This window comes from Gorilla gorilla, chromosome 3 (assembly GCF_029281585.2).
Source record: "Gorilla gorilla gorilla isolate KB3781 chromosome 3, NHGRI_mGorGor1-v2.1_pri, whole genome shotgun sequence".
In the NCBI taxonomy this organism is placed as follows: Eukaryota; Metazoa; Chordata; class Mammalia; order Primates; family Hominidae; genus Gorilla; species Gorilla gorilla.
Window position 1 is genome coordinate 185,821,313 of NC_073227.2, and position 144,179 is coordinate 185,965,491.

Below are 144,179 nucleotides of genomic sequence, written 5' to 3' on the forward strand. Positions count from 1 at the left end.
CAAAAAAAAAAAAAAAAAAATACAAAAATTAGTTGGGCGTGGTGGTGCACACCTGTAGTTCCAGCTACTTGGGAGGCCCAGGTGGGAGGATCACTTGAGCCTGGGAGACAGAGGTCACAGTGAGCCAAGATAACACCACTGCACTCCAGCCTGGGCAACAGAGTGAGATCCTATCTTGAAAAAATGGAAGGAAGGAAGGAAGGAAGGAAAAAAGGAAGTAAGGAAGGGATGAAGGAAGAAAAAAAGGAAAGAAGGAAGGAGGGAAGGAAGGAAGAAAGGAAGGAAAGAGGAAAGGAAGGAAGAAAGGAAGGAAGGAAGGGAGAGAGGGAGGGAGAGAGGGAGGGAGGGAGGGAAGGAAAGAGGAAAGGAAGGATCTATGGTTTAAAATTTCCAGATCTAAAAGAAGACTCAAATGATCTTGGTTGGGGGTGGTAGTGCCAAACTATCAAGGTAAATAACTGTCATACATCACATATTTGACCATTCTTTTGGTTCAGGCAACTTTCATGAAAGATAATACAGGCAGTTTTGCCAACATGACACAATAATACAATGGTCTCTTGGTATCCATGGGGAATCGGTTCCAGGACCCCCATGGATACCAAAATCTGTGGATCCTCAAGTTTCTTATATAAAATGAGGTAGTAAGCTGGGCATGGTGGGCCAGGCCTATAGTTCCAGATATTTGGAAGGCTGAGGAGAGAGGATTGCTGAGCCCAGGAGTTCAAGTCCAACCTGGGCAATATAGAAAAAATGATGTAGTATTTTTATATAACCTATGCACACCCCCCTGTATGCTTTACATCATCTCTAGATTACTTATAATACCTAACATAATGTGAAGTCTATGTAAATTAGTTACATTGTATTATTATTATCATTTTTATTGTTATTTTGTAATTTTTTCCCAAATATTTCCATTGGTTGAACTGGGGATGTGAAACCCAGGGATTCTAAAGGCCAACTGTAATTGAATTAAAACCCTTCCTCCTGTTTAAGACTTCAAAGAAAATAAAAATAATATGTAAGAGCTGGCCTTTTCAATACCCCTTCTGTGAGTTTATTATCTTGAAAACCTGGATATAGTTTTTAATTCAAAGTAATAATTGATGCCTTCAGCCCAAGGTGTTTTAATTTCCCAGAGTTTACAAAATCTCCAAAATAGATACTATTAATCTAATTTGTAAAGCACATGGATTGAAGCTTATACATTTGCATAAGTTAAATCTACCAGTCATTAATCTAGAGGCGAACTTTGCCAGTTGGTGGTTGTTTTCTGGTTCTCTGGACATAAAGGGAGCAGACAAGACATTTGAATGGTTCCGTCTGTGTGGCAATTTGTGACCCACCAGGCAGGTCTTTCCTACCAGTCAGCCCTGGGCTGCATTTTCTGTTCTGTGTGGACAGTGACAGTGTCCTCTTGGATTTTAACTCTTACCTTTGTCTGGAGGCTGTGCAAATTAGATTATTTCATCAAATAAGAAAAATAACTTCTCAACCACATTACAATATAAACACCCCTGAACTTAATGTAGTTGAACCATAAAAATGGTTTGTAGCATGGGTAGTCAAAATATAGAAGCAGATACAAGTCAGATTGAAGTTATTCTGGAAAATATCATTTTCTAGTATGGTAAAGGCTCCCAAACATTAGCTGTTTTTGCAGAAATGTTAAATTATCTTCCATTTGTTCTTTGTCCTTCAACATTTCTTTGCCTTATGACTACTATAAGTTCATTAGTTCCTTCATATGCATCTATAACTTCTTTATATTTTGTTATTTGGAGTTAGGCTTTTTGAACTTACAAAGGTTAGTATTTATGAGCAAAGGGTAAAGTATTATCATTCGATATTATAGCAAAAGTAGGAGGGTTTCCTGAGTGATAGCTAAGTCTTCAAACCCATTTCTTCACACCCAGATGCATTTTGAAGTCCAGCTCATTCAGAGACCATCTTTACATTCATTCAATTATTCATCAAGTATTTCTTGACTGCTTGCTATGTATCAGGCAGTATTCTAGAGTCTATGGACAGAGTGATGAGCACAAGAGACAACATCTCCATTTTTTTTTTTTTTTTTTTTTTTTTTTGAGAAAGAGACTTGCTGCAACACCCAGGCTGGAGTGCAATAGTGCTATCTTGGCTCACTGCAACCTCCGCCTCCCAGGTTCAAACGATTCTCCTGCCTCAGCCTTCCGAGCAGCTGGGGTTATAGGCGCCCGCCACCACATGGGGCTAATTTTTGTATTTTTAGTAGAAACGAGGTTTCTCCATGTTGGCCAGGCTGGTCTCCAACTCCTGACCTCAGATGATCCGCCCGCCTCAGCCTCCCAAAATGCTGGGATTAGAGGTGTGAGCCACCATGCCCGGCCAACATCTCCACTTTCACAGAGTTTATATTCTAATGGAGAGAGACCACCAACATTAAACAAATACATACAAAGAATTGTAACCTTTATAAAATGTTCCCAAGATAAGAAAACAGTAATAACAGCTGGGTGCGGTGGCTTACGCCTGTAGTCCCAGCACTTTGGGAGGCTGAGGCGGGCGGATTACCAGAGGTCGGGAGTTCGAGACCAGCCTGACCAACATGGAGAAACCCCATCTCTACTAAAAATACAAAATTAGCCAGGCGTCGTGGCACATGCTTGTAGTCCCAGCTACTTGGGAGGCTGAGGCAGAAGAATCGCTTGAACCCAGGAGACAGAGGTTGCAGTGAGCTGAGATTGCACCATTGTACTCCAGCCTGGGCAAGAAGAGTGAAACTCCGTCTCAAAATAGAGGAAGGAGAAGGAGAAGAAGAAGAAGGAAGAAGAAGAAGAAAACAATAATATGAGAGAATTTAACAAGAGAGAGTGGCTGAGACCAGAAAGAAAATCTATCCATGTGAAGATTTGGGGAAGATAATTCCATGAAGTGGGAAGAACAGGTGCAAATACCCTATGTGTGGGTTTCACAAGACTGGAACACAGCAAAGGAAGAGGAGGAGTAGGAGGTTACAACAGACAGATAGGCAAAAGACAGACTACAAAGGACTCAGAAGGAATTTGTGCCATATTTGACTTTGAGTGGGAAATCTATCCAAAATACTTCCCATCATTTAAGACTTCGCTTCTGGGACTCAATAGAATCTTTTCTCGAGAAGACAGTCTTTTCTATAAGCATATTCCTGCTGCTCACTCAGCCACACTTACACCCCAACAAGCCCCAGCCATAGTTTTAGTCTGTGTTTCAAATAATTTGTGTTATCTAAAATTATTTCAAAACTAATGAGTGTTTTTGAAATAAACAAACAGAAAGTTTAGTATAATAAATCCCGTTTCAACAATGATACACTAATTTTTTTTTTTTTTTTTTTTTTTTTTTTTTTTTTTTTTTGAGACAAAGTCTAGCTCTATCACCCAGGCTGGAGTGCAGTGGCATGATCTCGGCTCACTGCAACATCTGCCTCACGGGTTCAAGCGATCCTCCTGCCTCAGCTCCCAAGTAGCTGGGATTACAGGTGCTTACTACCACACCCAGCTAATTTTTGTGTTGTTGGTAGAAACAGGATTTCACCATATTGGTCAAGCTGGTCTCGAACTCCTGACCTCAGGTGATCCGCCCACCTCGGCCTCCTGAAGTGCTGGGATTACAGGCATGAGCCACTGCGCCCAGTCTCCACTAATTATTTTAAATCACAAAAGCAATACATGCTGTCTGCAGGTAACACAAAAATCTCGAAGAAGAAACAGCACTTATAATTCTACTACATAGAGATAACCACTGATAATGACAATAAAATGGTACGTCTCCTTCCAATTTTTAAGAACATATAGGGCCAGGTGAGGTGACTCCGTCTCAAAACAACAACCACAAAAATGTGTATAAATACATAGAGAGAGAGTTTTTGTTTGTCTGTTTCTTGTTTTTGTTACCAAATTGAGTTCATGCTGTATGTGCCGTTTTTTCACCTTGCTTAGGCAATCTTTAAGCCATTTTTTCTTCTTTACCCTTCCACCTCCTGAGGAATTCCCCATTTTATCTGAGCTCATGACACATTTATTTTAAAATTTTGATATTTCTAATGTTTATTCATTGTTTGTACATGTCTAGCATAGCGGAAGTATGCTGAGAATAATGTTCCTATGGTAAACCACCTACATAGTTGGGAACTGCAGGCTAGTACAGTGGATAGCAATGTGGAATCCAGGTTCTAATTCTGACTCTGACTCATCCCTCTGAGGACAGCCAAGTTATTAACCTTTCTGTGGTTCAATTGCACTGTTCCTCCAGTAAAATGGAGCAACAATAGTTTCTACCTCCTAATGTGGTGGATATTGTAGAAGAATGTATGCCTTCAAGGTGTTCTCACATACCATGGACTTGGTAAATGGTTGCCATTTTTAAATTAAAATGTTTGTTAACAATGAAGTGTATTTTCCCTCCAAATAATATCTGGGACATTGCTTTAACTGCCCAAAAGGCTGTGGCATCTTTGGTAAGTCATCGTCTTATAATTGTATAATTAGGAAAGCACATTTGCTTGTTAAGCCCTTGGTTGCTGTCAGTCCATGATGTCATGTCGGCATTCTTATTTATCAATCAATGTATCCCATGGAATATCCCACTTGAAGAGCAGCATTTACTAATAGTATATTGATGTTGAAAATATTAGGTCTTAATCTGTGTTCAAGAGGGACTACTTAGTATTTGATCAATTCCCACTCCCAGAAAGGAGATGGAAAAATCATTGGTGTGGAGATAAAAAAAGTTATCACCTTTCATTAATCAACAGTTGTGGGCATTTGAGAGCAGAAAGAATCTTGCTACTACCCACCTATATGAGAACTTGGGAAACAGTCATCTGGGCCATACCAAGCAATCATCTGAGCTTCACTCCTAACCTGAGACAATGCACTGTTCTTAGCACATTACTAATTATATTAGCACAAGTCCACTTAAATATACTGGGGAGGCCGGGCACTGTGGCTCACACCTGTAATCCCAGCACTTTGGGAGGCCAAGGTGGGCAGATCACCTGAGGTCAGGAGTTCAAGACCAGCCTGACCAACACGGAGAAACCCCGTCTCTACTAAAAGTAAAAAAATTGGCCGGGTGTGGTGGCACATGCCTGTAACCCCAGCTACTCAGGAGGCTGAGGCAGGAGAATCACTTGAACCTGGGAGGCAGAGGTTGCAGTGAGACGAGATGGTGCCATTGCTCTCCAGCCTGGGCAACTAGAGCAAAACTCCATCTCAAAAACATACAAACTATATATATGTGTGTGCGTGTGTACATATATGTATATATACATATATATACACACATATATATGTGTGTGTATATACACACATATATATTTGTATATATATACACACATATATATATACACACACACACACATATATATATAATTTGGGGAAGGAATGCAGAATAGTGATTTTTGCAAACTGTATTAGTAGTGCAAGTAGTCAGGCAACAGTTATTCGTAAACTACTTAGTAGCTTTTTTCCCTTCCTATTTGGCTCTGTAGGGGTAGACAGTAGTTCTTGTGCAAACTAGTTATCCTTGAGCTACTCTTTAAAGCAGATAGGTAAACTAGGCCGGGAGAGGTGGCTCACACGTGTAATCCCAGCCCTTTGGGAGGCCGAGGCAGGCGGATCACTTTAGGTCAGGAGTTCAAGACCAGCCTGGCCAACATGGTGAAACCCCGTCTCTACTAAAAATACAAAAGAAATTAGCCAAGCATGGTGGCAGGCTCTGGTAATACCAGCTACTCAGGAGGCTGAGGCAGGAGAATTGCTGGAACCCAGGAGGTGGAGGTTGCAGTGAGCTGAAACTGTGCCACTGCACTGCAGCCTGGGCAACAGAATGAGACTCCGTCTCAAAAAAAAAAAAAAAGTAAACTAAATTTATCAATAGAAATATTTACAGAAATTTAAAAATCATCAGTATGAAAGTATTATCTCTGTTCATTGGATAAATATTGACTAAATCTGAAACTGAAATTCTGATAGACTGATAGAAATTAAATTTGCTTTTAAATAATATATTAATTTAAATGTAATTAGACTTATAATTGCAATAAAACATTTGAGTATTCATGATACAAATAAGACCATGTTTTAGCTTTGTAAAAATCATAAATAAAAAAAATTTAGACTTTTATAATTTCAAGTGGTTAAAAGGTTTTACAACTAATCTCAAAGTGTGTAACATTCTATGTAGAATAGCAAGAGATCAGTTTTCGAAACTACTTAGTAATGAGATGCAAGTATCAGAAGAATGTTTATCTAGAAACCTGTCAGGTCCCTATCAATCTTTAGACTTCAAAATTTTACCATTCTCCAACAGTATTAAAAGCTTTTCATGGCCTTCCTCTGAATGTTTTAATACGATTCCACTATTTGTAATATAAAAATACTGTTAGAATATGATCACTAATAAGAAAATTATTTTAGAAAGTAATATATTCAACTTTGAGTTAGTTTAGATAACCTTAGTGATGCAAAATATTTCATTAGTATAAAGCAAGAGGCCAGGCGCAGTGGTTCACGCCTGTGATCCCAGCACTTTGGGAGGCAGAAGCAGGAGGATCACTTGAGCTAAGGAGTTCAAGATCAGCCTAGGCAGGGTAGTGAAACCTCATTTCTACAAAAAATTTAAAAATTAGCTAGGTGTGGCTGGGCACCGTGGCTCATGCCTATAATCCCAGCACTTTGGGAGGCCGAGGCGGGTGGATCACAATGTCAGGAGATAGAGACCATCCTGGCTAACATGGTGAAACCTCGTCTCTACTAAAAATACAAAAAATTAGCCGGGCATGGTGGCAGGCACCTGTAGTCCCGGCTACTCAGGAGGCTGAGTCAGGAGGATGGCGTGAACCCAGGAGGTGGAGATTGCAGTGAGCCGAGATCGTGCCACTGCACTCCAGCCTGGGTGACAAAGCGAGACTCCATCATAAAAAAATAAAATAAAACAAAATAAAAATTATTTAGGTGTGTGGTGGTGTGTACCTGTAGTCCTAGCTACTCCAGAGGCTGAGGCAGGAGGATTGCTTGAACCCAGGAGGTCTAGGCTGCAGTGAGCCATGATCATGCCATTGCATTCCAGCCTGGGTGACAAGGAGATACCCTGTCTCAACAAAAAAAATTCTAAATGTTATCATGTTAAATGATAGAGTGCCCACTTTTTCACTAGCAATTTTTCATGTCACTTTAAACATACAGTCTTCTGAAAGCAGAGACTAGAATTTCACATGATAGACCAAGTTCAAAATTTTTAAGATATAAAATATGTTAATCCATAAAAACAAAAACAAAGATTGCAAACAGAATGTCTAAAATCTCCTTATTATAAAGAAGCATAAGGTATGTGTAAAATTAACATCGTGAATATGAATATACTACACTCAATCTTAATGCCCACCACCCCCCCCAAAAAACTTGCCTCTTCCTTTTCTGAACTGTTAAGGAGGAAGAGGCTCTAAAGGTGGCAGAATAGGCCGGGTGCAGTGACTCATGCCTGTAATCCCAGCATTTCAGGGGGCCGAGGCGGGCTGATCACCTGAGGTCAAGAGTTCAAGACTGGCCGGGCACAGTGGCTCAAGCCTGTAATCCCAGCACTTTGGGAGGCCGAGGCGGGTGGATCACCTGAGGTCAGGAGTTCAAGATCAGCCTGGCCAACATGGTGAAACCCCGTCACTACTAAAAATACAAAAAAAATTAGCTGGGTGTGGTGGTGCACACTTGTAACCCCAGCTACTTGGGAGGCTGAAGCAGGAGAATCGCTTGCACCTGAGGGGCGGAGGTTGCAGTGAGCCGAGATCTGCCACTGCACTCCAGCCTGGATGACAGAGGGAGACTCTGTCTCAAACAAAAAAAAAGGAAAAAGAAAAAGAAAGAGTTAAAGACCAGACTGACCAACTTGGTGAAACCCCGTCTACACTGAAAATACAAAATTATTGGGAATAGAGGCAGGCGCCTGTAATCCCAGCTACTCCAGGAGGCTGAGGCAGGAGAGTCGCTTCAACCAGGGAGGTGGAGGTTGCAGTGAGCTGAGATCGTGACATTGCACTCCAGCCTGGGCAACAAGAGTGAAACTCTACTTCAGAAATAAATAAATAGGCCGGACGCAGTGGCTCACGCCTGTAATCCCAGCACTTTGGGAGGCCGAGGGGGGCAGATCATGAGGTCAGGTCATTGAGATCATCCTGGCCAACATGGTGAAACCCTGTCTCCACTAAAAATACAAAAATTAACTGGGCGTGGTGGTGTGTGCCTGTAGTCCAGGCTACTTGGGAGGCTGAGGCAGGAGAATCGCTTGAACCAGGGAGTCGGAGGTTGCAGTGAGCCGAGATCACGCCACTGTGCTCCAGCCTGGGCGACAGAGCGAGACTCCGTCTCAAAATAAATAAATAAATAAATAAATAAATAAGAAAAAATAATAATAAATAAATAAAAATAAAGCTGGCAGAATATTCTGCAGTTGTATATCATTCTACAAAAAGAAACTAATGAGGCCAGCCATGGTCTGAAACAATGCAAAAGCAAGTATCTAGATTCACAGAGGAAGTAGGTTTGCCCTGTTCTTTTAAGAGCTATAAAATGTCTGGTTGTTTTTAAATTAAAATTCCAGTGTGTTCATCCATATGTTTGGCATTAGGGAGACCTAATCTTTTTTTTTTTTTTTTTTTTTTTGAGACGGAGTTTTGCTCTTGTTGCCCAGGCTAGAGTGCAATGGCACGATCTCAGCTCACCGCAACCTACACCTCCCAGGTTCAAGCGATTCTCCTGCCTCAGCCTCTGGAGTAGCTGGGATTAGAGGCATGTGCCACCACGCCCGGCTAACTTTGTATCTTTAGTAGAGACGGGGTTTCACCATGCTGTTCAGAATGACCTTGAACTCCTGACCTCAGGTGATCTGCCCGCCTCAGCCTCCCAAAGGGCTGGGATTACAGGCGTGAGCCACTGTGCCCGGCCAGGGAGACCTGATATTAACCACCAGTTAGAAAAATGGAATGTATGACAGGCTCTGAAATTGAGGCTTACCAACCAAAAAAAGTCCAGGACCATATGGATTCACAGCTGAATTCTACCAGACACAAGGAGGAGCTGGTACCATTCCTTCTGAAACTATTCCAATCAATAGAAAAAGAGGGAATCCTCCCTAACTCAATTTATGAGGCCAGCATCATCCTGATACCACAGCCTGGCAGAGACACAACAAAAAAAAAGAATTTTAGACCAATATCCCTGATGAACATCAATGCAAAAATCCTCAATAAAATACTGGCAAACCGAATCCAGCAGCACATCAAAAAGCTTATCCACCATGATCAAGTGGGCTTCATCCCTGGGATGCAAGGCTGGTTCAACATAGGAAAATCAATAAACGTAATCCAGCATATAAACAGAACCAAAGACAAAAACCACAGGATTATCTCAATAGATGCAGAAAAGGCCTTTGACAAAATTCAACAGCGCTTCATGCTAAAAACTCTCAATAAATTAGGTATTGATGGGCCGTATCTCAAAATAATAAGAGCTATCTATGACAAACCCACAGCCAACAACATACTGAATGGGCAAAAACTGGAAGCACTCCCTTTGAAAACTGGCACAAGACAGGGATGCCCTCTCTCACCACTCTTATTCAACATAGTGTTGGAAGTTCTGGCCAGGGCAATCAGGCAGGAGAAGGGAATAAAGGGTATTCAATTAGGAAAAGAGGAAGTCAAATTGTCCCTGTTTGCAGATGACATGATTGTATATTTAGAAAACCCCATCGTCTCAGCCCAAAATTTCCTTAAGCTGATAAGCAACTTCAGCAAAGTCTCAGGATACAAAATCAATGTGCAAAAATCACAAGCATTCTTATACACCAATAACAGACAAACAGAGAGCCAAATCATGAGTGAACTCCCATTCACAATTGCTTCAAAGAGAATAAAATACCTAGGAATCCAACTTACAAGGGATGTGAAGGACCTCTTCAAGGAGAACTACAAACCACTGCTCAAGGAAATAAAAGAGGATACAAACAAATGGAAGAACATTCCATGCTCATGGGTAGGAAGAATCAATATCGTGAAAATGACCATACTGCCCAAGGTAATTTATAGATTCAATGCCATCCCCATCAAGCTACCAATGACTTTCTTCACGGAATTGGAAAAAACTACTTTAAAGTTCATATGGAACCAAAAAAGAGCCCACATTGCCAAGTCAATCCAAAGCCAAAAGAACAAAGCTGGAGGCATCATGCTACCTGACTTCAAACTATACTACAAGGCTACAGTAAGCAAAGCAGCATGGGACTGGTACCAAAACAGGGATATAGACCAATGGAACAGAACAGAGCATTCAGAAATAATGCCACATATCTACAACTATCTGATCTTTGACAAACCTGACAAAAACAAGAAATGGGGAAAGGATTCCCTATTTAATAAATGGTGCTGGGAAAACTGGCTAGCCATATGTAGAAAGCTGAAACTGGATCCCTTCCTTACACCTTATACAAAAATTAATTCAAGATGGATTAAAGACTTAAATGTTAGACCTAAAACCATAAAAAACCCTAGAAGAAAACCTAGGCAATACCATTCAGGACATAGGCATGGGCAAGGACTTCATGTCTAAAACACCAAAAGCAATGGCAACAAAAGACAAAATTGACAAATGGGATCTAATTAAACTAAAGAGCTTCTGCACAGCAAAAGAAACTACCATCAGAGTGAACAGGCAACCTACAGAATGGGAGAAAATTTTTGCAATCTACTCATCTGACAAAGGGCTAATATCCAGAATCTACAATGAACTCAAACAAATTTACAAGAAAAAAACAAACTACCCCATCAAAAAGTGGGTGAAGGATATGAACAGACACTTCTCAAAAGAAGACATTTATGCAGCCAAAAGACACATGAAAAAATGCTCATCATCACTGGCCATCAGAGAAATGCAAATCAAAACCACAATGAGATACCATCTCCCACCAGTTAGAATGGCAATCATTAAAAAGTCAGGAAACAACAGGGGCTGGAGAGGATGTGGAGAAATAGGAACACTTTTACACTGTTGGTTGGGCTATAAACTAGTTCAACGATTGTGGAAGTCAGTGTGGTGATTCCTCAGGGATCTAGAACTAGAAATACCATTTGACCCAGCCATCCCATTACTGGGTATATACCCAAAGGATTATAAAACATGCTGCTATAAAGACACGTGCACACGTATGTTTATTGCAGCACTATTCACAATAGCAAAGACTTGGAATCAACCCAAATGTCCAACAATGATAGACTGGATTAAGAAAATGTGGCACATATACACCATGGAATACTATGCAGCCATAAAAAGTGATGAGTTCATGTCCTTTGTAGGGACATGGATGAAGCTGGAAACCATCATTCTTAGCAAACTATCGCAAGGACAAAAAAAACAAACACCGCATGTTCTCACTTATAGGTGGGAATTAAACAATGAGAACACATGGACACAGGAAGGGGAACATCACACACCAGGGACTGTTGTGGGGTGGGGGGAGGGGGGAGGGATAGCATTAGGAGATATACCTAATGTTAAATGACGAGTTAATGGGTGCAGCACACCAACATGGTACATGTATACTTATGTAACAAAACTGCATGTTGTGCACATGTACCCTAAAACTTAAAGTATAAAAAAAAAAAAGAAAAATGGAATATATGGCCAGGTATGGTGGTAATACCTGTAATTCCATACCTGTAATCCCAGCACTTTGGGAGGCCAAGGCTGGAGGATCACAAGGTCAGGAGTTCAAGACCAGCCTGGCCAATATGGTGAAACCCTGTCTGTACTAAAAATACCAAAATTAGCAAGGCGTGGTGGCACACGGCTGTAGTCCCAGTTACTTGGGAGGCTGAAGAAGAAGAATCGCTTGAACCTGGGAGGTGGAGGTTGCAGTGAGCTGAGATGGTGCCACTGCACTCCAGCCTGGGCAACAGAGCAAGACTCTATCTCCAAGAAAAGAAGAAGAAGAAGAAGAAGAAGAAGAAGAAGAAGAAGAAGAAGAAGAAGAAGAAGAAGAAGAAGAAGAAGAAGAAGAAGAAGAAGAAGAAGAAGAAGAAGAAGAAGAAGAAGAAGAAGAAGAAGAAGAAGAAGAAGAAGAAGAAGAAGAAGAAGAAGAAGAAGAAGAAGAAGAAGAAGAAGAAGAAGAAGAAGAAGAAGAAGAAGAAGAAGAAGAAGAAGAAATGGAAAGTATAGTATTTACCATGCTACTTAGAGGGTAGTTCAAGTAAGAGGGGAAAAAAATAAAGCAAGGCGGTAAAATGGCAGAAAAGGTAAATTTTATGAGGGTTATGAAATGTTTGAAGCAAAGTGGTCTTGAAAAGATTACCTATTTTTTAAAATAAATCACTTGAATATGTATGAAAGTGTTTAAAATTATTTAAATAACATTCTTTTAGAGCAATCCAAATTTCAATCACTTTCTCTCCCTCATTAGTGACTTATACTTGACACCGAAATGAACAATTTAAGCCTGAAATAGAGTTGTGAGAGAAAAAAAGATCTATCTAAGAATCCTCATCCACTTTAGGCCACCAAAAATAACTTGGAGCACACCAAAAACAATAACCAAAACAATGAAGAACAAAAAGTGCTCTTTAATGTTTGTGGTATTCATCACAATGTATACAGCAAGAATGAAAACTTTTTTTTTTTTGGAGACAGGGTCTTGCTCTGTCACCCAGGCTGTGGTGCAGTGGTGTGTTCATGGCTCACTGCAACCTCTGCCTCCTGGGCTCAAGCCATCCTCCTGCCTCAGCCTCCTGAGTAGCCGGGACTACAAGCACAAGGCACAACTCTTGGCTATTTTTTATTTTTTTAATTTTTTTGTAGAGATGAGGTCTCTTTCTCTCTCTTGCTCTCTTTTAATTTTATTTTAATCTAAATAGAGATAAGGTCTCAACATGTTGCCTAGGCTGGTTTCAGCCTCTTGAACTCAAGTGATTCTCCCATCTCGGCCTCCCAAAGTGCTGAGATTACAGGCATGAGCCACTGCACCTGGCCAAGATTCTTTCAAGGTTAAAGGGGTGTTAAATGGAACATTAAGAACTATGTCTAGGCCTGATGCAGTGTCTCATGCCTGTAATCCTAGCACTTTGGGAGGCCGAGGCAGATGGATCCCTTGAGGTCAGGAGTTCAAGACTAGTCTGGCCAACATGGTGAAACCTTGTCTTTACTAAAAATACAAAAATTAGTGAGGCGCGGTGGTGGGCACCTGTAATCCCAGTTACTTGGGAGGCTGAGGCAGGAGAATTGCTTGAACCCTGGAGGTGGAATTTGCAGTGAGCCAAGTTCATACCACTGCACCTCAGCCTGGGCAACAGGCTTACTCCATCTCAAAAACAAAACAAAAAAACAAACAAAAAACTATGTCTGATCCATTCCAAAAAAGAGACTAAATTATAAACCCACTATGTGCGCCATACATTTAAATGTATTAAGGTAAACAAAGGTGAATACCTAAAATAAAAATGCTGCCTTAGTGAATAACTTAGAACCAAATCAGCTCTTTTACTCTCATCAGAAGTGTAAGTCATGGCTGGTCCTTAGCAAGCACTTTATTCTTCTAGGATCACTTGCTCACAATTTAGGAAGAGATGTTCTTTCCATAACTGTGATAAACATAAAATCTTAGATTCAGGTAGACATGTAAATTTAGATACAGAAATAAAACATTCGCCAAATTATGATGTGATTAAAATGGATTTATAAATTTGTCATCTTGGCTGAAGAGCCAGGATGGGCTCAAGCCACCCAAATCACAGGGCCTGTTTACTAGAACTATTATGAGGGTAAATACATTTCACAGGGAACAGTCAAGTGTTGAAAAGATGCTTATGACTGTGGAAAGGATTTTATGCTTGAATTTTAAATATGTGTAATAAAACTACTTCTGTTAAATGCGGACTCTACTTACTAGACTTGCCTCTATAAAAATAGATTGTTTGTCCTATTCCTATAATCAAATGCACCCATTATGCCATATAACTTCCTGTAAGAATATATACAAACTAAACACTTCGAGGTTATAGACAATCTGTTGGGATAATGTTACGATGTTGCAGGTTTCAACTATAAAATTCTAGTGTTGTTTAACTCATAAAAATGCTCCTCAGAGAATATAAGTATGTGGTTCCCTCTGATCTTATTCTTAAGGTAGAGTAAGCATTCTTTTTCTTACTTTGGGCACCTCCTCTCTGATTACAATTATGTTGTTATAGAGCTTCATTGCTAATTTAGGAAAAGTTTCTTCAACCTGTACGTAGCATTGAAAAATTATCAAAAGTAAAAGAATATCGTCTCCAAAGGGGTAGAGGATACAGCCATCTCCTTAGTAGCTTTGTGTTGAAGTTTTCCTTCCATTCTCTTTTCTAATATAAATTATGCTGCATCAGATGAAAAAAATAAATGAAACTAAAAAAGAATCCGAAAGAGAGCAGAGATTCAATAGAAAACATCAAGTGAAGAGGTTGATCTCCTTTGTCAACTTTAAGGTGAGATTTAAAGAAAAATAACATTCCGTTGTCCTTTGCTATAATCATGAAGAAACATTGATATGTTAACTATCTTCTTTGCCTCTCATGCTGAGGTGTGATGAAATGACTAGCAAAAAGTATTTTCAAAATTTCAATTATTGCCATGAGATTGTCATTCTAGCATTACAACTTCCTTAAATGCATTTAAATTGGTATTGCTTTAGTGTTACATTTTACCAGGAGCAATTTTGTTGTGTGGGAATTAAATTTGCAAAACAGATCTTCCCAAAAGTAAACAAATAAAAGAAGTCATTGAAATTCCTTCACACCCAAGCTCCCTCTTTATAGCTTTCCCTTTGTCTTGCTCCCTCTAGTTCTCATTCTCTTTCTACATCTTCCCATTTTTCCTTTTTTTACTTCCCACTCTATTCTTTTACTTTTCAAATGAGTTGATTACCATAGACATTTTTCTTCACACGCACACACAAGACACACACACACACATCATGCACCACTCACCCCACTGCATCTGCTACTGATTGGCTGCTTCTGAAAGGACAAAGGGTCAGTTAGAGAAGCCATCCTTCAGTTCGCATACAAAGATCTGGCAGACTGGCTGAAATTGGTAGAAGTAACTGTCATTAGAACTCTGCAGAAAACTAAGTAATTGGATCCATATGTGCTGGTTTACACGCTTTTAAAAAGGAAGTAACTTCAACGCGTAGCTCTGATTTTAGTAAGAAAGGGTGCAGACGTAAATGCACACACCTACAATTATTTATCTAATTTACTTCTTGGCAAGTTAGTATACCACTTTTTTTTTCAGTTTTTTCCTAGTAACTCATAGAACAAGTACTCCAATCTTTAATGGAGATTTTGTACCATAGATGTTTGTACTTGTGTTATAGAGTAATTGCATGTTTTAAAGCTATTTACAAGAAAGTAGTATTCTAACCTAGATAATTTTCGTTTAGTACATACATATTTTATAACTCTATAACTACTATATTCTGCAAAATAGGATTTGACGAGGAGTTCAGCCGAGTCAGAAATCCAATGTGATATGTATATTTGAAGACAAAACTACGAACACAATTTAAAATTTAAATAAAGCCTCAATAAAAATATAAAATAATTTTCACTATAAATATTAAAGGAAACGACACAAGGCTTAAAGTATAATAAGGATTGTTTTATATCTGCAGCAGCGAAGAGGTAGCAAGCAACTAACAACAAGAACTCTAGGGTCTCACTGGTTTCAAATCCTAGCTCTGTTGTTTCCTAGATATGTAACCTTGGATAAATCTCTCTTCTCTATACTCCAGTTTCCTAATTTGTAAAACAGGCACAAGAGGATATTATGAGGATTAAATGAGATAATTCAAATAAAGTTCCTACAACAATTCCTGGTACATAACAGGTGATACAGAGATGATCTTTCATATTAAGGTTGCTTTTAACAAAACCTATTACTGGGGCACATTTTGTTCTATCACTAACTTGCTTTGGACTTCAATGAGTCACTTAATGCCAGTTTTCTCATTTGTAAAATGGATGCGGATTGGACTTCATCTTTTTTTTTTTTTTTTTTTTGAGATGAAGTCTCCCTCTGTAACCCAGGCTGGAGTGCAGTGGCGTGATCTCTGCTCACTTGACCTCCACCTCCTGGGGTCAAGCTATTCTCCTGCCTCAGCCTCCCAAGTACCTGGGATTACCGGTGTCCACCACCACACCCAGCTAACTTTTTTGTATTTTTAGTAGAGACAGGGTTTCACCATGTTGGCCAGGCTGGTTTCAAACTCCTGACCTCAAGTGATCCATCTGCCTTGTCCTCCCAAAGTGCTAGGATTACAGGCTTGAGCCACCATGCCTGGCCTGGACTTCATTTTTAACATTCTTCCTAGAGGTAGATAGATAGATAGATAGATAGATAGATAGATAGATAGATAGATAGATAGATAGATAGAATACATGTATCATATACACACATATATACATATATAATATATACATATATATAATATATATTTTCTATGACCTTACTGGACTTCAAAAGTACACAAGATAGTTTAAATATTGTTGTGTGTGATATGGGCTTAACAAATCTAAAATCCTCATAGTCATTGAGTAACTAATCACAAACTTTTCTTGTTTAGGTACCAAGTTTGGGGAATGCAGAGGTAATAGGATAATCAATAATAACAAAATACACTTTCTAGCCAGGTCAGGAGGCACAACAGAGAACTGTATCCAACATTCTTATAAAATAGCCTGTGTGGGTACTCACTGTAAAAAAGGAGAGAGTTGGCAATCGTTCTTGACTAGTTATCAGGATGAAAGTCAGGCAAAGCATGGCAGCGCTAGACAACCAGGCTGAGTATCCCAGGATAACATTAATTGGACTAGATTCTCTGGAAAAGAGAAATGATATTTTTGCAGCATCTCACTAGAGAGGGAAATCAAGGTCCAAAAAGAAAGAATGAAAGTCTCGAATACTGTTCAACAAGGTTTTCCGTACTTTGTTAATCACACATTAATTGGCATGCTATTACCCTCATGTGTTTGGGACATAATGTTTTGGTATTATATTTTTCTTTTTCATAAAGTGCAACAAAATCCCTGCATATACTAAGTATTCATTTCATTTTGATTAAATAAATTTATGAGCCCTCTTAAATAGTCAGCCAAGGCCAGGCACAGTGGCTCATGCCTGTAATCCCAGCACTTTGGGAGGCCAAGGCAGGCAGATCACCTGAGGTCAGGAGTTCGAGACCAGCCTGGCCAAGATGGAGAAACCCCATCTCTACTAAAAACATACAAAAAATTAGCTGGGTGTGGTGGTGGACGCCTGTAATCCCAGCTATGTAGGAGGCTGAGGCGAGAGAATTGCTTGAACCTGGGAGTTGGAGGTTGCAGTGAGCAGAGATCACACCACTGCACTTTAGTATGGACGACAGAGTGGGACTCCGTCTCAAAAAAAAAAAAAAAAAGCCTGGTGCAGTGGCTCATGCCTGTAATTCCAGCACTTTGGGAGGCTGAGGTAGGTGGATCACCTGAGGTCAGGAGTTTGAGACCAGCCTGGCCAAGATGGAGAAACCCCATCTCTACAAAAAATATACAAAAATTAGCCAGGTGTGGTGGCAAGTGCCTGTAATCCCAGCTACTTGGGAGGCTGAGGAAGGAGAATCGCTTGAACCCGGGAGGCAGAGGTTGCATTGAACCAGGACCGCACCACTGCACTCCAGCCTGGGCAACAGAGTAAGAGTTTGTCTCAAAAAAAAAAAAAAAAAATCTGTAAAGTTAAAGTCTAAATGCCTCACTTTTTAAATAAAGAATCTGATAAAATAATTTGACCAAAGCCAAATGATTTAGTGACAGAAGCCAGGACTAAACACTCAAGTTGCGTTACCTGTAAAGTCAAGTCATCCTATTTCCATTATACTAAACTACCTTCACTTTTGTTCATGAACAAAATCACCAAGCCTAATTTCAAATACAAAATTTCTGATTTATTTGTTTAATGCTAAACACTAGGCCATTCAAGCAGTGTAGTTCAAAAAAGATTCAAAATTTCATGTATTTCAAAGTCTTAAATATGCACTTAAAGAATTCCAGCCCAGAGTTTACTAGCAGTTTTATATTTTATATAATTTATCCAGTAAACAATAATTGTTGCTTAGGAGTCACTTGGGTTTATTATGAAAATTCCTGAGACTGTTTTTGATTAAATAAGCACATAAACAATGTTGAAAGTGGGGATGGAGAGGATAAACCCAAATGTGTCTCACATTTTTTATTTAAAGAGAAGTATTACTAAATAGGATCTATTTTATTCACTTGATTATTTATATCTAATTTGTTCTTCATTAGAAAACCATCTAAAGATCACCATTATCTCTTTTAATTTCTCACAATACCAGAAGGTCTTCTTCATGCCATTTGGTCAATCACTTTAGTCAAGTAGCCTGGGTAAGAATCACCACAATATAGGGATGTCTGAATATTCCACATATGTTGCTACCTCTGTTATTTTTGTACACAATATAAAGAATCTATTACTCGTATTCCTATGTTATTTTTCTCAGGTTTGCCAGACATATGAGGGTTAGGAAGGTATTCATACTCTCAAAAGTGTATGCCTTTTTTGGACTTATGGGTTCTTGCAAAAATATATGTTTTGGCTCAGATATTAGGCTGATGCAGCATTTATGATCAGTAATGTTTTTTCAACCAGCACATGTGCCCAAGGAGATCCTGGGAAAATTTTTGAATGAGCATTGTACTGAATAAATGTTTTACCACACTCAATATTTGAATTTTATACATTTGATACATCCGACACATCTAATCCATCATTTCCTCTAAGCAAGGCGAATGCCAATTTTGTTCACACAAGTTTTCAAAACTAACAATTTTTTGATTTACTATGATTCTATTTTCTATAACTTTGGCTGTTAGCTTTCCACTTGGTGCTATTTGAGTTCCAAGAATGGCAGTAGATTAGGTAGGCCTAGGAGAACTAATTAAGAATTAATTAGATAACAAAATTAAGTAAATGCTTAGTTAATTAATTGGAGAATTAAGGAAGGCCTAAAAGAACTAATGTAGAGAATGAAAACTAAAAAGCATTATATTGGTCTATACCAAGAAGTGGTCAAAATGGAACAAAGGATCAAAAGAAAAATACATACCAAAACCAGGTCAGTCCAGCAAGAGTCAGAAAGCAGAAAAACATAGTGGTCTGAAATCCAGCGAGGGTCAGAAAGCAGAGAAATGGAAGAAATAGGAAGCCAGAAAGAAAGAAGGCCACAGGCAGATACCTGAAGTTAAAACAAAGTATTGGCAAGGGGTAGTGAACACCATGCAAACAATCAGTAATCAAATAGGAAACACACTTGAGAAGATACACTCTAAATTGAGCCACATTCTGTCTCCACCAGGATTAGCTTTAAATGCTTCCATCTGAGGGCAGGAGCTAATCCCACCACAAATAGAGACAGGTGTGCTAACCAGGAATCATGAGCTGATTCTCATAAGATTAAGATCTTCTTTACTACACTAGTGTGGTTAGCGTGGAATTTTGCTGATTCATCAAGTACGATATTGAAAATATAGCAGTGAAGAAAGCAGTTAAAACTTCCTACCCTCATGAAGTTTACATTCTATAGAGTTAGACAAATCCCAGGTTAGAGAGTGTAGTTACAAGACACAGCTTTTCAGACTTGAAAGGTAACCTAGTTTCTACCCTTAACTTAGGTCAAGTTCCATAAACGGCCATCTTAGTACTTGCTGTAATTAATTCCTGAATTCACCTCATTTTTTATCTTTTTCACTTTTCCAGGTAAATATTTTTCACATATTCTTTTTCTTCATTACAACTTTCATTTCTGGAGCCATACTGGTTTTAAGTTCTCACCCATGCATTCTTTTTAATATCTCATGATTTTCATACTCGATTGAATATGATTCAATATTTCTAGACTCTGGAGAAGACACCAAAATGGGAAAGAACAAGTTTCTTCATTCAAGGAGTTTTTATTTCTGCAGGATTCCATACGTGCTCAAGAAACTGTCAGACCAGGATGAATGTATTATGGCCCACGAGGGAGGCATTAAATGCTATGGTGATGAAAAGGCTATGATAACAGGAAAATTTCCAGATCCCTGAAACATGACTAAAATCACTTCAGTTGGTAGGAATCAGGAAATGCTTATAGAGAAAATTCAATTAATTTATAAGAAAATTTAATTAATTAAATTTAATGAATGAGCATTATATTCATCATATAGTGACATGTCTGATTCCTGATTTTATCCCTAGTATGCACAACAAAGCCTGGGACACAAAAGTAGTTTGAGTACTCTACAAATATTTGTTGAACTGATCTGGAATGATTGCTTAAACCCTGAAGAACTTGTAGGACTTCAATTAAGGAAAATTTGAACAAACCCAGCAGATTTTTTTTCTAAAGAAAAGAAACACAAGGCCGGGCACCGTGGCTCCCATCTGTAATCCCAGCACTTTGGGAGGCTGAGACGGGTGGATCACCTGAGGTCAGGAGTTCGAGACCAGCCTGGCCAACATGGTGAAACCCCCATCTCTACTAAAAATAGAAAAATTAGCTGGGCATGACGGCACATGCCTGTAATCCCAGCTACTCGGGAGGCTGAGGCAGGAGAATTGCTTGAACCCAGGAGACGGAGGTTACAGTGAGCCAAGATTGTGCCCCTGCACTCCAGCCTGGGTGACAGAACCAGACTCCGTCTCAAAAAAAAAAAGAAAAAGAGAAAAGAAACACAAAGCATGACAAAAACAAGAAAAGCGAAAAAGGTGAGCGGAGTGTAGCCTAATTTGGATGCAGTGAAGTGTCCACAGAAAAAGTCATATTTGAAAGTTTAGGCCAGGCATGGTGGCTCATGCCTGTAATCCTAGCACTTTGGGGGGCCAAGGCGGGTAGATCACCTGAGGTCAAGGGTTCGAGACCAGCTTGGCTAGGAAGGAAGGAAGGGAGGGAGAGAGGGAGGGAGGGAGAGAGGGAGGGAGGGAGAAAGGAAGGAAGAAGGAAGGAAGGAAGGAAGGAAGGAAGGAAGGAAGGAAGGAAGGAAGGAAGGAAGGGAGGGAGGGAGGGAGGGAGGGAGGGAGGGAGGGAGGTTAGTTTAATGCTTGGACTCTATTTCAGACATCTAGCTGAATGATAATGGGCAAAGGGAGAGAAATTTTAGGTTGGAAAGAGTACTTCTTTTATAGGGAGAGAGGGATGCAGTAAAGAAGGAAAGACTGAAGCCAGGTGCGGTGGCTCACGCCTATAATCCCAGCACTTTGGGAGGCCAAGGCAAGTGGATCACGAGGTCAGGAGATCGAGACCATCCTGGTTAACACGGTGAAACCCCGTTTCTACAAAAATACAAAAAATTAGCCTGGCGCGGTGGCGAGTAGTCCCAGCTACTCAGGAGGCTGAGGCAGGAGAATGGCGTGAACCCGGGAGGCAGAGCTTGCAGTGAGCCGAGATTGCGCCACTGCACTCCAGCCTGGGCGACAGGGTGAGACTCTGTCTCAAAAAAATAAAAAATAAAAAAGAAGGAAAGACTGAAGATGCAAGTGGCAACGATGAAATCAATTGGGAAGGATATCCTAGGAAAAGTTAGGGCACAAGATCCAAATCAAAGAGATAAGAGGCCCAGGACTGAGAGACACAGGCCTCATATTGACTTTGCTATGAGCTATTTTATCTGGGGCAAATCACTTAATCCTCTGAGTTTGTTGCCTTTTCTGTAAAATGAAGATAGAGCTTACATCATAAGATTATGATGTGTAAACAAAATAACATTTGTTAAATACCTGGCATATATAGTATACTACTATAAAATAAGTATATATTTATTGGATTATACAGAGAATATTTATATCCTTATAGAATATATGTAGGTACAGAAATGTATTGATTTCCTAGGGCTGTTATAACAAAGTGCCACAGACTGGGTGGCTTAAAATAACATAAATTTGTTCTTTCAAATTCAGGAGGCTAGAAGTCCAAAATCAAAGTGTCAGTAGTGTTGATTTTTGGAAACTCAGAGAATGATTTTGTTCCATGTCTCTCCCCTAACTTCTGGTGGTTGCTGGCTATCTTTGGCATTGGTTCCTTGGTTCACGGTAGCATAACTCTCATCTTTGCCTCTATCATCACAGAGCTCCTCCCCACCTGTCCCTGTGTGTCTCTGTCTCTTCTTTTTGCTATAAGGACAGCCGCCATATTGGATTTAGGACCCACCCTACTCCGGTATGACCTCAATCTTAACTGATTACATTTGCAATGACCCTGTTTCAAAATAAGGCCACATTTTGGGTTCCAGATGGACATAAATTTTATGGGGCACAATATTCAACCTCATACAAGAAATATATTGCTAACTTATCTTTTGTTTTATAATAGCTTCAATAGGCTTTTTTTTTTTTTTTTTTTTTTTTTTTTAAGAACTGGGATTGGGGCCTTAAAAGGGAGGATAGCAAAATGTTTGAGGGCTGAGATTATGGAATTTGAATCCCATCTATTCCTCTTCCAGTCATCTAGCCCTTGGAGGCTACACCTCTTTAGCTGTCAGTTTTCTCATCTGGTAAACAGGGAGTCATGATAGTTCAGAGTGTTTTGGGGAGGATTATGCGAAGTAACATATGCAACACACTTAACATAGGATTTGGCCCGGGGCACAGCGCTTGCCTCCCTCACAAAGGCTGTCTGTAGGGTAGAAGTCTAGGTTTGTGTTCCTGTAAACAAAGAAGATTCCTTGTTCTCTTATACTTGCAGGCTGAAAGTGCTGTTTGCAGAGCCAGTTGCATTGTTCTGACACTTTCCTACCAATATTTCTCCACACCTAGTTATTCAGTACTAAGATGAATGATTTATTGCTATTGTTGACTCACATTCCACAGAAATGCTGGATCACTTTTCATTGTACCTCCATGTCTAACATTTCAGTTGCTCATTGACTGTATAATCACTTTATTACTATACTCCAAAAGTCAACTATTTAAACAACATCTTTTTGTTTGTTTTTTTGAAAGAATAATTTTAAAACATGTAAATAAATCATGTGTAAATTTTCATGAGTTTAATACATAATCACTCTTTCAGGTAGAAAACCAGGTATTTTATCACATCTTTTTTCTTTTAATGAGAAAAATAATGTTCTATGTGGTTAGATGACTTAAATATAACAGTTTGCTCTGTCCTGATCAGTGGAGATATGTATCTTCCACAGCACTGGTGCATATTAGTGATATTCTAGGAATTCATTGTTGATCACCTGGTAATGAAATATAAAAATTTTAGTCAATATTTGCTCTCTGTGGTAGGTCTCTATCTTATCTATAAAGACTCACTACTAAACCTTTGAATAGACTTAAAACTTGGCCTGAAAATATAGTGCCAAAATCGATATTGATCTCTTATTGATTTAACATTCAACTTTGTTAGCATGCTGTTTTCCTGAGTGCTGTACTAAGAAGACTGGGGCGGGAAATGGGGAGGGATTTAAAAATCTGAATAAAGTCTTTGCCATTCTTAAGTCACTTGTATATCATGAGTTCAAACTCTACTGTATTCCATTGATTTTATGAAGCGATGTACAGCATGGTAAAGTAGGACCGTTTAACACTATGCTTGCAGTCCCCAAACAGGTCAATATATTCTCAAGACTTCAATAAAGTGAATTTAAGAATTTTTGTATGCCATCGCCTATTATAAACTCCATGCCTAACTAGACAGGCAGGGAAATTTATAGATTGACCTATAAAATCAAGACAAATTGTGCATTAAATTCAAACCTCAGGAAGCCCCAAGGTTATGTACCAACTACCTGAGTCTAAAGAAGCCAAATACAACAAAATTCCTAAAGGTTCAAAACAAATTACACATGCTTTAGAGCTAGTACTTTGGCTGTACTTGTGTTTCAAGGCATACCTATACTATTCTTTTGGCATTTTGCATTTTACCTAAAATATGTTCGATATGGCTGTTATAAATGGAATTTATTATACTTACATAATAAGTATAGTCATTTCCATTTATAACAGCTATATCTGATATATAAGGGAGCACTTGAAACAAAAAGAGATCTTGGTGCATGTGTGTAAAAGACAAGGCTAGACTGTTTTTGTGTTTTCTGAATTCACTGGGAGATGAACTAAGACTTGTTTTCTCCATCTCCAATTTCTGTGACTGTGGTATGTTAGCCTGGTATTCCACCACATATAAATTTTTAACCGAACACAGATTTCATGAGTTTGTGGCTTGCCTGAACTTCCTTTTTTAAAATCCTGGACATTTGCAGATGAAAATAATCTCTGTTACTTTTAAAACTGCACTTTACAAAATATTAATATAAATGTATATGTTTTGCAGATTTATTTCAAAACATTCTAAATTCCAAAAATCTTTACTGTTACAAACCCAATGAATTAGACAATTTGGGGAGTTCGTGTAAACAGGCACTACTTTGCAGTAAGTTTGGTAAAGATAAAGCATTTCAGCACATGTTCTGCCACAAAGCATTTGGGACTCTTATGTTAGAGCTTCAGAATTCCTTCTGAAAAAGACAAAAGAGAGACTTCCTGTCATTTCCACTGGTTTCTGCATGTGGGACCAATATGGGCAAAGTTTAAACAGATGCAAATGGTAAGGGGAGGAGGCAGTGTCACGTCTTGTTTTACGTATTTCTTCATATCCAGATTGAATTTAAGTCATTCTCTTCTTGGAGCTTTCGGAGTACACTTCCACTAAAGTTATAGCATGCTTGAATGGTTTATTTCACCAATATTTGCTTATGGAAATAAAGGGGAGTGGCCGAGGAGAAAGGAGAAGAGGAGTGGAGGAGGGGTTTGAGGCTGAGGGAGGCTCTGACCACAGCACAGAGCACCGGCAACTTTGTCTAATGTGATCATTAACCTTCCTGCAAAACACAGCTGGCAGTTCTCTGAGGTTTGTCATTAGAATGTGAAGACAGCCACACAGATATTGCACAGACTATTTACAGATCGTTTGGTTTACACTGAGAGTCATTGCTCCACTTTTGTGCGGTAGGAAAATGAGATTTCAGCAATTCCTTTTTGCATTTTTTATTTTTATTATGAGTCTTCTCCTTATCAGCGGACAGAGACCAGGTAGGCCTTTGATACATTTGTACAAGTAACTTGTTTTGCCTGTTTGCATCCCTGGGTCTCTGAGCATGATTGTGTTTATCTGAAAACCACTTAGGTGTGCTTGCAGTTAGTAGTATTGGGGATAAATGTGTAGGATTTTGAAAGTATGCTATCTATCCTGTTGGGTCTATTATTTCAATAGTTTAAAAACATCTGGACTTTGAAATGATAAGTATTTTACCACCATTTTTCCTAAATGCAAAGAAAATAGATCTCTAAGCTATTGCAGATTATGTTGTCTTTACAAGTAAAATGAAACAGAAGTGTTCGTCTATTCATTATAAAGGTAAATAAATGTATAGATTTTTACGTAAAATGCAAACTCCAAAGCAGTTTATTTAAAAAGTATGTTGCTGCCCAGAGTAGGGGCTGAATTAACATACAAAAAGCATAATGCAACAAAATGCAGATTAAATCTTAAAACAGGTCAATAGCTGTTATTTCTAATTATGTAACTAGGCATGTCACTTAAAACAAGTAAGTGCGGTTTTTATTATTATGCTTATATAGCTAAAAAGCATCAAAAATATGTATGGTAAAGATACATAATATTAATTTACTTGACATGTTTTCAAAGATGATATCAAGTATATTGTACTTAACCAACATTTAGTACACAAAAGTATTCTAATGTACTTTTACTTCAAAACCAAACAGCTAAGATTTCAAAGAACCAGTAAGTTTGAAAAAAAAAAAAAGAAAAGAAAGAAAAGAGAGAAAAGAAGAGAGAAAGAAAGAAAGAAACAGAAAAAAGAAAGAAAGAAAGAAAAAAATTAGAAAGTTAAAGTTTTCTGAACCACAAACCCAACTTTAAATAAAAAGGTGGTAATATTTACATCCAAATATGTTAAATTATTCACTTGATAATATACTTCTTCAGTTAGAACAGAAAATGATGCATCACTTGTTAAAAATTCAGACTTTGCTTTTTAGTGAATTAGAAGTTTGATCACTGCGAGTTTATTTCAAATGATGTCCCCTGGTCTGTGCTTTTACATAAGTAAGAAAAAAGTTCCAATTCAGCAACTCTGAGAAAGCAGCTTGATCCCTTCTCATTGTTTACAGCAGTCACTATTCAAACCATTTATACTTTTCGGAAATACAGAGTAGCTTTGACAATGTTCTTACAAAATATTTGTGATTAATTTACTACATAAAATAAAAGGTCTAGGAGCATTTAGGAAAAAATCATTCCAAAGGAGGAGGATATTACTATTAAGATGTTGCTATATTGCTTAACGATGGAGATAAAAAAAATAGGAGTAAAAGAAGATCTTGCTATTAACATTAACTGTTAGGAACACCCCCTGTGTATATGCATCACATTGGTTTTTAATTTTATAATCACATTTGAACAAATGGCAAATAACCACAATCTAGTTTGGCTACAAAATATGTTTGCATTGTCTAGATTAGACAACAATTAAGCCTCTGAAAAATGCTCCTAATACTTCTCTCTTCTTCCTTCAGTTAATTTGACCATGAGAAGAAAACTGCGCAAACACAATTGCCTTCAGAGGAGATGTATGCCTCTCCATTCACGAGTACCCTTCCCCTGAGGTATTTCTGACAGAAAATAGTTTCGCTACATTTAGGCAGTGTTCCAAATTAGATATACCAGAGAATGTTTCTTCACAGTTTGTAATATGTGATAATGGCTTATGGCAATGTCAAGACTTAAGAGATGCATACCAATAAATGAAAGAGTTAAATGAATGACACGAGTTTTGAGAATTGCTTTAATAGTTAAGGAAGAAAATTAGACAGATGAGGACAATGTAGGAAGATCTTGATAACTGTTGAATCTGAGTAACAGCTATATGGGGGCTAATATTATTGCGGATGTTATGCAGAACAAGCCGATTTCCCTATTAAGACCAGTGTGTATGAAAGTATTTGGATGTATTCACCCAACAGCCCCATACCAGCAATGAACTACCATCAATACTTCGGGGTTTCTTTTCCTCTCCTCCTCTCCTCCTCTCCTCCTCTCTCCTCTTACCTCTCCCCTCTCCCCCAGGGTCTTGCTCTGTCACCCAGGCTGGAGTGCAATGATGTGATCTCAGCTCATTGCAGCCTCAACCTCCCGGGCTCAAGTGATCCTCCCACCTCAGCCCCCCAAGTAGCTGGGACTACAGGCGTGCGCCACCACTCCTGGGTAATTTTTGTATTTTTTGTAGAGATGAGGGTTCCCCATTTTGCGCAGGCTGGTCTCGAACTCCTAGCCTCAAGTGATCCACCTGCCTTGGCCTTCCAAAGTGCTGGAATTTCAGATGTAAGCCACCACACTTCATATTCCTATTCAACTATTATTTGCCCTCAGGGTTTATTTATTTTTTTCTGAAAATATTTCTTTTAATAGATAAAGTAAACTTAACACTAATGAAATGGCAGCTTTCCAGCCTCACCAATAGTAGTGATCTTGATAGTCACATCTTAAGGATAAATTCTGGTAGAGTTTTGCTCCTCCCTTTTCTTGTTTTTACACTTGTTAAATAATGTTACACCACCACAATTACTGGTAATACTGCTTGAATCAGTTAACTTCAAACACTGTCCAAGTTTAAGTCACTTCATACTAAAAAATACACAGTTTGGCATTCCACTGTAAGTATTTCAAGCTCATTAATTCATTTAAGATATAGCTTCCTTAAAAAATGCCACAGAAATATCCCTCATCTGGTTAACATACACAGGCAATGGCTAAATTAGCTTATTCAGTTGGCCTGCAGAGTAGCTTTTACGGTTCCATTCATTCAGTGGAAAGAACAGTTGCTGTATCTATTGTTTAATGCATGCTTTCCAAACCAGGGGAAAGCCCTGTAGTAGAAAATTAAATGAAGGAGGAGCAATTTCATAATAAACATTTGTCAAAAGGATTGAGACAAAAATGTCAAGTTCTCTATGTCTATATCTATAACAAATTAATCTTTGTTATCAAAATATGAAAAATAGCTTTGGTGGAGGAATCCAGAAAGATACAGTAGGAGGTTTCTGAGAAGCCAATTAATGGTGATTGAAACATGCTTTAAAAAGATTTTCTGTGTTAAAATATCCTTTGGTGTGTGTTGATAATGCTTCCAGCAGAGCATTTCAGTGTCATGTATGAAATAATGGTAAAAATCTGTGCTTAAGAGGAATAGAGACACCCCAGATTTTTCCAGCACTCCTTCATAAATAACAAAGAGGAGAGGACACATTTCACAATAGCAAGAGAATTCCTGCATGTACAAAGAAAGATACCTTGCAAAATATAAACACAAGTCTTTAGATAGCCACATATTATCCTCAAATCACATACCATAAAAACCAGTGTTACAAGTAAGCATGAATAGTGAAATTTGAATTTTTAAAGTTGAGGGAAATTTTGACTTACAAATCAAGTTTGTAAACCAAAGGGAAATTTAATTAAAGCTATGCAAACTACTTAATAATAGCAACTCTTTACAAAAGTTGGCTGAGAGCTTATAAAACTGCTTGGGTGACAGCATCCATTTTCTCAGTTTTAGACTCATTCTACATTTCAGCTACAGTTCTTTGAAGAATGTTTAAAAGTCACCTGTTGGAATCTACTGTAAGAGTTAATGTAAGATAAACATTAGAAAATTTTTCAAGACCTTGCTCAACCAGCACTATAATAACAAGTGCTACCTTCAGATCTGATAACATAATTCTCACTGTCCTAAATACTTTCCCATTTTTTATATGTTTTGCAACAAAGGCATTTTGATAACTGGGTAAATGTACTGTAAACCTAGGTAGTGGACTCTAAGGCAAAACACCCCTTTCACTTCTTCCCCTCTAATTTTTTGGATGCTTTAGATAAAATCACATGTGGTTATTTGATCAGTTAGGATCAAGTAAGACTTTGTAAAAGGATAGGTAAGGTAAACAAGTGGCTTCGAAAGTCTTCCAGATTAACCCTTTATTACAGTGTTCAGACCTTTAGCTCTTTTAATAGGAATGTCATATTATCTTTACTCTGTCCATTTTTCCAGCTCCTAGGGTCATCCTCAATGATCCCAGCCTATGCAACTGAATTAATTACACAGAAAAATATATGCTGGATGCCGTTCATTTCCTTGATTTTTTTTCTCAGAAATATTTTGGCATCACCTTCAGTCCTAAGTGATTTAGAGTGAAGGAGAGCAAGAGAAGGGGTGTCAGGAAATGCAAGTCTACAGGTTAATGTGAGGGCCCTAGAGTGGAAAATGAGGTCACGACTTAAGACTGGAATGACTTCTCCCTTCCAACAGTAAAATCTCAGCACATCAATGCTTTTATTTATAAGTATGTACTCTAAGGCCAGGTCCAGTGGCTCATGCCTATAATCCCAGCACTTTGGGAGGCAGAGGTAGGTGGATTGCTTGAGTGCAGGAGTTCAAGACCAGCCTGGACAACATGATTAAACCTTGTCTCTACCAAAAAAAAAAAAAGTTAGCCAGGCATGGTGGTGTGTGCCTCTAGTCCTAGCTACTTGGGGGGCTGAGGCCTCCAGGGAGGATCATTTGAGCCCAGGAGTTTGAGGCTGCAGTGAGCTATGATTGTGCACTCCAGCCTAGACTCTGTCTCTAAAACATTACTTACTTACTATGTACTCTAGATAACTACATACTCCGTCAATACATACTCTACTAGCTTTTTTTTTTTAATTTATTTTTATTTTTTGAGATGGAGTTTTCACTCTTGTTGCCCAGGCTGGAGTGCAATAGTGCCATCTCAGCTCACCGGAGCCTCCACCTTCCAGGTTCTAGCGATTCTCCTGCCTCAGCCTCCCGAGTAGCTGGGATTACAGGCATGCACCACCATACTCGGCTAATTTTGTATTTTTAGTAGAGACAGGGTTTCTCCATGTTGGTCAGGTTGGTCTTGAACTCCCGACCTCAGGTGATCTGCCCCCCTTGGCCTCCCAAAGTGCTGGGATTACAGGCATGAGCCACTGCGCCTGGTCTAGCTAGCTTTTTAATAACAATTGTAATACGTCTTCATGGTGTAGAATATATTTCTAACAGTATGGAAGAATGTAAAGTCAAAAGTACAAGTTCCCCATCCTACCCTATTGCCCATATTCATGTTCCAGAGGTAATGACTATAAATATATTTTTGGAAAAAGTGTCTTTTAATACATTATTATTATTATTATTATTATTATTAATTTTATTATTATTATACTTTAAGTTTTAGGGTACATGTGCACAACGTGCAGGTTTGTTACATATGTATACATGTGCTATGTTAGTGTGCTGCACCCATTAACTCATCATTTAGCATTAGGTATATCTCCTAATGCTATCCCTCCCCCCTCCCCCCACCCCACAACAGTCCCTGGTGTGTGATGTTCCCCTTCCTGTGTCCATGTGTTCTCATTGTTCAATTCCCACCTATGAGCGAGAAGATGCGGTGTTTGGTTTTTTGTCCTTGCGATAGTTTGCTGAGAATGATGGTTTCCAGCTTCATCCATGTCCCTACAAAGGACATGAACTCATCATTTTTTATGGCTGCATGGTATTCCATGGTGTTAATACATTATTTTTAATTGAGTCCTACTGATACTCTCTTGTCACCCTCACTTGGTATTCAAGCTTTGCTTCTAGTTTCCTATTTTCTGTCTTATTCTTACCCCCTTAAAGTCATGGGCATCTGACCCCCTTAACCAAACGTGCCCTGCTTCCCAACTCTTCCTGCAATTGTCCTAGCATCTTCATCCTTCTCACTCCATTCTCTCCACCTCTTGGGTTTAAGTGAAACCCAATTCTGCTTTCAGCATAGAATCTCTACTTTCGTGGAGCACTTCATCTCCAACTTTAGCTGGGCTCTCTGGGAAGAACTCTTCTGCACTTCATATTCCTATTCAACTATTATTTCAAACTAATAACCTCTAGTTTCTTTACACTTCTCAATCTCCTCTTCCAACTCACAGCAAAAGATAATTCCTCTTACTTCGTGGTGAAATAGGAGGTCATTAAGCCTCAAAATCCAACCTCGCCCTCAAACTACAGACATCTACATCTACAATGCTTCTTTTATGTTCCCTTCCTAGTCTTTTTTTTTTTTTTGAGACAGGATCTCATTCTGTCACCCAGGCTGGGTGCCATGGCGTGATCATAGTTCACTGTATCCTCAAAGTCTCAGGCTCAAGTTATCCTCCTGCCTCAGCCTTCCAAGTATCTGACAGTACCGGTGTGTGCCACCATGCTTGGCTAATTTTAAGATTTTTTGTAGAGACAGGGTCTAACTTTGTTTCCAGGCTGGTCTTGACCTTCTGGGCTCAAGCAATCCTCTTACCTTGGCCTCCGAAAGTGCTGGGATTACAGGCATGAGCCACTGTGTGTGGCCCCTAGTCTTTCAATAAAAAATACCTCTCAAGTATGGGTAATCTCCCTACACCTCAAGGACCTTGATCTAGCAATTATACTCTCTTGCTCCCCCAGAATGTTCAATATGTCAACACTGATCTATTTTGTCTTAAAAAAAAAAAAAAAAAAAAGACAGAAAGATGAAAGAGACAAAGACAGAAAGAAAGAGGAAGAGAAGAAATAAAAAGAAGAGAGAAAGAAGACAGAAAGAGAGGAAGAGAAGAAAGAGAAGGGAAGAAAAAAGGAAAGAAACAGGGAAAGAAGGAGAGAAGGAAAGAAAGAAAGAAAGAAAGGAAGAAAGAAAGAAAGAAAGAAAGAAAGAAAGAAAGGAAGAAAGAAAGAAAGAAAGAAAGAAAGAAAGAAAGAAAGAAAGAAAGAAAGAAAGGAGAAGAGAAAGAAAGGAGAGAAGAAAGAAACAAAGAGAGAGGGAAAGAAGAAAGAAAAAGAGGAAGGAAGAGAAGGAAAGAAAGAAGAGTTCCACCATTGACTCCATAGTGCTCTCTAGCGACCAGCCCATGTTCTCTTCATCTCTTCAAAGCCACACTTTTTGAAAAGGCAGCTGTTTTCTTTCCTCCCAACTATTTTCAACACATTGTTCCCCTTTTCCTTCTGCAGAAGGTCCATTATGACTTCCTTCTTCTGAATCCAGTGAATGTGTTTCAGTCCTGATCTCAGTTATCCCGCTGTAGGTCAAATGGAACACAAAATAATAACAATAATTTGACAAAAAACACCTTACGATATATACCTTTCCAGTTTCATCTGTTACCTTATTCTTTCCCCCTTGCCTGTCCCAGAGGAGATAAGAGTTAAGACTGTGTTTGGACCTACTAGATTCAAGCTCTGGCCACACAGCTCACTCTCTGGTGATCATTGTTGGTAAGTCATTTATTCTCTCTGAGCTTCCCTCCACTTCCAGATCTGTAAGATGGAACTTGTTATGGCCCTAATCCTATCATAACAATACTTGGCACACAGTAAGTGCTAAATAAATAGTAGTTAGACTTATTATTACTTTAAAATCAGTCCATTCTTCACCTCTTAACTGTTCTTCAAGCTATGCTTTTACCTCAAATGTATATTTTTTCACTTTTTTTCTCAGTATCATTCATCCTTTAGGAAACCTTCTCTGATTTTAATACCCCTACTAGTTACAATAGATATGCCCAGTTTTGCTCTCAGAGCACTAGTTACATACTTCTGTTAAAGTCCTTAACGCCTGGCATTAGAAAGTGTTAACTGACTATAGTCCTCCCCTCTTCCCTCTGCATGCTGTAAATTCCCTGAAGGCCGAGGGTAGGTTTTATTTATCTTTGTATCTTCAGCCAAAAAAAAGTGCCTGCAATACAGCAGGCACTTCATAAGTGTTTTTGCTTGTTTGTTTGTTTTGTTTTGTTTTTGAGACGGAGTCTTGCTCTGTCGCCCAGGCTGGAGTGCAGTGGTGTGATCTCAGCTCACTGCAGCCTCCGCCTTTTGGGCTCAAGCAATTCTCCTGCCTCAGCCTCCCAAGTAGCTGGCATTACAGGTTTGCACCACCACACTCAGCTAATTTGGGTATTTTTAGTAGAAACAGGGTTTCACCATGTTGGCCAGGTTGGTCTCGAACTCCTGACTTCAAGTGATCTGCCCGCCTCGGCCTCCCAAAGTGCTAGGGTTACAGGTGTGATCCATCATGCCCAGCCTCATAATGTTGCTAAAAGAAGTAAAATAGGCTGGGTGTGGTGGCTCACACCTATAATCCCAGCACTTTGGGAGGTCAAGGCGGGCAGATCGCTTGAGGTCGGGAGTTCGAGACCAGCCTGACCAACACGGTGAAATGCCATCTCTACTGAAAATACAAAAATTAACCAGGTCTCATGTTGGGCACCTGTAATCCCAGCTGCTCAGGAAGCTGAGGCAGGAGAATCACTTGAACCCAGGAGGCGGAGGTTGCAGACAGCCAAGATCACGCCATTGCACTCCAGCCTGGGTGACAGAGCGAGACCATGTCTCAAAAAAAAAAAGAAGATGAAATGAAATGAAGCTTTTATTTATTATCTTTTAATTTAAGATCATAAATTTAAGACTTGTTCTCACTAGACACACACACATTTTCAGATTTATTTTCTAATATTTCTAGGATGGAACTATGATTTTCTATCTCTGTGGTGGAGATATTTCCTCTTCTAGGAATTTCTTCTCTCATCAAGTCCAAACTCTCTCCCTCCTTGAGAATTCTCATAAATCCTGTTTTCCTCATGACGACCACCCTAATTCAGTTAGTTTAAAATAATCTTCATCCTCCTAACAATCACAGCACTTTTAGTAGTAGGCTTTTAAAGCCATCTATCACATTCGACTTTGTTTCTTTAGATTTTTATCAGTATTGAAATATGAGCTCCTTGAAGACAAGATTTAGCCCCTAAAGCTTAAGGTACAAACCTTTGCTTAATGTGAATGGCCCAACAACTGCCTTAAATATGGGGCATTCCTGTGTGGGCTGAAATATCTGCAGGACATATTGCATAAAGCTAAATGAAATATAGAAAATTACTCTTTTCTAAATTAATCACAGCCCAGTGTCCAAAGGTCATGCTTGGAGGAAATCCCTAATGTCCCTAATTTACTGATGAGATTAAACTTTTCTGTAAAGATTATGATGCCAGCCAGCCACAGTGGCTCACACTTGTAAACCCAGCACTTTGGGAGCCTGAGGTGGGAGGATCTTTTAAGACCAGGAGTTTGAGATCAGCCTGGGCAACACAGCAAGACACTGTCTCTACAAAAAAATACATTAGCTGGCGTGATGGTGCATACCTGTAGTTCCAGCTACTCAGGAGGCTGAGGTGGGAGGATTGCTTGAGCCTAGGGGTTGAGGCTGTAGTGAGCTGTGATCATACCACTGCACTCCAGCCTGAGAGACAGAGTGAGACTCCATCTAAAAAAAAAAAAAGATTATGATGCCTTAATGATGAATATATTTACTTATACACTTATATATCAATACATAAATATAGTGATGTTTATATTATAAACATTTGTTACAATAATTGTATATTCCTCTGAACAAAGTATGTATACAATGTTCTAGAGTTTCAAAGTTTTCTTTTCTTTTCTTTTCTTTTCTTTTTTGAGACAGAGTTTCAGTCTTGTTGCCTAGGCTGGAGTGTAGTGCAGTGGCACAATCTCGGCTCACTGCACCTTCCACCTCCCAGGTTCAAGCAGTTCTCCTGGCTCAGCCTCCCAAGTAGCTGGGATTACAGGCACCTGCCACCACGCCTGGCTAATTTTTTTGTATTTTTAGTAGAGACGGGGTTTCACCATGTTGGCTGGGCGGGTCTCAAACTCTTGACCTCAGGTGATCTTCCCACCTCAGCCTCATAAAGTGCTGGGATTACAGGCATGAGCCACTGCGGCCGGCCAGTTTTCTTCATTTTAAAAACTGATTTCTCCTTACAAAATGTGTAACAATTCTTTCCATAGATAGCTAAACTAGCTGCTCTCTACCATGTTGTTCAGGAATCTAAAATTTCTTTTCAGCATAAATCCCATCTAATCCATTCCCCCCCTTACCCACCCCCATCTTCCTCTTCCTTCTTGGTATTACGGAAGGCATGGCCAATCCTTCATATGTGCTGTGGGTCCCCTTCTCTCCCTAAGATTTCTTAGGAATTTCAAGCTGCACTTATACCTTTACCTCTCTGGATCATCGTGTCAACTTGAAAGTTTAAATGGTGATAAGCCTATATCCTAAAACAAAAAAAACACACATATACTCATCCACATACCCCTCAGTCAATGCTCTCGTGATTTTTCTGTACTCGTTGTCCAATTCATTATTTTGTATTCACATCTAAATTCACTTTAATCTGTCTTACATCTCCATTAGAATTATCCTTATCTTACTAAATTTTTTTTTTTTTTTGAGATGGAGTTTCTCTCTTGTCACCCAGGCTGGATTGCAATGGTTCCATCTCAGCTCACTGCAACCTCTGCCTCCTGGGTTCAAGCAATTCTCCTGCCTCAGCCTCCTGAGTAGCTGGGATTACAGGCATGCGCCACCACGCCCAGCTAATTTTTGTATTTTTAGTAGAGACAGGATTTCACCATGTTGGCCAGGCTGGTCTCGAACTCCTGACCTCAGGTGATCCATCTGCCTCGGACTTCCAAAGTACTGGGATTACAGGCTTGAGCCACTGTGCCCGGTCTGATCTTTCTAAATTAATTGACAAATTTTAGTCTTCTTCCTGATTTCACAGCAGAATTTAGCAGCTGGCTACTTGGCCTGCAAAAGTCCCTTCCATTCAATTCCAGGGCACCATACTTATTTCCACTAAGTTCTCAGCCAACCCTCTGCCTCCTAAACAGGCTGTTGTACCCTGCAAGGTATAATAAAATGTATCTCTACTCTCTCCTGCTCTGTTTTATCCATTCCTTTAGCTTACCTCTTTACACTTAATTATCATACTCCTGAGGAAAAAAAGAAAAAAAGAAGATAACCACTCAAATGAATCAAGCCAGGGCTATTTATTCAGAGTTTACACAGCAAGGGAGTCAGCCAGCATCTCTTGAGTTTGGCAGAGGACCAAGACAGGCAGAGAATCAGGAAAGCTTCATTGTGAGAAACAGAGAAGGCTTTAGGTATGATGTGACTGGAGATTGTTGGCATGGGAAAGCTGAAGGCAGGCTATCTAGAAGCATGATATCCTATTTAATTTGGGGAGTATATGTGGTTTTCTTCAGTTAGTCCTAAGCTAGAATCAGGGGAAGAGGGATAAAAAGGAAACTGGTAGTTCTTGACCATCTGGGACCAGCTGCTGCAGAGGTTGTGATTCGGCTTCCTGGGCTGGTTGCTGCAGCTTGTGGGTCAAAGCATTAATATAGGATCTGGCCATCATACACTTGTACATATTCAGTCTCCCATTTCCCAATTTGTCACCAGTTCACATCACACAAGCTCAGCTACCCTTTACCTTGCAGCAACCTTCACACCTCCACTTTTGCTTCTCTTTTATCCATTCTTCGTATTATGGCTTCTATACTGCTTAAGGTCCTTTAGTGATTTCTCATTACTCTTACAATTGAAATAAAATTCTGAATGTAAACCACAAAAGCACTTCTCTGTGAGTTTGTCAAATATGTCATGTTCCTTACCACTTCAGGGCTTTTACACATTATTTCCTCCGCCTAGACGTGCTTTTTTCCTACTCTTCACCTTTTTCCTACTCAATGAAAATTTTGATTAAATGTCACTTCACTTGAGAATGTGTGTGTGTGTGTGTACCATATATAACTTCTTTTTTTTTTGAGACAGAGTTTTGCTCTTGTTGCCCAGGCTGGAGTGCAATGACGTGATCTCGCCTCACTGCTAGATCTGCCTCCCGGGTTCAAGCGATTCTCCTGCCTCAGCCCCCCAATAACTTCTTTTATTACACTGGCCAAAGTAACCTTGGTGAGGGTGGGGTGGGAGTGGGGATGAGGGTGGGGGATATGTGGGGGCTTGGAGTTCTTTAGGTATCACATTTCATTTATGTCAAAATTGTACTGGAGTGTAGTTCAATTTTATACTTAGTCTTCACATTTTTTTCTAATAGCAACATTTTTATATATACAAAAATTATATGTGTATAAATATGACATATATACACATTATTTAAACATATGAAATCCATTTACTGCTTTGTCTTTTACTTAGCATCTAAGTGACATTTAATCTAATTTACTTTAATATGTGTATAAATATGACATATATACACATTATTTAAACACATATGAAATCCATTTACTGCGTTTATCTTTTACTTAGATGTATTTATTTGTACATATGAAAACAGTAAGTTATTTTTATTTTCATTTTACTTTAAGTTTCAGAATACATGTGTAGAACGCACAGGTTTGTTACATAGGTAAACATGTGCCATGGTGGTTTCCTGCACCTATCAACCGTCACCTAGGTATTGAGAGACAGTCATTTTGAATGACACTGTAGTCCAGTCGGCCCTCTATATCTGTGGGTTTTTCATTAAATCAGCCAATGGCAGATTGAAAATATTCAGGAAAAAAAACAGAATGGCAGTATCTGTACTGAACATGTTCAAACTTTTTTCCTTGTCTTTATTCCCTAAACAATACAGTATAACAACTATTTACGTACCATTTATATTGTATTAGGTATTATAAGTAATCTGCAAACAATTTAAAGTATACAGAAGGCTGAAGGTAATTTATATGCAAATACTACACCATTTTATATAAGGGACTTCAGCATCCATGGATTTTGGTATCCAAGGGAAATCCTAGAACCAGTTCCCAGGGATACTGAGGGATGATTGCATTTCACTGTATGGATAGCCTTAATTTATTTATCTTGACTTTATTGATCAATATGTTTTGTAGTATTTATTTATGCTATTTTGAACAACATTGCAGTGAACTGGCATGCATACGTATTTGAACATATGTACACTTATTTTCTTGCAAAATACTCCTAGAAGTGGAATTATGAGGTCATGCATGTTTAATTTTTTTCAGATATCATTTATACACCAGACAATCCACCCATTTAAGGTGTACAATTTAATGGCTTTTACTATATTCCTAAGTTGTGCAACCATCACCATGATCAATTTTAGAACATTTTCATCATCCCATAAAGAAACCCCATTCTGATTAGCAAGCACTCCTCATTTCTCCCCAGCTGTTCAGTCCTAGACAACCACTAACCTACTTTCTGTCTCTATAGATTTCCCTATTCTAGATATCCCATATAAATGAATTCTTGTGATATGTAGTCTTTGTAATTAGCTTTTTTCACTTAATGTTTTCAGGGCCCATCCCTGTAGTAGCATGTATCAGTACTCCACTCCAATTTACGACTGAATACAATTCCATGATATGGAAAAATCACATTTTGTTTGTCCAGTCACCTATTGATGAACATTTGGGTTATTCTGGCTGTTTGGCTAATATGAATCATTCTGCTGTGAACATTAGTGTATAAGTTTTTGTTGGAACATATGTTTTCAGTTCTCTGGGAATTAAAAGAGACGAATTGTTGGGTCATATTGTTATGCTATGTGTAACTCATTGAGGAACTGCCAAACTGTTTTTCACAGTAGTGGCATCATTTCACATTCTCACCAGCAGTATACATGGGTTTTAATTTCTCCACATACTTGCTAACACTTGTTGTTATAGCTGTCCTAGAGGGTGTGAAGTGACAACTTATTGTGGTTTTGATTTGCATTTCCATAATGACTAAAATGTTGAGCATCTTTTCATGTGCTTATTGGATATTTGTGTCTCTTTGGAGAAATGGCTATTCAAATCCTTTGCCCATTTTTCAGTTGGATTATTTGTCTTTATATCATTGAGCTGTAAGATATATATATGTGTGTGTATATATTCTGAATACAGGGCCCTTATCTGAAATATGATGTGCAAATATTTTCTTCCATTCTGTGGATGTCTTTTTTTGGTATTGTCCTTGGAGCAAAAAAGTTTTTAATTTTATTGACATCAAATTAGTCTATGTTTTCTTTGGTAGCTTGTTCTTTAGATATTATGTATTTAAAAAATAATCGAAGGTCACAAAGATTTACATTTACTTTGTCAATTTCTGCAAAGAGCCATCTGGTATTTGCATAGGGATAGTTTTAAATCTATAGATCAATGTAACAAGTATTGCCATTTTGACAAAATTAAGTCTTCCAATCCATGAAATGGAATGTATTTCTCTTTGTTCAGGTCTACTTTAATTGTTTTTGTAGTATTCAGAGTACAAGTTTGTACTTTCTTTGTTAAATTTATTCTAAGTATTTTATTCTTTTGATGCTATTGCAAATGGAATTTTCTTAATTTCATTTTTGAATTGTCCATTGCTAATGTATAGACATATGATTGATTTTTATTGATCTTATATCCTGAAATCTTAATAAAATTATTGATTAATTCTCATAGGTTTTTCAGAAGGTTCCTTAGGATTTGCTGTGTACAAGCTCACGTACAAGATCACCTGCAAATTGAGATAGTTTCTTCTTCCTTTCTAATCTGGGTTTCTTTTTTCTTTTCTTGCCTAAGTGCCCTGATAAGAACCTCCAAAGTAGTTCAAGCAAACATGTTTGTCTTATTCTTGGTCCCAGATTTAGTCTTTCATCTATTAAGTATTATGTTAGTTATGGGTCTTTGTAGATGACCTTTATCAGATTGAGAAAGTTCTTTTTCTATTGCAAGATTGATGAATGTTGTTATTATGAAGGGAGGATGTTTGTTTTGGTCACCTTCTTTTTCTGTATCTAAATTATCATGTGTGGCCAGATGTGGTGGCTCACGCCTGTAATTCCAGCACTTCGGGAGGCTGAGGGGGGCAGATTGCTTGAGTCAGGGAGTTTGAGGCCAGCCTGGGCAATATAGCAAAACCCCATCTCTGCAAAAAATACAAATAATTAGCCAAGCAGATATGGTGGCATGCACCTACGGTCCCAGCTACTCAGGAAGCTGAAGTGAAAGAATCGCCTGATCCCAGGCCAAGGAAGTCAAGGCTGATTGAGCTGTGATCAAACCACTGCATTCTAGCCTGAGCAATGGAGTGTGACCCTGTCTCAAAAGAAAAAAAATACAGAAAACCAAATATATATTCACACACACATATATATGTATATATATTATCATGTGTTATGTGTTTTGTCTCTTATTCTATTGATACTATGCATCACATTAAATGATTTTCAGATGTTAAATTAACATTGTATTTCCGAGGTAAATCCCACTAAATCATAATGTTCTTCATATGTTGCTGAATTTAGATTGCTAGTATTTTGCTGAGGATTTTTACAGCTACATTCATAAGAAATATTGGTCTGCACTTTTCTTATGATGTCTTTTTCTGATTTTGGTATTGGGTAACCATAAAATGACGTGGGAAGTGTTTTCTCCTCTTCTAAATTTTGGAAAAGTTTGGGGAAAATTGATACTAATTATTCTTTAATTGATTTATAGGATTCACCAGTGAAGCCATGTGGTTCTTTTTGGAAAGTTTCTTAATTGCTAATTCGATCTTTTTTCTTGCTATATATCCATTTCAGATTTTTATTTCTTTTTGAGTCAGTTTTGGTAATTTGTGTCTTTCTAGGAATTTGTCTATTTTATCTAAGTTATCAAATTTGTTGGCACACAGTTGTTTATACTATTTTCTTATAGTTATTTTTTGTTTCTGTAAGGTTAGTAGTGATGTTCCCTCTTTCATTTCAGAGTAGTAGTTTGAGTCTTTTCTCTTTTATTCTTGGTCAGTCTAAATAAAGTTCATCAATTTTGTTGCTATTTCCAAAGAAACAACTTTGGTTTTGTTGATTTTTGCTATGGTTTTTCCATTCTCCAGTTCATTCGTTTCTGCTGTAATCATTATTATTTCCTTGCTTCTGCCTGATTTAGGTTTTGTTTGCTCTTCCATATTTAGGGTCTTAAGTGAAATGTTAGGTATTCAGTTGGGATCTTTCTTCTCTTTTACTATAGATGTTTATAGGTATAAATTTCTCTTCAAGTGCTACTTTAGCTGTATTCCCTAAATATTCATTGTCATTCATCTCAAAATACTCTCTTATTTTCCTTCTGAGTCTTCTTTGAGTTACTGGTTGTTTAGAAGTGTGTTGTTCATTTCCATATATTTGAGAATTTCTCAAATTTCTTTTGTTATTGATTTCTAATTTGATTCCATTGTTGAATCATCTATTTTTCCTTTCAATTCTGCCAGATTTTGCTTCATGTATTTTAGGGCTCTAAGTATATATATCTTCATAATTGTTCTATCTTCCTCAGTTGACCCTTTTAGCATTATAAATGTCATTCTTTGTCTCTAGTAACAATTTTTGTCTTAATTTTTAAAACTATGACATTGTTAGTATATTCACTTCAGCTCTCTTATACTTGCTGCTTGCATGATATCTCTTTTTCCATCCTTTGACTTTCAATCTATTTTTGACTTTGAATCAGAAATATGCCTTTGCAAAGAACTATGGTTAATCATGTTTTTTGTTTGTTTGTTTGTTTACCCCGTCTGACACAATCTGCCTTTTGAATGGATTATTTAGTAAGTTCATGTTTAATTTTATTATTTATATGGTTGAACTTACGCAATTTTATTTTTTCTTTTCTATATGTCCCATGTCTTTTTTTGTTCCTCTCTTCCTCTTCTACTGCTTTCTTTGCATTAAATGAATATTTTCTTGGGTTTGTTTTTTGGTCACGAAAAAAAAAACAATAAAAGGAAAGAAAAAATAAGAATATTGTGCAGTATAACATTTTAATTTATTTAACAATTTTTTGGCTGGGCGTAGTGCCTCACACCTATAATCTCAGCACTTTGGGAGGCCGAGGCAGGCGGATCACTTGAGATCAGGAGTTCAAGACTAGCCTGGCCAACATGGCAAAACCGTGGCTCTACTAAAAATACAAAAAAATTAGCCGGGTGTCGTGGCGCACGCCTGTAATCCCAGCTACTTGGGAGGCTGAGGCAGGAGAATCATTTGAACCCAGGAAGTGAAGGTTGTGGTGAGCCAAGATCGTGCCACTGTGCTTCAACCTGGGCGACAAACATGTATATATTGTAAGTTTGATAAGCAAAAAAAATCCATCTCATTTTCATCTATTTTTTACAAAACACACACATATATATTTTTTCTTTTCTTTTCTTCTTCTTTTTTTTTTTTTTTTTTGAGAGAGTCTTGGCCAGGCTGGTCTCAAACTCCTGGGCTTAAGCAATCCACCTGCCTCGGCTTCCCAAAGTGCCAGGATTATAGGCATGAGCCACCATGCCCAGCCACACATATATTTTTTCGAGATGAGCTCTTGCTATGTTTTCCAGGCTGGTTTTAAACTTCTGTGCTGAAGCCTTCCTGTCACCTCAGCCTCCCCCGTAGGTGTGAGCCATCATGCCTGGCCCCATTTCATTTTTATGTTCAAATTTAGGCAATCCGAGTTGAGAGAAATGATTCCAGAAGAGGTATCTCTATATTTGTATTGCTAAATTAGTCATAGTTAACACCCCACTATGACTGTGAGATGTGAAGTGAAAGTGAAATGTGAAGGAGGTGGAAGCTTCCAGAAATGAAGCAAGAAGCAGCCTTCATGTCTTCAGGAGGGGTCCCAAAAGAAACTACCTAGGGAAACATTGACACCAGTGGCGCACACCTGTAATCCTAGCTATTCAGGAGGCTGGGGCATGAGAATCACTTGAACTCAGAGGCAGAGGTTGCAGTGAGCTGAGACTGTGCCACTGCACTCCAGCCTGGGCAACAGAGTGAGACTCTGTCTCAAAAAGTAAATAAAATAAAAGTTTAAATTCAGCCTTTTAAAGACACACAGGTGCTGCATTTCTATTGGAAGGTAAGAATATATAAAGTTGCTTTCAGCACTGATAAACACTGATAAACTTCCATAACTCATTATTAAAAAAAAATTAGGCATGTGTTTATTGGTGTGCTGGATAGTATTTCTTTGATGTATTTGTTTCTCCCTTGCCTCTCAAATATAGATCTCTCTAGCTAACTTTACTGGATCTATCAGAAGAAGAAGAGGAGTGAAGGAAAGACACCCAGCCACACAAAAGAACTTCATGATGCCAACAGCGTGATTGCTTAGAAGTTCCTACACAAAAAAAGGATCATTTGAAAGCACCTGGAATGGTTGATTAGCTTCACAGGATTTTATTCTTCTTGGCTTCTATTTGGAGGGAAAATAACATAAATTCAAAAGGATTCCAATCTGAAGCCCAAATCATTTGCCTACATAACAAAAATATCTCATCTTTTCCTGCACATTATTATTCTTTTATGGGTTAAAAAGAAAAATACCTTTTAGTGTCTTAGAACTCTCTCATGGTAAAAAGTGCAAGAATTTAAAATGTTGCTTTCATATTCCTATAATTCTCCAAAAGTATTAAATTTGTATATGTTTGAGTGATTTTCTAAAAACTGCTCAACCTGAAATCAATTGCATTGACCATTTGGCTTCACACAATAGGGAGAAAATAATTGGTTCATTGATTATATAGAGAGAAAGACTAAGAAAAGCTACTAATTGCTACCAATTTTATGATAAGCTTTAAGGTTTATGAAAGTATGTTTTTTTATTTAATGAGTAATGTCCATTTGAAGTTGAAAGAAAACATGAAATCCTAATTGTAGTTCATTTTATGTTCAAATGAAACCATTGTTTTTGTTTTTGTTTTGAAACAGAGTCTCACTCTGTTGCCCAAGGTGGAGTGAAGTGGCACGCTTTTGTCTCACTGCAACCTCCACCTCCCGAGTTCAAGTGATTCTCGTGCCTCAACCTCCCAATTATAGGCTGGCATTACAGGTGTGCACCACTACACCCAGCTAATTCTTGTATTTTTTGTAGAGATGAGGTTTTACCCTGTTGCCCAGGCTGGTCTTGAACTCAGGCTGGAACCATTCATTTTTTAACCTTTCTCATCATGTAATTATAGGAACCCAATGTTTGATTTCCTTTGAAGTTTTGTTATGTCCTTTATTATTTTGTATAGATAATTACTTTAAAAGTCTTACTTAAAGTCGACATCTAAAATACAGTTATGCCAATGAAGTCCCACTCAGGGTGATATCTGTATCTAAAAGATGAGTGCTCATCATCCTATTAGGCTTTGTCTTGGTGGTGTTCATCCTGAGATGCTGAGACATGGAAATAAAAAATCAGAAGGAATTTAGGGATATGATTACTCAAAAAAGAAACCATCCTGTCTAAATTTGAATTGTGTTGATAACTAGGTGTTCCCCAGATGCTAAGATGTTCTTAATTTGTATTTATTGAAGGATTGTTAGCTTAGTGCCACAAAATTTTTCTTACTTTATGTTAATTCCAGATAAGAAATTTACAAGTTTATATCTTTTTTTTTTTCTTTTTTTTAAGATGAGATCTGGCTCTATCACCCAGGCTAAAGTGCAGTGGCATGATCTAGGCTCACTCCCTGGCTCAAGCGATCCTTCCACCTCAGCCTCCCAAGTACCTGGGACTACAGGAACTCACTGCCACACCTGACTAATTTTTGTATTTTTTTGTAGAGATGGAGTATCGCCATGTTGCCCAGGTTGGTCTCAAACTCAGGCTGGTGAGCTCAAGTGATCCGCCTCCTTGGCCTCCCAAAATACTGGAATTACAGGCATATGCCACCATGCTGGGCCACAAGTTTATATCTGGAGTAGAAGTTTTACTTTGTAAATATTATAAAGTAGAAGAAACCATAAACCATTTTGCTAAAATGAAAGGTTGGGGTTAATATAAATGTAATTTTAAATAGAAAATCTGACAACACTGTGGAGTTTGTCTTCCTTTCAAAGCTTATTAAAAGTGTCTTTGCGGATGAATGGTACTTTCCACAAGTGCATTTGAGTAGAAACACAACCTATTCTCAGATATATTTATGTTTAAAACATGTACTTGTTTGTATATTTTGTACTGAAAAAAGAAAACACTTTATAGTCAAGATACATCTCATTCAATACAAGTCTAAACTCTTTCAAGTACAAATTCACATATTCACAGAAAAAATTACTAATCAGTTTTACTATTGTAAAGTAATGAAATGGTTATACATTTCTTAATTGTTCAGTAAAACACTCAATGATTTGCATGTCTGGCTGTCCTTACTTTGTATAAGAAATGTTCAGTGTTGAGTATAGCATGGTAGAAATGTTCCTGATACCTGTCTCTCTTTCCAGTGTTTGTTCCTATTAATTGAGGCATTTAAGACTGAACAGCCTCGATACATCCCTTACCACTGCAGATCTTTTACATAATTCATGATGATCAGAGCAAGGGCAAAGATTCTCTCCAAGTCTACCAAAACACAATAACCAGTGGCACATATGCTTGTTGACATACCAGAACAGGTCCTTGACAAACAGCTATCTTTTATTCACCGGGAGGTAAATGAGACCAGAGGGGTGCCAAATCTGTGTTCTTTAAACTTAACAATTTTTATGGGTTGGTATTCTTTTAATTATCTTTCTTGGAGATAGAGTCTCACTCTATTGCCCAGGCAGGAGCGCAGTGGCATGCTTCCAGCTCACTGCAACCTCCATCTCCCAGGTTCAAGCGATTCTGGTGCTTCAGCCTCCCGAGCAGCTGGGATTACAGGCACCTGCCACCATGTCTGGCTAATTTTTGTATTTTTATTAGAGACGGGGTTTCACCACGTTGGCCAGGCTGGTCCCGAACTCCTGACCTCAAGTGATTCGCCAGCCTCGGCCTCCCAAAATGCTGGGATTACAGGCGTGAGCCACTGCACCCAGCCTAATTATTTTTGTATTAAAAGTTCTTTGTGGCCAGGCGTGGTGGCTCACACCTGTAATCCCAGCACTTTGGGAGGCCGAGGATGGTGGATCACCTGAGGTCAGGAGTTCGAGACCAGCCTGACCAACATGGAGAAACCCCATCTCTACTAAAAATACAAAAATTAGCCGGGCGTGGTGTCGGGTGCCTGTAATTCCAGCTACTCGGGAGGCTGAGGCAGGAGAATTGCTTGAACCTGGGAGGAAGAGGTTGCAGTGAGTCAAGATCACGCCATTGCACTCCAGCCTGGGCAACAAGAGCAAAACTCTGCCTCAAAAAAAAAAAAAGTTATTTGTAATTTCTAACATTTTCAGAACACAAAGGAAAAGACTTTTTACAGAGCTTGATCAAGATGGTTAAGGGGATCAGTAGTAATGGTGCCACCCCAATTTGGATCCCAGGGGTGAGTCAGTGAATAGACCAGATGGAGGGTGGTGGACCAAAGAAAATTGTAAAGGCTGATCCCTTCTTTCATGTTTTGCCCTTCTTACAGCTTCCTTTGAGGAAAGAAAATCATTGTTTGCTGTACATTTGATCAGAAGAAAAAAGAAAAACTGAAATTAGTGAAGTCAGTGAAGTCTTCGGTCCCATCCTGAATCATTTTTACCCTCTGTTTAGGGACAGGTCTAGAACGAGTGAGCACAAAACTGAAGAGTGTGCCAAAAATCTCAGCAATCAAGATAACATTTGAACTCCATTTTTGAAAAAAATAAAAACTAACACCCACGAAAAATACATGATGAATAAAACATCAAAATTTTAGATAAACACAGGATATCAGGAGTGAGTGTGGTGGCTCACTCACCCAAAGTGTAATCCCAGCACTTTGGGAATCTAACACAGGAGGATTGCTTGAAGCAAAGAGTTAGAGACCAGCCTCTGCAACATAGCAAGTCTTCGTCTCTAAAACAAAATAATTAGCCAGGCATGGTGGCGCATGCCTGTAGTCTAAGCTACCAGGGAGGCTGAAGTGGGAGAATCACTTGAGCCTAGGAGTTGAAGGCTACAGTCAGTTGTGATCACCACTGCATTCTAGCCTGGGCAACAGGAAGACGCTGTTGAAAGGAAGAGAGAGGACCAGGTGCGGTGGCCCACACCTGTAATCCCAGCACTTTGGGAGGCCAAGGCAGTTAGATCACTTGAGATCAGGCATTCGAGACCAATCTGGCCAACATGGTGAAACTCCGTTTCTACTGAAAACACAAAAATTAGCCAGGCGTGATGGTGCATGCCTGCAGTCCCAGCTACTCAGGAGGCTGAGGCAGGAGAATCTCTTGAACCCAGGAGGATGAGGTTGCAGTGAGCCAAGATTGCACTACTGCACTGTGGCCTGGGCAACAAAGCAAGACTCTGTCAAGAAAGAGAAAGAAAGAAAGAGAGAGAGAGCAGGAGGGAGGGAGGGAGAGAGAGAGAGAGAGAGAGAAAGGAAAGAAAAGAAAGAAAGAAAGAAAGAGGAAGGAAGGAAAGAGAGAAAGAGAGAGGGAGGGAGGGAGAGAGAGAAAGAAAGAAAGAGAGAAAGAAAGAAAGAAAGAAAGAAAGGAAAGAAAGAGAAAGAGAGAGAGGGAGGGAGGGAGAGAGAGAGAGAGAAAGAAAGAAAGAAAGAGAAGGAAAGAAAGAAAGAAAAAGAAAGAAAGAAAGAAAGAAAGAAAGAAAGAAAAAGAAAGAAAGAGGGAAAGAAAAGAAAAACAGTTAAACCATGTTAGAGCCTTTCGCAAAAGGAAAAATCACTAATTTGAATCCCATCAGTAACAAGAGCCTTGTCTAGGCATATTGGGCCCGAGTTTCAGCCCTGTGTTTCCTCCCTTCATTCTCACTTCCCAAAATGACCTCACTCCCCAAACTCCATGTCTGTAAATGATTTTCCACTCTTGGCTTCCACTTGCCAAAGTGTTCATGGAAAGAAGACCAGATTCTAGCCCTGGCTTCTTATATATCTAAACTCTCATTTCACTATAAATCATATTATTGGATTCCAAGGAGTAAGACAGGTCAAGTGAGGTTGATGATTTGAGGCTCTGGCCCCTGTCAACTGCTCTGCAGAAAAGTATTATTAATCCCATCTGGAAGTCGGCCAACTGATTGTACACTAGGAATTCACAAGGACTATCCACACCATCTCTTGATTCTGAACACTTTTAGAATTACTACAACACTCCCTATTTTTGTAAGTGTTCTCTTAATACCTCATATCAGCTTGGTTTTGTGGCACTTGCCATGTAAGTAACTTTATTCTAGTCTTCAGGCTGGGCGCAGTGGCTCGTGCCTGTAATCCAGCACTTTGGGAGGCTGAGGCAGGAGGATCACTCAAGTCCAGGAGTTCAAGACCAGCCTGGGCAACATAGCAATACCTTATCTCTGTAGAAAAATAGAAAAAATTAGCCAGGTGTGGTGACACACACGCATGGTCCCAAGCTACTGGAGTTCGAGGCTGCAATGAGCCATAATTGTGCCACTGCACTCCAGCCTGGGAGACAGAGCAACACCTTGTCTCAAACAAACAAACAAAAAGTCTTCAATAGGTGAGAGTAAAAGAATATTGTGGGTCATGCTGATGTGGGAGAGACTAAGCTCATAGGGGGACATGAGAGGTGGTGGTGCCATCTTGGGAGTGGCAAAGGCGAGGTCCCCATGTTGATGTAGTCCAGTGGGCCCTGGGCACAAGCACGGCTTTCTTTTGGGGATCTTGGGGCTCATCGCGAGTATAGAGGACTCTACATTCCGGGGTGGGTGAATGAATAATGTGCGTCTCGGCCACGGGACATCTCAGAAAGCCCTGGGCTGCGTTGTAAAGGGGCTTGTGGGGCAGCCCCTATATTGGCAGACGTTTTGGGAAGATTGGAAATTTTGATCTCTGGCCACTCTATTGGAAAAATGTTCCTCTTTCCACACCCCAGGAGTGGGTATAAGCCTTGTTGAATCCAGTTCAGAGAGGCTTTATGGCCAGTAAGGAGTCCTAGAAGCTGCTGTTGGGCTTAGGGAGTGGAACTTAGGGTGAGTGAACTTCCTGGAATGAAAGAGGAGGACTGGTCAAGGCTGGGGATGGCACCCAGCAGGAAAAGAAAAGCGGTAGTCCTCTTGCCCCAGGAGCCTTGGGTACCCATCTGCCTTCCTGACTAGCTGCATTCTTGCTCTGGAAGGGCTTGTAGACTTGATTTCCTTGGTTGGCTGCTCCGTCCACCAAAACTGTCCCTCTTTGGTGGTGTTAGATTGTAATTTTGGTGACGCCTCAAATTACAGTCACACCAAGCGGGGCCAGACAGCCTACACTTGGTTGTTGATGGGCATCTGTCTGAGGAGGCACACTTAGAGACAAGCCAGTGTGTTGCTCTGGTCACCTAACAGCTCTGCAGGCCTGGGGCTGTTCTTTCAGGATTGTTGAGAGTGGGCAGAATCTGACGCTACTGCTGCTGCCTGGGCCCTACATGGCCCTGGTGGCCAACTGAGCAGTTCTGGGCTCTGCTGCTGACTCTGTGGCTTTGGGCTGCTAACCTCATCAAGGTCCAGTTTTCTCCTCTTTAAACTGGGATATGAACAGTTTATAAAGTGTGTAGAGGTCGGGTGCGGTGGCTCAGTCCTATAATCCCAGCACTTTGAGAGGCCGAGGTGGGTGGATCACCTGAGGTCAGGAGTTTGAGACCAGCCTGGCCGACATGTAGTGAAATTCCATCTCTACAAAAAATACAAAATTAGCCAGGCATGGTTGCGCATGCCTGTAATCCCAGCTACTTGGGAGGCTGAGGCAGGAGAATCGCTTGAACCCAGGAGGCAGAGGTTGCAGTGAGCCAAGCTAACGCCATTGCACTCCAGCCTGGGCAACAAGAGTGAAACTCCATCTCCAAAAAAAAAAAAAAAAAGTGTGTAGAGCCCCACCAAGTGTTAGCACCCAATAGGTGTTTTCTAAGGTATAACTATAGTTATTATTACTTCTGCCATGTAGCTTTGGCTCCTCAGGAGTCTTCTAAAGTCCCTGCCCCTCATGTGACTTCTCTCACTGTGCCTCAGTGCAGCCCCTACCCCTGACCCCAGGGCAGCCCTTGCTCCCTCCTGGCTCCCAGGGCCATGAACAATCCCAGCCCCTGCTGAGCCTCTCTCTCCGCTCCATGCCTGGAGTCTTGAGGCAGTGGACAGGTAACTGGTGGGAAGACGTCTTGGCCAGGTTGTTTCCTTCTTAATCTCAGTGTCTTTAGGTACAGAGTTGGCAGCTTTAGATTCTGTGCTTCTAAGGAAGGAGAGCAAGGGGAGGCTGTGGATAGTGAGGACCAAGAAGTTCCTAGAGGCAGCTCAGCAGGTGCCCCTCATCCCTCAGATGAGGCAGGTGAAGATGGAGTGGAGAGATTTGGGAACAGGAGCGGGTCCTCGTCCAAATGGTGATGTCCTCTGTGCATTTTCCTGAATCCGGGCTTCATCGGCAGAGACCGGCAAGTGGATGACCTGGCTTGTTAGGGATGCCACAGCTGATGCCCCAGCTCAGGATGTCCACCTGGATTCAAACCTCAGCTCAAATCTTAGGCAAGGCACAGAGCCTCCATTTGAGTGTTCCCATCCATGAACAGGGTCAGACAGCATGGAACCCATGGGACATTAGGGAGCATTAATGAGCTGATGCGTGAAGAGTGCTCACACATTGCCTTGGCTCAACAATGGATGGTGTCTGTCTCTGCTGTCAGAGATCACCTGAACCCAGTGTGAGTCCTTCCCCCCAGAGGGGGTCTCTGCACACCCTACAGTGCTATCCTCTTGATCGGTTGGCTGCAGGAGGTGACAGCAGGGCGTGGTGTTATTTAGTGCAATGATACCTCCTGCAGTGGGAACAGGGTCAGGAGGGATTTTGGGGGAGCAGGGCCACTCACTGGCCTAGCCCGAGGTACCCACCTGCCCTGGAACTGTGGTCTCGTGGGGTCCAGGTGCTCCCCCTCTTAAGGGCCATGACAAGAAATGGGAATGTCAAGTGGTGGGGGAGTGAACTGGCCAGCTGCCCCTGCTTCTCTGCCCCAGACAGACCTCTTCCTATGTCCTTTCCACCCACTTGCCTCCTCCTCCCAAATTCACCACAGGGACCCTTTCCCAGCCTCACTGAGTGGGGTTAGGGACTCTGCCTGCTACTTTTTTGTCTTACTATTGATTAATAAATAGTACTTATCAATGACTGCTAATTGTTGTGTTTCTTTCTTTTGTTCTTTTTTTAGAGTTTCACTCTTCTTGCCCTAGCTGGAGTGCAATGATGCAATCTCGGCTCACTGCAACCTCCACCTCCCGGGTTCAAGCAATTCTCCTGCCTCAGCCTCCCAAGTAGCTGGGACTACAGGTGTGCGCCACCATGCCTGGCTAATTTTTTGTAGAAATGGGGTTTCACCATGTTAGCCAGGCAGGTCTCAAACTCCTGACCTCAGGTGATCCGCCCGCCTCGGCCTCCCAAAGTGCTAGGATTACAGGTGTGAACCACCGTGCCCGGCCAATGTGTTTCTTATTTGTAGAGTGGTTCACAACTATTTTCATGTCCAGAAGGGAAGTGACATAACTTGGTGTTAGAAGTATGGGATTTGAATCCGTTGCCCAGGTTCAAATCCAGCTCCATTTCTCAGTTTTCCTATTTTTAATGTAACATTTCCTGGGAGGCTATGTTACTATGTCTATTTCGGCACTATTCTCTTCTCTTACAATGTGATGTAAACAAAGAGTTTGTATTGTTTGTTTTTTGTTTTTTTAATTTACTGACATACCACTTGGTGGCTAAAACATTTGTGTTTCACAACTCAAATAGTTATGCATACATAAATATGACTTGTATAAACTGAATAATAAATGTTATGAAGAGTTCAAATACTACAAGTAAATCAAAAGCAAAAATATTTCTAATTATTTAGCATTTGGTAAAATCTTTTAACAATACTAGCTTTGAAAAATGAAAAAAGTTCTAAACTTGTAACTTTTTAAAACTTTAATAAAACTTTTTTTCTTTTCTTGGGATGGAGTCTCTGTCATCCAGGCTGGAGTGCAGTGGCACACTGCAACCTCTGCCCCCGGGTTTGAGCCATTCTCCTGCCTCAGCCTCCCGAGTAGCTGGGACTACAGGCACGCACCACCAGGCCAAGCTAAGTTTTGTATTTTCAGTATAAACAAGGTTTCACTGGCCAGGCTGATCTCAAACTCCTGACCTCAGGTGATCCACCTGACTCGGCCTCCCAAAGTGCTGAGATTACAGGCATGAGCCACCGTGCCCAGCCAAAAACTTTTTTCTTTTTTATTTTCCCTACTGTAGCTACCTCTGAAGATTAACTTGCAATTTCACAGAAAATCAGGATGTTTTGTGTTAAGGCTGGGCACCGTGGTGCATGCCTCTAATTTCAGCACTGTGGGAGGCCAAGGCGGGTGGATCACTTGAACACAGGAGTTCGAGACCAGCCTGGGCAACATGGCAAAAGCCTGTCTCTACAAAAGAAAAAGAAAAAGAAAAATTGCCAGACATGGTGGCACATTCCTGTGGTCCCTGCTACTTGGGAGGCAGAGGTGGGAGAATCACTTGAGCCTGGGAGGTCGAAGCTATAGTGTGCTAAGATCACACCACTACACTGAAGGCTGGGCGACAGAGTGAGACTCTCTCTCTCCCAAAGAAAAAGGAAAAAGGAAAAATGACGTTTTCTGTTAAGAAGCTCTTCCAGATGATGGGATTGTAGAAGATAGTTTTTATTCTCCATATTAGAATTTTTGGAGTTAGGTTCTTAGAGTGTCTATGCCCTTTAGGAAAAATTTTAAGATATTTTGTTTAATTAAAAAAGTCTTTGCACTTGTTAGGAAGGAAAAAAAAGACGGAAGGAGGAAGGAAGGGCTTCAGTCTCTGCAAAGCTGTTTTGCAATAACTGTGAGATTAAGACTTATTTTGCTCATTTTAGATGAAGAAATAGAAACTTAGAAAACAAAAGTGGCCAGGCACAGTGGCTTATGCCTGTATTCCCAGAAGTTTAGGAGGCCAAGGTGAGAGGATTGCTCAAGGCCAGGAGTTCAAAACCAGTCTAGGCAACATAGCGAGATGCCCCCTATCTCTACAAAAAGAAAAAAAAAATTAGCCAGGCATGGTGGCCCGTGCCTACAGTCTTAGCTGTCCGGGAGGTTAGGGAAGGAGGATGGTCTGAACGTAGTTATTCAGGCTGCAGTGAGCTATGATTGTGCAACTGCACTCCAGCCTAGACAAGAGAATGAGACCCTGTCTCTTAAAAAATAAATAAATACATAAATAAATAAATGAAATTAAAAAAAAAAAAAGAGGTAACCTAAAATCACACATGTTGGTATACTGGTAGAATTGGAATACTAACCCAAGTGGCTGCCAGGTTGTGGGCTTAAGCTCTAAGATATAAGAGGGAGTTTTAAATTATTTATTAAAGCCACATATTTTGTAATGAAACAAAAATAGTCTTGTGACCTGCAACTTGAAGGGGTGGGTTGCCCCTCCACACCTGTGGGTGTTTCTCGTAAGGTGGAACGAGAGACTTGGAAAAGAAAAGGACACAGAGACAAAGTATAGAGAAAGAAATAAGGGGACCCGGGGAACCAGCGTTCAGCATATGGAGGATCCCGCCAGCCTCTGAGTTCCCTTAGTATTTATTCATCATTCGTGGGTGTTTCTCGAAAAGGGGGATGTGTCAGGGTCACAAGACAATAGTAGGGAGAGGGTCAGCAGACAAACACGTGAACAAAGGTCTTTGCATCATAGACAAGGTAAAGAATTAAGTGCTGTGCTTTAGATATGCATACACATAAACATCTCAATGCTTTACAAAGCAGTATTGCTGCCCGCAGGTCCCACCTCCAGCCTTAAGGCGGTTTTCCCCTATCTCAGTAGATGGAACGTACAATCGGGTTTTATACCGAGACATTTCACTGCCCAGGGATGGGCAGGAGACAGATGCCTTCCTCTTGTCTCAACTGCAAGAGGCATTCCTTCCTCTTTTACTAATCCTCCTCAGCACAGACCCTTTACGGGTGTCGGGCTGGGGGACGGTCAGGTCTTTCCCTTCCCACGAGGCCATATTTCAGACTATCACATGGGGAGAAACCTTGGACAGCACCTGGCTTTCCTAGGCAGAGGTCCCTGCGGCCTTCTGCAGTGTTTTGTGTCCCTGGGTACTTGAGATTAGGGAGTGGTGATGACTCTTAAGGAGCATGCTGCCTTCAAGCATCTGTTTAACAAAGCACATCTTGCACAACCCTTAATCCATTTAACCCTGAGTTTGACACAGCACATGTTTCAGAGAGCACAGGGTTGGGGGTAAGGTCATAGATCAACAGAATCTCAAGGCAGAAGAATTTGTCTTAGTACAGAACAACATGGAGTCTCCTATGTCTACTTCTTTCTACACAGACACAGTAACAATCTGATCTCTCTTGCTTTTCCCCACACAACTAAAAAAATGGAGGCTATTTTCTGGGACACAGACTTATAACTTCTCTACGAGGCACATCAGTGTAGTGATCACTATAGTTTAGCCAGATACCTGTGTATCTCTCTGTCTATGACTCACACTTAATTCAGCAAAGTTTGGATTCAATCCCTTTCAACTTTCCTTCTCTCTCTTTTAAGGAAACGTAAACATTATTGTTTGTTTTAACAATTTTTTTCTTTTTTAAAAATTTTTTGTTTATTTAAATATATATATATTTTACAAAATGAGGTTTTGAGATGTTGCCCAGGCTGATCTCAAAACCCTGAGCTCAAGCAATCCTCCCGCTTTGGCCTCCCAAAATGTGGGATTACAGGCATGAGCCATCTCACCTGGTAGCTTTGACTGCTTTTTAAAAAGAAGAAGTATCTGCTAAAAACAGCTCTTCTGGCCAGGACTGGTGGCTCACACCTGTAATCCCAGCACTTTGGGAGCCAAGGCGGGTGGATCACAAGGTCAGGAGTTCAAGACCAGCCTGGCCAACATGGTAAAACCTCATCTCTACTAAAGATACAAAAAATTAGCCGGGCGTGGTGGCACGCATCTGTAATCCCAGCTACTCAGGAGGCTGAGGCAGGAGAATCGCCTGAACCCGGGAGGCGGAGGTTGTAGTGAGCCGAGATCACACTGTTGCACTCCAGCCTGGGCGACAGGGTGAGACTCCATCTCAATTAAACACACACACACACACATACACACACACACACACACACAGCTCTTCCTTTTCCTTTTGTTTAGCACCATATTTAAGCAGAATATTTCAATCTATTCTAGAAATAATTGCATCAAAAAAGCTTGACTTTTTTTCAAAAATTATTTTCAAATAGAAACGAAAATACACACATTTTGATACTTTAAAAAATCTTCAAAATGATACACAGCAAAATGGTACACAAACATCCTCCCTCTATAATCTTTCTTCTGCCCTCAGACAGAAACAGAAAAAAAATCTTTAGAATTTATAGATAATTGGTATGTATTCATGTTAACAAAATATGTTTTATGAATATTTTACACTACATTTACCACGCCAGTCACTGTTCAAAATGCTTTAACTCATGAAAACTCATTTAGTACTCAACAAATCTAAGAAGTAAGTTGAACTATTTTTGCCCCATCCCTTCTTTTTTTTTAACTGGATGAGAAAGGCAGAAAAAGATAACCTGCTAAGGTCACACAAGGTAGAAGAGGACAGAGCATGGTTTTGAACTCCTAGAAGCCTGGTTTAAAGTTAAGTCTTCACCACCACTCTTTATTTTCTTCCTCTAACATGCAGAAGTACACAGACACACATATGTGTATGCACACTCATATACACATACATATATATTTCAGACTACCTGTAAAAAGTCTGTCATGTGTCCTTGCAGACCTTTACATATATATATGGACAAGAAGAGGGAGAGTAGTCTGCTAAATCCAGATTGAACAGACACAGAGCAAGGCTACAAAGCATCTTAGAATGTTAACAGGCATGAAAAATATTCCTTGGCTGAAAAACTAGATCATTGATAAACTTGGAACAGTCTCAGCGGAGGAGTAAGGGTGAAAGCCAGATTGCTTCTGACCTCTTTTTGTAGGGAAGAACATAATTCTTAAGAGCAACTGGTACAGAAGAATAATTAAATGAATCACATCGCTTCAGTTAATTAGCATCTAGCAGGTGGGCTCCATCCTGTTAAATTACACGGTACCCTATGAGGTATGCTCAGCCTTGCAGGAGGATTCAGTGCCGCCTGACATACACCAGGGCCTGTTGGGGGGCAGGGGGTGATGAGAGGGATAGCATTAGGTCTTGCTCTGGGCGACAGGCCAACAGGCCCTAGTGTATGTTGAACTCCTATTGATGGGGTTCTCATCTTTCTTTTTTTTTTTTTTTGAGACGAAGTCTTGCTCTGTCACCCAGGCTGGAGTGCAATGGCGCCATCTTGGCCAGGCGCGGTGGCTCACGCCTGTAATCCCAGCACTTTGGGAGTCCGAGGAGGGTGGATCACGAGGTCAGGAGTTCAAGACCAGCCTGGCCAACATGGTAAAACCCCGTCTCTACTAAAAATAAAATAAAAAAAACAAACTGGGCATGGTAGCGTGTGCCTGTAATCCCAGCTACTCAGGAGGCTGAGGCAGGAGAATCATTTGAACCCGGGAGGCAGAGGTTGCAGTGAGCCGAGATTGCACCATTGCACTCCAGCCTGGGCAACAGGGCAAGACTCCGTCTCAAACAAAACCAAAACAAAACAAAAACAACAACAACAACAACAAAAAACAAAAGCAGTGGTGCCATCTAGGCTCACTGCAACCTCCGCCTCCCAGATTCAGGCAATTCTCCTGCCTTAGGCTCCCCAGTAGCTGGGAGTACAGGCGCTCACCACCATGCCCGGCTAATTTTTGTATTTTTAGTAGAAACGGGGTTTCATCATGTCGGCCAGGCTGGTCTCGAACTCCTGACCTCAGGTGATCCGCCTGCCTCAGCCTCCCAAGTGCCAGGGTTACAGGTATGAGCCACCACGCCTGGCTGATAGGGTTTCTTTTTTTTTTTTTTTTTAAAGAAATAAAATCATTTTATTTTTTTTCTTTTTTTTTTTTTTTTTTTTTTTTTATTGATCATTCTTGGGTGTTTCTCGCAGAGGGGGATTTGGTAAGGTTACAGGACAATAGTGGAGGGAAGGTCAGCAGATAAGCAAGTGAACAAAGTTCTCTGGTTTCCCTAGGCAGAGGACCCTGCGGCCTTCCGCAGTGTTTGTGTCCCTGGGTACTTGAGATTAGGGAGTGGTGATGGCTCTTAACGAGCATGCTGCCTTCAAGCATCTGTTTAACAAAGCACATCTTGCACCGCCCTTAATCCATTCAACCCTGAGTGGATACAGCACATGTTTCAGAGAGCACAGGGTTGGGGGTAGGGTCACAGATCAACAGGATCCCAAGGCAGAAGAATTTTTTCTTAGTACAGAACAAAATGAAAAGTCTCCCATGTCTACCTCTTTCTACACAGACACGGCAACCATCCGATTTCTCAATCTTTTCCCCACCTTTCCCCCCTTTCCATTCCACAAAACCGCCATTGTCATCATGACCCGTTCTCAATGAGCTGTTGGGTACACCTCCAAGCCGGGGTGGTGGCCGGGCAGAGGTGCCCCTCACCTCCCGGACGGGGCGGCTGGCCGGGCAGGGGGCTGACCCCCCCCACCTCCCTCCTGGTCGGGGCGGCTGGCCGGGCAGAGGGGCTCCTCACTTCCCAGTAGGGGCGGCCGGGCAGAGGCGCCCCTCACCTCCCGGATGGGGCGGCTGGCCAGGCGGGGGGCCGAACCCCCACCTCCCTCCCGGACAGGGCGGCAGGCTGGGCAGTGGGCTGACCCCCCCACCTCCCTCCCGGACGGGGCGGCTGGCCAGGCGGGGGGCTGACCCCCCACCTCCCTCCCGGACAGGGTGGCAGGCTGGGCGGTGGGCTGACCCCCCCACCTCCCTCCCGGACAGGGCGGCTGGCCGGGCTGAGGGGCTCCTCACTTCCCAGTAGGGGCGGCCGGGCAGAGGCGCCCCTCACCTCCCGGACGGGGCGGCTTGCTTGGCGGGGGGCTGACCCCCCCACCTCCCTCCGGGACGGGGCGGCTGGCCGGGCGGGGGGGCTCCTCACTTCCCAGTAGGGGCGGCCGGGCAGAGGTGCCCCTCACCTCCCGGACGGGGCGGCTGGCCAGGCGGGGGGTTGACCCCCCCACCTCCCTTCCGGACGGGGTGGCTGGCCGGGCGGGGGGCTGACCCCCCCACCTCCCTCCCGGACAGAGCGGCTGGCCGGGCAGAGGGGCTCCTCACTTCCCAGTAGGGGCGGCCGGGCAGAGGCGCCCCTCACCTCTCGGACCGGGTGGCCGGCCAGGCGGGGGGCCGAACCCCCACCTCCCTCCCGGACAGGGCGGCAGGCTGGGCGGGGGGCTGACCCCCCCACCTCCCTTCCGGACGGGGCGGCTCGCCGGGCGGGGGGCTGGCCCCCCCACCTCCCTCCCGGACGGGGCGGCTGGCCGGGCGGGGGACTGACCCCCCCCACCTCCCTCCTGGACGGGTTGGCTGGCCGGGCGGGGGGGCTCCTCACTTCCCAGTAGGGGTGGCCGGGCAGAGGCGCCCCTCACCTCCCGGACAGGGTGGCTGGCCGGGCGGGGGGCTGATCCCTCCACCTCCCTCCCGGACGAGGTGGCTGCCGGGCGGAGACGCTCCTCACTTCCCAGACGGGGTGGCTGCTGGGCGGAGGGGCTCCTCACTTCTCAGACGGGGCGGTTGCCAGGCAGAGGGTCTCCTCACTTCTCAGACGGGGCGGCCGGGCAGAGACGCTCCTCACATCCCGGACTGGGCGGCAGGGCAGAGGTGCTCCCCACATCTCAGACGATGGGCGGCCGGGCAGAGAGGCTCCTCACTTCCCAGATGTGATGGCGGCTGGGAAGAGGCGCTCCTTGTTTCCTAGATGGGATGGCGGCCGGGCAGAGACGCTCCTCACTTTCCAGACTGGGCAGCCAGGCAGAGGGGCTCCTCACATCCGGGACGATGGGCGGCCAGGCGGAGACGCTCCTCACTTCCCAGACGGGGCGGCAGCCGGGCAGAGGCTGCAATCTCGGCACTTTGGGAGGCCAAGGCAGGCGGCTGGGAGGTGGTTGTAGCGGGCCGAGATCACGCCACTGCACTCCAGCCTGGGCACCATTGAGCACTGAGTTAACCAGACTCTGTCTGCAATCCCGGCACCTCGGGAGGCCGAGGCTGGCAGATCACTCGCGGTTAGGAGCTGGAGACCAGCCCAGCCAACACAGCGAAACCCCGTCTCCACCAAAAATATACGAAAACCAGTCAGGCGTGGCGGCGCGCGCCTGCAATCGCAGGCACTCGGCAGGCTGAGGCAGGAGAATCAGGCAGGGAGGTTGCAGTGAGCTGAGATGGCAGCAGTACCGTCCAGCTTCGGCTCGGCATCAGAGGGAGACCGTGGAAAGAGGGGAGAGGGGAGAGAGGAGAGGGGAGAGGGGAGAGGGGAGAGGGGAGAGGGGAGAGGGGGTTTCTATCTTAAGTAAATTTTTTTTTTTTTTGAGACAGTGTCTCGCTGTCACCCAGGCTGGAGTGCAGTGGCGCCATAGCAGCTCACTGCAACCTCTGTCTCCTGGGTTCAAGTGATTCTCCTGCTTCAGCCTCCTGAGTAGCTGGGATTACAAGCATCGACCACCAGGCCTGGCTAATTTTTGTATTTTTAGTAGAGACAGGGTTTCACCATGTTGGCCAGGCTGGTCTGGAACTTCTGACCTCAAGTGATTTGCCCTCCCAAAGTGCTGGGATTACAGGCGTGAGCCACCATGCCTGGCCTGTTGAGTGATGTTTTTGTTTGTTTTTTTTTTAGTTTTACTTTATGTTCCAGGATACATGAGCAGAATGTACAGGTTTGTTACATAGGTATGCATGTGCCATGGCGGTTTGCTGCACCTATCAACCTGTCATCTAGGTTTTAAGACAGGCATGCATTAGGTATTTGACCTAATACTATCCCTCCCATCACCCCCTACCCCCCAACAGGCCCTGGTATATGTTGTTTCCCTCCCTGTGTCCATGTGTTCTCACTATTCAACTCCCACTTATGAGTGAGAACACACACAGCGTTTGGTTTTCTGTTCCTGTGTTAGTTTGCTGAGAATGATGGCTTCCAGCTTCATCCATGTCCCTGCAAAGGACATGATCTCATTCTTTTTTATGGCTGCATAGTATTCCATGGTGTATATGTGCCAGATTTTCTTTATCTAGTCTATCATTGATTGGCATTTGGGTTGGTTCCAAGTCTTTGCTATTGTAAATAGTGCAGCAATACTGCAATAAACATACGTGTGCATGTGTCTTTTTTTTTTTTTTTTTTTTTGAGACAGAGTCTTGCTCTGTTGCCCAGGCTGGAGTGCAGTGGCGCGATCTCGGCTCACTGCAAGCTCCACCTCCCAGGCTCACGCCATTCTCCCGCCTCAGCCTCCCTAGTAGCTGGGACTACAGGCACCCGCCACCACGCCCAGCTAATTTTGTTTTTGTATTTTTAGTAGAGATGGGGTTTCACTGTGTTAGCCAGGATGGTCTTGATCTCCTGACCCTGTGATCCGCCCGCCTTGGCCTCCCAAAATGCTGGGATTACAGGCGTGAGCCACTGTGCCTGGCCTGGTTTTTTTTTTTTTTTTTTTTTTGAAACAGAGTCTCGCTCTGTTGCCCAGGTTGGAGTGCAGTGACACGATCTCGGCTCACTACAACCTCCAACTCCCGGGTTCAAGTGATTCTCCTGTCTCAGACTTCCAAGTAGTTGGGATTATAGGTGTATGCCACCACACCCACACCCAGCTAATTTTTGTATTTTCAGTAGAGACAGGGTTTTACCATGAGGCCAGGCTGGTCTCAAACTCCTGACCTCAAGTGATCCGCTGCCTTGGCCTCCGAAAGTGCTGGGATTACAGTTGTGTGCCACACGCCTGGCCAAATGTGCTTTATATGCAAGTAAATATACTTATCTCGATATATGTATATATTGCATATAATAAAATAAAACATGGGATAATAGAAGTATATGGATTCAGCTAAATTTGTATGAGCTCTTGAGATTTTCTGAGATAGTCTTATAATACTTTTTATTTATTTTTATTTTTGAGACAGTTTTGCTCTTGTCACCCAGGCTGGAGTGCAATGGCATGATCTCAGCTCACTGCAACCTCCGCCTCCTAGGTTGAAGTGATTCTCCTGCCTCAGCCTCCTCAGTAGCTGAGATTACAGGCACCTGCCACCATGCTCAGCTGATTTTTGTATTTTTAGTAGAGACGGGGTTTCAGTATGTTGGCCAGGCTGGTCTCAAACTGTTGACCTCAGGTGATCCACCTGCCTGGGCCTCCCAAATTGCTGGGATTACAGGTGTGAGCCACCGTGCCCAGCCTATAATACTTTTTACTGTACATGTATTAAATGCCAAGGACTGTGGCAGGTGTCTTAATTTATTCATTTATGCTGAAAACATAAAACAGTATTTTTTCCTACTTTCTGAGAAGTGAAACTCAGCAAAATTAACTTGACCAAGTGCATGTAACTAGTTAAGTGTTAGCATTGGATGAATACCCAATTCTGTTAGGTATTGCTATCTCTCAATTTGTATTTTTTCTTTTTTCACCATTGTAGTGTTGGATCAATAAGCCCATTTTAACCCGTTAAAATATTTGGGATATGTTGGCCAGGCGCGGTGGCTCATGCCTGTAATCCCAGCACTTTGGGAGGCCAAGGTGGGTGGATCACCTGAGATCAGGAGTTTGAGACCAGCCTGACCAACATGGTGAAACCCCATCTATACTAAATAGAAAAAATTAGCCAAACATGGTGGTGCATGCCTGTAATCCCAGCTACTTGGGAGGCTGAGGCAGGAGAATTGTTTGTACCTCGGAGGCGGAGGCTACACTGTGCCAAGATTGAGCCATTGCACTCCAGCCTGGGTGACAAGAGTGAAACTCCAGCTCAAAAAAAAAATTGGGATAAGTTATTAAATATGAACAACTGAACATATCAAATATGAAAAATGTAAGGTGATTTGATATATAGAGGGACGCACAGGATGATGTGGGAGTATAAAGAAGGAGCAGTACAACTTAGTAATTATCATGCCAGTAGTTATGCCAATTAGCATAATGTTGGATAAGCATGTTCAGATTCTTGTAGACTCCGCTTTTACAGCTCTAGGCTTTTATAGCTCTAATTGAGGATAATAGCTCCTAACTTATGAAGTTGTTCTGATGGTTTAGTTGAACCTGTGACTATGTGGAAGATCCTTAGCATAGTGCCTGACATATCATAAATTATCTTAGAGAACATTTCTCTTGGGCTGAGTCTCTAGAAGGACCAAAACTTAGTCCTAGGAAAGAAGTAAGGGCAGGGTAATCTATGCAGCAAGTGGTTTGTGAAGAGGGAAAGCATGGCACCTACGTTGGTTGGTTGGTTGATTTGTTTGTTTTGGCCAAGTACTTTAGGGGACTGTAGCCAGATGAAGAAAATGAAATATGAAGGGCTCTGAAGGGTGAGCTAAGGGTGAAAAATGTTGTCCTGATTTATGCGGAGTTATAAACAGATTGTAATGAGGGGAAATATTTAATTCGTTAAAAAAGTGAAGGCCTGAAGGACAAGTTAAACGATATTAAGAAGCAATAAGCATGCCTAGCATGAAGGCTCACGCCTGTAATCCCAGCACTTTGGGAAGCAAAGGTGGGCAGATCACCTGAGGTCAGGAGTTCAAGTCCAGCCTGTCCAACATGGACAAAGGTGGAAGCAGGGAACATTATTCTAGATTGAAAAAAGATTTAAAAGAACTAATAAGCAAATGCCAATATGTGGCTCTCGTTTGGATCCAGATTCCCATACATCTAACAGAAAGCTCCTTTGGCCAAGAAGAATGGGCACATATTAGCTACCAGTTACATGATATTCTTATAATAAAAAGAGGTTGTTATGCTTCCCATTTTACAGGTCAAAGAAATGAGATTTTAAAAAAAAACACATCAATTTTTTTTCACAAAGTAATTTTATTACAATTGTAATAAAATACATAAAAGTGAAGTTTACAGTGAGTATGACTGACAGGTGAGTTACTTGGTTTAAATGATCAGGGAGTACTTCCTCAGAAAATGACATTTCAAATAAGACCTGAAGGATAAGAAGAATTGCTTTCCTAAATGCTTTACAAAAAGTACTATAAATGCTTTATAAAATGTATTGCCCAAATGTTTTGTAAAAAGCTTAGACTCTTCTATGCCCTTATCACTTTTCCTACCTTGTATTCCTCAACTTGAAATGATTCATTTAGAGGTAAAATAGAAAAATCATGTTCATAGGTCTGAGTATATAGTTTCTTTCTTTTTTTCTTTTTTTAATTCATAACAGGCTATGAGGCACAAAAAACCAAACACCGCATGTTCTCACCCACAGGTGGGAATTGAACAATGAGAACACTTGGACACAGGAAGGGGAACATCACACACCAGTGCCTGTCGTGGGGAGGGGGTAGGGGGAGGGATAGCATTAGGAGATAGACCTAATGTAAATGACAAGTTAATGGGTGCAGCCACCAACATGGCACATGGCACATGTATACATATGTAACAAACCTGCATGTTGTGCACACATACCCTAGAACTTAAAGTACAATAATAATAATAATAATAATAATAATAATAATAATAAAAGACAGCCATAATATGGCAGCAGTAATGACTGCACGCCTCAAAACACATCAGTTTTCTAAAGATACACAGCACATAGCTGAGCCAGGATTCAAACCTGGTGTCCTCTCAGTAATGTTAGTGCTTACCTTGTGAAATACTGCCTCCTGTAGCATGTTGCTGTGATAGCTTTTGCTTGTGCAGTCCTAGGACACTGAGTTAAAACTTTAAGTTTGGGAGTAATGGATAAATGGTGACTTTCTAGGACTACTGCATTTTTTCCTATTCTGCTACTCTAAAGAGAATTTCTGCATAGTAAAAGAACTTGCTAGGTCACCAAGACAGAGCCAATTTCACATATCAAAGCCATGCGCATACTATTACTCTCACTGTCGTTGGGTTATGACGAAAGCGAGAGGAAGAAGAAGAGTTGAGAAAGTGTCTAGGGAAAGAAGGCGAAGGGGAAAAAATACTATATTGATGGTTAGGTGGCTTGCAAGCTTTGATGGAGGAATTTGACTTGCTTAAAATCAGGTACCTGTGGGTGTCTTGAAAGCAAGCCAGGAAGTTTTTCTGCCTCACTTTTGTTTTGAAAGTGTCAAACTTAAAGAAAGACTGAAAGGGTATGCATGATTATACCTTTTCCCTGGACTCACCCCAGTTGTTACCTTTCTGCTACATTTGCATTTTCTCTGTTTACATTTTTTTAAATTGTTGAACCTTCTGAAAGCTTCAGGCTTCCAAATGGCTTCCCCCGTGCATCAACATATATCTCCTAAGAACAAGCGCATTTTACTATGATAATTTTATTGTGCCCAATTTAACATTGGTACAACAGTATGTGATATACAGTCCATACTAAGATTCTCACATTTATTTGTTGCCAACATGTTTTTTTGTTTGTTTCTTTTCGTTTTTTTTTTAAGACGGAGTTTTGCTCTGTCGAACAATCTTGGCTCACTGCAACCTCCCCCACCCGGGTTCCAGCTATTCTCCTGCCTCAGCTTCCCAAGCAGCTGGGATTACAGGCGCATGCCACCATGCCCAGATAATTTTTTATATTTTTCGTACAGATGGGGTTTTGCCACGTTGGCTAGGCTGGTCTCGAACTCCTGGCCTCAAGGGAGCCACATGCCTTGGCCCCACAAAGTGCTGAGATTACAGGTGTGAGCCACCACACCCAGCCTGTTCCCAGCATTTTTTAGTTTTTTTGTTTCTTTGTTTTTTAATTTCAAGATCTCAGATTCAATCAGGGATCACACATTGTATTTATCATGTTTCTTTCCTCTCCTTAAATCAAAACCTTTTTTTATGCTTGTTTTTCCTGACATTGACATTTTTGAAGAATGCATACCAGTTGTCTTGTAAGAATGCTCCACAATCTGAATTAGAGTAATTTTCTCTAATGGTTAGCTTGAGTGGCAATATTTTTGGAAAGAATATTATATAGGCAATGTTGTATACTTGCCATAGCATCCTATCAGGAAGCACATAAGTTTGTCCCTTATTTTTTAGTTTTTTTTTTTAAATAAGTAATGTATGGCGTGAATCTCTGCAATATGAATATCTTGTTTTTCCAAGAACTTCCACCCCGTGATTTTAGCATTCATTGATGATTCTTGTGTGAACGTTTAATATATTTGTGATTATGGATCAGATTTTTAACGTGGTATCTTTTCTTACTGATAGGAAGGATTCCCTATCTTGGACCTGAGGCTGCTTTCTTGAAGAAAACTTGACTTTATTTCATTTAGTGGGAAGAGCAGCAGCCCAGCTATTAAGTTCTAATATGCAATAGGCTGCAGGCTGTGAAGTGTTCGTGGCAGTAGACTCCGAAGCTAAGGAGCTGAGGGCTTAACAAGTTTCTAGAAGCTGCTATCAACATGCCAAGTCAGTAAAACTTGAAAGCTGGTCAGATTTCAAGGTCTGGGGAGGATATCCACTGCGTACTGAGTCTTGAGCTCTAGAGAGCTAGGCCTTGCTAAAATAAAAGAATTACCTTACCTACCATCTTTGTTCAAGTCTCAATGGAATTTGTGATGGCCCTGGCTGACCTCCGAGCAGAGGCTAGCTGTCCCATCTGTCTGGACTATTTGAAAGACCCAGTGACCATCAGCTGTGGGCATAACTTCTGTCTCTCCTGCATCATTATGTCCTGGAAGGATCTACATGATAGCTTCCCCTGCCCCTTTTGCCACTTTTGCTGTCCAGAAAGGAAATTTATAAGCAATCCCCAGCTGGGTAGTTTGACTGAAATTGCTAAGCAACTCCAGATAAGAAGCAAGAAGAGGAAGAGGCAGGAAGAGAAGCATGTGTGTAAGAAGCATAATCAGGTTTTGACTTTCTTCTGTCAGAAAGACCTAGAGCTTTTATGTCCAAGGTGCAGTTTGTCCACTGATCACCAGCATCACTGTGTTTGGCCCATAAAGAAGGCTGCCTCCTATCATAGGAAAAAACTGGAGGAATACAATGCATCATGGAAGGAGAGAGTGGAACTAATTGAAAAAGTCATAACTATGCAAACCAGGAAATCACTGGAACTGAAGAAAAAGGTAAAACATAGGGCAGAAGAAGTCAAGTCTGAATTTGAGCAACTTAGGTTATTTCTCCAAAATGAGCAAGAGACTGTTCTGAGGCAATTACAAGATGAAGAGATGGATATTTTAGCACAACTAAATGAAAGCCTAACAAAATTTTCAGATTATACCTCCTCATTAAAATATCTACTAAAGGAGATAGAGAGCATGTATGTAAAGTCAGAACTGGAATTACTGGCAAATGTAAAGGATATCTGTCACAGATATAAGAATTTAAAATTCCCTGAACCTTTTTCATTCAAATTAAAAGAAATGGTTACCATCTGCCTCCACAATATTCTGGCCTAGACAAAATTATCAAGCAATTTCAAGTATAGATGTAATTCTAGATCCTGAAACAGCACATCCTGAACTTATAGTCTCAGAAGATAGAAAAACTGTGCAATATGAAAATGCAACACAAAATGTACCTCATAACCCAAGAAGATTTTATCTCCTCCCAGCTGTTCTGGGTTCTAAGGGATATAGTTGTGGCAGGCAGTACTGGGAAGTAGAAGTGAAAGACAAGCCTGAATGGATTCTTGGTGTCTGTAATGACTGTCTTCCCAGAAGGAGGAAGAGTCAACCAATTTTAGTACAGGATGGATTATGGGGAATTTGGCGATCTAGTCAGAATAATTATATTGTATTGGGCCATAAGGAAATTAATCTGCTGCCAAAAGTAACACCTAGTAAGACTGGCACTTTTTTAGAGTATGAAATGAATGAAGTTTCCTTTTATAATTTGAATGATAGATCTCTTCTCTGTACTTTTAATGATAACTTTACAGGAGCACTTTGGCCTTATTTTTATACTGTAACTGACTCAAAACCTCTTAAAATTTCTACAGTAACAGATTCTAAATGAAGAACTGTTAAAAAACTGTCATTTTCTTTCAACTATTAGACATAACTGAGCCAGTGAATATAGTTTTGATAATTCTGTAACTTGTCTAGTTTTCCCCACAAAAAAAAAGAATAGTTTATATCTCAGTTTCAGCAACTTCTAAAAAATGTGATCATAGGACCTACTTTATAATAAATTATGGGGTCAGCCGGGCATTGTGGTTCATGCCTGTAATCCCAGCACTGCCAAGGCACGCAGATCACCTGAGGTCAGGAGTTCGAGACCGGCCTGGCCAAGATGGAGAACCCTCGTATCTACCAAAAATACAAAAATTAGCTAGGCGTGGTGGTGTGCACCTGTAATCCCAGCTATTTGGGAGGCTGAGATGGGAGAATCGCTTGAACCCAGTAGGCAGGGGTTGTAGTAAGCCGAGATTGTGCCATTGCACTCCAGCCTGGGCAACAAGAGTGAAACTCTGTTTCAAAAAAAAAAAAAAAAAAGAAATCACACAAACTACATTATCAGACTATACAAAATTATAATAGATATTACAGAAAAATCTCTGGGAAATCCACAAAAATGTGAAAACTAGTACACTTCTAAATACCCCTTGGGTCAAAGAGTAAGTCTCAGGGAAATTAAATATTTTGAGCAAAATAAAAATAAAAATACAATATTTCAATATTTGTGTAACATAGCTAAAGCAGTATTTAGAGTGAAATTTATAGCATTAAATTTATAATATATTAGAAAAAAATCTAAAATCAGTAACTTAACCCTTTACCTTAAGAAACTAGAGAAAAATGGCCGGGCGCGGTGGCTCATGCCTGTAATCTCAGCACTTTGGGAGGCCGAGGCGGGCTGATCACGAGGTCAGGAAATCGAGTCCATCCTGGCTAACACAGTGAAACCCCATCTCTATTAAAAATACAAAAATTTGCCGGGCTTGGTGGTGGGCGCATGTAGTCCCAGCTACTTGGGAGGCTGAGGCAAGAGAATGGCGTGAACCCGGGAGGTGAAGCTTGCAGTGAGCCAAGATCCTGCCACTGCACTCCAGCCTGGGTGACAGAGCGAGACTCTGTCTCAAAAAAAAAAAAAAAGAAAAGAAACTAGAGAAAAAAAAGGAGATGGAGAGCTTTTAAATGTAAAGCATGCAGAATGACAAAAATAAAAATTGAAGCAGAACTCAATAAAATTGAAAATTGGAAACAAGAGAGAAAAATCAACAAAACCAAAGCTGATTCTTTGAAAAGATAAAAATGGAGGCAATAAATTGTTAACTGCCACGAACTGCCCAAGTTAGTATGGGATTTCAAATGCATGCTCTTTCCACTATCTCAGTGCCTTAGTTTTGGTGATGAATAAGGGATGAAACAATTAGGAAGACTGATTATGTAGGGGAAAAGGGGAAGAGAATATTATAGTGATTTCTTGGGACATAAGGTTGGTGGTGGAATATTAAGTAGCCAGAAACTAACTGGCAAGGGGAGTGCAGAGTAGGGATGCTGGAAATACATCAGTATATATTTTTCATTTACAAAACCCTTATCACTTACAGAAATGATTCTGTCTTTAAACTATGACTGTTTTCTTGTCCACAGAAGCCACTGAGTTTATGGATCCTCGAATATATCAGTTGATCCATGTATCTCTAATAACACTTATTTCACCAACGTCATCCTATTTTTGATGTCTACTAATTATTGTAATTTAACCAGATGTGTAATTTTCTCTGAATTGGTGTAAAATAACTGGCTGGGCACAGTGGCTCACACCTGGAATCTCAGCACATTGGGAGGCTGAGGCGGGTGGATCACTTGAGATCAGAAATTTGAGACCAGCCTGGCCAACACGGTGAAACCCCGTCTCTACTAAAAATACAAAAATTGACCGGGCACGGTGACGCGAGTCTGTAATTCCAACTATTCCAGAGGCTAAGGCGTGAGAGTCGCTTGAATCCGGGAGAGGGAGGCTGCAGTGAGCTGAGATTGCACCACTGCACTCCAGCCTGGACAACAGAGTGAGCCTCCATCTCAAAAAAGACAAAAACAAAAAACTTAAACTGAAGCTTTTTTAAGTTTTTAAAAACTTTAAGTTTTAAAAAGCTTTTTTAAGTTTTTAAAAACTTAAACTGAAGCTTTTACAATAGCACCTGGAGCTTGAATTTATCCATTATAACGCCAGCTGACCTTGGCTGCGAGTTCATGACCAAATCTATGTAATGTATTGATTAAATCTCATGCTTATAGAATTCTGCCTATGCTTTTTTTTTTGAGACGATACCCAGGCTGGAGTGCAGTGGCGCGATCTCGGCTCACTGCACCTTCTGCCTCCTGGGTTCAAGTGATTCTCCTGCCTCAGCCTCCCGAGTAGCTGGGACTACAGGTGCATGCCACCAAGCCTGGCTAATTTTTTGAATTTTTAGTAGAGACGGGGTTTCACTGTGTTAGCCAGGATGGTCTCAAACTCCTGGCCTCATGATCTGCCTGCCTCAGCCTCCCAAAGTGTTGGGATTACAGGCGTGAGACACTGCGCCCGGCCTTAATGTATTTCATTACACATTGTAAATATCATAACAATATATTTCCCAATTTAAAAGGTTAAAAATACATAAGAGTGAATTGTTTTAAAACTATAATTCCAGGCCCTGATAAACTTCTGGTTAAATATCAGGATAGACTAAAGACATTTTCAGATACAAAGGTCTCAAAAACTTTATTTCCCATGAACCTTACTAGAAAGCTACTGAAGGATGTGCTCAAATTAAACAAGAAACCAAGTTCCAAATGGAAAAACATAAAGACAGGTAAAACAATGCAAGAGATGCCAAGAATATCCCCAAGATATCTGAGCCACTGGCTTAGTGAACAAAGGTATTATTGGAATGTGATTTAGTGACTATAAAAGTAAATACCAAAAGAGCTGAGGAGTTCAAAGTGACTACCTCTAAAAAGCTGGCAAAAGTGGTTATAAAGCAATAGTTGTAATTCAAATAAATCTTGTGAACAATAATTCAAACATTAAACCTAGATTTTTAAAAATTGTACTTTGGGGCTGGGTGCAGTGGCTCATGTCTGTAATTCCAGCACTTTGGGAGGCCGGAGTGGGTGGATCACCTGAGGTCAGGAGATCCAGACCAGCCTGGCCAACATGATGAAACCCCATCTCTACTAAAAATACAAAAATTAGCTGGGCATGGTGGCGGGCACCTGTAATCCCAGCTACTTTGGGTGAAGAGGGTGCGGTGCTGAGGCTCCAGAACTGCTTGGACCCAGGAGGTGGAGGTTGCAGTGAGACGAGATAATGCCACTGCACTACAGTGTGGGTGACAGAGCGAGACTCTATGTCAAAAATAAAAAAAGAAAAAGAGAAAAATGATCTGTATTACACAGGAAGAGATACAGATGTCTTTACCTGCCCATGACATGACTATCTCTACGGAAACTCCAATGGAATCTAAACAAGAGCTACTAAAAATGAGTTTAGCCAGCTATAGGAAATAAGATTAATATTCAAAAATTAGCTTTCTGTATACTAGTAATGAACAACTAGAATTGAAATAATCAACAAACAATTAAATACTTAAGGACAAATCTGACAAAACATGTTAAATAACACGTACACTAAAAACTACAAATTTCAGAGACAATCACATAAAAATTCATTGAATAGATTCACTGTTATGTCTACTAGCTGACATGTTGTCAATTTTCTCCATATTAATCTAAAAAGATACAACATAATCCCATCAAAAGCTCATCTTTTTTGTTGACACAAGTTTTCCAAATGTCACCCATCTGTGATCTATTGAAAGATGTTAATTCCTGAATTAACAGAATAAACCTAAGGAGGAAAAGATGGAACTAAGTTAAGATGGATTCTGAGACTAGAGATCAGTTCCCAAAGTGAAGTGAAGGACAGTAGCTGAACAGCACTAGAGGGTACTCTGTCCAGTGGGAACAGAAGAACAGGTTATCTACCGGTTGTGTATGTACAGTATGTGTGTGTGTGGCAGAGGAGGATGTAAGAATGCCATCTCATTTTCTATAGGACTAAGGCAATACTAACAAAGGCACACACAATAAAAAATAAAGTAAGTTACTTAGAAATACGGAGGTAAACAGATGAAAGGTGAAAGTGGCACTGGGCATGGTGGTTCATGCCTGTAACCCCAGTGCTTTGGGAGGCTAAGGCAGGAGAATTGCTTGAGGCCACAAGTTCAACACCACGCTGGGCAAAATAGAAAAATAAAAACTTTAATTAAAAAAAAAAAGGTTGAAAGTAGCTACCTGGCTAGGCGTGGTGGCTCACACCTGTAATCCCAGCACTTTGGGAGGCCAAGGCAGGTGAATCACTGGAGGTCAGGAGTTCGACACCAGCCTGACCAACATGGTGAAACCCCGTCTCTATTAAAAATACAAAAATTAGCTGGGTGTGGTGGTACACACCTGTAATCCCAGCTACTTGGGAGGCTGAGGCTGAAGAATTGCTTGAACCTGGGAGACAGAGGTTGCAGTGAGATCCTGGCCATTGCACTCCAGCCTGGGCAACGAAAAAAGGGGAGGGGAGGGGAGAAGAGGAAAAAGAAAAGAAGAAAAGAAAAAGAAAAGAGGCTGTATTTACATAGCAGTAGTCCAAGAGTAATGATGAATGCCTTTAATAAAGACTTAATCTTTCTTAAAGGAAAAGTATATAATACAGAAAAAAATTATTGGGCTTTTATTGGCAATTACAAAAGTAATAGCTTTTCTTACATAATACATTTCTTCAGTAATATATGTTTCAAGTATTTTACTGTAGAATTTCTAAAGTACCTTGTCACTGACCCCATAATTTAATATAAAGTAGGTCCCATAATCACATTTTTTGGAAGTTGCTGAAACTGAGATAAAAAATATTGCTTTTTTATGGGAAAAACTGGACAAAATACAGAATAGCCAAAACTAGATTAACTGGCTCAGTCATGTCTACTAGGTGAAAGAAACTGAGTCTTCTAATAATTCATTCAGAATCTGTTACTGTAGAAATTTTAAGGGGTTTTGAGTCAGTTCCAGTATAAAAATAAGGCCAAAGTGCTCCTGTAAAATTATCATTAAAAGTATAGAGAAGAGATTTATCATTCAAATTATAAAAGGAAACTTCATTCATTTCATAGTCTAAAAAAATGCCAATCTTACTAGGAATTACTTGTGGCAGCAGAATAATTTCCTTGTGGCCCAATACAATATAATTATTCTGACTAGATCGCCAAATTCCCCATAATCCATCCTGTACTAATATTGGTTGACTCTTCCTCCTTCTGGGAAGACAGTCACTACAGACACCAAGAATCCATTCAGGCTTGTCTTTCACTTCTACTTCCCAGTACTGCCTGCCACAACTATATCCCTTAGAACCCAGAACAGCTGGGAGGAGATAAAATCTTCTTGGGTTATGAGGTACATTTTGTGTTGCATTTCCATAGCGCACAGTTTTTCTATCTTCTGAGACTATAAGTTTACGATGTGCTGTTTCAGGATCTAGAATTACATCTACTTGAAATCGCTTGATAATTTTGTCTAGGCCAGAATATTGTGGAGGCAGATGGTAACCATATTTTTTTAATTTGAATAAAAACAGCTCAGGGAATTTTAAATTCTTATATCTGTGACAGATATCCTTAACATTTGCCAGTAATTCCAGTTCTGACTTTACATACATGCTCTCTATCTCCTTTAGTAGATATTTTAATGAGGAGGTATAATCTGAAAATTTTGTTAGGCTTTCATTTAGTTGTGCTAAAATATCCATCTCTTCATCTTGTAATTGCCTCAGAACAGTCTCTTGCTCATTTTGGAGAAATAACCTAAGTTGCTCAAATTCAGACTTGACTTCTTCTGCCCTATGTTTTACCTTTTTCTTCAGTTCCAGTGATTTCCTGGTTTGCATAGTTATGACTTTTTCAATTAGTTCCACTCTCTCCTTCCATGATGCATTGTATTCCTCCAGTTTTTTCCTATGATAGGAGGCAGCCTTCTTTATGGGCCAAACACAGTGATGCTGGTGATCAGTGGACAAACTGCACCTTGGACATAAAAGCTCTAGGTCTTTCTGACAGAAGAAAGTCAAAACCTGATTATGCTTCTTACACACATGCTTCTCTTCCTGCCTCTTCCTCTTCTTGCTTCTTATCTGGAGTTGCTTAGCAATTTCAGTCAAACTACCCAGCTGGGGATTGCTTATAAATTTCCTTTCTGGACAGCAAAAGTGGCAAAAGGGGCAGGGGAAACTATCATGTAGATCCTTCCAGGACATAATGATGCAGGAGAGACAGAAGTTATGCCCACAGCTGATGGTCACTGGGTCTTTCAAATAGTCCAGACAGATGGGACAGCTAGCCTCTGCTCGGAGGTCAGCCAGGGCCATCACAAATTCCATTGAGACTTGAACAAAGATGGTAGGTAAGGTAATTCTTTTATTTTAGCAAGGCCTAGCTCTCTAGAGCTCAAGACTCAGTACGCAGTGGATATCCTCCCCAGACCTTGAAATCTGACCAGCTTTCAAGTTTTACTGACTTGGCATGTTGATGGCAGCTTCTAGAAACTTGTTAAGCCCTCAGCTCCTTAGCTTCGGAGTCTACTGCCACGAACACTTCACAGCCTGCAGCCTATTGCATATTAGAACTTAATAGCTGGGCTGCTGCTCTTCCCACTAAATGAAATAAAGTCAAGTTTTCTTCAAGAAAGCAGCCTCAGGTCCAAGATAGGGAAACCTTCCTATGAGTAAGAAAAGACACCACGTTAAAATTCCATAATCACAAATGTATTAAACGTTCACACAAGAATCATTAATGAATGCTAAAATCATGGGGTGGAAGTTCTTGGAAAAACAAGATACTCATATTGCAGAGATTCACGCCATACATTACTTATTTTTAAAAAAACTAAAAAATAAGGGACAAACTTATGTGCTTCCTGATAGGATGCTATGGCAAGTATACAACATTGCCTATATAATATTCTTTCCAAAAATATTGCCACTCAAGCTAACCATTAGAGAAAATTACTCTAATTCAGATTGTGGAGCATTCTTACAAGACAACTGGTATGCATTCTTCAAAAATGTCAATGTCAGGAAAAACAAGCATTAAAAAAAGGTTTCTACATTTAAGGAGAGGAAACAAACATGATAAATACAACGTGTGACCCCTGATTGAATCTGAGATCTTGAAATAAAAACAAAACAAAACTAAAAAATGTTGGGAACAGGCTGGGTGTGGTGGCTCACACCTATAATCCCAGCACTTTGGGGAACCAAGGCACTCAGCTCCCTTGAGGCCGGGAGTTCAAGACCAGCCTGGCCAATATGGTGATACCCCATCTCTACTAAAGATACAAAAAATTAGCTGGGCATGGTGGCATGCGCCTGTAATCCCAGCTGCTTGGGAGGCTGAGGCAGGAGAACCACTGGAACCCGGGAGGCAGATGTGGCAGTGAGCTGAGATTGCAGCACGGCACTCCAGCCCCAGCGACAGAATGAAACTCTATCTCCCCCCTCAAAAAAAAATGGGGAACAAATAAATATGAGATTCTTAGTATGGACTGTATATCACATAATGTTGTACCAGTGTTAAATTGAGCACAATAAAATTATCACAGTAAGAAGTAAAATGCCCTTGTTGTTAGGAGATATATATATATACTGATGCACAGCGGGAAGCCATCTGAAACTTTCAGAAGGTTCAACAATTAAAAAAATGTGTAGCCGAGTGCGGTGGCTCACGCCTGTAATCCCAGCACTTTGGGAGGCCAAGGTGGGCAGATCACCTGAGGTCAGGTGTTCTAGACCAGCCTGAATAACATGGAGAAACCCCGTCTCTACTAAAAACACAGAATTAGCTGGGTGTGGTGGCACATGCCTATAATCCCAGCTACTCAGGAGGCTGAGGCAGGAGAATTGCTTGAACCCGAGAGGAGGAGGTTGTGGTGAGTGGAGATCGTACCATCGCACTCCAGCCTGGGTGACAGAGGGAAACTCTGTCTCAAAAAAAAAAAAAAAGTGTAAATAGAGAAAACATGAATGTAGCAAAAAGTTAACAACAGGGGTGAATCCAGGGAAAAAGTATAAGGATGCATACCCTTTCAATCTTTCTGTAAGTTCGACACTTTCAAAACAAAAGTGAGGCAGAAAAACTTCCTGGCTTGCTTTCAAGACACCCACAGGTACCTGATTTTAAGCAAGTCAAATTCCTCCATCAAAGCTTGCAAGCCACCTAACCATCAATATAGTATTTTTTCCCCTTCGCCTTCTTTCCCTAGACACTTTCTCAACTCTTCTTCTTCCTCTCGCTTTCGTCATAACCCAACGACAGTGAGAGTAATAGTATGCGCATGGCTTTGATATGTGAAATTGGCTCTGTCTTGGTGACCTAGCAAGTTCTTTTACTATGCAGAAATTCTCTTTAGAGTAGCAGAATAGGAAAAAAATGCAGTAGTCCTAGAAAGTCACCATTTATCCATTACTCCCAAACTTAAAGTTTTAACTCAGTGTCCTAGGACTGCACAAGCAAAAGCTATCACAGCAACATGCTACAGGAGGCAGTATTTCACAAGGTAAGCACTAACATTACTGAGAGGACACCAGGTTTGAATCCTGGCTCAGCTATTGACTGTGTATCTTTAGAAAATCGATGTGTCTTTTTTTGAATCGCATTTCTTTGACCTGTAAAATGGGAAGTATAACAACCTCTTTTTCTTATAAGAATATCATGTAAGTTGTAGCTAATTCTTCTTGACCAAAGGAGCTTTCTGTTAGATGTATTAGAATCTGGATCCAAACAAGAGCCATGTATTGCATTTGCTTATTAGTTCTTTTAAATCTTTTTCAATCTAGAATAATGTTCCCTGCCTCCACCTTTGTCCTAGACTACCCCAAATTCAAGATTTGCCTATTGCATTTTGTGTGTGTCTGGAGCCTTGTTCTGTGGCCCAGGCTTGAGTGCAGTGGCACAATCTTGGCTCACTGCAGCCTCCACCTCCTGGGTTCAAGTGATTCTCCTGCCTCAGCCTCCTGAGTAGCTGGGCCTACAGGCCTGCGCCACCACACCCGGCTAAGTTTTGTAACTTTAGTGGAGACAGGGTTTCGCCATGCTGTCCAGGCTGGTCTTGAACTCTGGACCACAAGTGATCGGCCCACCTTGGCCTCCCAAAGTGCTGGGATTACAGGCATTAGCCACCGCACCTGACATGTCTATTGCTTCTTGATATCATTTAACTTGTCCCTCAGGCCTTCACTTTTTAAACAAATTAAATGTTGTTTCCCCTCATGACAATCTGTTTATAACTCCCCACAAGTCAGGACAAAGTTTTTTACCCTTAGCTCGCCATTCAGAACCCTTCGTATTTCATTATCTTCATCTGGCTACAGTCTCCTAAAGTACTTAACGAAAACAAACAAACAAACACAGGTATCATGCTTTCCCTCTTCTGCACAAACCACTTTCTGCTTACATTACCCTAACCTCACTTCTTCCCTAGGACTAAGTTTTGGTCCTTCTAGAGACTCAGCACAAGACACATGTTCTCAAGGATAATTTATTATATGTCAGGCACTATGCTAAGGATCTTCCACATAGTCACAGGTTAAACTAAACCATCAGAACAACTCCATAAGTTAGGAGCTATTATCCTCAATTAGAGCTATAAAAGCCTAGAGCTGTAAAAGCAGAGTCTACAAGAATTTGAACATGCTTATCCAACATTACGCTAATTGGCATAACCACTGGCATGATACTCAATCACTAAGTTTTACTGCTCCTTCTTTACACTCCCACGGCATCCTATGCACCCCTCTATATATCAAATCAACTTAGATTTTTCATATTTGATATGTTCAGTTGTTCATATTTAATAATGTATCCCAAATATTTTAAAAGGGAAAAATGGGCTTACTGATCCAACACTACAATGGAGAAAACAGATAAAATACAAACTGAGAGCTAACAATACCTAACAGAATTGGGTTTTCATCCAACTCTAACACTTAGCTAGCTACATGTACTTGGTCAAGTTAATTTCTCTGAGTTTCACTTTTCAGAAAGTAGGAAATAATACTCTCTCAGGTTTTAAGCATAAATGAATAAATTATGTAAGACACCTGTCACAGTCCTTGGCATTTAACCCATGTACAATAAAAAATATTGTAGGACTATCTCAGAAAATCTCTCAAGAGGTCATACAAATTTAGCTGAATCCACATACTTCTATTATAGCATATCATAGTTGATGTATTATATGTAATACATACATATATAGAGATAACCTATATTTACTTACATATAAAGCACATTGGGCCAGGCGTGGTGGCTCACACCTGTAATCCCAGCACTTTGGGAGGCCAAGGCAGTGGATCACTTGAGGTCAGCAGTTCGAGAACCAGCCTGGCCAACATGGTAAAACCTTGTCTCTCCTGAAAATACAAAAATTAGCTGGCAGTGGTGGCGCATGCCAGTAATTCCAGCTACTTGGAAGGCTGCAGCAGGGGAAATGCTTGAACCCTGGAGGCAGAGGTTGCAGTGAGTAGAGATCATGCCACTGCACTCCAGCCTGAGCAACAGAGCAAGGCTCTGTCTCAAAAAAGCAGCACATTGACATTTCACCTAAAAGCTGTTATGGCTTATAAGGTTGCTAGTCCTGAAATGATTAGTAAAGGCAGTAACTTCCAAAGGCTCACTGTAGTAGTGGTGTGCTTCAGAAAATTTTCCTATACTAATTTTGGAGTAAGACAGAAGTTTTAGAATTTTAAAATACATCCTTTATTTTAAATAGCCCTCCATATCGGCAAGTTCAGCATCCACTAACACAATTAACTTCAGATAGAATCGAAAATACAGTATTCCTGGGATGCAGAACCTGCAACCACTGGTCTTGAGCATTCATGGATTTTGGTATCTTCGGGTGCCCTGGAACCAATGCCCCGTGTATATTGTATATCCAGGGATGAGAGTACATTTAACTTGTGAAAAATTCTAACACAACACTACAGAAAACATAGAATAATGGCCGGGAGTGGTGGCTTCAGGGCTGTAATCCCAGAACTTTGGGAGGCCAAGCTGGGTGGATCGCTTGAGCCCAAGAGTTCAAGACCAGCCTGAGCAACATGGCAAAATCCCATCTCTACAAAAGGAAAAGAAAGAAAAGAAATAAAAAGAATACTGTCTCTTACAAACCACTCTTCCCACCTGCCCACACTAAGTGTGGCTATGGTAACTCCCAATACTTGCTTAATACTTTCAAATGGGTACTGTTGAGCAGAACAAGAAAGTTAGAAAGTGCATGGGAATGGGAGTGAGGTTGCATAGGGTGCTCAGAGATTGGAAAAATTGAGCCTGAAAAAGTTTTAAGAATCTTGCCCAGCCACGCACGGTGGCTCACACTTGTAATCCCAGCACTTTGGGAGGCCAAGGCAGGCAGATTACCTTAGGTCCTAAGTGTTCGAGACCAGCCTGGACAACATGGTGAAACCCTGTCTCTACTAAAAATGCAAAAATTAGCCGGGCATGGTGGCGTGCCTGTAGTCCCAGCTACTTGGGAAGCTAAGGCAGGAGAATGGCTCAAACCAGGGGGCAGAGGTTGCAGTGAGCTGAGATGGCGCCATTGCACTCCAGCCTGGGTGACAAGAGGAAAACTCCATCTTAAAAAAAAAAAAAGAATCTTGCCCAATGTCACATAGTTAGTAAACTGCAGAGCATCATTGCAAAAAATGGTAAAATCAGAAGAAAAAATGTACTTTTAAGAAAACATGTACAAAAAAGGACTCTAGCACAGTGCAAAGTGCAGGGAAAAGAAAGAGATCAGACTGTCACTGTGTCTATGCAGAAAGGGAAGACGTAAGAGACTCTATTTTGAAAAAGACCTGTACTTTAAACAATTGCTTTGCTGAGATGTTGTTAATTTGTAGCTTTGCCCCAGCCACTTTGACCCAATCTGGAGCTCACAAAAACATGTGTTGTATAAAATCAAGGTTTAAGGGATCTACGGCTGTGCAGGACGTGCCTTGTTAACAAAATGTTTACAAGCAGTATACTTGGTAAAAGTCATCACCATTCTCTAGTCTCAATAAACCAGGGGCACAATGCACTGCAGAAAGCCACAGGGACCTCTGCCCTTGAAAGCGGGGTATTGTCCAAGGTTTCTCCCCATGTGATAGTCTGAAATATGGCCTCGTGGGATGAGAAAGACCTGACTGTCCCCCAGCCTGACACCCGTAAAGGGTCTGTGCTGAGGTGAATTAGTAAAAGAGGAAAGCCTCTTGCAGTTGAGATGGAGGAAGGCCACGGTCTGCTGCCTGCCCCTGGAAACTGAATGTCTCGGTATGAAACCTGATTGTACATTTGTTCAATTCTGAGATAGGAGAAAAACCGCCCTATGGTGGGAGGCGAGACATGTTTGCAGTAATGCTGACTTGTTATTCTTTACTCCGCTGAGATGTTTGGGTGGAGAGAAACATAAATCTGGCTTACGTGCACGTCCAGTCATAGTACTTTCCCTTGAACTTAATTATGACATAGATTCTATTGCTCACATGTTTGTTGCTGACCTTCTCCTTATTATAACCCTGCTCTCCTACTACATTCCTTTTTGCTGAAATAATGAAAATAATAATCAATAAAAACTGAGGGAACTCAGAGGCCGGTGCCGGTGCAGGTCCTTGGTATGCTGAGCGCCGGTCCCCTGGGCCCACTGTTGTTTCTCTATACTTTGTCTCTGTCTTATTTCTTTTCTCAGTCTCTCGTCCCACCCGACTAGAAATACCCACAGGTGTGGAGGGGCAGGCCACCCCTTCACAAAGGACACAAGAGGACTCACTCCAGGTATCATTGTGCCCTCCTTTCCCCAAGCATACACCCAAAGCAGTCTTCTCTACTATTTAAAATCAGGACATTAAGTGAACAGAACAGCTCTGTAGGCACAGTCACCACCCTAGTTTAAACCACTTATGTCTCTCTCCTAGATACACAATGGTGCCTCCAATTTCTTAAGTCTGTAGCTAAACTGACCTTTTCAAATACAAACAGAATCCTTTCATATTTCAACTGAAAACATTCCACTGGTCCTTTATTACTTTATGGAAGCAGTTCTCAAATCTTACCTTGCATTATAATCACCTGGAGGTCTTGGTAAAAGATTGCCTGGGCCACATCCCCAGTTTCTGACTCAGTAGGGCTGGTTTTTTCCTAAGTTCCCAGATGATGCTGCTGGCCTGCGGACTGTACTTTGTGAACCTACGCTTTAAGGAAAACAAAGCAAAAAGATCCATTAAGATCTAGTCCAAGTTTTTTGCCTAGCTCCCATCATGTCACATATCACAGTTATGTGATTTTACAGCTACTCTGCAATTCTTTACCTAACTGTAAAAACCCCTCACCAGGCAGCAAGCTTCTTGGTGGCAATATGTCTCTAGCTTGTTTGAGGAATAAATAAAACCTGTGGTAGATTCCAAGCTCTCAGTTTCAACCATCATCATACTGGCTGATTCTTAACATGCCTGCACCTAAAGCGCCTCATCTACAAAGTTGAAATGATAATTCGTACCTGTAAGACCCTTGTGAGGATTAAAGGATGCTTACATAGGTCGAGGGTGCAGACGACGTAGGCTGGTGGGTTCTCAACTGGCAGCTACCACTTCGCTCCCTTAACTCCCCAACCCCCACTCCCAAACACGTACATTAACTCTTTGAAGATAACATAGCCACTTCATAAACCCTAATTCAGATCATAACATTTAAAGCTTAATTGATACAGGCTCAACACCCCCATTCTAACTCTACAATCCTGAATTTTTCACAAGAGCTACGCCAGACACTAAGGAGATCCAGTCGTGGGCAGGCAGCGACCCGGAGGTTTAGGCACAGAGAATGTTCAAGAAGCCCCTGTCCAGTTAAGCCTCCTGGCGAGGCCCTTCTGGGCCTTTCCTGCGGCCTTCCCAGCTCACCTGGAGCAGACGGATCAGCAAACCCGGCCAAAGAATACTCAGGACCCACCGAGCCCCCGCCAGGAAGAACTCATACCCCAACCCCACCAAGTGGGCTGCTTCCTGCCTGGGGCTCAGCCTGCGCGGTGGTTGGCAGTTGCCCCGGAAGTGAGCGGGAAGGACCTGCGCATGCTCTGTGACCCTGGGTGCAGGGATTGTGTGAAGATTGAGAGCTGGGGGCGCCCTCTTCCGTGATCAGGGCCCTATTGGCCCCAACTGGCATTTAATTCCCCTGGCTGTCTTTTCGGATTCTTATCATTTTTTATTTATATGAGTAAACTTGAGGATCCAAGTAAGTCTGCAAGTTGGTTTTAAAAGCTTCACCAGCACAGCGTCCCCTCCCAGATGGTGAGGGAGTGGAGAGCTTTGCAGGGTCAACTGCTTCCCGTAGCCTGGGGTCGCAGGGTGGAGTCGTTCAGCACTCCCTATGCTTGAAAGAGGAATAGAAGCCCCTTTGGATTAGTTTGCATCTCAGTGGGTGAGTGGGTGGATCTCTCCCACCCTGTGGGATTGTGCCCCACCCTATGAACTCAGGTTTACCTGAGGAAGTGACATTTCAGGCGGAATTTGAGGGATGAAGAGGCATTCGTTGGATCAATTCCACGGTCAAAGTCTTCAAGGCTGGAAGAAGAGCCAATGTGGAGCCTCTCAACTTTAAAGAATTTAGTACGGGCCGGGCATAGTGGCTCACACCTGTAATCCAAGCACTTTCAGAGGCAGAGGTGGGAGGATCGCTTGAGGCCAGGAGTTCAGGACAAGCCTAGGTAACATTGCCAGACCCTGCGTCTACAAAATATTTTAGAAATGATTTTTTTTTTTTTTAAATAAGAGACGGAATCTCTCTTTCGCCCAGGCTGGAGTGCAGTGGCGCAGTCTTGGCTCTCTGCAACCTCTGCCTCCCAGTTTCAAGCAATTCTCCTGCCTCTGTCTCCCGAGTAGCTGGGTCTATAGGCGCACGCCGCCACACCTGGCTAATTTTTTGTTGTTGTATTTTTAGTAGAGACGGGGTTTCATCGTGTTGCTCAGGCTGGATTCGAACTCCTGAGATCAGGCAATCCGCCCGCCTCGCCCTCCCAAAAGTGCCAGGATTACAGGCGTGAGCCACCTCACCCAGCCAGAAATGATAATTTTATTTTTATTTATTTATTTTTTTTTTGAGACGGAGTCTCGCTCTGTGGCCCAGGCTGGAGTGCAGTTGCGTGATCTCGGCTCACTGCAAGCTCCGCCTCCCGGGTTCACGCCATTCTCCTGCCTCAGCCTCCAGAGTAGCTGGGACTACAGGTGCCTGCCACCACGCCCAGCTAATTTTTTGTATTTTTAGTGGAGACGGGGTTTCACCGTGTTAGCCAGGATGGTGTCGATTTCCTGACCTCGTGATCTGCCCGCCTCCGCCTCCCAAAGTGTGCTAGGATTACAGGCGTGAGCCACCGCGCCCTGCCTAGAGATGATAATTTTTAAAAACTTGGTACAAAAGGAACTGAAAGAGGTCATTTGGTTGGCACAACAACGTGGGAAATTGCAAGAAGTATAAAATATGGAAAATGGCTTTGTGAGGCTAATGAGATAGGCGAGAATGAATGCTGCAAGGCCCTTTAGGCAAAATTGAGGATATTGGTTTTTATCAAATGCAAAGAAAAGCCAGTGAAGCATTTTAAACATGAAGTACTAAGATTTGAATTGTGGAATAAAGACCCGTCGATGCCTTTAATATATCCTAGAAAGGGTGTATGGTGAACAGTTGAATAGAGGTGTGACCTAGACAAATCAACCGATAAAGCAAAGTCCTTGTTCGTAAGCCTTTTGAAATTCCAGAGTCTCCTGAAAAAGAAAGGAAAAGAAATACCAGTGGCAGCAGCTTCCTCCATATTACTTTGCAGTGAGGTGAGTGCATGGTATTTATTTGTTATTTTCGCCCAGGCTGGAGTACAATGGCGCCATTTTGGCTCACTGCAAGCACCGCCTCCCAGGTTCAGCCTCCCTGGTTCAAGCAGTTCTCCTGCCTCAGCCTACAGAGTAGCTGGGATTACAGGTGCGTGCCACCCACGCCCGGCTAAGTTTTTGTGCTTTCAGTACAGACGGGGGTTTCACTGTGTTGGCCCGGCTGATCTCAAACTCCTGGGCTCAAGCGATCCACCCGCCTCGGGCTCCCAAAATGCTGGGATTACTTAAAGGTGAGAGCTACTGCACCCACCCTGTATATTATGCTATTTAAACAAACTATGCAGCCAGCAGGGTGGTTTCTTTCCCTGTCACAGTACGTGGCATTAAAAATCACGCTTGTAATCCCAGCACTTTGGGAGGCCGAGGTGGGCGGATAACAAGGTCAGGAGTTCGAGACCAGCCTGACCAACATGGTGAAACCCCATCTCTACTAAAAATACAAAAATTAGCCGGCGTGGTGGCGCCTGCCTGTAATCCCAGCTACTCAGGGGAGGAACTGCTTGAACCCGTGAGGCAGAAGTTGTAGTGGGCCGAGATGGCGCCACTGCACTCCAGTCTGGGCGACAGAGGGAGACTTTGTCACCAAAAAAAAAATTATTTAAGATACCCAAAGGACTATATATCATTCTACTATAAAGACACATGCACACGTATGTTTATTGCAGCACTATTTACAATAACAAAGATTTGGAACCAATCCAAATGCCCATCAGTGATAGAATGGATAAAGAAAATGTGAACATAGCCGGGCGTGGTGGCTGACGCCTGTAATCCCAGCACTTTGGGAGGCTGAGGCAGGTGGATCACCTGAGGTCAGGAGTTCGAGACCAGCCTGGCCAACATGGTGAAACCCTGTCTCTACTAAAAATACAAAAATTAGCCGGGCATGGTGGCAAGCGCCTGTAATCCCAGCTACACGGGAGGCTGTGGCAGGAGAGTCGCTTGAACCCGGGAGCTGGAGGTTGTAGTGAGCCAAGATGGTGCCATCGCACTCAAGCCTGGAGGACAAGAGCGAGACTTCAATTCAAAAAGAAAAAAAAAAAATGAAAATGTGGAACACATACACCATGGAATATTCTGCAGCCATAAAAAAATGAGGGAAATAGTTGAGGGACATAGTACTTTGCAGGGACATAGTTGAAGCTGAAAGCCATCATTCTCAGCAAATTAACACAGGAACAGAAAATCAAACACCTCATGTTCTTACTCAAAAGTGGCAGTTGAACAATGAGAACACATGGACACAGGGAGGAACAAAACACATGAGGGCCTGTTGGGGAGTGAGAGGGCAAGGGGACGAGAGTATTAGGACAAATACCTAATGCATGCGGGGCTTAAAACCTAGATAACAGGTTGATAGGTGCAGCAGACCACCATGGCACATGTATACCTATGTAACAAACCTGCACATTCTGCACATGTATCCCGGAACTTAAAGTAAAATTTAAAAAAAGAAAAATAACTTAAGAGACCAGGCATGGTGGCTCAACGACTATAGTCCCAAAACTTTGAGAGGCCGAGGCAGGTGATTACTTGAGGTCTGAAGTTCGAGACCAGCCTGGCCAACATGGTGAAACTCTGTCTCTACTAAAAATACAAAAATTAGCTAGGCCTGGTGATGGGTGCCTGTAATCCCAGCTATTCAGGAGGCTGAAGCAAGAGAATTGCTTAAACCTGGGAGGCAGAGGTTGCAGTGAACCAAGATGGCGCCACTGCACTCCAGCCTGGGCGACAGAGCGAGACTCTGTCCCAAAAATAAATGAGTAAGTGAATAAATAAATAAATAAATAAATAAATAAATAAACAAATAAATACTTAATATGGGAACCCCACCAATATGGCACTGAATCCTGCAAGGCTGACTATACCTCATAGGATACAGCATAATTTAACTGGATGGGGCCCACCCGCTAGATGCTAATTAACCTAAAGAGATGTGATGTAATTACTCTTCTAGACCAGTTGCCCTAAGAATTTTGTTCTTCCCTACAGCAAGAGTTCAGGGCTGGGTGCGGTGGCTCATGCCTGTAATCCCAGCACTTTGGGTGGCCGAGGTGGGTTGATCACCTGAGGTCAGGAGTTTGAGACCAGCCCGGCCAACATGGTGAAACCCCATGTCTACTAAAAATATAAAAACTGGCTGGACGTGGTGGTGGGCTCCTGTAATCCCAGCTACTCAGGAGGGTGAGGCAGGAGAATTGCTTGAACCTAGGAGACGGAGGTTGCAGTGAGCTGACACTGTGCCGCTGCACTCCAGCCTTGGCGACAGAGTGAAACTCTGTCATCTCAAAAAAAAAAAGAAGAGTTCAGAAGCAATCGGGTTTTCATCTTTACTCCTCCACTGAGACTGTTCCAAGTTTATCAATGATCTAGTTTTTCAGCCAAAGAATATTTTTCATGCCTGTTACATTCTAAGATGCTTTGTAGCTTTGCTCTATGTCTATTCCATCTGGATTTAGCAGATTACTCTCCCTCTTCCTGTCCATAAAAATATGTAAAGGCCTGTAAGGACGCATAACAGACTTTTTACAGGTAGTTTGATATGTGTATGTATGTGTATATGTGTGTGCATACACATGTGTGTCTGTGTACTTCTGCAGGTTAGAGGAAGAAAATAAAGAGCGGTGGTGAAGGCTTAACTTTAGAACCAGGTTTCCAGGAGTTCATATCCATGCTCTGTCCTCCTCTATCTTGTGTAACCTTAGCAGTTATCTTTTTCTGCCTTTCTCATCTGGTTGAAAAAAGGAGGGATGGGGCAATAATAGTTCAACTTACTTTTTAGATTTGTGAAGACTAAATGAGTTTTCATGAGTTAAAGCACTTTGAACAGTGTCTGGTATGGTAAATGTACTGTTAAATACATATAAAACATATATTTTGTTAACATAAATACATACTGATTATCTATAAATTCATCTGAAATTTTTTTTTCTGTTTCTATCTGAGGGCAGAAGTAAGATTATAGAGGGAGGTGGTCAGGCACGGTGGCTCAAGCCTGTAATCCCAGCACTTTGGGATGCCGAGGTGGGTGGATCACCTGAGGCCAGGAGTTTGAGATCAGCCTGGACAACATGGCAAAACCCCATCTCTTCTAAAAATACAAAAATTTGCCAGGCGTGATGGTGGGTGCCTGTAATCCCAGCTACTTGGGAGGCTGAGTTTGGAGAATCACTTCAACCCAGGAGGCGGAGATTGCATTGAGCCGAGATTATGCCACTGCACTCTAGCCTGGGCAACAAGAGCAAAACTCTGTCTCAAAAAAAAAAAAAAATCCATCTGTTATTGTCTATTTCTCTCTTCTATTTTGTCAAATTTTGGTTCATAAATTTTGATTTTTTTTTTTTTTTTTTGAGACAGAGTTTTATTCTTGTCACCCAGGCTGGGGTGTAATGGTGTGGTCTCAGCTCATGGCAACCTCTGCCTCCCAGGTTCAAGTGATTCTTCTGCCTCAGCCTCCCAGGTAGCTGGGATTACAGGTGCCTGCCCCCAAGCCCGGCTAATTTTTGTATTTTTAGTAGAGACAGAGTTTCGCCATATTGGCCAGGCTGGTCTGGAACTCCTGACCTTGTGATCTTCCTGCCTCGGCCCCTGCAAGTGCTGGGATTACAGGCGTGAGCCACCACACCCGACCAGATCATTTGTTATTAGGTGTGTAAATGTTTATAATTGTTACATCTTCTGTTTTGAATCTTGTATTAACATATAATTCCTTTCTTTGTCTCTTAGAACCTTTTTGATTTAATGTCTGTTTTGTCTGATACAAGTATGATGACCACTGCTCTCTTTTAGTTTCTGTTTGCCTGGAATACCTTTTTCATTCATTCACTCTCAACCTGTTTGTGTCTAAAGGATATTCACTTCGAATATCCTTTAGACTATATATATGTGGATCATTTTAGACTTAATTCTGCCATTCTTTGATTAAAAATTTAATTCATTTACATTTAAAATAATAACTGATAAGGGATTTACTTTTGTCATTTTGCTATTTGTTTTCTACATTCTGTATAGTATTTTTGTTTCATTATTTCCATGCAGAGCTGATGCTAAGATAAAAGCTAAAATGGACTGACATTAATGGCAGTTTATCTTCCAAGACTTTCCCTGGAATTTCCAAGCGTGAAAAAAGACTGCAGAGGCTGGGTGCGGTGGGTCATGCCTGTAATCCCAGCACTTTGGGAGGCTGAGGTGGGTGGATCAAAATATCAGGAGTTTGAGACCAGCCTAGCCAATATGGTAAAACCTCGTCTCTACTAAAAATACAAAAAACTTAGCCAGGTGTGGTGGCACACGCCTGTAATCCCAGCTACTCCGGAAGCTGAGGCAGGAGAATTGCCTAAACCCAGGAGGCAGAGGTTGGAGTGAGTTGAGATTGCACCACTGCGCTCCAGCCTGGGTGACAGAGTGAAACTCCATCTCAAAAAAAAAAAAAAAGACTCCAGAGAGTTCCACAATAGTTTCATCAGAGAGATTTTGTTAGCACAATTGCTGGCTAGGTAGGAAAAAAGATTCTTGGTGTTTCCTACTTCTCTATCTTCCAACAATTCTTCCCTGTTGCTTATTTCAGTGTGTTCTTTTCTTCTATTAAACTGTACTCATGAGTTGTTATGCACTGAATATGTGTGTTTCACCAAAATTCATATGTTTAAGCCCTAATTCTTAGGGCTTACATTCTTACATTCAATTTTTTTTTTCCCCCTTTTGAGACAGTTTCATTCTTGTTGCCCAAGCTGGAGTGCAAAGGTGTGGTCCCGGCTCACTGCAACCTCCATCACCCAGGTTCAAGCAGCTCTCTGGCCTGAGCCTCCTGAGTAGCTGGGATTACATGGGATTACAGGTGTGGCACCACCACACCCAACTAATTTTTTTCTATTTTTAGTAGAGATGGAGTTTCACCATGTTGGCCAGGCTGGTCTCGAACTCCTGACCTCAGGAGATCCACCTGCCTCAGCCTCCTAAAGTGCTGGGATTAAATTTTTTTTTAATTCAACGTTTTCTTAAATTCAAAATGTCTTTACATTCTTAAATTCAAAATTCATATGTTTAAGCCCTAATCTGAACTTAATGACTTCCCAAAGTGGCCACTTTTATATTTTGTACAGTGAAAAAATATGAAGGCCATGCCTTTGGGAAAGTCATTAGGTTTAGATGAGTTCATGACGGTGGGGTCCCCATGATGGGATTAGTGGCCTTATCAGAAGAGGAAGAGAGAACCAAGCTCTTTCTGTGCACACAAGTAAGAGAGAAAAGGCATCAGAATGAAACCTGTCTTGCTGGCACTTTGATCTTGGACTTCCCAGTGTACACAGTATGGAGAAATAAATTTCTATTTTTTAGGTCACCCAATGATGGTGTTTTGTTATGGTAGCCAAAGCAGACTAAATCATGATATATCAGCTTTGCTGAATTTTGTGAGCTTTTATAGTGAATTATTGAAACAGTGTAGTCTTGAGGACCTCCTGAACTTGTAGTGATGATTAGAAAGATTTTTTTCTAGGCTGGGGGCGGTGGCTCACACACAATCCCAGCACTTTGGGAGGCTGAGGCAGCCAGATGACCTGAGGTGAGGAGTTCAAGACCAGCCTGGCCAAAAAGGTGAAACCCCATCTCTACTAAAAATACAAAACTTAACCAGTCACGGTGGCAAACACCTGTAATCCTAGCTACTAGGGAGGCTGAGGCAGGAGAATTGCTTGAACCCAGGAAACAGAGGTTGCAGTGAGCTGAGATTGCACCACTGCACTTCAGCCTGTGCGACAGAGCCAGACTACTCCAACTCAAAAAAAAAAAAAAAAGATTTTGTTCTCTATAACACTAGTCTGAGAGTGTGCAGAAGAGATTATACAGTTTCTATAATATTCTAAGAGTGGATGTAAAGTAAATTACTTCAATTGTTGGATTGTTAATAAATTTACGGGTTTTTTGCTATTGTGTGTAACATTATGGTGAAATGTGGCACATATACATTTTTAAATTATATTTTTCATAACAACACTTATCATGAGACCTACCCACTCAACCAGGTTTCAAGTGTATAATACACTCTTCTTGATCATGATCTAGATCAAGGTCATACAGCAGGTCTTGTAGAGCTTATTTCTCTTGTTTATCTAAAATTGAATGTCTCTTGATTAGTAACTTTCCATTTCCCCTACTCCCAACCCTTGGCAAACACCATTCCCCTCAGATTTTATGAATTTAACTATTTTAGATATCCCATACAAGTGGAAGCATGCAGTATTTCTTTTTTCTGTGACCGACTTATTTCCCTTATTATAATGACCTTAAGGGTCATCCATGTTCTCACATAGAACACAGTTTTCTTCTATTTTAAGGCTGAATAGTATTCCATTCCATTGTATGCATCTGTCACATTTTCTTTATCCATTCATCTGTCAATAGAAATTTAGGTTGTTCGCACCTCTTAGGTATTGTGACAACTGTTGCAGTAAACATTGGGAGTCCCGGTATCTCTTCCAGATCCTAATTTTAATTTTTTTGAGTAAATACTCAAAAGTGAGATTGCTGGATCATATGGTAATTCTATTTTGATTTTTTTAGGAACTTCCACATTGTTTTCATAGCAGCTACACCATTTTTCTTTCCCATTAAAGCTGTGTAAGGGTGGCTGGGCGCAGTGGTTCATGCCTGTAATCCCAGCACTTTGGGAGGCCGAGGTGGGCAGATCACAAGGTCAGGAGTTCGAGACCAGCCTGGCCAATATGGTGAAACCCCGTCTCTACTAAAAGTACAAAAATTAGTCGGGCGTGTTGGCAGACACCTGTAGTCCCAGCTACTCAGGAGGCTGAAGCAAGAGAATTGCTTGAACCCAGGGGGTGGAGGTTGCAGTGAGCCAAGATCATGCCACTCTACTCCAGCCTGGGCGACAGAGCGAGACTTTTTCTCAACGAAAAAAAAAAAGTGTGTAAGGGTTATAATGTCTCCACATTATTACCAACACTTGTCTTTTTTTTTTGAGACAGAGTTTCGCTCTCGTTGCCCAGGCTGGAGTGCAATAGTGCGATCTCGGCTCACTGCAACCTCCGCCTCCCAGGTTCAAGCAATTCTCCTGCCTCAGCCTCCCGAGTAGCTGGGATTACAGGCATGCACCACCATGCCTGGCTAATTTTTTGTATTTTTGGTAAAGACAGGGTTTCTCCATGTTGGTCAGGCTGGTCTCGAACTTGCGACCTCAGGTGATCCACCCGCCTCGGCCTCCCAAAGTGCTGGGATTACAGGCGTGAGTCACCGCACCCAGCCTGTCTTTTGTTTTTTATTTGATAGCCATCTTGACAGGTGTGAGTTAATACCTCATCTTTTTGATATTCATGTTTCCTGAAGATCAGTAATTTTTAGCTTTCTTCATATGCCTGTTGGCTATGGGTGTATTTTTCCTTAGGGCTAGATGTCTATTAAAGTCTTCTGACCATTTTAGTTTAGTTTAGAATTCCACTCTCAGTTGAAACAAACTAGGTGGTTACTGGCAATGGAGTAAGGTGCAATTTTAAAAACTTTACTTATGAAAGAGAAAGGAGGTTAAAGAAAAACCAAGTGAAAGCAGCATCCTACTTTTTCACCATATTTTTATGCTGAAAAATCTTAAGTAAGAGACAAGTAAGTTTAGTCCAAAGGAGAGTTCCTGAGAAGTGTTGAGAATATCCACAACAGATACGAAAACCTAAAAATTCCAGCAGTGTTTTTAAAGAAATTAAAGAGAGTTGATGTCTTTCTCCACAATGTGTTGGCCTGCATAAATGATCAACATATTGAAGGCAGATTTCACACTAGATCCTGAAACTGCCCACCCCAATTTTATCATATTAGAAGAGAGAAATATATGACCTATGGGAGAATGAAACCAAACTTTTCTTACAACCTATACTGATTTTCTTCTCACCTCACTATCCTGAGCGCTGGAGGATTTGATGCTGGCAGGCATCACTGGCAGGAAGAAGTAAGAAACACAGGACACCGAGCTGCAGGAGTGTGCAGGGAATCTCCTCAGCGATGCTCTGACATCAGCATCACTCAGTGAGGGCTACTGGCAAGTTCAGCTCTGGACTAGTCCATGTGGCACAAGGGACACAGGAGGACTGGCGCACGTTGACATTTTTTCTGGATTTTGCGTTTGGAAAGGTTTCATTCTACAATAATAACAATAGACTCCAAATGTATACCTTCCCTGATACTTTTACAGAAAACCTTTGGCCTTATATCACTACTACACCTACTTCAAATATTTTACAGTCTGTGGAATCTAAGATAAATGATGAATGACCTGGAAGGCTATTCACATCTTGTTTATTTTATTATTATTTTTTTTTTTTTTGAGACGGAGTCTCACTGTTGCCCAGGCTGGAGTGCAGTGGCGCGATCTCGGCTCACTGCAAGCTCCGCCTCCCGGGTTCACGCCATTCTCCTGCCTCAGCCTCCCAAGTAGCTGGGACTACAGGCGCCCACCACCTTGCCCGGCTAATTTTTTGTATTTTTAGTAGAGACGGGGTTCACCGTGTTAGCCAGGATGGTCTTGATCTCCTGACCTCATGATCCACCCGCCTCGGCCTCCCAAAGTGTTGGGATTACAGGCGTGAGCCACCGCGCCTGGCCTTCTTTAATATTTTTTCCGTGTTCCTGAAAGTATTTCCGGACATTGTTTAACCTCAGTTAATTGTTAGGATTAATTATGTTACAAGAGTTAGGGTGTTTTTTTGTCAATAAGCAGATGAAAATTATTTTTTTCATTGGTTCCAAAAACTAGTTATAATATATGAATTATAATATAATTAGAATATCTAATCAGAATATTCTACTTCACAGAAATTATGTGGGAATCAGTTACAAAATGGTTTAGCAATTCCAAAAGGGAAGACTCTAGAAATATAACTTTTTCTTGCCAATTTTGTATTCTCAGTGCCAATAAATGTATTTCACCATGTTTACTAATTTTGTATTGTCATGTGTCCTATATGTTATGTATGTAAGAAGCTTCAGAAGAAGCTTCTTAAGAAATGAATGCTTGGTAGGAGTTTCAGGATCTGTATTTGTGGAGAAGTCTTGTACCTCCTGCGCTGTTGCAGAAAGGTAAGTTAATTGATTTCTGTGTTGGGGGCTTTCTAACACTAACCTCAGAATCAGTGAAATGCTAGAAGGACTCAATGAACTTGGAAACACTGGTACATTCTGAGTCCCAATTTATTGTGGTGAAAGGCTGTAGATTAAAATTAATAATGAAAAAATGTACATAGGGCAGGGTCCAGGAGACAGCAGGCACAAGCTCTAGTTGTCTTCTTCCATAACATGTAAGTGAAGAGAAAAAATATAAGCTAGTCTAGGATATGTAGTAATACTACTGTGTGAATACACACCCATACATGAAAAAGTCTGTGTGATGGAAGAATGATTTCAAAATAAATCTAAATCTGTGTGGAATCATGGATGGGTGATTTTTACTTTTTCCTTTCACTTTACTAGTTCTGGGTCACAGTCAATTAACAAAAATATTATCCAAACCCCTACTGTGACTGTTTACTATTTGCTAAGTCTTTGCTTTCTCATTAAATTCTAATTCAACTGTGAGGCCAGCACTGTTTCTAGGAGCTGGGCTCCTTAGTGCAAATGGGAGAAAGTACTATAGTGCATTTGGAATGTTCTCAAGCACAGCCAGTGAGTGTGAAGAGTAGGATTTTGTAAATTTTAAAAAGTATGTATTACTTGAAAACAAAAGTATTACTGGGAGTCATGGATTAGATGTTTGCATCCCCCTAAAATTCACAAGTCCAAACCCTGACTCTCGATGCAATTGTATTAGGAGATGAAATCTTTATCAGGTAATTAGGTTTCGATGAGGTCCTAAAGGAGGAGCCCCCATAATGGTATTAATGTCTTTTTGAGAAAAGGAAAAGAATTCCCAGGTACCTCACTCTGCCTTGTAAGGTTATAGCACTAAGGCAGCCTGCAGGCCAGAAGAGGGCCCTCACCAGAAGCCCAACAGGCTGACACCCTGATCTTGGGATTGTCCACCCCTGGAATTGTCATAATTAAATGTCTCTTGTTTAAACCACCAAGTCTATTGTAGTTTTTTATAGCAGCCCAAGCTGAGTAAGACACTGGGTAAAAAAAATATTAGCAAAAAGCTTGTGATCTAGCAGCTGCTACCTCAAAAATCACTGGTATTAAATTACCTTCCCAGTCTTCACCCATTATTCACTCTGGGTGAGTTATTACCTCATTTGCCTGAACTACCGGTCCACAACTTTTAGCACGTTGTATTTTAGAAAATGTATGAGCACAGATGGGGGCTTTGAACTCTATGTTTTCAAAGACTTATTTCTGTATTCCTGGCCCAATAGTAGGATGGTATAATAAATCTTGATAGCAACTAGGAAAATACATCTTCTCTGTATGTACTTCCTTATTTAGAATGGCTTTGATGCCTCCTGGACAATTACTTTGGCATAGGAATTTTACTGTCACCAGATACACATCACCAGAGTTCTTGTAAACATTTGCTTGAAAACACATGAAATTTATATATTAACTGGAGAGAACTGAGACCCTCAAACTCAAGATCCTATTGAAGGTAAGTAACTTAGACTGAGGGTGAATCTTATTTCTTGATTTTGAGTCAATAACAGGGGAATGTTGTTAGCTCAGCACAGCTCCCTCCCAACTCAGACTCCACTGTCCAATGTCCCAAACCTCACCACACTTGAGGAGCAGGCTGAGTTGAATATTGAGCACCAGCTTCATGAAACTCCTGTCTGATCACTTCTACTTCTGGAAAGCTCACTTGTATTCTCAGAGTTTCCTTAGCTGTGTTAATTTAAATATATCTATATTGACGTTTTCCCCTCTCTAACAACCATATATTTCAACAGGAATGGTGTGGTGAAAAGAAAGAGAGATCAGATTGTTACTGTGTCTGTGTAGAAAGAAGTAGACATAGGAGACTCCATTTTGTTCTGTACTAAGAAAAATTCTTCTGCCTTGAGATGCTGTTAATCTGTAACCTTACCCCCAACCCTGTGCCCTCTGAAACACGTGCTGTGTCAACTCAGGGTTAAATGGATTAAGGGCGGTACAAGATGTGCTTTGTTAAACAGATGCCTGAAGGCAGCATGCTCCTTAACAGTCATCACCACTCCCTAATCTCAAGTACCCAGGGACACAAAACACTGCAGAAGGCCGCAGGGACCTCTGCCTAGGAAAACCAGGTATTGTCCAAGGTTTCTCCCCATGTGACAGTCTGAAATATGGCCTCCTGGGAAGGGAAAGACCTGACCGTCCCCCAGCCCGACACCCATAAAGGGTCTGTGCTGAGGAGGATTAGTATAAGAGGAAGGAATGCCTCTTTGCAGTTGAGACAAGAGGAAGGCATCTGTCTCCTGCCCATCCCTGGGCAATGGAATGTCTCGGTATAAAACCTGATTGTACGTTCCATCTACTGAGATAGGGGAAAACCGCCTTAGGGCTGGAGGTGGGACATGCAGGCAGCAATACTGCTCTGTAAGGCATTGAGATGTTTAGTGTATGCATATCTAAAGCACAGCACTTAATTCTTTACCTTGTCTATGATGCAGAGACCTTTGTTCATGTGTTTATCTGCTGACCTTCTCTCCACTATTATCCTATGACCCTGCCACATCTGCCTCTCCGAGAAACATGCAAGAATGATCAATAAATACTAAGGGAACTCAGAGGCTGGCGGGATCCTCCATCTGCTGAACGCTGGTCCGCTGGGCCTCCTTATTTCTTTCTCTATACTTTGTCTATGTGTCTTTTTCTTTTCCAAGTCTCATTCCACCTAACAAGAAACACCCACAGGTGTGGAGGGGCAACCCACCCCTTCATTTTATGCATACATTTTTGTTCCATAATGAATTTCTGGATGAATAATTGTTGGGTTAAAGACAATATATTTTCTTTCTTTTTTTCTTTTAAAGCAATATATTTTGAATATTTTGACACACATTGTTATATTGCCCTATAATATAGCTAATAATTTTATCTCACTTAGATATATAAAGAGATTATATGTGTCTCTAAATCAATAAAAACTAAGAAATAATTCAGAAACATACATTAAAAAGTTCACACTGGGCAGGGTGATGCAATTGAATTTTAAGGAACGGTATTGCCTGAGGCAGGGATGAGATAGAGAAAAAACTGATCATATGTACATACCTGTATCATCAGAGTTTTAAAATACTAATTTAAAATGTGCAATTTGTAGGTAAACCACCAATTAAGATGTTAGGTTAACAAACTAACTTCCCATACAATATGTGATATTATATCCATGGTGGCTATTCACAGAAAAGTTATTCACACTGGTTTTGTTTATTGGCATGGTTTATTTTTACTAGGTTGATTGTTTTGGCAACTTTGGCAGTTTACCATATGTTAACATTTTATATATGAAAAGAAAATATATGGTGCACTGCCATATATTTTATAGACACAGATATATAGATATTAGATGATAGATAGATAGATGATAGATAGATAGATAGATAGATAGATAGATAGATAGATAGATAGATAGACTCGCTGTGTTACCCAGGCTGGTCTTGAACTCCTGGGCTCAAGCATGATCCTCCTGCCTTGGCCTCTCAAAGTGCTGGGATTACAGGTGCGGGTCACTTTGCTTGGCCCATTTTTATTATTAGCTTATGCAACTTTAATTTCTGAACTTCGAGTTTTCCCTTTAATCTGCATTCTTTACTCCCATTCTGTTTTATCCAGGTAGTCACACTAAGGTACTTGACAAATTATGAAATATGTATGTAGCCTTGCAAAATATAAAGTATTACTCTCTGTCATGACGGGTGCTTGACGGCTCCACTTTTTACCACTTTATGTGGCTTATCAATATGTCATCTGTGAATAATTTAAGTACAAGTTGATTAAGAATTGTTTTTAAATTCCTGAAAGACAGGACTGTTGTTTTCATTTATAGTACTAAACATCTAGTATATTAGAAGTGATTGGCCAGAAATTATTTGTTTTTGCTTGTCTACAATATGCCAGTATTGTCCAATAACAATATATTGCATTTTAGTTGTTTGATGTTTTTTGTTTGGTGTAGCAGCAGAACACTGCCTAAAACAACTCTTAAATTCCTGCTGGTTTCTATTACACAGAGCGCTTTGTTTACATGAAGAAAATGATCTACTTTATATACAAAACTATTTTAAACCACCTTCTATTAATTCAAGATATTAAGCTTGTGACCAGTTCTTTGGAACAAGAACATAAAAACCATGGTTCCTTTCTTCACGAAAATAGAAGGCAGACTAGTAACACCAAATATTGTTTTTCTCAGCCTCCTTGTGGATGGAGGATCAGAAGGTGCCCTAGTCTTCTCCAGAAAATAGTGTTCTGAGCTGTCACACATTTTTAGGTTTATATTGTAGGCTATTGTGTGGGTAGTGATGGGGGCAAGTCAAGTGGAACTGCAAAAATTTACAAGTTTCTGGAGAAGAGGGTAGAGTACGGTATGTAACCTCAGCCTCCTGCTCACAGAAAAGAGGTGCTCCCAGAAAGCCCCATCACAGAGCTCTTCATTGCCCTTGAGTGAGAGGCCGAAAATATTCTGGCTGCACTTTTGAGAGCTGAGTAGGATTTGTGTAGGTTGCAATGTCACTCTCCGTCTCTTAACATGGGCTACCTGTGAAGGTAGTGATGGGGACAAGTTATGTGGACCTACAAAAGATCACAGGTGCCGGGCACGGTGGCTCACGCCTGTAATCCCAGCACTTTGGGAGGCCGAGGTGGGCGGATCACGAGGTCAGGAGATCTAGACCATCCTGGCTAACACAGTGAAACCCCGTCTCTACTAAAAATACAAAAAATTAGCCGGGAGAGGTGGCGGGCGCCTGTAGTCCCAGCTACTCTGGAGGCTGAGGCAGGAGAATGGCGTGAACCCCGGGGGGCGGAGCCTGCAGTGAGGCGAGATCGTGCCACTGCACTCCAGCCTGGGCGACAGGGAGACTCCGTCTCAAAAAAAAAAAAAAAAAAAAAAAAAAAAATCACAGGTTCTGGAGGAAGTAGAAGAGGTAGAGTGCAGGACGTGACCTCAGGCTCCTGCTCACAGAAACAATGTGCTGGGAGAGCCCCACCACAGAGTTCTTCATTGCGCCTGAACTGCAGGCAGGACACACTGTGACTGTGTTTTTGGGAACTAAGTAGGATTTGAAGAGGTTGCAATCTCACTCTCCATCCCTTAACATCTCTAGCCATCAATTTTCTCATCTCTGAATTGGAACCATAACTGCTGTGAGGGTGCGTGCAATGAAGCAGCATGTGTAGTTCTGTGCAGGGCACACGTCATTCATTTCACGGGCTGAATGAGCCTCCTTCAGTACCCTCGACTTCCAGAACAGGTTTTCTCCCTGCCTCTCACTCTAGGTTCACTATGAGAAGAACTGTCACTGTGTGGATAAAGCCCCTAAGATAGTTCATGTCTGGCCACCTTCCATCCACCACTCATCGAGATTTGTGACCTTAAGGACTTCTCCTTGCCAGGAATCTGTAACATGAACAGGCTGGGCATGGGCTGGGGAGTGTTGAGTAGAAGAGCCGGACCTCAGAATGCAGCATCGGGCAAAGTAAGTACGTGTTTTATTGAGGGCCTAACTCTTGACTCTGATCACATAGGGATTTACAGACAGGACAGATGGGCCTGGCTTTCTGGCTACAGCAACACCTATAAAGACACCAGATTCAGCAATGTGGGCTTCCATCCGACATGCTCAGCCATGTGAGTCTCTTAGGAAGCTGCAGATCTGCAAACTTCTGCCTGTAGAATGCTCCATATCTCAGCCAAAATATATTCAAAAAAATCTCCTTACACTTCAGTGAGAAGGTTTATTTTATAAAAATGAAATTTACTTTTCATAGATTTTCCAAACCATTTTCACTGCTCAGTGAAAGTTGAAAGCAGAGAGATTTGTGAAGCCCCATACAAAAATTGAGCCATTTACAGATTTGTCAAGCTCAAGATGTTTACTCAGTCAGTCTGAGTAATCTGCCCACCTGATATTTAAATATTTATATTTTATAAGATTAATCTTTTTTATACATTTGTAGCATAAAATTAAATATTCGTTTTTACAAGGTTGTGTGTGAATGATTGCTAAATCATTGCTAAAAAGCAACCATTTAAGAATCCAAATTTGTTTAATAAAATTCTGCCAGAAATAAACTGTAAGATGTCACAGATTTCAGAGTGCAGAGAATGCTTTCCAGAGAAAGTAACATTAGGTTGGGATATAAAGAAAGAGTTGGTGGAAATAAGGGAGTAAACAATGTGTTTGGGGCATGAGAATTCTCATGGACAAAAGCTCCCCATGCAAAGGTCCTGTGGCAGGAGAGTTCCCTGTGCTGAGTGTGGAAATAGAGGTGAAGGGTGAGATGGAGATTAGGGGGTACCAGACTGTTAGGTCCTTTGGGGACATGGTAAAGAGCTTGATTCTTTCCAAGAGCTGTAAAAGCTGCTCCAGTGTATGAAGGAGCATGATTAAAATTGCAATTTGAAACCATCACGTGCAAGAAGTGGAAAGGCGTGAGGTAGAGTGAAGTGGAGCAAATCCCTGAAGGGGCCATGCAGTGCAGGTGGGTGGAGACGGTCATGTGGAAAATTGACTCAAATGGGACCTGGGATCTGCCTCAGGATGGGGGTGGGGCGGAGCATGGGAAAGAGTGCAGGTCATTCTAATGGCGGCCGCACCTACCAGGTCAGGCCAGTCCTCCGCATCGGGCCCTGCTGCCTCCTGACCCTGGGACTTCCTGCTTCATTTCGGGTGTTCTGGGGTCTCTTTTTCTCCCAAGGCTTCCTTGTGCCCAGGTCATTTCTTGGAGACAGTGATTCCCGGAACGGAAACCGTCAACAGCTGCACAACTCCTTGGCTTGGGGCTTTTCAGTTACTCTTTCTAGATACAGGAGGGCCCTGAGTTGGTCTCTCTATATCTCCCCCTGCTAGTTGGGGAATTCTGCAGCCACTGGAGTAGGTTCAGCTTGTTGTGAGGGGCAGGGAGCAGGAGGTGGACTCAGCCCAGGCCTTCAGAACTGAAGGCCAAAGTTCATTCCTCGTCCTGCAGTGCTAGAAATTGCATCAGGGAGACAGGGTGAAACTGCTGTGCTCCAAATCTGCACACAGCTGGGTGGCACTTGGAGAGGCCCCATTGAGCCTTTCAGAGGTCCTGGGTCCGAATCTGCAAAGATGGCATTAAAGTGCTTTGAGCGAATTAAGGAGGATTAACAAGGCGTAAATTAGATCATGTATACTCGCGCCACCCGCATCTACCTGCCGAAATTTAATCACAACAGATTCCCACTCACCCATCAGGAGCTCATTTACAGCCTGGCCCTGCCCAGGCTCCTCAGGGGCAGGGCCGCAAGTCCTCGGTGGACGGGGCCCTAAGTGCCACCTTGCTGCTGGTGCATATAAATCTGGGTCTCAGCGCTGAACTCAGTCTGGTGCAAGAGTGTCCTCGGTCGACGCTCTTGGAGGTCCGTGTCCAAGACCATTCTGAATCATCTGCTCCAGCCGGGAGTAGGACTCAGTACCTGGGGAAGATGGAGCCTAGAAAGACCCCTGACTCCCTGGGTGCCTGCTCTGCCTAATGAGAGCCGGCAACTTGTGAAGGAATCCAAACTGGCATCTGGCTATTTTTAAATAGATGCCGTTTATTATGGTTCCCAAGGATTGACACTACAGAATCGGGACCGGGAGAAGATGGAGGTCGCAGTTACTGGGACTGCAGCTATCCAAACGGGCACATTTACTACAGTCGCAGGGTTAGTAGGAGAGCTCATGGTACTCTCCCTGCTGCTCTATAACACTGTGTCAGGGAGGTGAGTTCTCATGGAGAGCAGGGGATGCTTGGGTCAGGAGGAAGTGACAGATGAGCTGAGAGCTGGCGACAGCACAGGAGATCTGCTTGTACAAAGGTGCTGGCAGAACGTTAGGGAAGGTGGGAGCTGCAGAGAGCGGGGGCCAGGAGACGTAGGTGGGGGCACACTGTCCTCAGATGGGAGCAGCAGATCTGTGGGAGAGGGGCATGAGCAGAGCCTTGTGCCTGGACAGTGGATCAGAGGCGGCCCCATTGGGGGCAGGTGGGGTGGGCAGTCAGGGGCAGGTGTAGGCATCCCGAGGGACAAGTTGGTAGTTTGTGAAGGGTAGTATTGGGGATGACCGAAGGTGGGCTCCATGTCAGTGGGATCCTGAGTGTGGACATCCCGGGGTATGATATTAGACACCACTGAGTACCTTTCTACTGCAAGGAACATCTTCTCTCCTGAATTAATCCTTCCTGGCTAGTCAAGTATCACATAGCCACAAACAAAAGAGCTAGGATTTTGGCCCAGGAAGCCTAGCTCAGCCTCTGCTCTCACCCCACCAGGCTTCCTCTCCTTCCTGCTTCACTGCCCTGAGTCTGCAATCATTTAAACCTTGCCAATCCGATGAGGCACAAAGAAAAATCTCTGCTGTTCTCCACTCCGATGTGTCCGGGTTATGTAAAATGATCTGCTTTGTTTTTCCAATTGTGTACTGGTTTCTAGGATTTACATTTTTTTTTTTTTTTAATGAATCTTCCTCTGTTGCCCAGGCTGAAGTGCAGTGGCATGATCTCCACTCAGTGTAACCTCTGCCTTCCCACCACACCTGGCTAATTTATTTATTTATTTATTTGTTTATTTTTTATTTTATTTTATTTTTTTTGAGACGGAGTCTTGCTCTGTTGCACAGGCTGGAGTGCAGTGGCGCGATCTTGGCTCACTGCAACCTCCACTTCCCAGGTCCAAGTGATTCTCCTGCCTCAGCCTCCCGAGCAGTTGGGATTACAGGCACCCACCACCATGCCCTGCTAATTGTTGTATTTTGAGTAGAGACGGGGTTTCACCATGTTTGCCACGCTGGTCTTGACCTCCTGACCTGAGGTGATCCACCTGCCTCAGCCTCTGAAAGTGCTGGGATTGCAGGCTTGAGTCATGGTCCCCAGACAACTTTTATATTTTTTATACAGACGGGGATTTGTTATGTTGACCTGGTTAGTCTCGAACTCCTGAGCTCAAGCGATCTGTCCTTCTTGGCCTTTCAAAACAGTGGAATTACAGGCATGAGCACCCAAGCCCAGCTGATTTACATTCTCAGCAGCTCTGTATGAACCTTCCTGACACACTGCACCTTTAGTTTTTGGCCTCCAGCTGTCAAACCCAGAATGCCCTTATGCCTCCAAGGGTTTTGAGATAATTGAATCAACAGTCTTTAAGGGCTGGCATTATTTTGATTCATTCTTCCTTCTAGTGTGTAGCTGTTCACTCATTCCAATTTAAATATCGGGATTTAACCATAACATGTTCTCTGTGGGGTGCTCTGAATTTTCCTCTATACTGAAAGTCCGCTGAAAGCTCTAGTAAGCCTCTCAGGCTCTCAGCTTCCATTTCAGAATCAGTACCTGCTTCTAAGAGTAAGTGCCAGTCCTTCTCAAGGTCTCATTTGTACAAATCCTTTACTAGACAGTAGTTCACACATTATTTTAAAGACAAGTTGTGTGTCTTTAAATGTGTGTTTCCCAGCCTACTTCACACTGAAATCCTGACTTCCAATTTCATTCTGAGCGTTATGTGAAAAATCACAGTTTTCTTACTTGACACCCATCAGAGTTAATCAAATCTCACCAAACTTCTAGCCGTATATGTGCACAATTGATATATACAGCAAACGAAAAGCTCAGATGGACCAAGTAAACATTGGGCTATTATGAATCTAGTACTATCAGAAATATCTGTGGTTTAACCCTAAAAGTTCCAGATGCTATTGTAGGTTTTTCACAGGATTTCAATGATTGAGGTTGGCATTTTTATCCTTCTGTAGTTGATTCTGCTCGAGTCCAATATGTTAAGTTACTTTCTCAGGTGCCTCATGGAGGGTGTGACTAAGACTAGAATCTAACCCAAGGACACAGCATCTAGTTCACAGTACGATGTCATTTCCACAAAACCATGCAACCCTGTGTGGTTTATTTGGATGTGGGTAGATGGCTGAGAGTGAAGAGAAGAATCAGTGGTTGCCTCAAATGTGGCATTGAGCAGAGCACAAAAAGGAAGTTCTGCTCTAAGGCGGGCCCTCTTCAGCAGGTTGGACTCTGTGGGTACCAGGAAAATGGCAGCCTTTTGTAAATGAAGAAATATTTTCTCATCCCCAGGACCTCACAGGCACTTTAGAGTCGTGTTTGCTTTCTGAACAAGAGAATTGCTTTGCAGCTACTTGCCCAACTGGTCTGTGACCTGCCACAGGTGAAGGCAGAGCTGCTCTCAGCAGCTGAGGCTGGTGACCCCAGAGGACGTCAACGACTGACTTCAACAGACAGGGAGACCTTCAGGACAAGAAGGTCAGGGAGATCTGAGGGCAGAGTAGCTTCTCTGTCCAGACCTTCATTCACAGCCTGATGGCGGAGGCAGCAGCCCTGGCAGGACTCCAGGAAGAGGCCAAGTGCTCCATCTGTCTGGATTACCTGAGTGACCCCGTTCCCATTGAATGTGAACACAACTTCTGTCGTTCCTGCATCCAACAGTCTTGGCTGGATCTACGGGAATTGTTCCCTTGCCCTGTCTGTAGTCACCAATGCCCAGAGGGAAACTTCAGGAGCAACACCCAGCTGGGAAGGATGATTGACATTGCCAAGCTACTCCAGAGAGCCAGAGGCAATGATGTCAGGCAGGACAAGATGCCCCTGTGGGAGAAGCACAACCAGCCCCTGAGTGTTTTCTGCGAGGAGGACCTGGTGGTGTTGTGTCCCCTGTGCACTCAGCCCCATGACCACCAAGGCCACCATGTGAGCCCCATAGAGGAGGCTGCCTCTCATCACAGGGAAAGGCTCCACAGTTACCTTGAGCCCCTGAAGTTAGGAAGCTGCGAGCCACCCAGGACAGAAAGTTGTTGGAGCTCAGAGAGAAGACGGAAAGCCAAAGGCAGGAATTATCCTCTCAGTTGAAGCACCTAATGAAGTTTGTTGAACATGAAAAGCAGGCAGCTTTCTGTAGATTAGCTGAGGAAAAGAAGGACATTCAGAAGAAACTCGGTGCAAACATAAGGGCATTTTCAGAACACATTTCCACCCTGAAAGGTCTGCTTACGCAGGTGGCCGAGATGAGTGTGATGGCAGATGTGAAACTGCTGATGGATGTAAGGACCGTCCTGCACAGGTGTAAGGCCTGCAGACCCCAGCTGTCTGCTCTGTGCAGCTCCAGAAGGAAGGAAACAGGCTTCCCCTGCAGTACTCGGCTCTTCAGAAAATCATACAGAAGTTTAGAGAAGTTACTCTGGATCCTGAAAGTGCACATCCTCATCTGCGTGTCTCTGAGGATAAGAAATGTGTGACATTTGTGAAGGAAAGTCAGAGAGTTCACTGGAATCCAAAGAGATTGTTGTCCCATCCAGTGGTCCTGGGTTCTGAGGGATTTGAGTGTGGCCGGCATTACTGGGAGGTGCAAGTGGATGACAAGCCAATGTGGACCTTGGGGGTGTGTAAGGAATCCCTGCCCAGGAAGGGAAAGTGGCCCCTGTCAGGACAGAGCATGTGCTGGGCTATCCAGCTGCAGAATGGTGAGTGTGTGGCCTGAGGCACTGTTCCTGTCATCCTTCCACTAAAGGAGAAGCCCAGAGGAATTGGCATTTATCTGGACTACAAGTTGGGCGAGATCTCCTTTTACAATTTGAATGACAGGTCTCACATCCATTCCTTCACTGATACATTTTCAGAAGTACTGAAGCCTTATTTCTGTATGGGTCATGATTCAAAACCTCTTAGAATCTGCATAATGACAGATTATGATGGCTGAACTGTGACATTGCTTCATTTTCTTCCTGTAATTTATACAGTTGTCACTGAATTTAGCATCCATAAGTTTTATAAAGTACTTTTATAAGTTTAGTCTTCTCATTTTGTTTTATCTTCTTTTCAAAAATTATTTTGTTTCAATAGCAAGAGATATCGTAGAAATTAACAGATGTGAGGATAAACTATTAAGTGTTCTGGAAATCTAAAACTAGAGTGTATGAAATTGTGATCCCTTAAGTCTAATCAATTTTGCATACAATAAAATATTTTCTGTATCATACAAATTTCAGGTGGCAGAGAAGACATGACTGTGGGAGACAGTTCTCTAAAGGTCTGTCCCATTTCTGCATGTGTTGAGAGCAATGCACTCATTGCTCCAGACTATGTATTCAAAGAGGTTTTTGTGGGTAGATGTTATGAAAAGGCTAACATTGTATGATTCCAACAACGTAACATTCTTTTTTTTTTTTTTTTTTTTTTTACAGCCCAGAGGTCTTTTGTTTATTTTTTGTTTTAACACCTACTATGCCATGAATTCATAGGGAATAGGTTCCAGCAGCTCAGGCTCCTTCCTGTTGGTTCTCACAAAGTGTGCTTCTCTGGGTGGAGCAGGCTGGTGCTTTAGTTAAACGCAGGTACCTTTCTCTTTGGCTTCTTTCTTTTTCTGATCATTTTCCTTCATGTGTTTCAGGAAGCTATCTCAGCTCACAGTGTTTAATGTGCTCAATACGCACATTAATTCTCTTGGCAAGAATCTTGCCCTTAACTTGTTTGTTTACAACAATGCCAATGGCATGCTGGGTAACATTGTAGACTCTTCCAGTTTTGCCATGGTAACACTTGTGGGGCATTCCTTTTGAACAGTACCCATTCCCTTGGTGTCTACAATATCATCTTTCTTATAGATTCGCATATACGTGGCCAAAGGAACAACTCCATGTTTTCTAAAGGGCCTAGAGAACATATATCGGGTGCCTCTCCTCTTTCCCTTTGCGTTCGTCATTTTGGCGAATTACTGGAAGATGGTGGTTCTGGCCGAAAGGCATAAAATTCTTAAAATGGAAAAACTATGAAGACAGTAAAAGAATTAGTGGTTGACGGGGTTGGAGGGTGGGAGAGATGAACAGGAAGAGCACAGAGATATGCTAAATGCAGTGAATTACTCTGTGTGGTGCTATGATAGTGAATACACACCATACATTTTTCATCTGCCACAAAATGTAAAAGTGAAATCCTGTGTAAACTATGGACCTTGTGTGATAATGATGATTCAATGTAGATTCATCAGTTGTAAGAAGTATGCCCTCTGGATGGGATGCTGTTAGTGGCAGAGGCTGTGCTTATGTAGGGGAAGGGCACATGTGGGCTATATCTGTGCATTCTGCCCAATTTTGCTGTGCATCTAAAATTTATCTTAAAATAAAATTTATGGAAAATACAAGAAAAAGTAAAAAGGCTACTTTTTTTTTTTTTTTTTTGAGACGGAGTCTCGCTCTGTCGCCCAGGCTGGAGTTCAGTGGTGCAATCTCTGCTCACTGCAGCCTCTGCCTCCTTGGTTCACGCCATTCTCCTGCCTCAGCCTCCAGAGTAGCTGGGACTACAGGCACCCACCACGACGCCCGACTAGTTTTTTGTATTTTTAGTAGAGACGGAGTTTCACCGTGTTAGCCAGGATGGTCTCGATCTCCTGACCTCGTGATCCGCCCGCCTCGGCCTCCCAAAGTGCTGGGATTACAGGCGTGAGCCACCGTGCCCCGGCTGTCAAAAGGGTACTTCTACTTGCCTCTGTGAGAAGCACAAAGGGTGTTTTTCTGATATTCACTGTGAGAACCTGATAGAGTTTCTGAAAGGTAAATCTCATAGAAATATAGGGCTGGGTCACCAATTACAAGGTCCCCCTGGAGTAGAGATGAGCCTGGACTCAGGGAAGGGGCAGGAACCTTAGGTGGGGTTTGGGGGGTGGGAGGTGACCTCACCAGACCAGTGGGCCTGTGGAGTGATCCTGCAAGGATGCCTCACAACAGTCCATGAGGATGAAAATGGTTTGGTTTGGGAGGCAGATTTGAGGCCAGCAGAGTGGATAGTGGATGATGCAGGCTCATGAGACAGAGATGTGGTACACCTCAGTTTCCCAGGTAGCTGGAACCACAGGTGTACACTGACACACCTGGCTAATTTCTTGTATTTCTTTAGGTTTCACCATGCTGCCCTAGCTGGTCTCACTTCTGAGCTCAGGTGATTTGCCTGCCTCGGCCTCCCAAAGTGCTGGGATTACAGGCATGAGCCACCATGCCCGGCCTATATTTGTTTCCTAATGTTCAAAAGCCAGAAATTGCATGAGAAAATCTACCAGATTTATAATATTAACTGGAGATGTAATCTCAAATAAGAACTGTGGAGTCAGTGGCTAATAGGATGAACGATGTGAGAAGTTATTTGATGGTGACATAAAAAAATATTGAGGGTGCTACGGGAAGATGGAGAAGTGATAGAAGAATCTGCGACATTGGATGAATTACCCATTCTAGGACTCACTTTCTTCTTCCTTATGAAGAGACACTCATAACTACCTCTCAGTTCTGATGTGTCGGTTCCAGTGAATGTTTAGGTGAAGCACTCAGCCCAATGCATGTATCATGGTTAGTAAATCAGTAAATGCTAGCTCTTCTATGGGAAAAAACCACAGGGCTGACTACACTGTGGGAAACACTAATCTGGAAGAAAAGATATCCTACAGTATGTTCAGGACCCATCCATCTCACTTATAGTATTCCCCATAGAAGATTTTCTTCAAATTTTGTAATCCATTTTAAAATAGCCTGAAGTATACTTATATATATTAACATAGGACAAAATAAATAATAAATAGGCAATTACAGAACACGCAGGTAGCTCCTATTTGGAGATTTTAAAAAAGCAGACTCTTCTGTACATAATCCTGAGACTCATATAAATGTTTCCTTGTACATGCATACTCCATTTGGGAACATTTACAAGAAGCCAATAACAGCAATTAACTTTTGGAAGGTAAATGGATGACAGCAGGTCACTGTGTAACTTTTGTGCCAAGTAGGGTATTCTCTCCTATATAGCACACAGATTTACTCCTTGAAACCTTTTACAGTGGAGCCTTCTGCAGTGGAAAGATTGGTATTTGTGTTCCTAACAAAAAGATATATACATATATTTTTTAATTCTTTAAACAATTTTATTATTTAATTATTCTTTAAATAATTTTACTTTAATTCCAAATATATATGTGTGTCTATATATATATATATATGTTTTCTTATTCTCTTCTCTGAGTAGATGCTCTTCTCATGAAGAGGGGGGCCAAACTTTTATTTCATTGCTCTTCTCTCTTTGCCCTGCACTGCAGCTCCCTGCTGGTGAGAAATGTGCTGTTATCTTTGTGTTCTAGGCTTGTAGTCAGAGCCCACAGACAGCTGGCAGTCAAAGAATCTGTTGCAGAGATATAGGAGTGAATGAGCTCTCAAGGAATGGGACAACGGGTAGACAGTGTACGTATTAACGTAAAGGTCCTGACTGCGATGGGATCTGAGGTGGACACTGCCCCATGTGAGTACTAGCTGAAACCATGGGCTATGAATGATTTTACTAAGGATGTCACAACCTGCCGGAGTCACCAGTGGAGACTTCTTTAAACTACAGCCCAGATACCTGAAAGGTAACTTTGGAATCATCTCACCTAGTGAAGCCTGCTCCTACACCTGCCTGGCGCTGCCCGGGCATAGCCTATCTTTTCTCCACACTTCTACAAAGCAACTACCTACAGAATGAGCAGATAAAGTATAAATGTCTCTACTCGCAGGTTGTTCATGTGTCTGCGGCTGTGGAGGCTGAAAACTACTGGAATGAGTTTGAGAATCCACAAAACAGAGGCAAGGACTGATTCTGAAAATACTTCTTTTGGCTGGGCGCGGTGGCTCCCGCCTGTAATCCCAGCACTTTGACAGGCTGCGGCAGGCAGATCACGAGGTCAAGAGATCGAGACCACCCTGGCTGACAAGGTGAAACCCCGTCTCTACTAAAAATACAAAAAAATTAGCCGGGCGTGGTGGCGGGTGCCTGTAGTCCCAGCTACTCGGGAGGCTGAGGCAGGAGAATGGCGTGAACCCGGGAGGCAGAGCTTGCAGTGAGCCGAGATCGCGCCACTGCACTCCAGCCTGGGCGACAGAGCAAGACTCCGTCTCAAAAAAAAAAAAGAAAAAGAAAATACTTCTTTCAAGGGGCAAAAAAGAATTAAAATGGCTGAGAAGAAAGAAGCCAACACTAGCCAAGAAATTTCGCATCTACCTCCCTGAAAATATAAAATAAATTAAAAAAAAAAAACCATGATGAGAACTTTCCCAATATTCAATTAACCCAGTACAAAATCACTGATTAACTTAGAGGAGTTTCAATGGAGTAATGAGAGAAAAATCCAATCTTCAACTCCTAATCCCCTCACGCCCTGCCCACCCCTTTTCCCAGGCCGAAAATGGAATCAGAGAGGAAGGTGGAAAATGCTCATCCAACTCTGTGATTGGCCAGAGGCTAATTGCATCTGGAGTCTGTCCAGTTGGAAAGTAGAAAGAAAACTCTCCACAGGGTTATAAGCTCAGGAGCCAGGCTTAGAACTTGGAAGGAAGAATACACGCCTGATTGAACATCCTTTTAAAATGAGAATCATCTTCTCCACATAAGCAATAGAGGACTTTCAGTGGTGACTCTTTCCTGAGCAAGAGGACTCACAGTGGACCTTCAATTCCTGAGGACCAGTGAACACAGCGGAAGACAGGAAGGTTACTAACTGGCTACAGAGGGGCTCTTCTTAGAAGTTGTCTCTGGAACTGAAGGAAAGGAGGCAGAAGGACCCTTCAGAAGGTCCAGCTCCATAGGTACTGACTTCCAGAAAGGAGAAAGTTGAGTTATCAGTTTCTCAAGTTCCTTACATGAAGAAAACAAGGCTGTCCTTAAGAAACAAACCTCAGACACATCCTTCCCAGCACAGGGGTCTCTACAGTGTCCTCGGGCCGACTCCAAGCCAAGGTCAGCTGCTGCATCTGCCTGGATTACCTGACAGACACAGTGACCGCTCTGTGGGCAGAGCTTCTGTCACTCCTGTCACTTCTGCATCCACAGTGCTGGGAGGACTTAATGTCCCATTTGTCCTCACTACTTCCCTGACCAGAACCTCAGGAGCAACACCCAATTGTGCCACATGACTGATATTGTCCAGCAGTTTCCGCCCCCATGAGGAGCAAGAGGGAAGGGCAGGAAGAGTAGCCCCTGTGTGGGAAGCACAGTCAGAATCTGGCCCTGTTCTGTGAGAAGGATCTGGAGCTGTTGTGTCGGTCAGCTCTGGCTATGGGGGTTACTTTCTCTTGCCCATTGAGCAAGCGGCAGCCAGGCACAGGAGGAAGCTCGAAAGCTACATTCATCCCTGAACAAGTAAGTTGAAGGTGCTAAAACGGGGTGTGAAATGCACACTTCAGAGTCTTGAAGTTAAAGGGGAAAAGTGAAACAAGGATGTATTCTCTGAATTTGAACAAGTTTCTTGTCAAAGAAACAAGTTGCACTTTGTGCCAGTTCAATTCTTATTGAAGAGGAGGATGTTGAAGAAAAACTAAAAACAAAAGCCAAATTTCAGACCACATTTTCTCATGAAAAGATGTGCTTTATGAAAAATACTGAGAAGTGTTTATTTTTAAGTTCCAGGCTACATGTGCAGAACGTGCAGGTTTGCTACATAGGTAAACATGTGCCATGGTGGTTTGCTGCACCTATCAACCCGTCACCTAGGTATTAAGCCCAGCATGCATTAGCTATTTATCCTAATGCTCTTCCTTTCCCTACCCCACTGGCTTCCAGGCCCCAGTGTGTATTGTTCCCCTCCCTGTGTCCCTGTGTTCTCATTGTTCAGTTCCCCCTTATAAGTGAGAACATGAGGTGTTTGGTTTTCTGTTCCTGCATTGGTTTGCTCAGGATAATGGCTTCCTGCTCCATCCATGTCCCTGCAAAGAACATGATCTTGTTCTTTTTATGGCTGCATAGTATTCCATGGTGTATATGTACCACCTTTTCTTTCTCCAGTCTACCATGGATGGGCATTTGGTTGGTTCTATGTCTTTGCTATTGTGAATAGTGCTGCAGTGAATATACACGTGCATGTATCTTCGTAGAGATAAGGTTTTGCCACATTGCTCAGGTTAGTCTCAAACTCGTGGCCTCAAGTATTCCTCCTGCCTCAGCCTCTCAAAGTGCTGGGACTACTGGCATGAGCCACCATGCCCAGCCCACCCTAAATTTATTATCGTTGAAAATAGAGAAAGTGTGACATCTGCAGCAAGGAATCTTAACTGTACTAATAATTTCAAAGCTATTTACTCTCCACAGTCTTGGATCTGAGGGATTTAACACTGGCAGGAATTTTGGCAGGTAGAATAAAGAGGCACAGCTGTATGATCCTTTGGTGTGTGTAAAGAGTCTTTATTCAGAGAGGCTCACACAGCACCATCACCAAGATTGGATGTTGGCGCCAGGTGCAGTGGCTCACACCTGTAATCCCAGCACTGTGGGAGGCTGAGGTGGGTGGATCACTTTGAGGTCAGGAGTTCCAGACCAGCCTGACCAACATGGTAAAACCCCATCTCTAATAAAAACACAAAAATTAGCCAGGCATGGTGGTGCGTGCTTGTAGTCCCAGCTACTTGGGAGGCTGAGGCAGGAGAATGGCTTGAACCCAGGAGACAGAGGTTGCAGTGAGCCGAGATCATACCACTGAATTCCAGCCTTGGCAACAAGAGCGAAACTCCGTCTCAGAAAAACCAAAAAAAAAAAGAATGGATGTTGGCAATTCCAGCAACTTACTGAAACAAGCAGCATATGGGATCTAGCCCCAGGCAAACAGATTGGGCTTTCTCTGACCAATGAGTTGGTAGAGGGTTCATTTTGTAGTTTATTTTCTAATTTGAATAATGGATCATACTTGTTTTCACTGACTGACATGTTTATAGAAAAATGTATGCTTTATTTCTGCTTTCAACCTTTTTCAACATCTCTTACAATCAAAATAGTCAAAGATCAATGGTATCCTACCTGAAACACTGTAGTGTATGATATATTCTCTTGCTATATTCTTGGCGGGTACTTCTAATAAAGAGTGTGACTCCATTTTTGATGTTTGACTGCTGACATCTTTTAATCCTCTCCTCTCTCTCTTCTCCTTCTGCTCCAAGTCCAGGCCGGCTGATAAGCCAGGATTCCTCCCTCTGGCACAGGTGGGAAGTAAAATAAAATGCAGAACACTGAATATAACTTGCTCCCATTGGTGTGAAAACAAACTGAAAAGGGTTTCTTTGCTTGTATACTGATATATCCGTAAGATTTTCCCAGAATGATATGGAAGAAACTTATGAATGTCAACTCTGGAGAGAAGCCTGGGTGTGGGATGAGACGGTAATTTGCTTTTCACAGTATCCTATGGTGACACTGTGTATTATATCAAGTTCATCTATATCATAATTTTTTAGTGTCTCAACAAACACATTTCTATGATTAGAATAGAGAACCCCGGCCAAGCACAGTGGCTCATGCCTGTAATCCCAGCAGATTGAGAGATGGGGGCAGGTGGATCACCTGAGGTCAGTAGTTTGAGAACAGCCTGGCCAACATGGTGAAACCCCGTCTCTACTAAAAATACAAAAATTAGCCAGGCATGGCAGCACATGCGTGTAGTCCCAGCTACTCAGGAGGCTGAGGCAGAAGAATCACTTGAACTCAGGAGATAGAGGATTCACCGATTGCGCCACTGCACTCTAGCCTGGGCGACAGAGCAAGACTCAGTCTCAAAAAAAAAAAAAAAAAAAAAAAGAATCTGAATACATCCTATGATGTGTGACTGCTGCCAGCTTTTAAATTTTACCACTCCTTGTCTTTTCCCTTCTGCCCCACATCTGGGCACCATAATAGGAAAACTCAGGTGCTCTCTCTTGGTGAAGGCGAGCAGTCAATCCACACAAGCCCCTTCACACACATGGAAACACTCAGTTTCACCCCCACCCTGTAAACAAAATAAAAACCACCAGCTGGTTTCCCTGCTCGCAAGCCATTTCAAGCCAGATAGAAAAACCTGTCCTACTCCTCTCTAAATGCCTAATCAGATAATTAGATTTTTTTACCTAATCTTTTGGGGTGTGTGTGGCATCATCAGTCTCAATATCTGAACCAAATCTTGGATGGGGATCCATTCTACTTCTATGAGATGATATTCATGAGAACCCCAATTTTAGTGTTGTTGACCAGATCAAAACCTTTTTCCTACTCCCTGATAGGACAGATATAACACCTGTAGTTAGTCGAAAAACCATAGAGTTTGCTACCTCTCTATTCTCTGGACTGTCAGTTTTCTTTTTATTATTATTGTTGTTATTTTTGAGACAAGGTCTCACTCTGTCACCCAGGCTGGAGTGCAGTAGCACCATCTCTGCTCACTGCAACCTCCATCTCCTGGGCCCAAGTGATCCTCCCATCTCAGCCTCCCAAGTAACTGGGACTGCAGGCATGCAGGGTAACACAAGGCTAATTTTTTTTTTTTTTTTGAGAGAGTCTCACTCTGTTGCCCAGGCTGGAGTGCAGTGGCACAATCTTGGCTCACTGCAAGCTCCACCTCCTGGGTTCACGCCATTCTCCTGCCTCAGCCTCCCAAGTAGCTGGGACTACAGGCGCCTGCCACCATGACCGGCTAATTTTTTTCTGTATTTTTAGTAGAGATGGGGTTTCACCATGCTAACATGGTGGTCTCGATCTCCTGACCTCGTGATCTGCCTGCCTCGGCCTCCCAAAGTGCTGGGATTACAGGCGTGAGCCACCGTGCCTGGCCCCACACCAGGCTAATTTTTGCATTTTTGGTAGAAATGGGGTCTGGCCATGTTGTCCAGCTGGTCTCAAATTCCTGGGTTCAAGTGATCCTCCCACCTTGGCCTCCCAAAAGTGCTGGGATTACAGACATGAGCCATTGCACCAGGGTGCAGTTTTCTGATAGCAGGGACTCTAAACTCATGGGAAAGCCTAAATGAGTTTCCCCCAGCAAAGTCTCCTTTGAATATCAGCGCAGTGTCATGAAGAGTGAACTATCTGGTGGAGCCTGTTCTGTCTAGGACAAGGAGCCAATGATGTCACCTGAAAGTAGAGCCAGAGAAAGAAACCTGGGAATCACCCCCATCTAAGGATACTGAATGGGGAAAAAGTAGTAATATCTTAAACAAACCGACAAGGTACAGTCTGAGACCAGTCAGCAATATCAAATTGCTGAGAGATCAAGAAAACTAAATTTAGACAAACTGTTTCAATGCCCTTGGACACCAGATCATTATAAAAGTAGAAAATAGTTTTAGATCAGTGATAGAAGAAAATGACAAATCATCTCTTTTTGAGAGGGACGGAGAAAGAGGCAATAATTTCGTTTTCTTGGACCAGAAGATATATTTAATCTGGAAGTAACTGTGGGCTTACTTTTTGTTTTTTCTTCGTTAACAAACAAAGTTTGTTTGTTTGTTAACACACTGTTATGGGTAGTATAATCAGGTTTCTGTATGATCTACTTTCTGTGCCACAATAGAAGCGAAGTAAATTTTCAGCATTCGAAGTAGTAGTAACTTGGCTGGGCACAGTGGCTCACGCTTATGATCCCAGCATTTTGCGAGACCAAGGCAGGCAGATCACTTGAGGCCAGGAGTTTGAGACCAGCTCGGCCAACATGATGAAACCCCGTCTCTACTAAAATGCAAAAATTAGCCGGACGTGGTGGCAGGCGTCTGTAATCCCAGCTACTCAAGAGGCTGAGGCAGGAGAATTGCTTGAACCCAGGAGGCAGAGGCTGCAATGAGCCAAGATCACACCACTGCACTCCAGCCTAGGTGACAGAGCGAGATTCCGTCTCAAAAAAAAAAAAAAAAAAAAGTGATAACTAATGTGTATTTTGGGCTGGGAGCAATGGCTCATGCCTGTAATCCCAACACTTTGGGAAGCTGAAGCATGAGGATCGCCTGATGTCAGGAGGATCGCCTGATGGCAAGACCAACCTAGGCAAGATGGCAAGACCCTGTCTCTACACACACACACACACAAACACACACACACACACACACATCAACAAATAAAATGTTTCGATAACATATATTTTGTTCTTACTTTGGGGCAGGCACTGTTTTAAGTACTTACTCTGTATTGGCTCACTAATCTTCACAGCGTTAATATTTTAGTCATCTTCCAGCCAGGCGTGAGATAAACCTAGCAGGTAGTAGATTCAAACCCACAAGTATATATGATTGGGAGCTCTGCCATTGACTTCTCTTCTTAGAGCAAAGTAGCTGTGTGAGTAAGTAGCTGTGCAGGTCTCTAGGATGACTGACAGTCTAGAGAACATGTCCCATGGGGTAAGTACAGGTTACAACAGATTTTGTCCACACACGTCTAAAAGGGGTGGGAAGGGATTCAAGACATAAGGTAAATTTTTAGGTACTCTAAACATTCATCATTTTGAGAATGTATCCTTAAAATCAGTTATCATCAAGAAAGACACATCAAACGAGTTCACCACCACAGTTGTCTTGGAAACTTTCATCTGTGCCATGTTAATTTTTCCTACCTTACCTCTCTTCTAAATTATACAGTTCTTTTTTTTTTTTTTTTTTTTTTTTTTGAGATGGAGTGTAGCTCTGTCACCCAGGCTGGAGTGCAGTGGCGCGATCTCGGCTCACTGCAAGCTCCGCTTCCCGGATTCACGCCATTCTCCATTCTCCTTCCTCAGCCTCTAGAGTAGCTGGGACTACAGGCACCTGCCAGCACCCCCGACTAATTTTTTTGTATTTTTAGTAGAGACAGGGTTTCGCCGTGTTAGCTAGGATGGTCTCCATCTCTGACCTCATGATCCGTCCGCCTCGGCCTCCCAAAGTGCTGGGATTACAGGCGTGAGCAACCGCGCCTGGCCCACAGTTCATTTTTGATAAGTGCTAGCTTATGAAAAGATTGTAAACAATGACAATGACTTAGTAATTATAAAAGTAGCACATGTATAATTTATGCAAGAGAAAAAGAGGATCAGAACAAATGTCCACCTCACTACAGCGGTCTCCCAGGCAGTACAATTTGGTCCCCACTACCTCTTCAGCTCAGCTGTGTCTCTTTCCCTTGATTGCTCTTCAATAGCCTTGAGGTCTCCTTCCCAGGTCTCTAATAGGCCACACAGGCTTCAGTCTGAAGAGCTTTGCTCTTCGTTGCTCCCTCTGGGTGGACCATGTTTCTCTCAAGTTTTTGCCTAGAATCCTCTCACTTTTTCTTCAAGTCTTTGCTCAGATGTAAATTTTGTTTATTTATTTGAAACAGCATCTCACTCTGTCACCCAGGCTGGAGTGCAATGGTGCAATCTCAGCTCACTGCAACCTCTGCCTCCCAGGTTCAAGCGATTCTCCTGCCTCAGCCTCCCAAGTAGCTGGGACTACAAGTGTCCGCCACCATGCCTGGCTAATTTTTTGTATTGTTAGTAGAGATGGGGTTTCGCCATGTTGGCCAGGCTGGTCTTGAACTCCTGACCTCACGTGATCCACCCGCCTTGGCCTCCCAGAGTGCTGGGATTACAGGTGTGAGCCACCATGCCCAGCTCATTCTTTATGTCATAGAACAACACTCCAGGGGTCTTCAGATTTTCATACCTACTATGGATACTTTCAATACCTCTCAGAAACCCTGGGTAAACTTGCAAATACTTCCCTGTTATTTCATAAAGCATTTTTGGAGGGTGGGGGACAGGGTCTTTCTAAATTGCCTAGGCTGGGCTCTAATTCCTGTGCTCAAATGATCCTCCCGCCTCAGCCTTCTGAGTAGCTGGGACTATGGTCACCCAACATCCTGCCCAGACACAAAGCATATTTTTTAATGTGAAAATATGGTCTGAAACTTGGCTTTTGTTTTCAGTTGGTTGGGGTTTTTTGTTTTATTTTGTTTTGTTTTTTGAGACAGAGTTTCGCTCTTCTTGCCCAGGCTGGAGTGCAATGGCGTGATCTCGGCTCACTGCAACCTCCGCCTCCCGGGTTCAAGCGATTCTCCTGCCTTGGCCTCCCGAGTAGCTGGGATTACAGTGGGATTACAGGCATGCACCACCACACCCTGCTAATTTTGTATTTTTAGTAGAGACGGGGTTTTTCCATGTTGGTCAGGCTGCTCTCGAACTCCCAACCTCAGGTGATCCGCCCACCTCGGCCTCCCAAAGTGCTGGGATTACAGGCGCCAGGCCTGTTTTGTTTTTCCCAACATCCTTCTCTTCAATAAGAAGCCTGGCACAACTTACAATGTGCTCTTTTCTCAAGAAATACTTTAATTGTTCAAATTCAAAGAATATGTCCCTCCTCCACTTTTCTAACTTCCCCATCACTTCAAAAGTTTCTGAAATGTGCATTTCACACCCCATTTCAGCAACTTCAGCTTGCTTTTTCAGAGGCTCAAGGTAGCTTTTGAACTTCCTCCTGTGCATAGCTGCAGCTTCCTCAGTGGGCATCAGGGGCCGATCCTGGTGGTCAGAGACCCTGCACCAAGGACAGAAAGGCTCCAGGCCCTTCTCAAGAAACAGGGCCAGACCCTGACTGTGTTTCTCAGACAGGGGCTCCTCTTCCTGCCCTTTCCTCTTGTTCCTCATGGTGGGAAGCTGCTGGACAATATCAGTCATATGGTGCAATTGCATGTTGCTCTTGAGGTTCCTGTCAGGGCAGTGGTGGAGGCAGACAGGACAAGGGAGGACGTCCTGTAGGTCTTTGCAGCCCTGGTGGATGCAGGAGCCACAGAAGTTGTGCCCACAGTGAGTGGAGACTGGGTCTGTAAGATAATCCAGGCAGATGGGGCAGCTGGCCTCTGCTTGGAGCTCAGCCAGGGAGGCTGCAAAGGCCATTGTGCCATGAGAGTTTCTGCCTTAGGAATCTCCCTTAGAAAGCCTTGTTCTCTAGGAGCCAAAAAAAATTAGAAGCTGATGACTTCTCAATTCTCCTTCTTCCTGAAAGCCAGTAAACCCCATTTAGCCACAGAGGATATGTCTCAAGACACCCAAACTGAGGATAGTATCAAATCCTATATATGCACACTATGTTTTTCCCTATTCATACTTACCTATGAAAAAATTTGGCTGGGCGCAGTGGCTCATGCCTGTAATCCCAGCACTTTGGGAGGCCAAGGCAGGTGGATCACCTGAGGTCAGAGTTTGAGACCAGAGTTTGAGGACAACATGGGGAAACCTCGTCTCTACTAAAAATACAAAAATTAGCTGGGTGTGGTGGCAGGCACCTGTAATCCCAGCTACTCAGGAGGCTGAGGCAGGAGAATTGCTTGGATCTGGGAGGCGGAGGTTGCGGTAAGCTGTGATCGCGCCATTGCACTCCAGCCTGGGCGACAGAGTGAGACTCAAAAAAAACAAAAAACAAAAAGAAAGAAAAAAGTTCAATTTATAAATTGGACACAGTAAGAGCTTAGCAACAATAATAATAAAATAGAACAATATAACAATACATTCAATAAAAGTTACGTGAATGTGGTCTTTCTCTCCAAATCTCTTATTGTACTGCAAATCTTAGCAACTTCGGCATTTGATTTTTTCTTTATTTATTAAATGGAGAACTTTCATCTTTTCATTTAAAGGAAGCACTTTAAGGCTTCTCTTTGGCATATATCAATTGCCAGCATCACTACTTTTGCACACTGGGGCCATTATTAAATAAGATAAGGGTTACTTGAATCCAAGTACTGTGATATTGTGACGGTTAGGTTGAGATAGCCAGGAAGTGACTCGTGGGTGCGGAACATCTGCAGCATGGATACACTGGATGAAGGGATGATTTTGTCCTGGGCAGCATGGAGCAGGATGGCAGGAAATTTCATCATGCTACTCAAAAGTGACAAGCCGGCCGGGCACGGTGGCTCATATCTGTAATCCCAGAACTTTCGGAGGCCAAGGCAGGCGAATCACCTGAGGTTGGGAGTTTGAGACCAGTGTGGCCAACATAGTGAAACCCCGTCTCTACTAAAAATACAAAAAAAAAAAAAGAAAAGACAAGCCACTTAAAACTTATATTTAGGAATTTTCTATTTAATGTTTTCAGACCATGGTTGACCTCATGTAACTGAAATCATGGAAAGTGAAATGGATGAAATGGCAGATGGGGAGTATCTTTAGAGGTTATCTAAAGATACCGCCTCCTCAAGATTACTCTTGCCTCCTTCCCTGCAGGCTCTGAAGAAGCTTCAAGAGCCACTGACCCCAACCAATTATTGATCATCCTGTCACCCTCTCCTCCTGTATTCAGCAGTCCGCCCCAGTTGAAGGTTGACTGTGGAGCACTTAAGGTAAGAAAAGAGTTCCAAGAGCAAGGTACTCTATTGTTTCTGTGGACAAGATGATAGTCCCAGTTTAAAAGGATGTTCAATCAAGCAGATTTTTTTTCTTCCTGACATGAACAGTACTTCAGGTTTTTCAAAAGATAAGAAAAGTTACTACTAAAGCTATATTTCACTAATAATGAAAATGATTTAGAAGACAAAACCATCACAACTTTGCAACCCCAAATTTATTAATAGATTTAGGCAAATCACCGTGTTAACTAACATCATAAAAAGTGAGTAAAACAGACATTATAGTCTGAAGAAAGAACACAACACTGAGAAATAGTTTCACCAAAAAAACTGAACTCAAATGTAAAGAAGCCTCTCTGTCAAATAACCTATTAGAAGATATGCAGGGACAGAGAAAACTACTAAGGATCATCTCAGCAGTCAATTAGTAAAAGCCAGGCCGGGTGCAGTGGCTCATGCCTGTAATCCCAGCACTTTGGGAGGCCAAGGTGGGCGGATCACCTGAGGTCGGGAGTTCGAGACCAGCCTGACCAACATGGAGAAACCCCTTCTCTACTAAAACAAACAAACAAACAAAAAATATTAGCCAGGCGTGGTGGCGCATACCTGTAATCCCAGCTACTCAGGAGGCTGAGGCAGAAGAATTGCTTGAACCTAGAAGGTGGAGTTTGCAGTGAGCCGATTGCACTCCAGCCTGGGCAACAAGAATGAAACTCTGTCTCAAAAAAAAAAAAAAAAAAAAAAAAAGAGATCAATTAGTAAAATCCAAACTCTTGGCAACTACAGGAATATCCACCATGTTTCTTCAACCAAGAAAAGCAAGAAAATAAAAATGTGCAGGAGAAACTTGGGGATCTATGTAGATTTAAAAGTCAAACGAATCAAATACAAAATATTCACCTAACTAGGTTCTAATTTCAAGCACATACTTTTATCAAATATTATAATTCAATTTGGAAAGGTAGACGTCTGATGATTATACAAAAATGATTGCTAATAGTGCCTCTCAATGTCTTTTAATTTAATGTAAGGATAAATATGAATATAGATTTTTTTTTTTTTTTTTTTTTTTTTTTTTTGAGACGGAGTCTGGCTCTGTCGCCCAGGCTGGAGTGCAGTGGCGCAATCTCAGCTCACTGCAAGCTCCGCCTCCCAGGTTCACGCCATTCTCCTGCCTCAGCCTCCCGAGTAGCTGGGACTACAGGCGCCCGCCACCACGCCCGGCTAATTTTTTGTATTTTTAGTAGAGACGGGGTTTCACCATGTTAGCCAGGATGGTCTCGATCTCCTGACCTCGTGATCCGCCCGCCTCGGCCTCCCAAAGTGCTGGGATTACAGGCGTGAGCCACCACGCCCGGCCTGAATATAGATTTTTTAATAGGAGTTTTATGTGGCACAAATTCAAGATATTCCAAAGATTTTTTTTGTTTCTCATGTTTCTGCTGACTGTAATGATAGATATTCTGTTTACAGAGAGCACCTTTGACAAAATTAGAGGGACCACAAGTAAATTGGCGTGAAGCTCCTTCCAAGAAGTATAATTCTTCAATTCCCATATGATAAACAAAAGAACTTCCTCATTGAAGATTTAAGAGTTAAAAAGTGAACGGCACATGTTTATGTGTACATACATATGTTAACATAATACCATAAGAAAAATTTTAATTTTCATTAAATAAAATATGTAATTTTTATAGGTAATATATACATATCATGTAAAATATTTACATATAATATATACATATCATGCTACTATAATACAATAAAAATGTTTATAATTATATGAAATTTTAAATATATGTTAAAATATATGTGTTTCTAAAGTACATAAGTATTGCTAAAAATTAAAATACATGAGTCAGCAAGGTTCTTTCCCATGTGGCTACCCCCAGCTTAGGTCCTGCTGAAGGCTCCATGCCTTTTACTGAGTCTCCCTCACCTGTACCCCTAAGGTGATTCTCACTGAGATATTCTGTTCCCAGCAGAGGCTCAGAGATGCCCTGTGTGCACTAGTCAGGGGTTCACAGAGGACCATGAGCTCCTTATGTCCTTGCAGAACAGATTCGTGGTCCTCCGTCCAGGGCAGGAGCACAACACAGTCCATCTTTTCTGTTTCTGTTTTGATTCAGTCTTGCTCTGTCACTCAGGCTGGTCTTGAACTCCGGGCCTCAAGCAATCCTCTCCATATGGTCTTCCAAAGTGCTGGGATTACAGGCGTGAGCCACCCGCCCAGCCTTTGGTTTAATTTTATGGTGGAATCTGGCCCCATTCAGCCTTAAGCCTTTAGAGTTTCCTTTCCTTCATCCCATTGGTCAGACTCCAGATCAGTGTCCTCCCAACCACAGCCTTTATCATCCTCTCTGATTGCATCTTCTGCACTAAATTTGAAGATTTCACTTATTGTTCCCTGTTCCTACTTCCCACTCTTCCATCAGATCTCAGACTTCATCACAAGAGGGTATTTTTCTGGGAAGGTAGCTTTAAGTTATTTTATTTATTTATTTTTTATTTTTATTTTGAGACTGAGTCTCACTCTGTTGCCCAGGCTGGAGTGCAGTGGCCCGATCTCGGCTCACTGCAACCTCCGCCTCCCGGGTCCAAGCTATTCTCCTGCCTCAGCCTCCCAAGTAGCTGGGATTACAGGCATGCACCAACATACCCAGCTAATTTTTTGTATTTTTAGAGAGACGGGGTTTTGCCACGTTAGCCAGGTTGGTCTCGAACTCCCGACACCTCGGCTGATCCGCCCGCCTTGGCCTCCCAAAGTGCTGGGATTACATGTGTGAACCACCGCGCCTGGCCAAGTAGCCCTAAATTTTAAACAGAAAAGGCGCGATGGCTCACGCCTGTAATCCCAGCACTTTGGGAGGCCGAGACGGGTGGATCACGAGGTCACGAGATCGAGACCATCCTGGCTAACACGGTGAAACCCCGTCTCTACTAAAAAATAGAAAAAATTAGCCGGGCGTGGTGGCGGGCGCCTGTAGTCCCAGCTACTCGGGAGGCTGAGGCAGGAGAACAGCGTGAACCCGGGAGGCAGAGCTTGCAGTGAGCCGAGATCGTGCCACGGCACTCCAGCCTGGGCAACAAAGCGAGACTCCGTCTCAAAAAAAAAAAAAAAAAAAAAGTGCTATGCCAATTCTATGATTTCTTCTGCAAATATTAGCCTCTTTCAGTGTCTCATTTACCAAGTTATAAGACTTAAGAGGCTCCTCACAATTACTAATCCTTCAGCCTTGAAGATTTTACCGTCAAGTTTGTCCAACAAACTCATACTCGTCCCTTAAAATCTACTTTAAATATCAATTCCTCAGGCGAGACCTTGGTGAGTCTTAGTTGGTAGGGTGGGGCCTAATCTCCAGGGTGGTAATTACGCAGCCTCTCAAACAGAGACGCAAACTGATCCAAAGAGCTGATTATTCCTCTTGCATTTTAAAACTAACCACCCTGGCCGGGCGCGGTGGCTCACACCGAGGCAGGCGGATCGCTTGAGCCCATGAGTTCGAGACCAGTCGGGGGAACGTGGCGAAACCCAGTCTCCACCAAAAAATACAACAATCAGCTGGGCGTGGTGGCGCGCGCCTGTGAAGTGGGAGGATCGTTTGAGCCCGGATGGTCGAGACTACAGTGAGCCGAGACCGCACCAGACCCTGTCTCAAAAAGAAAGAAAAAAAAAAAAGTTGCTCATAGGAATGAAAAATCTGAAAAGATTGCCATTGTGATTTAAATGACCCACTGAAGCCATCAGGGACCCCACCACGGAGGGAACCGCCCTAGACTCTCCTCAGAATCTTCTCACGCTCCCTGCTCCCTGCGGCATTGAGCATGCTCAGGCCTTTCCCGCCCACTTCCGGTGGAGCAGCCAACCACCGCGCGGGTCAATTGTGTGCCTAAAACTCGAAAACCAAGGCGCCCAGGGTTGTGTGAGGGTTTCGGCTCTGCGCCCCGCGGGGTTCCATGGGTCCTGCACAGCATCAGGCCTGAGCCGCCGGTCCAACTGCTCCAGGTAAGCTGGGAGGGCCGCAGGAAAGGCGCAGTAGGGCCTGGCGGGAGGCTTACTTAACTGGGCAGGGGCTTCCTGAGTATCAGCTGTGCCCAAACCTCGGGGTCGCGACCTGTCCACGACTGAGCTCAGACTGTGGATCCTTTTTTTTGTTTTTGAGACGGAGTCTCGCTTTGTCACCCACGCTGGAGTACAGTGGCGCAATCTCGGCTCACTGCAACCTCCGCCTCCCGGATTCAAGCGATTCTCCTGTCTCAGCCTCCTGAGTAGCTGGGATTACAGGCGCTCGCCACCACACCCAGCTAATTTTTGTATTTTTAGTAGAGACGAGGTTTCTCCATGTTGGCCAGGCTGGTGTCGAACTTCCGACCTCAGGTGGTCCGCCCGCCTCGGCCTTCCAAAGTGCTGGGATTACAGGCGTGAGCCACCGTGCTCGGCCGGATTCTGTTTTCGCCGCGGAGGCGGTGGGACCCCGATGATTGAACTTTAAAGAAGATTCTGATCTGAACACCAGTTTGGGAAGTGGCCACGTGATCTCCAAAAATTATGGTGGGAGCGTTAAGGAAGGACCTCCCACCCTACAGCGCCAGCACTTCTCTGGCGGATTTTGTCTCCTTCCGTCCTCACAAGGATCTGGCTGTCAGGAAACTGCTACGGATGAGAAAGTTTAGGCTCACTTACGTTTCGTATCATCTAAAGTAATAGAGGTTGAATCTTGAGATCTGGGAATCTCCCACAGGTTTGATTTATATTCACTGAGCCCACACTATGAACCAGCACAAGAATCAGAGTAGGAGCCAGGCACGGTGGCTCACACCTGTAACCCCACGAGGAGGCCGATGCGGGAGGATCGCTTGAACCCAGGAGTTCTAGCTCACGCTTGTGCCTGGGCAACATAGTGAGACCCCGTCTCTAAAAAAAAAAAAAAAATCCGGGCATGGTGGGGCGTGCCTGTGGTCCCAGCTATTCGGGAGGGTGAGGTGCGAGGATCGCTTGAGCCTGGAGGCAGAGGTTGCAGTGAATGGAGATCGCGCCACTGCACTCCAGCCTTGGCAACAGAGTGAGATCCTGTCTCAAAAAGTAAAATAAATAAGGTAATAGAGGTTGAATTTTTCTTTTTTAATGTGACAAGATCTCAAGCAGTAGAGGTTGAATTTTGAGAGTAGGGAATCTACTGCAGGTTTGATTTATTAGCCTAATAATTATTGAACACACATTGTACACCAGCCTAAGAATCAGAGTTGGTAATTCAGTTGTGAGGAAAATAAGGAAGAATTCAGACCGTGAACTGTACTCTCCAGTGTCCTTAACCAAAGGTTGACAAAAATAAATGTAAAAATCTCAACTGTAATCTGCAGTATGATAGATATGTGGAGCCAGGAAAAGAGTAAAGTCCAGATGTTGGTGAGTCTTGTAATACTTAAGAGTAAGAAAAGCCATTCCATTGGAAATCGGAAGGTTATAGGATTAGATTTGTGTTTGGAAACTATAGAGTTACGGAATTGATTGAGGGGATAGAGCATGTCAAAAATAAAGCCAGACACTGGGTAGTCATAAGGACAGATTTTAATCAGTACTGTACTATTGCAATAGGGAGAATTCAGCATGAACAGAACTCAACTGTGATTTGTACAGAGGTGACCAAGTGCTTCAAAGGGGTACTGGGGAATGAAGGTAGTGAGTTGGCGCTCAGTAGAGTCAGGGAAGTGAAAAATTACAAAAAGTGGGAAAGGGGTGGTTGGGTCATGTGAAACACACCCAGGTTTGCTCACTGGCACTTAAGGAAGTCAGGCCCCAACTCTCCCATAGATGCTGGGAGACAGGGGCCTTGTCTTCAGGTATCAGAAGATAGTTACTATAGTAGGCTAATGTTTATAGCTTGGACTGAGAAGAGTGGCTTATAATGCTGTTCTTTAAACTTCATTGCCTGAGTCTGGAAGATGGGTTAGGGGAAGCTGGAGTGTGTGGGGAAGGACGAACCATTGAGTTCCAGGATCTATGCAGGAATGTTCCCTGCACCTTTTTATTTTAAATGAAATACACTTTTTTTTTTTTTTAAGATGACTCTCACACTGTCACCCAGGATGGAGTGCAGTGGCGTGATCTCGGCTCGCTGCAACCTCCACCTCCTGGGTTCAAGCAATTCTCCTGCCCCAGCCTTTCTGAGGAGCTGGGATTACAGGCGCACGCCACTACACCTGGCTAATTTTTGTATTGTTAGTAGAGACGGGGTTTCACCATGTTGGTCAGGCTGGTCTCGAACTCCAGACCTCATGATCCACCCCCCTCGGCCTCCCAAAGTGCTGGGATTACAGGCGTGAGCCACTGCACTCGTCCATGAAATACCCTTTTTTACAGCAATGTGGTTCTTTCTTTTTTTTTTTTTTTTTTTTTTTTGAGACGGAGTTTCGCTCTGTCGCCCAGGCTGGAGTGCAGTGGTGCGATCTCGACTCACTGCAAGCTCTGCCTCCCGGGTTCACGCCATTCTCCTGCCTCAGCCTCCCGCGTAGCTGGGACTACAGGCGCGCGCCACCATGCCCGGCTAATTTTTTGTATTTTTAGTAGAGACGGGGTTTCACCGTGTTAGCCAGGATGGTCTCGATCTCCTGACCTCGTGATCCACCCGTCTCAGCCTCCCAAAGTGCTGGGATTACAGGCGTGAGCCACCGCGCCCGGCGGTTCTTTCTTATAATTTAAAAAATTCCAGTCATATTTTGCAATGTATTGGCTGTACAGCTTTGTTCAGAATGCTTAAAACTTCCTTTTCAAATTTACTCAGCCCCAAAGCATCCATTAAACATGGTGTGTTAAAACAAGGATTAGGAGCTTTTGCAATGACATTGTTATTTACAAAAATGTTAAATTGGAAGGTGGGAAGAGTTAAAGGACACATTATTATTTTATTTTAATTCCTTATGATTGAAAAATATTATAATTTTTAAGATGTAATAATGCCTTACTGTCCCTTCAAAATTGGAATGTACATGACATTTTCTGCCCTACTACTGCTATGAACAGTTAACACCTTTTCTAATTAGGAGTAGTGAGAGATATAGTAGCTTTTAGACCAAAATAGTACTATACTATATATACTACGACAGTTAATGACATAAATGTAGGCAGTTTGGCTAGATTTCTAAATGCTCTTTTCACTTGGAAATTTTATAAGATTTTGTAATAATACCTGTATTAGTATCCCCAAGACCACCCCTAGGTTTGGTGATTTGCTAAAATGACGACAGGACTCAGCATAGTATTATTTGAGGTTATAACTTAATTTTTTTGAGGTATCTCACTCTGTCATCCAGACTGGAGTATAATGGCACAATCATGACTCACTGAAGCCTTGAACTCCTGGGCTCAAGGAATCCTCTCACCCCAGCCTTCTCAGTGCTGGGACTATAGGGACATGCCACCATGCCTGGCTGATTTTCATAAAATTTTGTAGAGATGAGGTCTTGCTCTGTTGCCCAGACTGGTCTTGAATGTCTGGCCTCAATTGATCCTCTTGCCTCAGCCTCCCAAAGTGCTGGGATTACAGATGTGAACCACCGTGCCTGGCCAACAATTATGGTTTATTATAGTGAAAGGATACAAAGCAAAATCAGCAAAGGAAAATGGTGTGTGGGATGAAGTCTGGATGAAACCAAGCATAAGCTTCCAAAAGTCCTCTCTACGTGATGTCACACAGGACCTGCTTAATTTCTCTGGAGACAAAGTGATAAATGAGTGAACTGTTATATACCAAAGATGCTCATTGAAGATTTGTCTTTCCGGAATTTTTATTGAGAAGAGATCATGCAGGCTCCTTCCTAGCTTATATCAAAATTCTAGTTTCTCAGAAGGAAAGCAGCTATTCATCATAAACCTCATTGTTTGTATAAACACTGTAGGTGTAGTAAGCCACTCTTTTTCTTTTTTTCTTTCTTTTTTTTTTTAGACAGAGTTTTGCTCCTGTTGCCCAGACTGGAGTGCAACGGTACTATCTTGGCTCACTGCAACCTCCGCCTCCTGGGTTCAAGCGATTTTCCTGCCTTAGCCTCCCAAGTAGCTGGGATTACAGGCATGCACCACCACACCCAGCTAGTTTTTGTATTTTTGGTAGAGACAGGGTTTCATCATGTTGGCTAGGCTGGTCTTGAACTCCTGACCTCAGGTGATCTGCCCGCCTTGGCCTCCCAAAGTACTGGGATTACAGGTGTGAGCCACGCACCCGACCAATAGTGAGCCATTCTTATAAGGGAATGGCAGGATCCATTTCCTCATAATAAATTCTGGAAATCTAAGTTGCCAGACAAGAGCCAAGTAGCAGCCTTGCAAGCAACCTTCTAAGGGTGGCAGTCTTAGGCCTGCTGTGCTCATTCTTCTGCACAATACCACTTGGTGAGCATCTGTTCTGGGTCAGGCACTGTAACATCCTTACATTTTTTTTTTCATTTAATGCTTTCAGCTTTCTGAAATAGAAACAAACTCAGAGAAATTAAGTTAGTTGATCAATGACATATAGATGTAGGTAAGTGAATGTTAGTGTGAAACACCCATCTCATTAGAGACTGCTACCTAATAATTTGTGTGATATCTGTTTACATCATCTTACATGTTTGTTTGTTTTTTTAAATTTAAAAAATCTTAATTTCCCCCTCATTAGATTATTTGATATAGTGACAATTTGTGGATGTCCATCCAGTTGGGTTAAACAGAACACTATATGAAGCACTTTAATAAAGGTTGTCAAGGCTATGCACTAATGTGAATAGAAGAAAAGATGGTGTGCTTAGGCCGGGCGTGGTGGCTCACATCTGTAGAGACTTTCTCTTCTGTCTCACTTTGAGACACTGAGGCAGGCAGATCACTTGAGGTCAGGAGTTCAAGACCAGCCCGGCCAACATGGCGAAACCCCGTCTCTACTAAAAACACAAAAATTAGCCGGGCATGGTGGCAGGCACCTGTAATTCCAGGTACTGGGGAGGCTAAGGCAGGGGAATCGCTTGAACCTGGGAGGCAGAGGTTGCAGTGAGCCGAGATTGTGCCATCGCATTCCAGCCTGGGAGACAAGAGTGAGACTCTGTCTCAAAAAAAAAAAAAAAGTAAAAAGAAAAAAAAAAAAAGACTGGGCACGGTGGCTTACGCCTGTAATCCCAGTTCCCAGCACTTTGGGAGGCTGAGGTGGGTGGATCACCTGAGGTCAGGAGTTCGAGACCAGCCTGGCCAACATGGTGAGACCCCATCTCTACTAAAAATACAAAAATTAGCCGGGCGTGGTGGTGTGTGCCTGTAGTCCTAGCTACTTGAGGCTGAGGCAGGAGAATCGCTTGAACCCAGGAGGCGGAGGTTGCAGTGAGCCGAGACTGCACCATTGCACTCCAGCCTGGGCAACGAGAGCAAAACTGTCTCAAAACGAAACAAAACAAAACAAAGAAAAAAACGGATAGTGTGCTTAGTGATTTAGTATCACACTAGTAGTCCCACCAGTTAGTATTAGGACTTTGGATACGCCTATCAAATCATTATACTTTTTTTGTTTTGTTTTGTTTTGTTTTTGCTAAGTCTCGCTTTGTTGCCAGGCTGGAGTGCAGTGGCGGGATCTTGGCTCACTGCAACCTCTGCCTCCCGGGTTCAAGCAATTCTCCTGCCTCAGTCTCCTGAGTAGCTGGGACTACAGGCATGTGCCACCATGCCCAGCTAGTTTTTATATTTTTTAGTAGAGATGGGGTTTCACCATGTTGGCCAGGATGGTCTCCATCTCTTGATCTCGTGATCTGCCTGCCTTGGCCTCACAAATTGCTGGGATTACAGGCATGAGCCACCGCCTCCTGGGCTCAAGCAATTTTCTTGCCTCAGCCTCCCAAGTAGCTGGGATTACAGGCACCTGCCACCATGCCTGGCTAGTTTTTTGTATTTTTAGTAGAGATGGGGTTTCACCATGTTGGCCAGGCTGGTCTCAAACTCCTGACCTCAGGTGATCCACCCACCTCGGCCTCCCAAAGTGATGGGATTACAGGCGTGAGCCACCACACCCGGCCAAATCATTACACATTTAAATTCCATGTTTGTAATTGAAGATAATAACCAAACTTTCAGGGTTTGGGATTTTACCTTACTTGCAAGCTATTAAGTTATCCTGTTAATATTTAATGGATACTTTCAGAAGACATAACACTCTTGGATTGGAGACAAAGAACTGCATTACTCCTGGCACAGCTGCCAGCATGAGCATCATGCTGGTGTTGGTTCCCCACGCCTCCCAAGTCCCACAGAGGTGGTGCAGAGGGACTATGGTAGATGTCATACGCAATATAGGTTTGCATCATAGCCGGTGAACCCCAAGCTTGGGAATCTATTTTTTCAGCAAACCTGTTCTTTGTCCCAAATTGACACTTTACATCTTCTTTCAAGGATGCTTCCTGCAAACACAGCCATGAGAAATATCCTAGATAGAGTGGTCATAGTGGAATTTTTGGCCTATCCAGGAGACCAGAGAGGTACACTCAGGGCCTATGACAGATCTCCTGCGTTGTTGTGAGGGTTTAATTAAGGAGATCGGTTATTGTGTGGAAAGCACTGTTCCTGACACATAGTAAAACTTACCAGAGAATGAGACTTTTGAGCTGTTTCCGAACGTCATGAGAGATGAGTCTTGGGGAAAAGGTGAGGAAAGGATCCTCTAGGTAAAGGAAATAGTGTTTGCAAAGATGAGACATTTACATAGAATGGTTAAACAAATTCTGAACCCTACTAGATCAGAGGAAGATACAGCTGTGAGTCAGTGTATGTTAGAGAATGCACTTTCACCAGTCCATTTCTACCATCCACACACTGACCTAGCACAGCTATTTAAGAGCACTCACATGGATGACAGTGGTCAGAAGATCTGGTAAGTAATTTGGAGTCAAAGGGAAAAGGAATGAATTTACCTATAGACTGGGATTACTTGCAGGTGTATCTAGGAAGGCAGGACAAGTTCAGCCCAACTTACTTTTCACAGTCCCTTCAGGACCCTAAGCCTGATGTAGCTGTGTGTGCTACTGAAGTGTGTTGGATTGAAATGGGTGAGGAATAGATGTTAAAATGTGTGACAACTACATATAACCTGTTTCATTAATTCTTTTCGTTCTTTTTTTTTTTTTTTTTTTTTTTTTTTGAGACGTGCTCTGTCACCCAGGCTGGAGTGCAGTGCTGTGATCTTGGCTCACTGCAACCTCACCTCCTAGATTCAAGTGATTCTCCCACCTCAGTCTTCCAAGTAGCTGGGACTACAGACAAGCACCACCATGCCCGATTCGTTTTTCTATTTTTAGTAAAGATGGGGTTTCACCGTGTTGGCCAGGATGGTTTCCATCTCTTGACCTCATGATCTGCCTGCCTTGGCCTCCCAAAGTGCTGGGATTACAGGTGTGAGCCAATGTGCCTAGCTCCTGTTTCATTAAATCTAAGATGAATGATTCTATTCATATTAGAATAATTCTGAAATGGGCTGAGTGCAGTGGGGCTCTCTTTTAATTTTGAACAGTTTCCCAACCTAAATTTTATCTTTTGTAACATTGACATTATTCTCTATTTGTATTATTTTTGGATTTTATTCATTTATGTATCCACTTGTTCATGATTCACTTTCTTGAAGATCCTTACTGATTTTCTACTACCTCCCTATGAATAAGGTAGACTAAGTACCTACTTCCAGTCTATCTCATTCACCAGCTAAGGCCAAAAGAGAAACAAATACCTGAAGAAAAGAATCTCAGATTATGATTGAGTTCTATGAAAGTAAAGAGATGGGATAGTGAGAGACTAGAGGGTGGGGTGGGAGGCAGTCAGATTGATGAGCAGCAGATAGGATTTGTGAGGTGACCCAAAGGAAAAGAGAGGTGTTTATAAAGATCATGACCCCTTCACCAGTAAATATTTAAGCATGTATTTCCTAAGAATGAGGACATTTTCTTTTGCAGCTATGGTGCAGTTAGGAAATTCAGGAAGCTTAACTTTGATGTATTACTAATATCTAATAAATAGTACATACTCCATTTTTTCACTTTGTCCTATACTATCTACTTTATTGCAACTTTTTTTTCCCAGTCTAGAATTCAAGCTAAGAGAATGAATTACATTTTTTTTCCCCTCATATATAAGGAAACAGGCTGGGCATAGTGGCTCACACCTATAATCCCAGCACTTTGGGAGGCCAAGGTGGGAGGATTGTTCAAAACCACCCTGGCCAACACAGACCCCCATCTCTACAAAATATTTTAAAAATTAGCTGGGCCTGGTGGCACAAGCCTGTGGTCGTGGTTACTCTGCAGGCTGAGGCTGCAAAGAACCATGGTCATACCACTGCACTCTAGCTTGGGTGACACAGAAAGACCCTGTCTCAAAAAAAAAAAAAAAAAGCCTGCTTTTTTTCCCAGCACTGTTGTCATTTGTGCTGTTGAGAACCATTTTCGTGTTGAATCTTGTATGATTTGGATTTCTTCATTGTTATATATACATACATACATTTTTATATATAGTTTTATAGGCTAGGTGCGGTGGCTCACACCTGTAATTCCAGCACTTTGGGGAGGCCGAGGAGGGCAGATCACGTGAGGTCAGGAGTCTGAGGCCAGCATGAAACCCCGTCTCTACCAAAACTACGAAAATTAGCCAGGCATGGTGGTGGGCGCCTTAATCCCAGCTCCTTGGGAGGCTGAGGCTGGAGAATCACTTGAACCTGGCAGGCAGAGGTTGCAGTGAGCCAAGATCGTGCCATTGCACTCCAGCCTGGGTGACAGCGAAACTCCATCTCAAAAAATAATAGCAATTGTATGTTATATATAATAGAATTTTATATATAATACACAATTACATATAGTAGAATTTTATGTATTTTATATATATATTCTGCAAAAGTTCTCCATAGATGGTAATGCTTTGCTCCCCATTGCAGGTCATCAGTTTGCCCCATCATTGGTTAAGGTGGTATTCTCTACATTATAAAGGTACTTATTTTTCTCTTTGTAATTAAAATATAATCCTAGAGTAAAATTTTGAGAATGTGAATATCATTCCCCCATAAAATTTTACCCAGTAGTTTTTACAGTTAGTGATGATTCTTGCCTGAACCAGTTATTATATTGTGATTCCAAATCCAGGAGATTTTGAAATTAAAAATTTTTCTCATCCACAGGGATGACTGCTGTATTATAACCTGTGGCTAGTTTATTGAAGAAGAAAATCATTACACTTAGATTCAGACGGGCTCATGTATAATAGAGCTGTAAGCTTTGAATTATTATCCTCCAAGCTAAGGAGCAGGGGACTAAACAAGACTTCAGTGGGTGCCATCAGCATGCTAGGCTAGTGAAACCTAAACCTGATCAATCTACAAGGTCTGGGAGGGGTATCCACTTCTCACTGGGTTTGCGCTCTACGGAGGCAGGACTGATCAAAGGGAGGTTACCTTATGCATTACCTTTGTTCGCAGCTCGATGGAGTTTGTGACAGCCCTGGTGAACCTCCAAGAGGAGTCTAGCTGTCCCATCTGTCTGGAGTACTTGAAAGACCCAGTGACCATCAACTGTGGGCACAACTTCTGTCGCTCCTGCCTCAATGTATCCTGGAAGGATCTAGATGATACCTTTCCCTGTCCTGTCTGCCGTTTTTGCTTTCCATACAAGAGCTTCAGGAGGAACCCCCAGCTCCGTAATTTGACTGAAATTGCTAAACAACTCTGGATTAGGAGGAGCAAGAGAAAGAGGCGGAAAGAGAATGCCGTGTGTGAAAAACACAATCAGTTTCTGACCCTCTTCTGTGTTAAAGATCTAGAGATCTTATGTACACAGTGCAGTTTCTCCACTAAACACCAGAAGCACTACATTTGCCCTATTAAGAAAGCTGCCTCTTACCACAGAGAAATTCTAGAAGGTAGCCTTGAGCCCTTGAAGAATAATATAGAACGAGTTGAAAAAGTGATAATTCTGCAAGGCAGCAAATCAGTGGAGCTGAAAAAGAAGGTAGAATATAAGAGGGAAGAAATAAATTCTGAGTTTGAGCAAATAAGATTGTTTTTACAGAATGAACAAGAGATGATTCTTAGGCAGATACAAGATGAAGAGATGAACATTTTAGCAAAACTAAATGAAAACCTTGTAGAACTTTCAGATTATGTTTCCACGTTAAAACATCTACTGAGGGAGGTAGAGGGCAAGTCTGTGCAGTCAAACCTGGAATTACTGACACATGCTAAGAGTATGCACCACAAGTATCAAAACCTAAAATGCCCTGAACTCTTTTCATTTAGCTTAACAAAATATGGTTTCAGTCTTCCTCCTCAATATTCTGGCTTGGACAGAATTATCAAGCCATTTCAAGTAGATGTGATTCTAGATCTTGACACAGCACATCCTCAACTTCTTGTCTCTGAGGATAGAAGAGCTGTGCGATATGAAAGAAAAAAACGAAACATTTGTTATGACCCAAGGAGATTTTATGTCTGCCCTGCTGTCCTAGGCTCTCAGAGATTTAGTTCTGGCCGACATTACTGGGAAGTAGAAGTGGGAAACAAACCTAAATGGATATTGGGTGTGTGTCAAGACTGTCTTCTTAGGAACTGGCAGGATCAGCCATCAGTTCTGGGCGGATTCTGGGCAATTGGGCGATACATGAAGAGTGGTTATGTTGCGTCAGGTCCTAAGACAACCCAGCTTCTGCCAGTAGTAAAACCCAGTAAGATTGGTATTTTTCTGGACTATGAATTGGGTGATCTTTCCTTTTATAATATGAATGATAGGTCTATTCTCTATACTTTTAATGATTGTTTCACAGAAGCCGTTTGGCCTTATTTCTATACTGGAACAGATTCCGAACCTCTTAAAATATGCTCAGTATCAGATTCTGAAAGATAAGGAACTGGTAAATGAGTCTGTTTCAGTTTTTGTAGGTAACTTAGCCAGTAAATTTAATCTCATTTCTGGAATCTTTAAGTTTTACCACTGAAAACCAGAGTCGATTTTTCTCCTAAATTTTTGGCAACTATAAGATGTTCATATGCCACTTTCGTATATTCTATGAATATCAATTGTCAGGTGCTTTGATTTCTGAGATAAAATATTTTAGAATTATGTTACTTAACATGTCCAATAAAATGTTTTCAAATTGCCTATAATTTTTTTTAATTAAGCCAAGTATTTAAAGTTGCATACATTATTTGAATATCATGCTTGCCACATACCTTTCTTTTTAGTGGATTCTTCTGTTTACCTCCATATTTCTCATAATTTGTTTCTGTTCTTTCGTGTGTCTCAGTTGAAACAATTGACTTATTTTTATGGGTAATGAGGATTTCACTTTGTTTAAATCCTTTCCCCACATATACTTACCTATGCACAATCCATAAATAATCTCTAACAGCAATTTTTTTCTTTCTGTATATCACCTGCCAATCTAGACCAACTACACTAGGCCAGTACACTTCCAGTCACTACCATTCTAGGAATTGACCTCTGCTCTTGGATTATTTCTTGGTTTAAGCCTCTGTTTTCCTCTTTATCTTTTCATTTTGGGGTGCCATCAACCCAAATGTTGCAGCGTTATAAAGTTAGCAGACTACTAGTTTGCAAATGACTTTGCTCATATTTAGGTGACAGTTAAAGAGAATATTTGGAATCATTTTAATTTTTAAAACTTGATGGTTTTGACAAGTCTGATATCAGTCTGATTCTTGATGCTTGGATACCACTGTTTTTCATAATCGAAGGATTATGATCTTTTATAGCCCTAGTGTTTGAACTTTGTTTATTTTACTGAGTAATCAAAGCTTAGTTTAGTATCCCTTATCCAAAATGCTTGGAACCAGAAGTGTTTCAGCTTTCTGATTTTGGGGGGGATTTTGGAATATTTTCATTTTATACACATAGCTTGCAGGTAATTATTTTAGTAATATGCATGAAACAAAGTTTGTGTACATTGAACCCTCAGAAAGCAAAGGTGTCGGGTGTGGAATTTTCCACTTGGGTGTCATGGCCGCACTCAATGTTTCAGATTATGGAGCATTTTGGATTTTATGTTTTTTGATTAGGGATGCTCAATGTCTGCCTTCAATTTGGAATTGTATTAGATGAGCAAAACAAAGGTTTCCATCCTTAAGCAGCATACTTCCTGGAGGGGAGAAAGGAAACAATAGAATAATAAACACAAAGAATTGCTACAGTGTGTTAGATGCTGATCAGATACTGTGGTGACAGGGAAAAGTAGGTCAATGTCACCTGTATGAGAGTGCTGTGCATGAAGGAGAGTTAGCTATGTGAAGTGGGTGGTCAGGGTAGGTATCTTGGAGAATGTGGAATCTGAGCAAACAATTGAGGGAGTAGGCTTGGAAATAGCATCCTCATCAAATTTCATTTCAGAGTGAATGGCTTGAGAAAGTGTATGGGGAAGGGACTGTCAAGCTGTACTAGCAAGGAAGCCAGTGACAAGTAGTGAGTGAAGAAAAATACTGGAGTAAGTTCAGAAAGGAAGTATATTTCCTCTAATTTGATCTTGGGGTTTCTCCAGAGAGTGGCTATACACTCCAGCCCTGTCCTACCTCAACTCCAGGGGATTTGGTAGTGGATATTTACAGGGTGCCTTTGATGGGATATTTCTTTATTCCGGTGGATGGCCTAATGCCTAAGTGTCCAATCTGTGACCAGGAGTCCCTCTCATAGGAAACTTGTTTATACTGGCAAACACCCTTGTGGCTCTTGTCGGACCTATTTCCAGCTTATTCATGCCAAGACAGCCACTCTGTAGGAGAGCCCTGACCAGGAGAAAAGTTAGGTCCATGTGTTGGTAGAGTTTGACACAAAGGAGGCAACGCAACAAAAACACGTTAAATAACAGAAACGGTTTTATTACAGGTCCATGAGAGAAGATGGTACTGTTGAGGGCTGACGAGAAGGCTGCAGGGGCAGTGCTGCTCACCTAGCAGTTGAGGAGCCAGAGAGAGAGAGAGACCAATGGGCCAAGGCCTTTACTGGGGTCCAGTGCATTTCCCAAGGGACATTCTAGTTGGTGGATTTGGGATAAGCAGGCATGAGTTTTGTGGGGTCACACTGTGTGAGAGGTAGTCCTTGCAGCAAATGTATACAGTCCCTGTGGGTTGTGCAGGTCAGTGGAGTGAGTCAAGTAGGTTTTATCTACATGTCCCATTAGGGAGGTGGTCACCAGGAGGCTGTTGTATAAGGCAGATACCTGGATCAAATACATTGAGGAACAGAAGTAGAAAACTGGTAACAGTATTAAGGGCAACCAAGCCCTGCTTCTGGTATGAGAAAGTTAAACCCTTATTAAAAATGGATGTTTACAGCTCAGGAAGGCAAAAAATTAAAAAAAAAAAATGCTGAAGGCTGGACACAGAGGCTCGTACCTGTAATCCCAGCACTATGGGAGGTCACTTGAGCCCAGGAATTTGAGACCAACCTGAACAACATAGTGGGACGCTACCTCTACAAAAAATTTTAAAAATTAGCCAGGCATGGTGGTGAGCACCTGTCGTCCCAGCTACTTGGGAGGCTGAGGCAGGAGGATCACTTGAGCCCAGGAGGCCAACACTGCAGTGAACTATAATTGCGCCACTGCACTCCAGTCTGGGTGACAGAGCGAAACCCTGTCTCAAAAAAGAAAAAAGGAAAGAAATCATAGGAAAAATATATTTACTATTCATTAAGTGGAAGTAGATCATAAAGGTCTTCATCCTCATCATGTTCACATTGAGTAGGCTGAGGAAGAAAAGGAGAAGTTGGTCTCAGGTAGCAGACACAGAATAAAATCTGTGTAAGTGGATCTGCTCAGCTTGTACCCATGTTGTTCAAGAGTCAACTACACACTACATCATCTATGAATTATTCTTGTTGCGGTGGCTCATGCCTGTAATCCCAGCACTTTGGGAGGCTGAGGCGGGTGGATCACGAGGTCAGGAGATTGAGACCATCCTGGCTAACACGGTGAAACCCCATCTCTACTAAAAAAATACAATAAAAAATTAGCTGGGCATGGTGGCGGGCGCCTGTAGTCCCAGCTACTCAGGAGGCTGAGGCAGGAGAACGGCGTGAACCCGGGAGGTGGAGCTTACAGTGAGCCGAGATCATGCCACTGCACTCCAGCCTGGGTGACAGAGCAAGACTCTGTCTCAAAAAAAAAAAAAAAAAAAAAAAAAAGTTGAATCTGAATTTAGCAAGCCTTTGTAAGTAGCTCTCAGTTTACAGAAAATATGGGGGTCAACGAAAAGTTAAGTGACACAGGAAATGACACATAAATGTGTGAAATAATGTAGGACAGTTACCTACTCTCCTCAACAAGGCAATGATATATTTTTAGTTGAAACCAATAAAATGTCTAAATGTAAAACATAAAACTTCTTTCAATCCAGATTTGAACAAACCAACTTTAAAAAGACATTTTATTTTATTTTATTTTATTTTATTTTATTTTATTTTATTTTATTTTGAGATGGAGTCTTGCTCTGTCACCTAGGCTGGAGTGCAATGGCACAATCTAGGCTCACTGCAACCTCTGCCTACCAGGCTCAAGCGATTCTCCTGCCTCAGCCTCCCAAGTAGCTGGGATTACAGGCACGTGCCACCATGCCCAGCTAATTTTTGTATTTTTAGTAGAGATGGGGTTTCACCATGTTGCCCAGGCTGGTCTTGAACTCCTGACCTCAGGTGATCCACCCAACTCAGCCTCCCAAAGTGCTGGGATTACAGGCATAAGCCACGGCGCCCAGCCAAAAAGACATTTTATGAGGCACTTGGGGAATTTTCAATACATATTAAGTATAAAATGATACCAAGAAGGAAGCATTGCTTGTTTTGTTAAATATAATAAAGGTTATTTAAGATTATACCCATATTTGTTGGAGTGGGTACTTCCCCCCATTGACAGCAATTAAAGGGAGGAGAAAACAGGAATTAGTGAAATCCTGATGAATGTTGAATGCTGATTGATGGAAATATGGGATTTTTAAATTATGTATTTATTTATTTTTATTTTATTTATTTCTTTATTTTGAGATGGAGTCTCACTCTGTTGCCCAGGCTGGAGTGCAGTGGCGCGATCTCGGCTCATCACAACCTCCACCTCCCAGGTTCAAGCGATTCTCCTGTCTCAGCCTCCGGAGTAGCTGGGATTACAGACATTGGCCACCAAGCCCGGCTAATTTTCTATTTTTAGTAGAGACGGGGTTTCTCCATGTTGGTCAGGCTGGTCTCGAACTCCCAATCTTAGGTGATCTGCCCACCTCAGCCTCCAAAAATGTTGGGATTACAGGCATGAGCCACCAGGCCTGGAGACATTCCTACTGGTACCTTACCAATGAGGTAAGGTATCTCCATGATTACCTCCAGTATCTCCATGATTACCTTCATCTACCCCCAAGAGATTGGGCCTGCCACTCTACGCCGCAGCCGTCCAGAGAGCAGCAGGCCTCGGCCTAAAGATCTGTAGGGTGAGCGACCTGCAAGACTCACAAGAGGGGAAGCCGACAGAGATACCTACCGACGGAGTGCTGTGCCCCCTGGTGCCAACAAGAAAGCTGAGGCTGGAGCTGGGTCAGCAACCGAATTCCGGTTTAGAGGCGGATTTGGTTGTGGACGTGGTCAGCCACCTCAGTAAAATTGGAGGAGATTATTTTGCACTGAATAAACTTACAGCCAAAGAAAAAAAAAAGGAGATATTGTCATTTGTGACAACATGGGTGGACCTGGAGGACATTAGGCTGAATGAAATAAGCCAGACACAGAAATAAAACTATGGTGGCTGGGCGTGGTGCCTCACGCCTGTAATCCTTGCACTTGGGGAGGCTGAGGAGGGTGGATCACGAGATCAAGAGATCAAGACCATCCTGGCCAACATGGTGAAACCCCGTCTCTACTAAAAATACAAAAATTAGCCAGGCATGGTGGTGTGCGCCTGTAGTCCCAGCTACTCGGGAGACTGAGGCAGGAGAATCACTTGAACCTGGGAGGCAGAGGTTGCAGTGAGCCGAGACCACGCCACTGCACTCCAGCCTGAGTGACAGAGCGAGACTCCGTCTCAAAAGCAAAACAAAAAATAAATAAATAAAACTATGGTGTGATCTCACATATATGTGAAATCTAAAAAGATTGAATACATAGAAGCAGGGAGAATGGTGGTCACTAGGGGCTGGGAGGCGGGAGAGTGGGGAGATGTTGGTAAAACGGCACAAAGTTACCGTTATACATGCTGTGCAAATCTAGTCTCCTTTACCCAGATGATCACTACTTAGACCAAGCTTGTCCAACCCGCAATCCACAGGCTGCATGTGTCCCAAAACAGCTTTGAGTGCAGCCCAACATAAATTTGTAAACTTTCTTAAAACATGAGATTTTCTGCATTCATTTATTTATTTATTTTTTGAGAGAGTCTAGCTCTGTCACCCAGGCTGGAGTTCAGTGGCACGGTCTCAGCTCACTGCAGCCTCCGCGTCCTCTGCGTCTTTGCTTACTGCAACCTCCACTTCCCAGGTTCAAGCGATTCTCCTGCCTCAGCCTCCTGAGTGGCTGGGATTACAGGCATGCTGCCACCACACCCGGCTAATTTTTGTATTTTTAGTAGAGATGGGGTTTCACCATGTTGGTCATGGTGGTCTTGAACTCATGACCTTGTGATCTGCCTGCCTCAGCCTCCCAAAGTGCTGGGATTACAGGCGTGAGCCACCGTGCCCGGCCCATTTTTGCATTTTTTTTTTAAGGTCATCAGCTGTTTGTTAGTGTTAATGTATTTTACGTGTGGCCCAAGACAATTCTTCCAATGTGGCCCAGGGAAGCCAAAAGATTGGTTACCGCTGACTTAGATTGAGGCCTTAGCTTGATCTTAGCCATTTCCCCAGGAAGCTGGGTCACACTAGGGGAGGTAAGCCTGTCATCTGCTCCTGTAGTCCACTGTTCTGCGGTATCAGAACACCCAGGACTGCTGGGTGCAACGGTTCATGCCTATAATCTCAACACTTTAGGAGGCCACAGGGAAATCTCTTGAGCCCAGGAGTTAGAGAGATCACCCTGGGCAACATAGTGAGACCCCTGCCTCTACAAAAACATGGAAAAAATTAGCCAGGCATGGTGGCCCATGCCTGTAGTCTCAGCTACTCAGGAGGCTGAGGTCGGGGGATCACTAGAGACTGGGATTTGGAAGAGGCTGCAATGAGCCTTAATTGTGCCACTGTATTATTCCAGCACGCAGGTGAGGCGATAGAGTGAGACCCTGTCTGAAAACAAACAAACAAACAACAACAAAAAAGAAACACTCAGGACACTAGTAAAATGGCTCTTGCAGTGTCTGTCCTGTGACTAGATTTATAAATGCCCTCCTCAGTGAAAGCAGAGGCCGAAGCTATCCAACTGCTTGACCAAAGCCTTAGTTAGCATAGTATCTTGTACTCAACATAGTATCTTGTAATTGTTTATAAACAATTGAAACTAATTGAAATTGTAATTGTTTATAAACAATTGAAACATAGTATCTTGTAATTGTTTATAAACAATCGAAACTGATGAAAGGAATGCCACAAGACACAGCCCAGGGCACTGAAGAAAGTGCTGTGTTTTAAAGTAAAGATCTTTGACCCTGGAGGGGAAAAGATACAAATAGGACACTCAGAGGGAGTGGGAAGACTGGCTGCCTAGCTGGCCCTATTTCATTTCTGTAGGTGAGAAGATGGCATGTCCGGCCCTCTGCTGGCTCCCCGCCCCCGAAGGCCCCTCTTCCTATCAAGTTAACTGCATTTTTTCCCTCCCACACTTAATGACCACCCATCCCTCCAGGCCTCATTTTCTCTTTTCCTCCCTCCCACACCCTGGGCACCCCAAATCACTCTACTTGGGCAGACTGGAGCTGTAAAAAAAGCAAACTATTTGGATTCAACTATTTGGATTACATGGGTTGGAATCTAGACTTACTGCTTACTTCCTACCAGTGTAAGCTGGTTGAGAGAAATCATTTAACTGACAAGGATTCAGGACACAAGGAAAACACCCATCACCTCCCTGCCTTTTTGGAAACACAGGAAGAATGTAGAAAGCTAATGGGATATTTTGGTATTAAATAACACAGATTTCTTTGGACACAAAAATTCAAGATCTTCCAAACATTGATTTGCATTTTTTATCCTTGGGTCTGTTTGGTTTTCGGGCTGCTGATTATACTGAATGTTGTGCATAATGGACCATAGGTAAACAACGCTGCCTTGGAAGTCTCTTCCTTATACGTAAATTCTATTTATATATAAAACTTAGAGACAGGTCTCTGTTGCACAGGCTGGAGTGCAGTGTCAAGACTGTAGCTCACGCCAGGCGTGGTGGCTCACGCCTGTAATCCTAGCACTTCAGAAGGCGGAGGTGGGCACATTGCCTGAGCTCAAGAGTTCAAGACCAGCCTGACCAACATGGAGAAACCTCGTTTCTACTAAAAATACAAAAATTAGCCGGCCGTAGTGGCGCATGCCTGTAATCCCAGCTACTTGGGAGGCTGAGGCGGGAGAATCGCCACTGCACTCCAGCCCGGGCAACGAGAATGAAACTCCAACTCAAAAAAAAAAAAAAAAAAAAGAAGAAGGAAGGAAGGAAGGAAGGAAATCCTTGCCGAAGTTGCAAGGAACTTTTCCCAAAATTTTAAAGCAGCCTAAATATTGAGAGTAATTTAATAAATTATACTGTACTTACATGATGCTATATGACCCTAAGAGGTACTAAATAGAGTATTTTATATGTATATAATATATAGAGAGAAAGTACTAAATGTATTCTCTAGAAAAAGGTTTATAATATACTTTTTGAAAAAATATACTGCTGCTGAGGCCGGAGGATCTCTTGAGCCCAGGAGTTCAAGACCAGCCTGGAAAACTTAGCAAGACTGTCTCTATAATAAAAAAAAAAATTAGCCAGAATGGTGGTCCATGCCTGTAGTACCAGCTACTTGGGAGGCTGAAGAGGGAGGATTGCTTGAACCCAAGAGCTTGAGGCTGCAGTGAGCCATGATAGCACCACTGCACCCTAGCCTGGGTGACACAGCAACACTCCCTCTCTAAAAAAAAACAAAAAGAATGTCTCAATATACATACTTTAGAATATGATTACAATCATCCTTCAGTATCTGCAGAGGATTGGCTCCAGGACTCCCTTGGATAACAAAATTCAGACGGATTCTCGAATCCCTTACAGTTTGCCTCAATATGGGTGGGTTCTGCCTCAGTTGATGGAAAATATTCCATTAGTGATTGTTGAATCCTGGGATGCAGACTTTCATTTCCTGATGGTGTAGAAAAAAGAAAAGAGAAGAATCCCGGGATGCAGAACTTGGCAGATACTGAGGGCTGACTGTATTTTTGGGTGATAGTATTATGATTTCATATTCTGTGTGTTTAGATATTTTTATACTATGATGTTTGTGTAAAAATAATATAGATATTAATTCCATATATTCCATATATTTACATATATTCTTATTTTTTCTTGTACTTGCTTTTTTTTTTTTTTAATTATAAGAAATGTCAAAGCCAGGCAGAGTGGCTCATGCCTGTAATCCCAGAGCATTGGGAGGCTGAGGCAGGAGGTTCACTTGAGACCAGGACTTCCAGACCAGCCTGGGCAGTACACTGAGACCCCGTCTCTAGGAAAAATGAAAAAAAAATTAGCCTGGTGTGGTGGTGTGCACCTGTAGTCCCAGCTACTCGGGTGGCTGAGGCAGGAGGATCACTTGAGCCCAGGAGGTAGAGACTGCAGTGAGTCATGATCACACCACTGCACTCCAGCCTGGGTGACAGAGCAAGGTCCTGTCTATAAAACCAAGTACATAAACCCAATTTTATAAAAAGAAATTTCAATAATATGCACAAATAAAAAGAATAGCAAAGATCTCTTGAATCACTCAATTTCAACAGTCGTGTACATGTGGCCAATCTTGTTTTATCTGTACATGCTGGTCCTGACCTCCTATACTTAGACTCTTTTAAAGCTAATCATATCATTTGAAGACATCATATCATTTGATCCAAAGATACTTCAGCATATATCTCTAAAGGATAAAGAATCTTTTTAAAAATAATGGTAATATAGCCTGTAGTCCCAGCTGCTTTGGGGGCTGAAATGGGAGGATCACTTGAGCCTGGGAAGTCGAGGCGCAGCAAACGGTGTTTGCACCACCACATCCAGCCTCGTTGACAAAAGTGAGACCCTGTCTCAAAAAATGAAATAAAATAAAATAACAGTAATAGGCCAGATGTGGTGGCTCATGCCTGTAATCCCAGCACTTTGGGAGGTTGAGGTGGGAGCGTCAGAGGTGTCTGAACCAGAGCAACTCCATCTTGAGTAGGGGCTGAGTAAAATAAGGCTGAAGTCTACGGGGCTGCATTCCCAGACACTTACTTGTTCTAAGTCACAGGATGAGATAGGAGGTCGGCACAAGATAGAGGTCATAAAGGCGTTCCTGATAAAACAGGTTGCAGTAAAGAAGCCAGCCAAAACCCACCAAAACCAAGATGGCGATGAGAGTGACCTCTGGTCGTCCTCACTGCTACACTCCCATTAGTGCCATGACAGTTTAAAAATTCCATGGCAACATCAGGAAGTTACCCTATATGGTCTAAAAAGGGGAGACATGAATAATCCACCCCTTGTTTAGCATATCATCAAGAAATAACCATAAAAATGGGCAGCCAGCAGCCCTGGGGTGCTCTGTCTATGGAGTAGCCATTTTTTATTCCTCTACTTTCTTAATGAACTTGCTTTTACTTTACTCTATGGACTAGCCCTGAATTCTTTCTTGCACAAGATCCAAGAACCCTCTCTTGGGATCTGGATCGAGACCCACTCCAGTAACAGGAGGATCACTTCAGGCAGGAGTTCAAGACCAGCCTGGGCAATATACTGAGACCCCATCTCAAATTAAAAAAAAAAAAAGTAACAGTAATATCATAATCACCCTTTAAAAATTAAATGTAATTTAAGTATCATCAAATATCTTTTCTCCTTTCAAATTCCGCAGGCTGTCTCAAAATTTGTGTGTTTTAGAGTTAGTTTGTTTAATTCAGGCTCCAAACAAGATCTACAGATCAATGTATTCTTTTCTTAATACTAATAAGCAATGCCAGGGGCTAACTGTGATCAAATATATATGCACGCACGTCCTCATATTACAGGTGAGAAAAATAAAATTCAAGGAGATTATAAATTACTTGCTCAAGATTGAGGAGCTAATAAATGGCACAGCATGACTGAAATCATTTAGAATTGGGAAAGATATTAGTAATCTATTGATGAGATATAGGCTTGGGTCTCCTCTACAGACAAATGGTAGTGTAAGTCTCCGGGGTGTGTCTGAGAGCACACAGGGAGTATGTCAAGAGACAACCAGAACACAGCACTCTACAATCCTCTGATGGTCTTCATCTCTATTTATTTGTTCTTTTCCCAGAAAATATTAAACATTTAAAATATACTATATTAAAACTCTATCATAGTTTAGAGGATTGAAAACATTCAGTTTCGATTGTTTTAGACAGGGCTTAACAAAAATGTCTATATAACAAAGCCTGCACCCTCACCCTCTCCCTCTCCCTCTCCCTCGTCTCCCTCTTTCCACGGTCTCCCTCTGATGCCGAGCCGAAGCTGGACTGTACTGCTGCCATCTCGGCTCACTGCAACCTCCCTGCCTGATTCTCCTGCCTCAGCCTGCCGAGTGCCTGCGATTGCAGGCGCGCGCCGCCCCGCCTGACTGGTTTTCGTATTTTTTTGGTGGAGACGGGGTTTCGCTGTGTTGGCCGGGCTGGTCAACTCCTAACCATGAGTGATCCGCCAGCCTCGGCCTCCCGAGGTGCCGGGATTGCAGACGGAGTCTCGTTCACTCAGTGCTCAATGGTGCCCAGGCTGGAGTGCAGTGGCGTGATCTCGGCCCGCTACAACCACCTCCCAGCCGCCTGCCTTGGCCTCCCAAAGAGCCGAGATTGCAGCCTCTGCCTGGCCGCCACCCCGTCTGGGAAGTGAGGAGCGTCTCTGCCTGGCCGCCCATCGTCTGGGATGTGAGGAGCCCCTCTGCCTGGC

General features: G+C 42.2%; 3 protein-coding genes, 1 long non-coding RNA gene and 1 pseudogene across 7 annotated transcripts; 3 read left to right on the top strand and 2 right to left on the bottom strand.

Moving 5' to 3' along the window:
• Positions 1-23,154: 23,154 nt before the first annotated feature.
• On the bottom strand, positions 23,155-44,200 carry LOC134758370 (uncharacterized). The gene is made up of 2 exons (XR_010133530.1): positions 44,101-44,200; positions 23,155-23,311 (listed from the first exon to the last, which is right to left on the bottom strand). It is a non-coding gene; the product is annotated as an uncharacterized lncRNA (long non-coding RNA).
• Positions 24,749-47,257, top strand: APELA (apelin receptor early endogenous ligand). 3 transcript variants are annotated; one of them, XM_019024937.4, is made up of 3 exons: positions 24,749-25,166; positions 26,676-26,765; positions 43,068-44,863. In XM_019024937.4, exons 1-2 carry the CDS (start codon positions 25,091-25,093, stop codon positions 26,762-26,764), a joined length of 165 nt encoding a protein of 54 aa, XP_018880482.1. In that variant the 5' UTR covers positions 24,749-25,090; the 3' UTR covers position 26,765; positions 43,068-44,863. The 3 variants fall into 3 exon arrangements, with proteins under 3 accessions (XP_018880482.1, XP_018880483.1, XP_018880484.1); XM_019024938.4 differs by lacking the exon at positions 43,068-44,863 and adding an exon at positions 46,377-47,257 and having other exon boundaries at positions 24,768-25,166; XM_019024939.4 differs by having other exon boundaries at positions 24,768-25,166; positions 44,462-44,863.
• An 18,165-nt stretch (positions 47,258-65,422) lies between these two features.
• LOC101132645 (tripartite motif-containing protein 60-like) lies at positions 65,423-66,941 on the top strand (annotated as a pseudogene).
• A 4,675-nt stretch (positions 66,942-71,616) lies between these two features.
• Positions 71,617-81,040, bottom strand: TRIM61 (tripartite motif containing 61). Of its 2 annotated transcripts, none has more exons than XM_031009896.3 (3): positions 80,892-81,040; positions 80,049-80,186; positions 71,617-73,675 (listed from the first exon to the last, which is right to left on the bottom strand). In XM_031009896.3, exon 3 carries the CDS (start codon positions 73,335-73,337, stop codon positions 71,922-71,924), a length of 1,416 nt encoding a protein of 471 aa, XP_030865756.3. In that variant the 5' UTR covers positions 73,338-73,675; positions 80,049-80,186; positions 80,892-81,040; the 3' UTR covers positions 71,617-71,921. The 2 variants fall into 2 exon arrangements, with proteins under 2 accessions (XP_030865756.3, XP_030865757.3); XM_031009897.3 differs by having other exon boundaries at positions 80,049-80,181; positions 80,892-81,027.
• Positions 81,041-121,984: 40,944 nt separating this feature from the next.
• Positions 121,985-133,252, top strand: TRIM60 (tripartite motif containing 60). Its single transcript, XM_004040589.5, has 3 exons — positions 121,985-122,118; positions 131,036-131,087; positions 131,573-133,252. The coding sequence occupies exon 3, from the start codon at positions 131,577-131,579 to the stop codon at positions 132,990-132,992; it is 1,416 nt and encodes a 471-aa protein (XP_004040637.1). The 5' UTR covers positions 121,985-122,118; positions 131,036-131,087; positions 131,573-131,576; the 3' UTR covers positions 132,993-133,252.
• Positions 133,253-144,179: the final 10,927 nt, after the last annotated feature.

What these genes read in the sequence shown, in the direction of transcription:
- APELA (XM_019024937.4), top strand. Translation starts at nt 25,091, where the DNA reads ATGAGATTTCAGCAATTCCTTTTTGCATTTTTTATTTTTATTATGAGT. An exon ending in TATCAGCGGACAGAGACCAG is followed by an intron (nt 25,167 to 26,675) that starts GTAGGCCTTTGA and finishes TTCTTCCTTCAG; the next exon opens with TTAATTTGACCATGAGAAGA.
- TRIM61 (XM_031009896.3), bottom strand. Translation starts at nt 73,337, where the DNA reads ATGGAATTTGTGATGGCCCTGGCTGACCTCCGAGCAGAGGCTAGCTGT.
- TRIM60 (XM_004040589.5), top strand. Translation starts at nt 131,577, where the DNA reads ATGGAGTTTGTGACAGCCCTGGTGAACCTCCAAGAGGAGTCTAGCTGT.